General features: G+C 39.4%; 2 protein-coding genes and 1 pseudogene across 4 annotated transcripts; 2 read left to right on the top strand and 1 right to left on the bottom strand.

Annotated features, from left to right (window-relative positions):
• Nucleotides 1-36,391: 36,391 nt before the first annotated feature.
• On the bottom strand, nt 36,392-113,992 carry LOC127797339 (branchpoint-bridging protein). 3 transcript variants are annotated; one of them, XM_052330166.1, is made up of 10 exons: nt 113,821-113,990; nt 113,639-113,721; nt 64,509-64,856; nt 64,103-64,213; nt 63,980-64,019; nt 63,813-63,895; nt 40,017-40,094; nt 39,877-39,930; nt 38,920-39,048; nt 36,392-38,655 (listed from the first exon to the last, which is right to left on the bottom strand). In XM_052330166.1, the coding sequence occupies exons 3-10, from the start codon at nt 64,815-64,817 to the stop codon at nt 36,841-36,843; spliced, it is 2,619 nt and encodes an 872-aa protein (XP_052186126.1). In that variant the 5' UTR covers nt 64,818-64,856; nt 113,639-113,721; nt 113,821-113,990; the 3' UTR covers nt 36,392-36,840. The 3 variants fall into 3 exon arrangements, with proteins under 3 accessions (XP_052186126.1, XP_052186135.1, XP_052186142.1); XM_052330175.1 differs by having other exon boundaries at nt 113,828-113,990; XM_052330182.1 differs by lacking the exons at nt 39,877-39,930; nt 40,017-40,094 and having other exon boundaries at nt 113,821-113,992.
• Nucleotides 51,060-108,535, top strand: LOC127797356 (uncharacterized). The gene is made up of 2 exons (XM_052330194.1): nt 51,060-52,736; nt 108,022-108,535. The coding sequence occupies exons 1-2, from the start codon at nt 51,516-51,518 to the stop codon at nt 108,070-108,072; spliced, it is 1,272 nt and encodes a 423-aa protein (XP_052186154.1). The 5' UTR covers nt 51,060-51,515; the 3' UTR covers nt 108,073-108,535.
• Nucleotides 113,993-123,360: 9,368 nt separating the features above from the next.
• On the top strand, nt 123,361-123,460 carry LOC127793622 (small nucleolar RNA R71; annotated as a pseudogene).
• Nucleotides 123,461-139,480: the final 16,020 nt, after the last annotated feature.

Below are 139,480 nucleotides of genomic sequence, written 5' to 3'. Positions count from 1 at the left end.
GCTTTTTCGGATGATATGCCGATCATGTAACTCTTTTATGCGAACCTTGGCCAATCGTGCATTTTCAAATGCCTCATTCCGAATTTCCTTAAGCTCATTCAATTGGAGCTTCCTAAATAGGCCTGCTTCAGTTAGACTCTTGATGATCTTTTGAATTATCTAATATGCTCTATGCTCAATTTCCACCGGCAGATGACAAGATTTACTGTATACTAGCCTATAGGGAGACATTCCTAAAATTATTTTATAAGCTGTCTTGTACGCCCAAAGAGCGTCTACTAGTCTTAAGGACCAATCCTTACGATTAGTAGCAACAGTCTTTTCTAATATGCGCTTAATCTCCCTATTAGCTAGCTCGGCTTGACCATTAGTTTGGGGATGGTATGGTGTGTTAGAACAGGTAGGTTCTATGGCACACACTAAGAGGGGGGGTGAATTGGTTATTTTAAAAACTTAAATGATAAAACTTAAAATAAAATTTTTTTGATACAGATTGAGGTTTTAGAGTTTTAAAGTGTAAACCATAAAAATGAAAAATGAACAAAGATAAATATGAGAACCGAGGAGGAATAATGAAATGTTTGGAAAGATAAAAATATTAAAGAACACAAGCATAAGAAAACACAAGAATTTATAGTGGTTCGGCTTAACCAAGCCTAATCCACTACCTTAGCTCCTCACTAAGGATTTTTCAAACCATCCACTAAAACCCCCTACTTAAACCAAGTAGGTATTCTAGTCCAAGACTAGGAATTACAACCTCTTGCTTATACAAGCAAGCCCTCTAGCACCTAGCTAGGAAATACAAAACCTCCCACTCAAAATGGGCCCTCTAGCTACACAAGCTAGGAAGCATAAGAAATATAGAATGAGAGAGAATCTAAGAGATGAATCTCTTAGTTACAATGTTTCTCAAGATTAAACAAGGCTTAAATGAATGTATTAACAATAATAGAACGAAGCCTTGGAGAGAAAAGTATAACAATGAAAGCACAGAACACTGTAAATACAAATGAATATAAAATGTAAGCTCAATTCAATTCGTTCCCGTCCATTAGCCTTCTCTTGATCATCCATGACATGTATATATAAGTGTCCCACAAAGTTGAAGAGAAATATAGCCGTTTGGAGCCATTGGGATTTGAAAAAATAGCTGTTGGAAGCTTTCTGCGAAACACATAGTCGATAGAGAAAAAGGTTAGTTGACTATTTTATCAAATAAAACTAGCCATAGTCGACAGACAGAAAAGCATAGTCGACTATCTTATAACACAAAAATTCCATAGTCGACAGATACAAATGTATAGTTGACAGATGTGAAAATGTGAAGAAAATTTTGAATTTACAGAACAAAAATAGTCGACAGATGAAATAGCATAGTCGACTATCCTTACACAATAGTCGACAGATGCAAAAATAGTCGACAGACTGAACAAGCATAGTCGACTATCCTTATGCATAGTCGACAGATTGAAGCACACAGTCGACAGATAAGGAAGATTTTCAACAGAATGAATTTTGAAAACATTACAACATATTTACATTTCTTTACTTTAAGTAAATTACTTTAATACATAAATGTAAATAAGAAAGTACCCCCCATTTTGATTCAATAAAAATATCTAAAAAATCAAAATTCATAAGAATAAAAAAGTAGAATTTGGATTTTAGTAGGAACTTAGGATTTTACGATTTTACCACCTCCAAGATATACACTTTCTATTTCTTGAAAAATTCGTTAAAAATCATTTTATCACTAATGAATGTTAGCTATTGAATTACCGGGAGTTAGTTTTCTAAAAAGGAAACATTTTCATATGTCTCCTTATAAGGTGTAACACCCCAAATTTCTTGAGCGTGTTATAACTTAGGATTTCAGGAATATAAAAATTTTTCATATTACAATAGCTGTCATACATCACATAATATCCCAAAAATCCAAATTTACACATTCTCAGCTTAACAAACCCAATAATCGAATAGCTAAGACAGGCGTTAAAATCTCGAATGCGGAAGCTAGATCGAACCTGATATGGTTCACAACCATAATACTTTATTTATCATAAAATTGTTCAAGACGTTTACAAAATGAATTACATGGACATCATCTCTCGCAAGATATAACTGAACGTCTTAAACATTTCCAAAATTACAAAGGTTCGCACATAAACATAGATATGCTAAACATGCTATAAGTAGTAAATTAAGCTTATCCTTCAGCCACCTCCTTTCCCTTAGAGCTGCTTGTCGAACCTGGAACGTTTGAATATTCCAGGGACATAGTCCAATTAGAAGATGAATCTTCTAGTGAGAAACTCCAAAAACAGTTTATATCGATGCATGATTAGGTATAAAATGTATGAGAGGACAACGAGAACTACTCCGAAGTGCCTCGTGAACACGTTAGCCTCCTCCAACGAGAGCTTTCTCAATGGCGCACCCATAGCGCCTCTCGGGTGGTCCCTAACCATGTCACTTTGGCCTGACTTCATAGCACTCATGCAAGCACCACATCCGTTGTTCCTTAGGCTCACGGTCTTCCCCACGAGAGCTTTCTCGATGGCGCACGCATAGCGCATCTCGGGGGACATTCGACTTTTGCCCTCGGCCAACAACAAATAGGTACAACAGTATGGCCACACGAATTTTATAAATGCAACAGTTAAAAAAAAGCCAACAACATATATTTTTCAGAAAAGTACAGTTCATATATGCAACATGATTTCACGTAAGAGAATAACAAGCGTTTATGTGTAAGAACTTCACGAAACACGTCTCATGCAATAGAAGTCTCTCATAAGAGAATAAAAAATAGGATTTGGAGTATAGGAGTCTCACCTTGTTGGTTTATCTCTTAAACGGTACGATTTCACTACAAACGGCCTAGGTTTCTGTAGAAAACACACGTCTTGGTAAACCTAAAATCAAATATTTTTACATAAGGTTGAAGGGTATTAATTTAGGGGTATAACTGGAAAATTTGGAGAAAAATAATCCCTTCACGCCCCCTCACGCGCCCTCACGGGCTGGCATTTTCCGGCGCGTGTAACTCACGCGCAGGCAGCAGATTTCGGACAGCAACGCTTCGATTTGGTATTTCGGCCATATCTCCCTCGTTTTAACTCCGATTTGACCCCCGTTTGAACCTACGCGACCCTCTCTTCCCCCTCTACAGGATTATAAAAAAAAAGGGACTTACCTCACTTTTTTGCTGACTGATTTTGACGAATTCCGGCGAAGACCCGTAACTCCGACGAGGCTCGTTCTCCACCGCTTCTTCGCCGCTTTCTTCCCGCCTTCTTGCCGAACTCCCTTCTCTCTCTCTAGAGCAAGCTCCTCCTCTTAGAGTGCTTCACTCCTCAAACTTGGTTGGAATGATTTGTGAAGAACCTATGATGCCTTTTTATAGATTTCTCCAACCAATCACATTATGCCACTTGTCAAAATCTTAGCCATGGACTCCAAAGACTCAAAGCCATAATTGAGTGGCTTTTGAAATCGAAAACTAGAATGAATTGAACTTTTGGAATCCAAGCTAAAACCCCAAACTTCTTTCAAATAACACTTTGGCCCTTATTTCAAGTCCTCAACTTCAATCTTTTACCACATAAGCTCTTAATTTCATCCTTATTTCGTTTGGATAATTTTCTAATTACAATTACACCCTCAAACATCAAATTTATCGAGATACTTAAAATCCCAAAATTAATAACTCAAAATTATTCAATATATACAATTTTTCGGAAGCCTCTTACCATCATTCGGTCTTTTTAGGCTATAACTTAGCTTAACCGAAAACCATTTCTGATTTGATTTCTTTCAGCGCCATAAATCTCGCCTCGAGACGCTCATCAAAAATATACCTTTAACCTTAGATATCTAAGCTCTAGGGTACTCCCTACGACTGATTTGGTCATTCGTTGCCAATTCAAACATATTTTCGATATTTTAAACTCACTTAAAATACGTGGCATCTTCACAAAAATATGGGGTATTATATTGTCCCCTCCTTAAAAGAATTTCGTCCTCGAAATTTAAAACATACTCAACATTATTGAAGGTTAAATAATTATTGCATCCAATTTCTGGAAGAAAATATAAAAATTCCCTACTCTATTCCCATTTCCTCGAACAGATGAGGATATTTCTTCCTAATTGTTTCCTCAAGTTCCCACGTTTCCTCGTCATTCGAGTACTTTCCCCACTGAACCTTCACTAACAGTATCTCTTTATTTCTCAACACTTGAGTTCGACGATCTAAAATTGCTCCAGGTGACTCCGGGTAGGTCAAGTCATTCCTTAGCTCAATTGTCTCCACCTGAACTCCGAGAGTTGGATCAGGCACATGCCTTCGAAGTTGGGAGACGTGGAACACATTATGAATCCCGGACAAACTAGGCGGAAGCTCCAATCGATAGGCCAAAGGTCCGACTCTTTCCACAATCGGATATGGTCCTATATACCTTGGCTTCAGCTTTCCTTTATCGCTTTCATGCGTCACCAAATGCTTGGGTGACACCTTGAGATACACTAGATCCCCGACCTCGAACTCTAGATCCTTCTTCTTTGATCAGCATAGGATTTTTGTCGGCTTTGTGCAGCTCGGATCCTCTCTTGGATTATTCGAATCTTATCGGTAGTCTGCTGCACAAGTTCGGGCCCTAACATCTGTCGTTCCCCTACTTCGGTCCAACAGATGGGCGATCGACACTTTCTTCCATACAAAGCCTCATAAGGAGCCTTCCCGATGCTGCCGTGGTAACTATTGTTGTAAGCGAATTCCACTAATGGCAGATGCTCCTCCCAATTTCCTCCAAAATCAAGGGCACAGGATCTCAACATATCTTCAAGAGTTTGAATTGTCCTCTCTGATTGCCCGTTAGTCTGGGGGTGATAAGCCGTACTCAATTTCAGTTGGGTCCCCATGCATTCCTGCAAACTCTCCCAAAATCTCGAGGTGAACCTCGGGTCCCGATTTGAAACTATACTTACCGGCGCACCATGGAGTTATACGATTTCCTTTACGTATTACTCTGCAAATTTTCGTACCGGTTGATCCATCCTCGTAGGCAGGAAATGCGCTGACTTTGTCAACCTGTCTACCACCACCCAAATGGCATCATAGCCCCTTCAACTCTTCGAAAATCCTGTCACAAAATCCATCGTGATATGTTCCCATTTCCACTCAAGAACTTCCAAGGGTCTCATCGACCCTGCAGGTTTCTGGTGCTTAATCTTTACCCTTTGGCATATATCACATTGTGCCACCCTCCTAGCCACGCTGGCCTTCATCCCAGGCCACCAGTAGATTTCTCGAAGATCTCGATACATCTTCGTGGCTCCTGGATGCACGGTATACTTAGCTCTATGGGCTTCATCCAAAATTTTCTGCCTCAACTCCCGAAGGTTTGGCACGTACACTCTACCCCGAAACCTGAGAATGTCATTTCGCATCTCAAAATCTGAACTCTTGGGCTGGCCTTGCTCGTCTACCCATAGACGTATACGTTAGTCACTCCCACTAGCCTCCCGTATTTCGGTCTCCAGATCCAGTTGAACCGACAGGCCAGCTACTAGGACAGAAGATCCCTTCGGTACTACACTCACCGTCATCAGGCTAAAAGCCTCAATCAACAGCCACTCCTGGGCTATCAACCCGGCCATAACAGTAGGCACAGTCCTACTCAAAGCATCAGCTACCACATTGGCACGCCCCGGGTGATACAAGATGGTGCAGTCGTAGTCCTTCAGGAACTCCATCCAACGTCATTGTCTCATGTTCAACTCTTTCTGCGAGAACACATACCTTAGACTTTTGTGGTCTGTGAATACATCGAACGTCTCTCCATATAGGTAGTGCCTCCATAGTTTCAGAGCATATACCACCGCTGTCAGCTCCAAGTCATGTGTTGGGTAGTTCACTTCGTGTCTCTTCAATTGGCGTGATCCATATGCGATCACCCGACCATGCTGCATCAATACACAACCCAAACCCACCTTCGAGGCATCGGTGTATACAACATATCCACCAGGCCCACTAGGCATTGCCAGCACAGGTGCTGAGGTCAGTCTGTCCTTGAGCTCTTGAAAGCTTTACTCACACTTTGCAGTCCATTCGAACTTGACCTCCTTCCGTATGAGCTTTGTCATAGGTGCAGCTATCTTCGAAAATCCTTCCACGAATCTTCGATAGTAGCCTGCCAATCCCAAAAAGCTTCGCACTTCAGTCACACATGTCGGCTGCTTCCATCCTCGAACAGCCTCAATCTTAGCAAGATCCATTGAGATTCCTTCGGCTGAGATCACATGCACAAGAAACGCCACTTGGGATAGCCAAAACTCGCACTTCGAGAACTTGGCATACAATTGGTGTTTCCTGAGGGTTCCTAGCACTATTCTCAAGTGCTCCTCGTGGTCACTTTCATTTGAAGAATACACCAATATATCATCTATGAAGACGATCACAAACCGATCCAAGTAGGGCTTGAACACCATATTCATAAGATCCATAAATGGTGCTGGAGCGTTGGTTAATCCGAATGGCATTACAAAGTACTCAAAATGGCCATACCTCGACCGAAATGCCGTCTTCGGAACATCATCTAGTTTAATTCTCAGCTGATAATATCCGGATCTCAAATCGATCTTCGAGAACACTTTCGCTCCCTGCAGTTGATCAAACAACTCATCTATCCTTGGGAGCGGATACTTGTTCTTTACTATGGCCTTATTTAGCTGACAATAGTCAATGCACATCCTTAGACTCCCGTCTTTCTTCTTCACAAATAGTACTGGTGTGCCCCATGGCGACGTGCTTGGACTAATGAACCCCTTATCAGTCAACTCCTGTAATTGACTCTTCAATTCTTTCATCTCCGCCGGAGCCATTCGATATGGCAGAATTGATATCGGTTGGGTTCCTGGAACTAACTCAATTGAGAACTCGATTTCTCGAGATGAAGGTAGTCTCGGTAATTCTTCTGGAAACACATCATCATATTCTCGTACCACTTGCACCTCATTGAGTTTCGGTACCTCTCTTTCTTCTAACTGAGCATAAGCTATGAATCCATGAGCTCCTCGGCTCAACAGCTTTGCTGCCTTCATTGTCGAAATCATCTTTACGACCTTGGGTTCGCCTTATCCTCGAAATTTGACCCACCCTCCCTCGGGTTTTCTTATGGTCATTATCTTCCTACGACAGTCTATATTGGCGTCGTACTTGGACAAGAAGTCCATCCCTAAGATTATGTCGAAGTCATATACTTCTAACAGAATCAGATCAGCCTGGAACCAAACATTACTCAGGCTAATTTCACATCCCCTCACCATTTCTGAGGACTTCATACTTTTTTCCATAGGTGTCGAAATCACCATAAGACACCCCATAGACTCGATTTCTACTCTCAAACTCCCAGCCAAAGCATGCGATATAAAAGAATGAGTAGACCCTGGATCTATCAATGCATGCACAGGAGTATCCAAAACGAAGATAGTACCTTGGATAACTGCAGGATTCGCTTCTACGTCCTCCTTGGTCAAGTTATAGACTCGGCCCTGTCTGGTCCCTTTTCCTTCTTCAATCTTTAGCGGCTGCTCTTTCTTCTTCGGGCAATTCCTCGAGATGCGCCCGTGCTGGTTGCAATTGTAGCAGATCACGCTTACTGGTGTTACTGCTATAGCTTTACCTTCTTGGACCATTCCCTTCGAGCAATTTCTGGAAGTATGCCCGGGTTGTCCACAGGTGTAACAGACAATAGTTTGGCCATCGTACCTCTTGCCCGGGTGCCTCTTTTTGCATTTAAAGCACGCCTTGCCCTTTTTCACGATCTTCCCATCCCGAGGTCCCATAGTCGAGTGGGATTTCTCTGATTGTCCTCCTGCTTGAATCGTCGTGGCCTTTAGTTCTGCCACCCACATCATATTCTACTCGGTGGTCATAGCCTTGAAAACTATGTCTGCATAAGACTCCACATGGACCAGGCTCATCAGCTGTTGAAATTCAATTCGCAAGCCTTGTAGGAATTTTCGTCCCTTCTCCACATCGTCCATCCCATACAGTGGCATATACTTGATTAATCGCAAAAATTCAGCCTCGTATTGAGCCACAAACATATTTGGCCCTTGGCGTAAGTTCATAAACTCTCGAGCTCTAGCCAACTTCCAGCAAGTGGGAAAGAATTTCCCGTTGAACAGTTCCTTAAACCGTTCCCACGACATCTGGGGTGCCTCCCCCAATTCTACATCTGTTGCTGACCCCTGAGATCTTGTCCGGTTAGGTATCGCTCGCTGCATAGACCTCCACCATTGGGCAGCTTCTTCTTCTAGCATATAGGTTGCACACTCGACCTTGTCTTGATTCAAGATTCTCAATCTTTGTAGGATCTTTTTGGTCTGGTCCAACCAGTATTCACTGATTACGGGGTCATCTGCCGGTTTTCCTCGAAACACTAGCGGGTTTTGTCGTAGATACCTCTCCAAGGAATCTACTCTTCTTTGCTCGGGCTGCAACTCCAAAATTCACCCAGCCATGCTTTCTAGGATTCTCTCGATCCTATCAATCCGGCCTTCACCGAGGTCAGCTCGTGCATCTCTTTGACCTTCCACACCACCTCCTGGGTGTGGGTTGGTGTTGCTTTCTTAGCCATTGCCTCTCTCGCGCCTGTTCCTTCTTGTATTCACCATCTGGCAAGAAGACAGGGCGATCTATTAAATCATCACGGCATGGCATAATTCAATTTGAATAAGCAACAATGGTATGACACTAAATATTTCAAAAAATCCTAACCTAATTCTCAAAACTTACGGTAGCTTTACTCATCATGCCACAAGCGAACTTTTCCTTAGGTTCGCTCTGATACCAACTGTAACACCCCAAATTTCTTGAGCATGTTATAACTTAGGATTTCAGGAATATAAAAATTTTTCATATCACAATAACTGTCATACATCACACAATATCCCAAAAATCCAAATTTACACCTTCTCAGCTTAACAAACCCAATAATCGAATAGCTAAGACAGGCGTTAAAATCTCGAATGCGGAAGCTAGATCGAACCTGATATGGTTCACAACCATAATACTTTATTTATCATAAAATTGTTCAAGATGTTTACAAAATGAATTACATGGACATCATCTCTCGCAAGATATAACTGAACGTCTTAAACATTTCTAAAATTACAAAGGTTCGCACATAAACATAGATATGCTAAACATGCTATAAGCAGTAAATTAAGCTTGTCAAACCTGGAACGTTTGAATATTCCAGGGACATAGTCCAATTAGAAGATGAATCTTCTAGTGAGAAACTCCAAAAACAGTTTATATCGATGCATGATCAGGTATAAAATGTATGAGAGGACAACGAGAACTACTCCGAAGTGCCTCGTGAACACGTTAGCCTCCTCCAACGAGAGCTTTCTCAATGGCGCACGCATAGCGCCTCTCGGGTGGTCCCTAACCATGTCACTTTGGCCCGACTTCATAGCACTCATGCAAGCACCACATCTGTTGTTCCTTAGGCTCACGGTCTTCCCCACGAGAGCTTTCTCGATGGCGCACGCATAGCGCCTCTCGGGGGATATCCGACTTTTTCCCTTGGCCAACAACAAATAGGTACAACAGTATGGCCACACGAATTTTATAAATGCAACAGTTAAAAAAAAGCCAACAGCATATATATTTTAGAAAAGTACAGTTCATATATGCAACATGATTTCACGTAAGAGAATAACAAGCGTTTATGTGTAAGAACATCACGAAACACGTCTCATGCAATAGAAATCTCTCATAAGAGAATAAAAAATAGGATTTGGAGTATAGGAGTCTCATCTTGTTGGTTTATCTCTTAAACGGTACGGTTTCACTGCAAACGGCCTAGGTTTCTGCAGAAAACACACGTCTTGGTAAACCTAAACTCAAATATTTTTACATAAGGTTGAAGGGTATTAATTTAGGGGTATAACTGAAAAATTTGGAGAAAAATAAGCCCTTCACGCCCCCTCACGCGCCCTAGAAAGGAGGGCCACGCGCCCTCACACGCAGGCATTTTCCGGCGCGTGTAACTCACGCGCAGGCAGCAGATTTCGGACAGCAACGCCTCGGTTTGGTATTTCGGCCATATCTCCCTCGTTTTAACTCCGATTCGACCCCCGTTTGAACCTACGGGACCCTCTCTTTCCCCTCTACAGGATTATAAAAAAAAAAAGGGACTTACCTCACTTTTTTACTGACTGATTTTGACGAATTCCGGCGAAGACCCGTAACTCCGACGAGGCTCGTTCTCCACCGCTTCTTCGCCGCTTTCTTCCCGCCTTCTTGCCGAACTCCCTTCTCTCTCTCTAGAGCAAGCTCCTCCTCTTAGAGTGCTTCACTCCTCAAACTTGGTTGGAATGATTTGTGAAGAACCTATGATGCCTTTTTATAGATTTCTCCAACCAATCACATTATGCCACTTGTCAAAATCTTAGCCATGGACTCCAAAGACTCAAAGCCATAATTGAGTGGCTTTTGAAATCCAAAACTAGAATGAATTGAACTTTTGGAATCCAAGCTAAAACCCCAAACTTCTTTCAAATAACACTTTGGCCCTTATTTCAAGTCCTCAACTTCAATCTTTTACCACATAAGCTCTTAATTTCATTCTTATTTCGTTTGAATAATTTTCTAATTACAATTACACCCTCAAACATCAAATTTATCGAGATACTTAAAATCCCAAAATTAATAACTCAAAATTACTCAATATATACAATTTTCCGGAAGCCCCTTACCATTATTCGGTCTTTTCAGGCTACAACTTAGCTTAACCGAAAATCATTTCTGATTTGATTTCTTTCAGCGTCATAAATCTCGCATCGAGACGTTCATCAAAAATATACCTTTAACCTTAGGTATCTAAGCTCTAGGGTACTCCCTACGACTAATTTGGTCATTCGTTGTCAATTCAAACATATTTTCGATATTTTAAACTCACTTAAAATACGTGGCATCTTCACAAAAATATGGGGTATTATATAAGGTGCTAGTCTTCCAGACTTGGAAAAAATATTGAAACGTTATCAAAATGAGTTTCAAGATATGATGCATGAACTAAAGGATTTTTCATACGATTAAGTTTCAAGCCAAAACCTTTCATGCATGTTTCAAAATATGAAAGCTTATTTTGAAGTATGAGATTAACATAAATGATTTTTCATACTTAAGATTGGATTTTCATTAAACACATATATGTTAAAGATGGTCTTTTGCCTTAGAACAATTTTAGCTCTATGTTGACCAAGGACTTCAAAGCTAATTTGAAAATCATTTTAGGAGATTCTTTTAAGACTAAATACTTGACTTTGCAAATCTCCAACTAATATAGAAAATGATAAATCTTTTTGGTTTTCATTTTAACAAAGCATTTGAAATTGATTTTTGTTGAAAACCATAGACTTGACTCATGACTTAAGGATAAAACAAGGTATTGTTTTTCATCATCAAAACTAAACACAAGGGTAGAACATCAATCTCCCCCTTTTTGAGGATGACAAAACTTAAAATCAATTTCACAAATCTCTCCCCCTTTTTGTCATAAATCAAAAAGGTAAGGCTTTGGAAAAAATAGACTCTTCCTTAAACCAAAAGATAATATTTCTCCCCATTTTTAACTCTCCCCCAACGATAGTTTGAAAAACTTCATTTTGAAATAAAAACATTTCAAACGATTTCACAAATCTTAAAATAGATAATCTCCCCCTTAAACCAAAATCTTTTCAATAGAAAGGAATTGGAGATAAACATAATCAAGTAAAGATAGTTTTCAAAACTAGAGATAGCTCCCCCTTAAGATGACATTGTTAATATCAAACATAATTTTTCAGCACATGTCATATATATATAAAAAAACATTTTTCATGCGATGCCAAAAAAAAATTTTCATACCATATTGCAAACTCATGATCATATCAGAGCCAATCTATATCTTTCAAAGTAATCACTCATATTTAAACAATCAAAGCACTAGATCAAATGCATAGTCATTTATCATATAAGAGGCATATACATTAAATGATCAATATAGGAGTGAAATAAATCATTTCAAGCAAATAGAAAGACTCTCTTTGAAAACGACTCCCCCTTAAACTTATACCGGAGATTTTAAGATATAGAGACATTTTTCATATAAAAATAGAATAGCAATTTATCTCAATTCAAATGATTTTCGCAAGAGTAAAATATGACAATGATCATAAATTTGATGAATGAACCACATGCACTCATATATATATATGTTCAAAGAATAAGTGGTCATCCAAAAACATAAATCTAAACAAGTTATGGCATATTTAATGCAAGACATATTAAGGATAGGCTTTAAGAACATACATTTGTCTTTTGATAATCTTAGCCATACTTGTAATCACATAGGATCATTACATATAGATAACTTCCAAAAACAAGATGATCCTTTAGCAAATAAAGCATGATTTCATACTCAAGTATTCATTTGTCACACAAAGATAATCAAGTTATTTCATACAAGAAAAATAGCATTATAAATGATTCAAGACATGAATACTATATGCCATCAGGAATATATCATTCATCAATTTTTTTTAAGATCTAAGAAATTGACGGCGAAGACCTTTGATTTTACCAATGATAGATTTGAGAGACATGAAGGATCTAAACTTCTTTGAATCAAAGGTTTCGAAACTTAGAACAATGAGTTTCGAAATGGAGCTCTCTGAAAAACATGTTTCGAAATAGAATGTTATGATGTTTTGAAACTTCTTCAGATAAAATCACTTGAACTCCAGAATTGATAGGGATTTATCTAGAATTTGATTTCCAATAGACATGGACATGATACCAATTGATGTTTTCTTTTCGAGCAAGATTTCCTGATTTTTTTTTTTTTTTGCTAGGGCTAAAGCATTTGTATTAGCACATTTGATTTGGAATATTGTGGGGATTTATGTCATAGTCTTTTGTTTCATCCATAGGATTCAAGCAACTATATAATCACTTTTAGTGAAAGAGAATGGAATGGAAATTCACTTCCTTCTAAATAAAGACACTAGAAAATTTCTTATAACTTGTCATGGATCACTAGTGTTCTTTTTAGCTATTTTGCCTCCAAGATGGGATTTCTTAGGATTGGATTGAAATCTAGCATATAGGCAAACACTAAACACAATGTTCATCCTATTAGCTATAAAATATAGTAATTGTCCAATCATATTTCTATATAGCTCATTTTCCACCATTTGGCATTTCCCATATTTGTTTAGGCTTGATGTACTATTCTTTTGAGATGCAACTTTTCAAAAATATTAAATTTCTTAAGAATATGTAATTTTTTGCTTAGACATAAGGATCCCTTCATCTTCTTTATACTATACTTATCTCAAGTTCCCTTTGCATTAGATTGGCAACTTTGATTCCATAGGGATTTATTTGAGGATTTAAAAAAAAATGTTATCTACATAGATTATTTGTAGATTCATAAAATGTCCTTGCTATGAGGCTTAGAGTAATGTTATATCTATTTGACCTCTTTTAGATTCTTCCTCTAGAATAAACTTGCTAGAACTTTCTTGTCATGACTTAGGGGCTTGTTTTCAACAATATAGTGCCTTGGAGAGTTTGAGCACATAATTCTCATATTGAGGATTCTTAAGATTGGGAGTTTGTTCCGCATACACTTCCTCATTTATAACCACTTAAAGACACTCTTGACATTCTCTTGATGAGCTTAAAGGATTTGTGGCATGCTAATGCCAACAACATTCTTATGGATTCTAGACTTGCTACAGGAGCCTAGGTTTCATCATGATCTTTTCCTTTTTCTTGACTATACCCTTAAGCTACTAATCTAGCTCTATTCCTCTTTTATCCATTTTGATTCTAAACAATCATTTGGTTTATAACTCATAAGCGTTTTCTTTAAGATAGGCTTTATAGAAATCATATTCAACATATAGCATGAGGTGTTAATGGCTGACTAAAAAGGAATTTTTTCACATAGCACAATTCTAGCCATTTACTGTAAAGATCTATCTTTCTTTTCAACTACCTCATTTTGTTCTAGCACTAGAAAATTATGACCAATATCATTTTTTTTTTCACAATAGTGCTTGAATTGTTCATTTCAAAATATCCCCATGTTCACTTTCTAATTTTTGAAATATATATATATATATACTCATTTATCAGAAGATTTTAAATTTGTCTAAACGTTTGACTCTTAGAAGCAAAAAAATATTATCACGTGAACCTAGAGTAATCATTCATAATAACTAGCACATATTATTTTTCACCTAAGTTTAGTGTTCTCATAGGACCAAAAATATCTAAAAAAAGTGAAGTTAGAGACCTAGAGATTGTGACTCTATTGTTAGGCTTAAATAATATATTTATTTATTTGCCTTTCATTCATGCACCACAATTGTGGTCTTTTCAATATTTAAGCTTAGGCAATCTTTCAACAAAATCACATTTGGATAGATTATAGAAGCATATTCATATTTGCATGACTTAGTTCATTATGCCATAGATAAATAGATGGGAGAAGAATGATACTAGGCATTTCTCTTATACTAGATGAGAATAAGTCAATGCACAGTTTCTATCCTATTTTCTATGATCTTCATTTCATTTGCTTTGTGACAAGATACTTCACATGAATTAGCATTAAAGCACACTTATATCTCTTATCACATAATTGAATTATGCTAGTTAGGAACATTTATCAAGAAAGCATTTCTAACATATATCAATAAACTTTATTTTCCCTTTACTCATAAGCATATATCAAAACATTATACTTCTCCCTTAATTTTTAGAAATAAATACAAGTTTTCAATAATGTCATAAAGTGAAAACTCATAATTCACTATCATCAAAAACTAATAAGCATAGGGAGGTTAGGGATAGAAACATACCACCAAGGATGAAATTCAAATATCTCTTACTCTTGGTTGGTAAAATGAGAGGTGATATTCTTCTTTACCTTTCTTTTCTCTTCATGCTTGATACATCCATACAAATTTCACTTTGAATTCCATTCGGATGTCAAGCAACTCTGCAAAAAGAGATCATCCACAAGCCTTTGGTGCCCAAACCACCTTGGGGTCACCATTGTTAACATAGAGCTCTTCCTTAGGAACCCAAAATTGTTTAAACCTATGTGGATTATTTCTTTCAAAGCCTTTGCTTCTAAAATGATACCAATAGCTAGGATGTGAAGCAACAGATTTTTGTTTCCTTTTTATGAAAATTGTTTGCTTCTTATCCTTATGCACATTCTTCCTAAAATGAGAATTTTTAGGTATCAAAACATGCTTGGATCCTTGGGGTTTAATATTGGAAACAGTATACACCTTAGTTCCCTTAGGAATCCATTTCAAATTAGGACCACTGGATGATTTCCTTTTAAAAGGACAACAAAATGCAATGTGGCCTTTCTTACAACAATAAAAACATTTAACATCATGAGAGGTCTGTGAAGGTGAGCTTTTGACATTAGCTCTTTGATTATTGAAATTTTGAACACCTAGTTCATGATCACATGAATTTGTAATCTCCTCTTTTAAAATGGATCTCTCATTTAATGTACTGTTCGAGGATTTCAATTCAAACTTTTCCAAAGCATTTTCCTTTGAAAATTCTTTATTGGAAGCAAGAAAATATTCATTATTTGATCTCAATACTTCCAATTCATTTGACAGTAGATTTAATTTCTTTTGAACAGATTTGTTTTTCAAACAAAGCTTTTCAAAATTTTCGTATAAATCATTAAAAGCATTCAATAACTCTTCATTTGAAAAAGTATCATAATCATCATTTTTAGCATTCAAAGAACTAGACTCATGATCATTTTCAATATCAATACTATCATCAAAATCATAAGTAGAAGTAAAGGTTACCTCCTCTTCTTCTTGAGCTATGAAGCACATGATGGGTTTTGAATTTTCTTCCTTCTCTATTTGTTGATGATTCAATGGATTTTCACCCTGCACTCTTTCATCAACATGCTCACAAGATTTGTCAGAGAGATATAATGAATCAAGAGTACTCAATATCTCTTTAGCACTAGAGCACTTAGAAACTTTACCATAAATATCATCACTTAGAACATGCTGTAAAATATACATAGCTCTAATATTTAAAGAAAAATTCATTTTATCACGATCATCCCATTCCATCTTTGGTTTTAAAACAAAATCCTTTTCCACAATATACCACAAATAACAGTCGATGGATGTCATGAAAATACAAATGCTTTTCCTCAAAAAATCATAATAAGAGCCATCAAAATAAGGTGCCACATTAATAGGATAACCTTCCTTTAGAGCCATGGATCTCTCCTCAGGTTGTTAGACCTTGAATTAAGGAGTTAGGCTCCGATACCAATTGTTAGAATAGGTAAGTTCTATGGCACACACCAAGAGGGGGGGTGAATTGGTTATTTTAAAAACTTAAATGATAGAACTTAAAATAAAAACTTTTTGATACAGATTGAGGTTTTAGAGTTTTAAAGTGTAAACCATAAAAATGAAAAATGAACAAAGATAAATATGAGAACCGAGGAGGAATAATGAAATGTTTGGAAAGATAAAAATATCAAAGAACACAAGCATAAGAAAACATAAGGATTTATAGTGGTTCGGCTTAACCAAGCCTAATCCACTACCTTAGCTCCTCACTAAGGATTTTTCAAACCATCCACTAAAACCCCCTACTTAAACCAAGTAGGTCCTCTAGTCCAAGACTAGGAATTATAACCTCTTGCTTATACAAGCAAACCCTCTAGCACCTAGCTAGGAAATACAAAACCTCTCACTCAAAATGGGCCCTCTAGCTACACAAGCTAGGAAGCATAAGAAATATAGAATGAGAGAGAATCTAAGAGATGAATCTCTTAGTTACAATGTCTCTCAAGATTAAACAAGGCTTAAATGAATGTATTAACAATAATAGAACGAAGCCTTTGAGAGAAAAGTATAACAATGAAAGCACAGAACACTGTAAATACAAATGAATATAAAATGTAAGCTCAATTCAATTCGTTCCCGTCCATTAGCCTTCTCTTGATCATCCATAACATGTATATATAAGTGTCCCACAAAGTTGAAGAGAAATATAGCCGTTTGGAGCCGTTGGGATTTGAAAAAATAGTCGTTGGAATCTTTCTGCGAAACACATAGTCAACAGAGAAAAAGGTTAGTCGACTATTTTATCAAATAAAACTAGCCATAGTCGACAGACAGAAAAGCATAGTCGACTATCTTATAACACAAAAATTCCATAGTCGACAAATACAAATGTATAGTTGACAGATGTGAAAATGTGAAGAAAATTTTGAATTTACAGAACAAAAATAGTCGACTATCCTTACACAATAGTCGACAAACGCAAAAATAGTCGACAGACTGAACAAGCATAGTCGACTATCCTTATGCATAGTCGACAGATTGAAGCACACAGTCGACAGATGAGGAAGATTTTCAACAGAATGAATTTTGAAAACATTACAACATATTTACATTTCTTTACTTTAAGTAAAATTACTTTAATACATAAATGTAAATAAGAAAGTACCCCCCATTTGGATTCAATAAAAATATCTAAAAAATCAAAATCCATAAGAATAAAAAAGTAGAATTTGGATTTTAGTAGGAACTTAGGATTTTGCGATTTTACCACCTCCAAGATATACACTTTCTATTTCTTAAAAAAATCGTTAAAAATCATTTTATCACTAATGAATGTTAGCTATTGAATTACCGAGAGTTGGTTTTCTAAAAAGGAAACATTTTCATATATGTCTCCTTATAAGGTGTTAGTCTTCCAGACTTAAAAAAAATATTGAAACGTTATCAAAATGAGTTTTAAGATATGATGCATGAACTAAAGGATTTTTCATACGATTAAGTTTCAAGCCAAAATCTTTCATGCATGTTTCAAAATATGAAAGCTTATTTTGAAGTATGAGATTAACATAAATGATTTTTCATACTTAAGATTGGATTTTCATCAAACACATATATGTTAAAGATGATCTTTTGCCTTAGAACAATTTTAGCTCTATGTTGACCAACGACTTCAAAGCTAATTTGAAAATCATTTTAGGAGATTCTTTTAAGACTAAATACTTGACTTTGCAAATCTCCAACTAATATAGAAAATGATAAATCTTTTTGGTTTTCATTTTAACAAAGTATTTGAAATTGATTTTTGTTGAAAACCATAGACTTGACTTATGACTTAGGGATAAAACAAGGTATTGTTTTTCATCATCAAAACTAAACACAAGGGTAGAACATCATGCTATTGCAACCTTATGCAGTACACCATATTTCTTCATTAATCCTGCCACAACTTTATTACAAAAATGGGAACCCCCATCACTGATGATTGCTTGTGGCATCCCAAATTGACTGAATATATTTTCTTTCAAAAATTTCACAACAGTCCTATGGTCATTTGTTCTAGCCGAGATTGCTTCGACCCATTTAGACACATAGTCGACAGCAAGTAAGATGTATTCATGACCAAATGAACTGACAAATAGGCCCATCAAATCCATACCCCAACAGTCAAAAACTTCTAACACTTGGATCGGATGTAATGGCATCATGTTTCTCCTTAACAGGCTTCCTAACCTTTGACATCAATCACAACTTGAACAGAACTTGTACACATGCTTGAACAGTGTCGGCCAATAAAATCCACTCTGAAAAATTTTTGCAACTGTTTTCTTGACAGAAAAATGCCCTCCACATGCAAGAGTATGACAGAAATTAATGACACTTTGTTTCTCATGATCGGGTATGCATCTACGGATGATTTGGTCAGGACAATACTTGAAGAGGTAGGGCTCATCCCAAAAAAGGTTTTGACTTTTCTTAAGAATTTATGCCTATCTAGCTTACTCCAATGGTCTGGGATCAGACCAGTTGTCAGGTAGTTCGCAATGTCGGCATACCAAGGGACAACAGATGATGCATGAATAGCATTCACTACAAACAGCTGCTCATTAGGGAAATTGTCATGGATTAATTCATCAAATTGTGTGAGATCTTGACCTGGAATCCTTGACAAATGATCAGCCACGACATTCTCTACTCCCTTCTTGTCTCTGATTTCAATGTTTAATTCTTCTAGGAGTAAGATCCATCGGAGGAGACGGAGTTTTGCATCTTGCTTTGTGAACAGATACTTCAGAGCAGCATGATCAGTAAAAATGATCACTAGTGACCCTACGAGGTAAGATCGGAACTTGTTTAGGACAAAGACAATTGCTAGTAACTCTTTCTCTGTAGTTGTATAATTCTTTTGCGCCTCATTAAGAGTTTTGCTAGCATAGTATATCACATGAGGTTTCTTATCCTTCCTCAGCCCTAACACAGCTCCTACCGCGTAATCACTAGCATCGCACATAAGTTCAAATGGGAGGGACCAATTAGGGGACTGAATGATAGGTGCTGAAATGAGTGCATCTTTTAATTTATCAAAAGCATTTTGACAGGTAGGAGTCCATTCAAACGGAACATCCTGAGACAACAAATGGCACAAGGGCCTTGTTATGGTGCTAAAGGAAGCAATGAATCTCTTATAAAACCCTGCATGTCCTAAAAAAACTTCTGATATCTTTCACATTCCTAGGGGTGGGGAGTTTTTGAATGGTTTCAATTTTTGACCTGTCTACCTCCATCCCCCTAGATGAAACAATGTTCCCCAAGACTATGCCCTGTTTCACTATGAAGTGACACTTTTCCTAGTTGAGTATCATATTTGTTTCCTCACATCTTGCTAAAACCTTTTTCAGATTCTCCAAACATGACTCAAAGTTACTTCCATAAACAGAAAAGTCATCCATGAATACTTCAACAATCTGCTAAACCATTTCACTAAAAATGCTCATCATACACCTTTGAAAGGTGGCTGGAGCATTGCATAACCCAAATGGCATGCGCCTGTATGCAAATGTCCCAAATGGACATGTGAAAGTAGTATTCTCTTGATCTTCTAGTGCAATTTCTATCTTATTGTACCCTGAGTACCCATCTAAGAAACAATAGTAAGCTTGGCCTGCTATTCTCTCTAGAACTTGATCCAAGAAAGGTAAAGGAAAATGATCTTTCCTTGTCACAGAATTGAGCTTTCTATAATCAATGCACATACGCCATCCTGTCTGGATACGCGTGGGAATTAGTTCATTGTTCTCATTTTTTACAACAATGACTCCAGACTTTTTTGGTACTACCTGTGTTGGACTTACCCACTTAGAATCAGAGATTGGGTAAATTATTTCAACATCCAATAGCTTAAGCACTTCTTTTCTGACAACTTTTTTCATATTGGGATTTAATCTCCTTTGCATTTGCCTAACTGGTTTTGCTCCTTCTTCCAAGAATATCTTATGAGTACAGATCAAAGGGCTAATACCTTGCAAATCTGAAATGGTCCATCCTAATGACTTCCTGTGTGTTTTTAGAACTTCTATCAGTTGTTGCTCTTGCTGAGGTGTCAAACTAGAAGAGATCACCACTGGGAATGCTTCCCCTTCTCCTAGAAAGACATACTTCAAATCACTGGGCAACAACTTTCTCTCAGGCGTGGACTGATGCCTATCAGAAGCCGTGAGCTTACTCTCCAAGTTCCTTAATGGCTCTAAACCAGGCATCCATGTAGGCTTCTCACTTTCTTTGCCTAATGACTTCCACTTCTCTTATTTCCTCAAGATCTTGATTTTCTTCTTTGGGTCTTCTCATGACCTCTTCAAAATAATCATCGGTAAGTGTTTGGATCAAGTCTACCTCCTCCACTTCACTCTCAGTGTCCTGATGTTTAGCTACCCTAAAGATATTCATTTCTACAGTTATGTTCCCAAAAGATAGCTTTAACACACCATTCCTAGAATTGATGATGGCATTTGATGTGGTAAGGAATGGTCGACCTAAGATGACTGGAACAGGAGGTTGAGGCCCCTGATGAGGCTGAGTGTCCAAAACGATAAAGTCCACCGGAAAGTAGAACTTATCGATTTGTACTAGAACATCCTCCACAATTCCTCGTGGAACTTTGACTGATCGATCAGCCAGCTGAAGGGTCACTCTAGTGGGTTTGAGTTCACCTAATCCCAATTGTTGATACACACTATATGGTAACAAATTGACACTAGCTCCTAAATCCAAGAGTGTCCGATCAACCTTTTGACTTCCTATGATGCATGTAATGGTTGGACAGCCTGGGTCCTTATATTTGGGAGGAGTTTTCAATTGGAGAATGGCACTGACTTGTTCAGTTAGGAAAGTCTTTTCATGCACATTTGTTCTTCTTTTGACAGTGCACAAATCTTTCAAAAATTTTGCATATGAAGGTGTTTGTTTGATTGCATCCAACAACGGGATGTTGATTCTCACTTGCTTAAACACTTCATATATATCTGCATTTTGTTGCTCTTTTTTCAAATGACTCAACCTTTGTGGAAAATGTGGTTTGGGCCTGTATTAAATTTCTTTCCCATCTTCTTTTTGTTTTTCATTTTTCTCATTTTTTTCATTTTTTTCCACGGTGGATTCATGATCTTTTTGTTCTTCCTCTTCAACAGCAAGTTGGTTTATCCTAGGATCAGTTGGTTTTTCAATTAATCTTCCACTTCTTAGGGCAGTCACCGCTTGCACTTGTTCATGAGTGTTGGTTTCACTATTTGAAGCTTCTACCTGGTTGGTTTGCCTAATTGGGTTAGGATTAGTTTGGGATGGAAACCTTCCGGGTTCTCTCACACTCATTGTTTGTATTAGCTTGGTCAACTGGCTCCTAATGTCTTCCATGGCTTTGTTAGTTTGCTCTTGAGTTTTGGCAACTTGATTATTGATGCCTGTTTGACTTTGGATGAACTGGTGCAAGGTATCTTCCAAGGATCTCCTGTGAGGAGGTTGGTAAGTATTGGATGAAAAACCTTGATTCTGTTGGAAAGTGTGTTGTTGTGCAGGGAAGGGAGGTTGAGAATGATTTCCTAAATCATTTCTCCAAGAAAAATTAGGATGATTTCTATTATTGGGATGATATGAATTGTAGTTCTGATTATTCCCATAATAGGCTCCACTTTGATTTTGATTTTGTCTCCCCTCAAAGTTGTGTGAATGATTGTTATTAGTCTGCCCATATAATACCTCCTTGAAAGCAGGTATGGTAGGACATTCTTCAGTTGAATGATCTGTTGCATCACACACAACACATTTTACTTCCACTTGATTAACGGATTGCACCTTTTTGGGTTGCATGTTTTCAACTTTCTTTGTTAAAGCAGTTAGTCTTGCATTTAAATCGTCACTCTCACTTAGTTGGTATCTCCCTCTAGGTTGTAGATTTTCTCTTGAATCAAGAGCAGATGTTGGACCAATTTCCCAGTTCCTTGTATTCTCAGCCAATGTGTCAAAGAAGTGAAAAGCTTCTTTTGGAGTCTTCTCATAGAATTCTCCATTGCACATTGTAGAAATTATCATTTTCAATTGGGGAGTGAGTGAATCATAAAAGAAACTAACCACTCTCCATTGCTCAAAAGCATGGTGCGGACAAGTGTGAAGAAGGTCTTTAAACCTTTCCCACGCTTGAACAAAATTCTCATTTGGTTTACAGGCAAAATTTATTATTTGTCTTTGAAGAGTAGTAGTTCTGTTGGTAGGGAAATATTTTTTTAAGAAAGTTGCTTGCATTTCTCTCCAAGTTCCTATAGATCTAGGTGGGAGAGTGCCTAACCACATTTTTGCCTTATCTTTCAGTGAGAATGGAAAGAGTTTTAATCTTATGACATCCTCATTTATTGTATGGTCCATGTAAGTGCTACATACTTCCACAAATTCTTTCATATGAGTATATGGATTTTCAAAATCCATACCATGAAAAGTTGGCAACAATTGGATTGTGCCAAGTTTGAAGTTAAACCTATGATGGTTGATGGGAAGAATAATGCATGAAGGGGTTGTTTGCCTAGGAGGATGAAGATACTCCTTAAGGGGTCTGATCATCTCTTGATCAATGGGGTCAGGGTCACCGTGATCACTACCACTTGCAGACATGTTGTGTGCAAGATGCATGTTCTCGTTGTGTTCAGACATGAGTGATTGATATTCTATAGTTCTACTTGACCTAAGTATCATACACCATATACAAACAAAAATAAAGTAAAAAGAAAAAAAAAAAAAAAGAAACAGAGTTACCGAATTTATCAAGAGATGCTTATTCTTATTTTTTTTTCTTTTTGTTTTTGCCTCAATCTCCCCGGCAACGGCACCAAAATTTGGCTGCACCTCACCCTGCAATTAAAACACAATAAAAACACATTAAAACTTTTATATTTTTTTTCCTTTATTTTGGTGAGAGGTTTATACTCGTCAGTGTACGAGTGTAGTTGTAGTCCAAATTTAAATTTATATTTTCTGGATGAGTTCAGGTCGTCTACTGAGAGATTTATTTATGGCAAAAGAAAAAGAATGTCACACACACGCGCACGCATTTAGATAGATTGGTAACAAGATTTTTTTATGATTTTTTTTAAACAACAGATACTAGGAAATAAAGCAAGATAGAGGTAGAAATAAATATTGGACGTGAGAATATAAAATTGGATAGCACTTGAGTTAAGACAATTTCAGTGCCAACCCATTGATTCCCAAATTTTAGCAGATAAGGTTAGTAACATTAATTTAATTTCAGATATGAGAGTTTGTTACTAAATGCAATTAGAGATGATGATAGTTCTAGTTTAAGCAATCCCCATACATGATATGCAGGATTCTAATTTAAGCAACTACCATAAATCCAATTACAATTAATATACAAAACAACTAAATTAATCATTTGGGTTTGGGTATGATAGCGTTTCCAATTCTAGTAACCCCCATGCGTGACATGAAAGCTCTAAGTTAGGCTTACACTCCAATCCAAATCTAGTGATTTTTCAATAATTAAAACAAACTCATACTGAAATTTAAATTAATATTACTCATTTAAAGCGTAGCTTTCTTTGGGAATCATTGGCGTTGGACACTATCCTTACCTTATCCCAAGATTAGATTTAGCTACTAATTTCCATTTAAAAGTTAATTGACAAGAATTTAAAACGCGTAATTTAAATAACAGATTTTAAATGACAAGAATTAAAATAGCAGAAACTAACCGGCCATTTAGGCGGTGGATAATTAAAAGACAAGAATTAAAATTACAGAAATTTAAAGGCATAAATTAACCAGTCATTTAGGCGGTGGATAATAAAATAATAATAAATAACATAAGAATTTAAAAGAAGAAATAAATGAAGTAAGATTACAAGAGAAAACAAGAGAGAGAATAAGAGATATTCTCTAAGAGAAACTCTAAGAACAAAACTAAACTTTGATTCAAGTAATAACAATCTCCTTCACAAATGCACCCAAGTGAGCTATTTATAGCCCACAAGATGCAATACAAACCACACAATTATTCAACTAAACATAATTATATCTAATGGGCACTCACAAAACATTCACCTAACTAATGGAAGAAAATTAGGTAAAAGACAAAAAATACCAAAAACTTTAGGTGGTGGACTGCTCATAAGAATACAAAAGACTTTAAGTGGTAAATCACTTATAAAAAAAATACAAAACAAAGAAAAGTCTTCTAGAAATTGGGCTTTGTTGGGCCTTTGATTGGTCTTGCGCCTTTGGTTGGTCTTGGGCCTTTGGTTGGATTCCATTTGATAGTTGGGCCAAGTGCACTTGAAACATCCTCTAGACTCCATAATTGGCCTTTGAATTGGAGCAATAAAAAATGGGTAATCCAATGTCTTCGATTATGCCCCTAATTAATTGTAGAAGGTAACTTCCTTGCTTCATCTTGAAATAATATGTAATACGAATAATTATTTACTTTAAGCATAAATATAAAGCCAAAATAGGGATATAATTCATTAGGATATAAGAAATATTGACCCTTATCACTTGGCTCAACACTTTTTGTGACAACCCCACTCCCAAAGATCCCACCACTAGGAATTCGAGAGGAGGTGCCAAAATGGTTGATACAAATATAAACTTAAATGAAAACATTCCCAAACTTTTCTAGATTAACAACATAAGTTAAAATAAGTGCTTACATTAAATCCAATATATTAAATTCATTAGGGCTTAACTGCCCACAAATCCCAAAACACAATTGAGTTCAATCATAACAAAATGAAATAGTCTTTTCCTTATATTAAAAATACTCACAAAGATCTTTTGGTCAAGAAATCTCTATACACAAATCTACACAATCAAGGATTAAGTTCCATTGGTCTCACCCTCATCTATAGCTTTACCCTTAGCTGGAAAGATGCAAAAGCAAGTATGAGCCACAAGGCTTAGCAAGTATAATTTGAAGCAATAGGAATCAAAATAGAGTGGAATTACTTATTATATTAAATGCACCCACACTATGCTTCACCACATCATATAAAAGTGTAAACATGCATATATGCTCACATAACTGCATCATATGAAAGTGTAAACATGCATATATGCTCACATAACTACACCATATAAAAGTGTAACCATCAACTTGTGGACTGAAGTCCTTCCATGCACTGATTTTCATCAAGCGAGGATAATGAGTCGAAGCCCCCTCGCATCAGACTTTCGTTTACCGAGCTTAGGGCATGATAGCCATTAAACACAATTCTCGTGTCAAGCATTCGCCTACCAGGCTTGGGGCAGGATAGCCATTAAACACAATCCTCACGTCAGATTTTTGTCTGCCGAGCTTATGGCAAAAAAGCTGTAACATCTAAGTTGAAGCTCCCTCGTGTCAGGCAAATGCCTACCGAGCTTTAAGGTACCCCCGGACATAGTTCGTTGTGCAAAATAATTATAATGCACACATAAGCATTTCAAAGCATATTCATGATTGTATGCATACACAACCATACTCTTAAAAACATTCCCACACACATGCTCATACATGGTTGTGAAATAAACTCATCATCATGCTCATGAATGTACTTTTACCCCCAATAATGATTAACCATAACATACAAATAATGAATGATCACTTTAACACCAACATGAACTTGTAACACAGATAATATCCACACGGTACAACATACATACAAGATAACCAAAGTCTTACATGGAACTAATCAAGAAAGCACCATTTCTTAGGAAATATAGGGTGAACCAAAACCCTATTAAAGCCTTTAACGAGTTTCATCAAGAATCAAGGAAGAACAACAAGATTAAATACGATAGTGTGAACAAGAATCATAATATCAAACATAGGAAGTGCAACCAACACAAAAATGAACGAATAAGCTAAATTTCAGAAATTCTAGATTACAAGCGGTGAATTCAAGGACTTGTTTCGGGCTCATAACTTGGCCAAAATACTACGAATAATATGGCTAAATTGAAGCTCAGGATCTCTAGTTTCTAAAACGACAAACGGATTGTAAATCAAATACAACCACAAAAAGTTATACCGCAAAAATCGAAGCAAGGTCAGTTTACCTAGAAATAGTAAAATTCCAGATTTAGGCAATGATTTATAGGCTATTATGGGCTCAACACGTAGCCAAATAATTCAAGTAATATGTCCAAAAGAAAGCTTATTATGTCTAGTTTTCAGAACAAAAAGCATATTTGAAATCAAATATAACCACAAGAAGTTTTTCCCCAAAAAGTACAATATGGTCAATCTATTCAAAAATAAGAGTTCCCAAATACAAAGCATTCTGGAATGAAAGGAATGAATTTCTGATATGGAAAAGAGGTTTAGGGACTTGCATCAAAGGGAAAAGATATAAGAACCTGCACATGAAAGGAAAAGAGAAGTAATAACTTGCATATGAAAGGAAAAAGAGAAATAAGAACTTACATATGAAAGGAAAAAAAGAAGTAAGAACTTGCATCCACAATGGAGAGAAAGATTAAGAACTTGCAATTGAAAGAGAAAAGATATATAGAACTTGCCTTTGATGGATATAAATACCCTGAACCAAACCAAGAACGGAGCCAATGAAGGAAGAAGATAGCGAAATCGAGTTGTTGAAAAAAGAAGCAGAAATGCTAGAACTTGCACCACCTCCAAAGGCTTTGAAAACCATAGAGAAAGAGAGAATGAGAGAAAACGCCAATACCTTATGGCTTATACCCTCACCCTCACCCTTTTTATAGCCTTTGGAAACTAGGGCAAGAAAGGAGAAGTAGAATAGAAGACGAGGACTCATTTTCACATCAAGACTCCTAACTTACTTCTCCTTTTTTATTTATACCTTTGGATATATATATATCATGAAATAACTCTTTTTTATTGATATAATATAACATATATATATATGTACATACATGGTAGCCCCTTTTCCTTCAAATCTTAATTCAAATTTCATTTTTCAACATAAATCATAATCTCATCTTGCTTTGACTTTTCCATATCATTATAATTTCATTTATATTTATTTATTTATTATTTTTTTGACTTTTCAAACATCACACATAATTCCTTAAAAGCATTGACCAATTAATAACAAAATGCCACACACAATAATAATGACTAAATGACATAGACCTGGTAACGGGTTGTTACACTATTAGCTTGAATCCTTGGCATCCTTGACTCAGCACCCTTAACACCTTTGGCCTGGTATCTTTAATACCCTTGGCTCGGTATCCAAGGTGGTTCTTGACCCCTTACTCAATTTTTTAAGGTGGTCCTCAACCATTTGCTCAGTTCGTCAAGATGGTCCCCAATTTGTTCAACTCATTGAGGTACCCTTTGCCCAACTTTGGTTTTCTCTAGCTTAGCTTTGGAGGGTTCCTTGTTGGTTCAAAGTGGTCCTCGAATTTCCAAGTTGATTTGAGGTGATCCCCAACTTTGCTTATCTAGGGTGATCCCCAAATTTCCTTGTTGATTTGAGGTGGTCCTTATGTTTCTTGGCCTCGAAGGAATGCTTAGCTAGTATAGTCCTCGTACCAGTTGGCTCTAGAGAAGGAATACTCGACAACAGACTGACCCATTGGCTTAATGTCGTTTAGTATACCTTTGTGGCTCGACACCTTGGATTCAACACCTTTGCTTAACTTAACACCCTCGATGTAGTGGCTCGATAAGGTTTCAAAGTTGGTCCTTTAATAGCCTTGGTTGTTTGGGGTGGTCCCAAGACCTGGTCTTTACACTTAACAAGTATCAACTACTAGAAATAATATATACTTCATTGAGGTAGAAACAAGAGCACATGAGTGGGGTGGTCCCCTTCTCCGCTACTTATAGGTGTCTAAACTTTGCTTTGTGTTCTTTTCAAGCACAACACCAATTGTTGAAATGTAGTAGATGGAAAACTATTGCGGCTATTCCATTAACTGGTTCCCTTCTTTTCTTGGAGTTGGGAATCGATTTCTTTCCTTAGAGCTAGGCAGTCAGGTGGTGGAGAGGGGTTCTTCGGTGGTGGCTATTTTTTGGAGTTATTTCCAACTATCTGGCTAAGAGAAGGTTAGGTCATGGTGGTTGAGTAATTAAAGGTTGGGAGGTTTGGTAGTGCTAAGATGTAAATAGAAGTTGACACGTGCCTATGGTGGGTGCCAAAAAATGGAGTAAGGGACCGATTACCACATTTCTTCCTCGATGTGAGCACCTACAAAAATGGGCAAGGTTGGTTCCCTTAGTACAACTTTTGACGTTCAAATCAATATAATAAATGAGTAGTAAATACGTATGAACACTATGAGTTGTGTGATTTACTTGTGGGGCCTTTATATAGGCGAGGGGATCAAGATATTTGGAGTTATCATATTCGAGATTTCCAAACTTGATGATTTTGAGCTATGAGAAAATTTCTCATACCAGATAGAGATAGAGATAAGTTGGTTATCTAGGATTTCTTGGGTATGAGATGAGCTAAGTAAAGATAGTGTTGATCCTTAATCATTCGGAGAAGGTATGAGCTAAATATAAATGTGGCCTTCAAAGATATGATGACCCATAAGTTATTTGTTGCTTGTTATTCTTTAAAATGAACCAAGGAAAGAGTCACATGTTGTCTTTCTATTACTTGTTGATATGGACACATGGGAAGGTGACGCTTGCTATTCTTCGAGTGTAATTTGATAATTTCTATCTTCTCAATATTACCACTTCAATTTACCTCATGCCAGATAAGAATAGAGACAATTGGATAGGTGGTGGCTATCAACGACAACGATGGGGTTCAGTCCTTAGAGAGAGAAATGGTTTTTTAAATATAAGGACATTCTAATCATTTATGAATATTTAATTACATTTAACTAATAGTAAAAAAAAAATTACAACATAATATTAAACCTCAAAAGTACTTGCTATATTTTCTGAACTATCAATGGTAGTTTTTGCAATTATCTTAAAGCTTAAGGGTACCACGTGTAATTTTTTCATTTTACAAATAAACCAATCCACCAAAATTACAAAAGTAACCAAAAACATATAACAAAATATGGATTAAAAAGTTTAAAATTATCAAAATACCCATAATATCAATTAAAGAAAACACTTAAAAATGAAAACTATGTACAAGTAACAAGTTTGGATCATTATCATAAATAAATATTGTATAGAATATTAATTTTATAATAATAAGGTTTTAATACAAGTATCAATATTTTGATATTATAATAATATTACTAATAACAAGGTGATACATTATATAATTCACTAAAAAAAAAAAAGAGTTTTAACGGGGGGAAATTAGTCGTTAAAAGTCGATTTCTCGTCGTTAAAGAGTTTTAACAACGGGAAAAATCCCATCGTCGCCTCTCGTTAAAACTTCCGTCGTTAATAGTATTAATGACAGAAAAAAAGTACCGTCGTTAATATAAGTAGTGAGGGGTAAAAGTCCCGTCATTAAAAATAATAATAATGATGAATATTTCCGTGGCTATAACAATGTGTATGGTCGTTGAAAATAATATTAACGATGGATATTTTCGTTGTTATTGCAATATTTACCGATCACTAAATATAATATCAACGATAAATATTCTCGTCGTTATTACAATATTTACCAGTCACTAAACATAATATCAACGATGAATATTTCTGTCGTTATATCTATATTTATTTGTCATTATTACTATTATTACAATTTTAGTGACTATTTTTACTATTATATAAAAATTTATTTTGTACATATTAATTTTAACAAGAGTGATACTAATAATAAAAATGTGGTTCTCAATTAATTTAGTAAAAACAAGATAAATGCAAAATATGATCATTGACATTGATTATGTACTAATTACAATCATCTTAAAAACTTCCATATGTGCACAATTATAAAAATGAGAAAAAAAAAAAAAAACTATGGACTTCATATTATCCTAATGTCTCCCTATAATCAAAATAAAAAAATTATTACAAGTGTCATTAGAATCCATGTATTATAGTCACAACCAATACCAAGTGTTTCCTGCTCGACTTGTATTGCATGAGACGCGTTTTGTGAAGTTCTTGTATGTAAACTCTTATTGTTCTCTTATGTGAAATCATGTTGCATATATGAAATGTATTTATCTGAAAAGTATATACTGTTGGCTTTTTAACTGTTGCATTTATAAAATTCGTGTGGCCATACTATTGTACCTATTTGTTGTTGACCGAGGGCAAAAGTCGGATATCCCCCGAGAGACGCTATACGTGCGCCATCGAGAAAGCTCTCGTGGGGAAGACCGTGAGCCTAAGGAACAACGGATGTGGTGCTTGTATGAGTGCTATGGGGTCGGGCCAAAGTGACATGGTTAGGGACCTCCCGAGAGGCACTATGCATGCGCCATTGAGAAAGCTCTCGTTGGAGAAGGCTAACGTGTTCACGAGGCACTTTGGAGTAGTTCTCGTTGTCTTCTCATACATTTTATACCTGATCATGCATCAATATAAATTGTTTTTGGAGTTTCTCACTAGAAGATTCATCTTCTAATTGGACTATGTCCCTGGAATATTCAAACGTTTCAGGTTCGACGAGCGGCTCTAAGGAAAATGAGGTAGCCGAAGAATTAGCTTAAATTACTATCTGTAGCATGATTAGCATATTTTTGTTTATGTGCGAACTTATATAATTTTGGATATGTTTAAGATGTTCAGTTATCACTTAATGATGTCCATGTAATATATTTTGTAGACGTCTTGAACAATTTTATGATAAATAAAGTATTATGGTTGTGAACCATATCAGGTTCGATCTAGCTTTCGCATTCAAGATTTTAACGCCTGTCTTAGCTATTTGATTATTGGGTTTGTTAAGTTGAGAAGGTGAAAATTAAGGTTTTTGGGATATTGTGTGATGTATGACAGCTATTGTGATATGAAAATTTTTTATATTCCCGAAATCCTAAGTTATAACACGCTTAAGAAAATTGGGGTATTACACACTTCTCCAACGACCAGCTTTCTATAACTCCTTAATTGGGTCCATATACTCTTGTGTAACAGAGTAAAAGTAATTAGTGAAACATATTTTCCTTGCCAAAGTAATATATTTCATATGATGGTTCAAACATCGGGATGAAATCCCCCACATCCGGATGGTTTTAGTTGAGGTTTGTGAGTAACATCCGAATGCCCCTTGTGCACATCCAAATGAGTCTCCATCACATCTAGATGCCTCAGCCATATCCGAATGGAAGTAGGTATATATGTGAGTGATATCCGGATGCCCATATATAATATCCGAATGCATCTCACATTTTTCAAGCCTCTCATTTGAATGCCATATATATCATCCGAATATGTTTAAAGTGTTGTTGTGAGAGACATCCGGATGAGTCTTCATCATATCTGGATGCCTTCATCACATCCGAATTCCCTTTTCTTCCTTCTGGATGCCCTCTTCTTTCATCCGAATGTGAATATGTATATAAGTGTGTGACATCCGAATGCCTTGAATCATATCCGGATGGGTCCAAAATATTATTGTGTGTGATATCCAGATGGTCTCCTCATACATTCGAATAAGTCAATGCTAATATCCGAATATGTTATGTTTCAACCAAATGCATCTCACATAGTATTGAGCCTCATGTCCGAATGACTTGATTTATATTTGAATGCTAGAATAGTATATCTAAATGCCTCTTATATACATTCGAATACCTTTGATTTAAAAGCCTCATATCTGAATGCCCTATATGATTTTCGAATGTGATCCTAAGTAAGTCCGAATGCAAGATATTATTTAAATGAAAGGTTAAATGTTCACAAATATTGGAAGCATACCAAAATATGGCAAGTCTAGCATGCCCATACCATAAATCATAACTCGTAAAATCATTGTATTCCAATATGTTGACGATGATTATATGTTATTCTTAGCATTGTTATGTGAGGTGTTATGGTATTTTGTGCATACATCTTTGAGTGAACATGGTGCATGAACTTATGTGGAGCACTTCATATTGCGTGCGAGCATGTATATGTGTATTGCATTACAGTATACACGCGAGATAGTTTAGTCCACAGGGATCCCGTAAGTTTCAATTTCAATTCAGGGGTGCAAGGCCCACAGTTCAGTTTCAGTTTCGTTGGCCTGGTAATGACCAGGGAACTAAAGGCACAAGGCCCACACCACAGTATGTGCTTACAGTTTTTATGATTGCAAGTTTTAGTTCAGGTAGCTATGTATTTTAGATTTTGTGGGCCTAAGGGCCAAAGTTGTTTATTTGCATTACACAGTTTATGTGCATTAACATGTATCATATATGTGTAACCAAATAGTTGATTAATAATCCCTCAATGCAAGAACAGTTAGTATTTGATGAGTATCGAAGTTTCTTGATTCAGCTCCTATTTTATTTCATGTTATTACTTGTTGAGCCTTGTGACTCACCTTGTATTTTTCACCATTCTAGGTCCTAGCGGGGGAGTTTCAGACGTTGGGCCTAGCAATGCCGAGTAGTAGAGTGTGTATGGGGAGCCACTCAAAGATCAAAAGATTTCTGGGAGTTATTTTTGTGTTATGAGATTTTTAGAGTTTTTATATTTTTAGATGAGGGATTTCTTTAGCCAATGATTATTGTTTCAGTTTGTGTTGAGCCCTCTCATAATCCAGAATTTTGTTACGGCAGTTTGAGATTTTTTTTTTTTTTTATGTGATCAGTTAGCAAATTTTTGATAACTCCAAATTTTTAGGTTTATAGTGAGTATTTATTCTATCTTTTGCCAATAGCATCTCTTTCCCGGCAGCTCTAGGAAAAGGGGTGCTACAACAGGGGACCATACTTTGCAACAAGCCTGCCATTTCTCGAAGGGTTCGCATTCCTTCAACATGTTGTCTTTGCAGGGCTTCATACTCCGCTCGAGGAATAATTAGCAAAGCTAGTTTAGATAAGCCATGATGATTTGGGGGGTGAGCCTCCCATGGGACATGAGAGAGGGGTTCTGGGGGGATATGGAGTTAAGTCTCTCGTGAGTCTTGTGGATGAGTCCTTGGTGGGTGGGTCTCTCGTGAGTTAGAGGGTTAAGTGTCACAAGGGTGAGGAGGCCTAAGATGAGGCAACTAAGTGTCATGCAAGTGAGTGTCTCGTGGCTACCAGGTTATGCGAGAGAGTATCTCTTGCACGTTGGTTGAATATGTGAGTGATTGAGCTTCAACATTGGGGAAGGCCTATTAGTTGCATTTTGTTCGGGCCATCGCGAGTGAGTTTCTTGGTTTTTTGATCTTTTCCCACAGATGGCGCCAATTTCTATTGCCAAAAGATAACAATGAATTTATAGTACAGGATGGGGGTGATATAATTGTGTAACAATAACACCACAACCTAAGAGATGGGTGAATTGGGTCATTTTAAAAATTAGTTTGAGATTGAAATTCTTTTGCTGGAAAATTGCAAATTTTGAGAGAATAATGACAATTTTGGGAAGATGCTTAACACAATGAATGAAATAAAAATTAAAAGCAATAAGGGGACACTCAAGATTTATAGTGGTTCAGTCAAATAGCCTAATCCGCTACCTTAACTTCTCACTAAAAATTTTAAAACACTTTATTATTGCCTCCTACTTGATCACAAGTAGACCCTCTAGTCCCTAAGAGTAGTAAATACAATCTTCTTACAATTAATGCAGACCCTCTAACACACTTGCTAGGAAAATAGAACAAATATTATGAGATAAGATGAGATGAGAGATAACCCCTTAGTTACAGTTCTTTCAAAATGATACAAAGCTTGAGAAATATATACAATTAAGCAACAAAACCTTAAAGAGAGAAAATAAAAAATTAAACACTTGGAACACTTAAAATGATTTGAGCACTTGGAAGCTTTAACAATAAATTCTCTAACCCCATAAATGCTTCATTAGGCTTGTAATTATAGAGGAAGACAAGAGCCTCCAAAAATATGGCCATTGGTGGTAGTTGATGAGCATTTAATAAACTGACAAACTAGCTATTTGAGATTTCTGCAACAAAAACTGTTGACCAATTCAAAGAATCAGTTGACAAGTTAGTTCATAAATTTGAAAAATAGTCGACACTTAATGAAAAACAGTCGACAGTATTGAAAAACGGTCGACATTTTCTGAAGCACAGTGCAGTCGACAGCAAACTACCAAGAGTAAGTTTCTAGGCAGTTGATAACCTAAGAAGGCCGGTCAACAGGGACAAAGACAATCCACAGTTCATTAGAATCGATCGATAGCTTCCCATTGCTTTTTAAAACATCTTGCTCCATTTTCTCCTACATTTTAAAACGAATTTTGAGAAACATATTTGGAGATACATTTGAGACATAAGACTTTGTTTTTCCAATTTCCATCAAGATATATTGAGAGAAATTATTTTCTTTATAACAAAGTGTCTAAAATTGATTTTCATTTGAAACTTTTGAAACCAAAAACATTTTCATAACTTGGTTTAAGATATAAATATAAAACCAATTATTTTTCATTATCAAAACCAAGAAAAAAAAAATGAGGGACTCCTTGATGTGCAAGTGACTCTCAAGACAACGAGTGACCTGTTGAGAAAGAGATTAGTTAAGGGTGCGAGTGAGTGTCCCTACCTGAACTCTCCAATGCTTAAGTAAGTCTCTAGATGATGAGTGTAGAATGCTTGAGTAAAGAGAGTCTTGAGTGTGTTTGTCAAGTGAAAAGGATGACCCTCCTATTTAAAAAGGGGGGAGACTGGCAGGTGGCAAGAGACTTGTCATTTTTTGTGGGTGTCTCAAAGGCAATTTTAATCGGGTCTAGCGGGCTTCGTAACCTCCCGAGGGGATCTCTTGCATCACCTAGAGAAAGGCTCCCATGTTTAGGTGCTTGACGAGAGTCTCTTGTGTGTCTTCAAGGGTGGTGAGTGACTTTGCGAGATCCCCTAAAAAGGTCTCTCGATCATTCTTCAAGAAAGGCTTCTAAGGAGTCACTCGATCATGTCTTGGTGTCTTGCTTGATTGTTAGTCTTGTGCATAGCTCTTGGCATGCCCACATGGCTCACACGACCCTTAGCATGGCTTTTGGTTGGGCCGCATGCAACACCCACTCGCACCTCACTTGATCATGCAACACCCGCACGCACCTCACTCTATCATGCAAGACGTGTACGTACCTCACCTAGGATTTTTGAGTGTTTGATTTATCAGGTTTTCACTTTGTTTGGGACTTCCACATGAGGGATTCTCAGGAGATCTTACAGTCTCCAACAAATGCATCAAATTTTGGGAGATTTCAAGTGAGATTGTAGTCTTTTTGGGCCCCTTTCAGAAGATGCTTCAATCTCCTAGAGACTGCTTTATGCCTTTTTTTTCTATTTGAGCTTTACTTTTTGTTGCCTTTTTTTTCGGTTTGAGCTCTACTTTTTGTCAGACATTTTGCTTTTTAGAGAGCTTTCACCCATGACACATCAACAATAATTATAACATGTTTGACATAACCATTTTGAGCAATTTTCTTTTTTCAAGATACAATAGTAGTTCTTAACATTACTGAATTGAGTTTCTAAGATTTTTGGTTGAGATGAAAATTTTGAAATGGAGCAAAAAATTAGAGATTAAAACTTGGAAAATATTTTCAGCAAGTAAACGAGCCGGTAAGGCTTTCAACACAGGAAGATCCACCTAAAAGATGTCTTTTTGTAAGAGCTAATGTACCTTTAGAAATAGTAATAACATTATTTTTTAGATGTAATTTCCGAATAGATCAAGGAATGTTTTAGAATAATATATGAGACATAATTTTATAAACTAAATGGATCATAGGGGCCGAAAGCAGTTTCTGAAGTCAGGGTTTTCCATGAGGATTTGCAAGGGCGCAACACAGAACTTAAAAATATGTGCAAGATTTTAGACAAAAATTGGTAACATTATCATCATCATCCAAGTTGGATAGCATATGCTAGGGCTTAGTAGTAGTTGACAGAGAATCAATCAGTAAATGATGATGAATCGATAAGTGATTAATTAAATAGTTCAGTGGATGATGACCTACAGGCCCAGGCCTTTGCTTGCTTTGGTAGCATATGCAATCTGCATCCACGTGCATGTATACATGGCTCATCTAAATTATCACAACAATCCAAGTATCCAAAATCATCACCAACTATAATAAACAAAGGGAAACACCCCCCCCCCCACAAAAAAAAAAAAAAAAAAATTACTTACTATTACTACTACTACTTGAAAGAAAACTGAGCTATCACAGGATCACAGGTAACCATGGATGAAATTCAATGTGTGCTGCATATATGTTGCAACTACTATTTCCAAAACCTAGGAACCCTATTCTCACACGGAAAAGCAGCTTCTTCTTCTTCTTCTTCAAATTATTTCATCCAACCTGCAGCTGCTTCCGATCAAGTGTTTGCCAACTTGAAATTATTTTACTCCAACTGACGCCATCAAGTCCTCGTATTCTGGATCGTTGTTCTCCTGCTTCCTCGTCCTTGCTGGAAGAGGAAGAGGTGGGATGGAAGCAGAAGTGGGCGAGAACGGGTCATAGATTTGTTGTTGCTCTCCAGGGTTGGAAGAAACTGCCCTAGCATGTTGATTTGGACCTAACATACGCCAGCCCCCTGCTGCAGGAGGAGGATAATTTTGCTGCCGCAGAGAACTTCCTGGCCTACTATGTGGTGGTGGCGGTGGAAAAGGACCACCACTTGCTGTATGAGGACCGGGACTCGCGTTCCTTGGTGGTCCCACCATTTGAGGGACATGAGGATGCCTTGGTGGAGCTGAAGTAGTAGGGAAAGTTGTTGGGTTCCTGGCAAAGGGCGATATTTGGCTGTGAGTTTGATTCATCTGGTTGCTAAGGTGCTGTGGTGGTGGTCTTGGGAAGCCTTGCTGCACCAGAGTTGGTGAAGATGATCCATGCATAGCTGGCTGGAAAGATGGTGCCAGAGGCGGTTGTGCCATTGGATCTGGCCTTGGAACAACTGCTTGGGAGGCTAAATTCTGGGGCCGGTGAGGCTGAAAAGTAAAATCACCCGAGTTCGGATGCGATAGCTGCTTTGGAGCAGTAAGAGTGGGAAGAGATTGTATGACAGTAAAACTTGACGTAGTTGCTGAAACAGAACCTAAAATTCCTGCTTGTAAAGGTGGTGGTCGTGCAGCAATTGGCATGGATCCAAATAAAGGATTTGGGGATGGATTAGGTGAAAGAGCCCTTGGTGTTAACGGTTGCATTGGTGGTGGTACAGGTGATGAAGATTGGATGGGCAGCGGCCTTGGTGCAGAGGTAGGTGCTGCTACTGGGTTTGGAACTACAGATGATGCTTGGGGGGGAGGTCTTGTTTGAGGCTGTGGGCCAAAAGTGAAAGCTGGAGTCACAATAGAATGATTTAAAGGCTCAGGCCTGGATGAATAGCTTACTGGTGAAACCATATTCATTGACGAAATGTTTGGTGGCGGAGTTCCAGATGCAATAATAATGGGCTGTGGTCCTCGAGGAGCTATGGGGGGTGTTGTGATGTTGCCCAGACCTAGAGATAGGGTAGTGGCTGCCACTGCTTGTGACTGAGTAGAGCTCCCAGCAGCAGGGGTCAACGGCCTATCAGGAGGCAGCAATCCTGAAGTGGTAGGTCTAGACACAGCTTGAGATGGTGACGGCCCTAATGGCCTTACAACTGGGGGAGGCCGTGCTACCATAGGTTGGTTACCTGTAAAAGGAGGTGGAGCTGAAATACTGGGTTGTGCAGGTGATGGCTGTATTGCTGCTGGCATGGAAGGATTTATTGGTGTGCCAGCATGACCAATGGATCCCTGAGGCATGAAAGGGCGCTGCAAAACTGGCAGCTGTGATCTGGAAAGAAAAAGAGGCTGGTTCCGGAGAACTGACCCAAGCCCTGATGGTTGAACTGGTCCAGGACCAAAAAGAGAAGGAATGTTTGATGATGCTAGGGCAGGATTTATGGGTACTGGTGCTGAAGACGAATTTGGAAGAAAAGTGAATCCAGAAGGTGGGCGTAAAGAACTCTGAGATGTCCCTGGTGGGAACCACGAACCTGGGTGGTATGACTGAAACTGAATTTGAGGTTGATTTTGGGAAGATTGCATGTTAGACCGTACCACTTCCTGGTTTGCCCCAGCCGGGGGAATTAGATAAGGAGTTGCCATACCTTGACTCTGATCAACAACATTCGCATTATCACCAGAAACTGGAGTTGAAGTTGTGGAGACAACGGTAGGGTTCACCTAAGACAATTATAACACTAATAAAAATAATGAAAAAGGACAAAGTACAATGACATAACAAAAGCATTTAGAGGGGCTATAGTTAGTTAGAACTCTCTGGATGAACCCACCCACAGCCCATTTAACTTGCCTACGCATTCCAGAGGATGTCTGGGTGTGAAAGTAGGATCCCAACCATAATATTATGGTCCAAATAGGGACATTACCATTCAATAACCTTTGTAGCAAACAGAGGAGGCATGGATTAGGTTGAGAGGAACTCACTGAAACTGGGGTCACAAGCAGTTCTATTAAGGCAACAGCAGCATCAACTTTCTCATAAGTGTCGGCAGATATCCGAACATATAACTCCTCGTAATGGGCTTCATTTCCATCTGATGGCATAATTTCACTCTGCATACCAATAAGGAAAAAGAAACATCCAAGCTCAGGAAATTTTAAGTATCAGCAATAACATATCATCCACAAAGCAGTGTCACTTCCTAGGGGGGCTGCGTTGTCAACTTGTGGGACATGCCTACTTGCCATGTCCCAACACTTTTAATTTTTTTTAAGAGAACATGCCAGAGGATGTTAAAAATAAGGATATTTTAACGAGTCTTCAATTTTCGGACTTGACAAATGCATGACTCTTCAGTTTTTCCTCGTTCCCATCACACGACTCTTTAGTTTTCATACTCTTAATGCTTGCATGCTCTGTCTTTGAATATCAACTGGAATTTGACACATTTATATCCTCTTCAGTTTGAGTTTATTTATTTCTTAGCTCTAATCTTTATTTTCTTTTGAACCTTAAATACTTGTTTTGGACCTTTGGGTGTTCGAATTTGAGACGAGTAATGACTTCTAAGTTGGTTGCTAATTAAATTAGAGTTATTCATTTGGGATTTTGAGTTATGAATTTCAAATGCATATTTGTGAGTTTGGATTATAGTTTCAATACTTTATTGTCATCAGAAATTTATTTTATTAATTAATCTTATCCCAAACATGCCGTGCCCAACATTTTTAAAAAATGCCATGTCCCCATGTCATATGTTTTGTATTCCCGTGTCTGTGTCCATCTCTGTGCTTCATAGCATATCACTGCCAGTAATTGAGGTATAAGACATCAACTACGGAATAAAAAGTTTACACAAGTACAAGGTGTTGAATGAAGTAGATAGTTTATGTCTTGACAATCAAAATAGAGTTACTTTCTTAATTTATTTAGCAAATTACCTTCTCTCCCTTATCTGCTTTGGTACCATAAACTTGAATTCTAGCTCCTGTTTCCTGATGTAAACATAAATTCTCCATTTAACATGTACAGTTGTTAATTAAATTACAAATTAAAATAACATAAATTGTACAAGATTTACCTTCTCCAATCGTTTTTGTGTAGCATTTGAAGGGCCAAATATTAGACCAATGAAATTGTACCCAGGGTAATCTTTGATCTGCAGCAGCGGCAGCATGACAAATTGTTTCAAATTAAACTTATTGTTGCTCAAAATATTAAAGCATGATGGTTAAAATGGGTAAATGTTTCTAGCATTTGTGATTATAAATTTCTTTAAAGCTAAAAGGGAAGTTTTATTGGATGATTATAAGACTAACTGTATGGCATGAAATGTTGGATAATAATTAATAAAGAAACATAATGTACAAAATGAGTATTAACTGAAATGAGAATTTTAGCGGATAAGTGGTCATACAAGAAAAGATGGAATTGAAAATAGTTATCCATAACAAGGTTGGAGTGGTCTTTATCGAGGATAAGATACGTGAAACGTGATTAAGATTGTTTGGTTATGCAAGAAAAAGACCACTAATGTGCTCCTACGAAGAGAGTAGATGGAAAGAAAGAAGTTGATAGCAAAGAGGTAGAGTGTAATACCTCAGACAAGCTCACCGGAATTTGCCCGGCTCTGGTGAAGTATTGTGGCACGAGGGTGGCATGTCATGGCGGGTGATGGGCAAGTGGCAGGCTCAAGTGTTGGATGGCACAGGGCTGCCGTGCCTTGGTGGTAGCAAGTGTGCATGTTGATGCAGCAGTGTACAGCAAAATGGGCCTTGTGGCTGAGACTCCCACACACAAGGTAGCAACTGGCATGGTTGGCGCGCACAGATGGGGTTGCACCTGATGCTGTGGGGCGGATGCCACGAGACAGCCATGCAGGCCGAAGGATGCGGGCATGCTGGCAAGCGGAGCAGGCCGAGTTGTGCGGGACACGAGGGCAATCCGTGCGCCTTGGCAAGTGGCAAAGCCAACAAGCGGGAGCGGTTGCAACAACGTGGGGACGTGGCCCAAGTAGTCCCGCAATGTGCAGAGCACGTCCGCACTAGGCGCGCACACGAGGGCCACGCGGGGCCATGCATGTGCAGAGTGGCCGAGGCAGTTGTGACAGGTGTTAGCCAGACAGGCCGTGCAACCCACAGACTGTTGCTGGACGTGGTGCAAGTGGCCCTATGATCCAATGGGGACGGTTATGAGGCATAACCGCTTGTATTTTCTGTAGCCTATTTATATGTGGCTTTGTGGGCGTTTTTGGTAGCTTCTTAGACAGAGCATAGCCCGAGCCATTTTCCTTTATATTCTCGGATTGAATAAAAGGTTGAGAGTTTTCCCGTATTCTTTGTGTGTGCTTTCCTTTATTTGGTGAGTTAACCCCGGAGGGTTGTTGGCTGATCTAAGTGGGCGAACTTAGAGCCATCACAAGGTTCTTGGTCGGAATCCAGAGCTAGTCTTGTGACAAGTTGGTATCAGAGCCAAAGGTTGGTAGCTATACAAAGAAGCGGGTTAAAGCAATGGGTGGTGGGAATGAAGCTGTTCGTGACCGTGTTGCTCGTCTGGAAGCCCAGGTAGGGGAGAGGGACCCTATTGATGAAACTTCTCTGACCTAGAAGGTGGCAAGTGCAGCCTCGTCCCTAGAGGAGTTGCAAGCCTTGGTGGACGATGCCTGCACATCATGGAAAGACCATGTTGTTGCGTGGGAAGAGACTTTGATTGCTAAGATGGCTTCTTTGGAGGCAGATCTTACCGCTCAAGTAGAAGCTCGTGAGGCAGCTTTGAAGGATCAAATTGCTGCCTTGCAAGGGGACGTGGCCTTGTTGAAACGTGCATTGTTGAGTGGACCCTCTGGTGCGGGTGAGGCAGCACCAAAGCTGAAGGTGCCAGAGCCCAAAGCCTTCACTGGGTTGCAGGAATCAAAGACGTTGGAAAACTTTCTATAGGACATGGAGGAGTACTTCAAGTCTGCTCGCATACCTAAGGGTGAGAAGATCGATCTAGCAAGCATGTTCTTGGCGGGGGATGCCAAGCTATGGTGGCAAACCCGCGTGTCATCGGATGACAAGGACAAGCCGCGGATCAAGACATGGGATGCACTGAAGGCGGAGTTGAAGGCTTAGTTCTTGCCTTCACACAAGTCACAGATAGCCCGTGAAGCTCTCAAGCAGTTAAAGCAGACGGGAACTATGCTGGATTATGTCAAGCAGTTCAGCTCATTGATGCTGGACATTGACTTCAACTTCATGTCTAGTCTCCAAGCCTGGGCCCAAACAAAGCTTGGGAGAGAAGACGTGAAGGATCTGACCTCGGCGATGGCTGCTGCGAATGCCCTTATTGACTTGCGGGCCATGAGGGTCAATGATGGTGTTGTGGGCAAGGCCAAGGATAAAGGCAAGAAGAGGGATGATCGTAGGCCAGATCAGAAGAGCAATTTCAAGGGGAAAGATAAAGCTACAGTGGGTGAGATGAAGAAACCCAAGGCTGGGGGATGCTTCATATGTGATGGGCCACACATGGCCCAGGACTGCCCAAAACGTGAGCGGCTTAATGCCTTGGTTGCTGAGGGAAAGCAAGACTTGGAAATTGCTGAACAGGAGGAGGTGCGGGTGAGCCCCCTTCAATTGTTAGTTGGCGCAATCCAAGCCACGTCCGCTAGTGGCTAAATTCGTGTGGAGATTGTGCTGAATGGGGAAGATCGTTATACGCTGGTGGACAGTGGGGCCTCGCATAACTTCATGGCAAGAAGGTTAGCAATGGCACTCGGGCTAACAGTGGAGCCGTGCCAGAATCGCATCAAAGCTGTAAATTCAGCAACCCAGGGTGTGCTGGGTTTAGCTTCAGAGGTGGCTGTGTCGGTTGGTCCATGGAGGGGGATGCTGCCCTTCATGGTGGTGCAGCTTGATGACTTTGATGTCATCTTGGGAGTAAATTTTCTCAAGCGGGCAAAGGTAGCACCTATGATCCACCTGGGCGGAGTGATGTTCTTTGATGAGCAGCAACCTTGCTTTGTGAAGCAAGCCATGTTCGACAGATCATTGGTGAAAGCAGGTAAGAGCAACATGTTGCTCTCTGCTATACAAGTTGAGCAGGGCTTGAAGAGAGGGGAAACTACATATCTGGTAGCCATGATTGAGATGAAACCAGATCAGTGGGTTGAAGTCCCTGATGTGGTGGCAGACTTGCTGGGTGAGTTCACTGATGTTATGCCACCAGAGTTACCCAAGGTCTTGCCGCCTAGGAGGCCAACTGATCATCAGATTGAGTTGCAGCCTGGTGCACGAGCCCTAGCTAAAGCACCTTACAGGATGGCACCACCTGAGTTGGCAGAGTTGAGGAGGCAGCTGAAGGACTTGCTGGATGCAGGCTTGATCTAGCCATCCAAGGCACCCTATGGAGCTCCTGTGCTCTTTCAGAAGAAGTAGGACGGGTCCCTTCGGATGTGCGTCGACTACAAAGCTCTCAACAAGGTGACTATCAAAAACAAGTATCCAATTCCGCTGATTGCAGACTTGTTCGATAGGCTGGCACGGGCCACCTATTTCACTAAGCTGGATTTGTGTGCTGGGTATTGGCAAGTGTGAATAGCAAAGGGGGATGAGGGGAAAACTACGTGTGTAACCAGGTATGGGGCTTATGAGTTTTTGGTGATGCCTTTTGGCTTAACCAACACCCCTGCTACCTTTTGTAATCTGATGAACGATATTCTTAATGAATATATAGATCAGTTTGTTGTGGTGTATCTGGATGATATTGTTATCTATAGTGAGACATTGGGTGACCATTTGATGCACTTAAGAAAGGTGTTCTCACGACTTAGGGAACACCAGCTCTATGTGAAGAAGGAAAAATGTGAGTTTGCTCGGAAAGAAATTATGTTCTTGGGGCATCGTGTTTGCAAAGGGCGTGTCAAGATGGATGACAAGAAAGTGCAAGCGATAATCAATTGGTCTGCTCCGACAAAGGTGTCTGAACTTAGATCTTTCCTGGGTCTGGCCAACTATTACAGGAAATTCATCCAGGGGTACTCGAAGAAGGTTGCTTCCTTGATCGATCTCTTGAAGGAGGACAAGGCGTGGCAGTGGATTGCCAAATGTCGAGAGGAGTTTGACGAGTTGAAGGCCGCTATAGCTTCAGAACCAGTGCTAAAGTTGCCTGACTTTGAGCAACCATTCGAGGTACATACTGATGCTTCTGACAGAGCCATTGGTGGCGTCTTGTTGCAGGATGGGCATCCAGTTGCATTTGAGAGTCGGAAGTTGAATGATGTTGAGCAGCAATACTCAGCACATGAGAAGGAGATGCTGGCTGTTGTGCACTGCTTGCAGCTGTGGCGTGTATATTTGCTGGGGACAACATTTACAGTGTGCACTGATAATGTGGCCAACACGTATTTCTCAACACAAAAAAAGTTAACTGCCAAGCAAGCTCGTTGGCAACAACTTTTATCGGAATATGACTTTGTGTGGCAACACAAGGCAGGGACCAGCAATCGGGTGGTTGATGCTTCGAACAGGAAGCATGTGCAGGCGATTGTGGCAGCAATCAGTAGCTTCAACACTCTATTCTTGGATTGGGTTCAAGAGTAGTCGAAGGCTGACAGTCAGTATCAAAAGTTGGTGCAGCAAGTGGCTGAGGGCACTGTGCGTCGCTATTGGCTTAGCAACGACTTGCTGCATGCAAAGGGGAACCGACTGTATGTGCATTGTGGCGCAGGTTTGCGGCAGTTGTTGATGCGTGAGACCCATGACACGACATGGGCGGGTCATCCGGGAACAGCAAGGATGAAGGCGTTGCTTGCACGCAGCTATTACTGGCCCAAGATGGATGATGACATAGAGGCCTATGTCAGGACCTGCATGGTGTGCCAGCAAGACAAGACCGAGAGAAGAAGGGAAGCAGGCTTGCTGCAGCCTCTTCCAGTCCCTGAACGACCGTGGGTGTCGGTTTTTATGGACTTCATAACAGGCTTTCCCAAGGTGGATGGAAAGGATATGATTATGGTGGTGGTTGATCGGTTTTCGAAGTATGCAGTGTTTGTGGCTACACAGAAGGCATGCAAAATCGAAATCATTGCTGAGCTTTTCTTCAAGCATGTGGTCAAGTATTTTGGGTTGCCAGAAGACGTGGTCAGTGACCGAGATGCAAGATTTACAGGCAGGTTCTAGATTTCGTTGTTCAACATGATAGGGTCGGAGTTGAAATTCTCAACAGCAAACCATCCTCAAACTAATGGTCAGACTGAAAGGGTGAATGCGTTGTCGGAAGAGTATCTCAGACATTATGCGACAGCAAGTCAGAAAAATTGGGTGAGTCTTCTAGATGTTGTTCAATTCTGCTATAATCTGCACAAGTCTTCTTCTACGGACCGGAGTCCGTTTGAATTGGCAATGGGCCAGTAGCCCTTGACACCACATGAAGTGGCCAAAACGGATGCAGCGAGCCAGTGTCCAATTGCATATTGGTTTGCCAAGGCTGCAGGACATGCTTGAGGAAGCACAAGACAGCTTAGATAAAGCTGCTAGACGCATGAAGAAGTATGCGGATCAAGGGAGACGACCCTTGGAGTTTGCTGTAGGGGATAAGGTGTGGCTGAAACTTACTCCCCAGATTTGGAAGCAAATCACGAATAAGAAGGTGCATCGTGGGTTGATTCCAAGGTATGATGGTCCTTTTGATGTGGTACAGCGAGTTGGTGCTGTGGCGTATAAATTACTACTACCCGAAAGACTCAAAATACATCCAACTTTCCATGTGAGTTTTCTGAAACCTTACTATGAGGACAACACTCCTGGTCGGGTGCAGGCCAAGAGGGCCCCTCCAACTATCCGGGTGCAGCATGATAGAGAGATTGAGGCAATCCTAGACCATCACACATTGGGGGCAAGCAAAAAGAACAAGCGTGTACAGTACTTGGTAAGATGGAAGGGAACTCCAGTAGGGAAAGAAAGTTGGGAGAGGGATACAACCTTGTGGCAATTTGAAAACGTTATACAGCAGTACTTGTCTTCACTTCCGACGAGGGCGTCGAAACCTTCTGGTGCGGGTGGTTTGTAATACCTCCGACAAGCTCACCGGAATTTGCCCGGCTCTGGTGAAGCATTGTGGCACGAGGGTGACGTGTCATGGCGGGTGATGAGCGATTGGAAGGCTCAAGTGTTGGATGGCACAGGGCTGCCGTGCCTTGGTGGCAGCAAGTGTGCATGTTGATGAACAGTGTGCGGCAGAATGGGCCTTGTGGCTGAGGCGCCCGCACACAAGGCAGTAGCTGGCATGGTTGGCGTGCACAGATGGGGCTGCACCAGATGCTGTGGGGCGGATGCCACGGGGCAGCCATGCAGGTCGAAGGATGCAGGCACACTGGCAAGCTGAGCGGGCCGAGTTGTGCGGGACACGGGGGCAATCCGTGAGCCTTGGCAGGTGGCAAAGCCAACAAGCGGGAGCGGTTGCAACAACGTGGGGACGTGGCCCAGGTAGTCCCGCAATGTGCGGAGCATGTCCACACTAGGCACGCACACGAGGGCCATGCATGCACAGAGTGGCCGAGGCAGTTGTGATAGGTGTCAGCTAGACAAGCCGTGCGGCCCACAGACTGTTGCTAGACGTGGTGCAAGTGGCCCTATGATCCAGTGGGGACGGTTATGAGGCATAACCACTTGTATTTTCTGTAGCCTATTTATATGTGGCTTTGTGGGCGTTTTTGGTAGCTTCTTAGACAGAGCATAGCCCGAGCCATTTTCCTTTGTATTCTCGGATTGAATAAAAGGTTGGGAGTTTTCCCGTATTCTTTGTGTGTGCTTTCCTTTATTTGGTGAGTTAACCCCGGAGGGTTGTTGGCTAATCTAAGTGGGCGAACTTAGAGCCATCACACGATTCTTGGTCGGAATCCAGGGCTAGTCTTGTGACATAGAGTATAACTAAGAAAATTTTGGGAAACTCTTAGGCATGTTTTGAATAGGCGTATAGAAGATATGATCAGAGATAGTGTTATCAAAAGCCCAAGGCACACTAAGGCGCAAAAAGGTGTTGGAGCTTAAGGCGCAAGACGAGCCGCGTGCCTGATAGAACTAGGCACATGCTAACTAAATATATATATATATATATTATATCCAAGTTAAAAAATAAGATATAAAATAGGTCATAACTCCTAATAACATATTCATTAGAATGTTATCAAGAAAATTAAAAAATTCAACATATACTAATGAAAAGAATAATAAAAATGCCAAAAGATGCAATCTAAAAGTCTTTTAAGTCAACTTAAATTAAATCTTAAGACAATTTATAAGTCTTAAATCTTAATCGAGATTAACAAATTATACATTTTAAATAATCTAAAAATCATCCTCATCATCAAGATCAAACATTTCCATATTTTCATCATTAAAACCATCATCTCTAATATCTTCTTCCACATCATCTCCCTCTCTATCTTCATCTAGTTCAAATTCAATTGGAGCATTTGAACTAATAGCCATTTTACTCATTGTCAATTTTGTAGGTGAAACAATAAATTTAAATCCTAAATAGTAAAAAATTAAATAAAGTAAGAAACAATAAAATAAAAATCCTAAAAAATAGTTAAAAAAGCCCAGGCAAGCCTAAGCCAAGGCAGCTTGGGCCTAGGCACACCTTGATGGTTTGCGCCAGCCTAAAAGCATTTTAGGGCCCCAAGGTGCGCCTTTAATAACACTGATCATAGATATAAATAATCAGCAAGCAAGAATTCATTAGTAACAAGTTATGTCCAAGTTAGAATTCCTGCAACCGATCCCATCTAGAAGTGGGCTACAACATATTCAAAAAAGGTTTCCGAGGTTATTCATTTGGTTCCCCCAAAATGGCCTTCAAAATTGATCCTTCACTTATAAATTATTTAGTAGTCTTTTCAATCAAGTTGACAGATGATCCCTGCAGTTGACTTAAGGTCAATTGTGGGCACCAGTAGATTACCACTTCCCCAATCAATGTCAATGTTAACTTTGGGTTCACTGAAGCCACTAACAGGGTAACCTTTTCAATCGATGCCCTAAGTCAACTCTTAGTTGACTCCTAAGCCATGCTTCCTTCTTAAATCACTCATTCATCCATTGCTTTCTCATGTAAGAACTAGGGTGTAACAATTTCCTCGAAAACATAAGAAAACTTGCTAAACTCACCGACATAATTTTCCAGACAATTGAGTTCTCACGTTTTGAATACAATTTTTTGTACATAATTTTTTTCCAAAAAGAATTATTAGATAACAAAAAGAATCATACATTTGTTGCAAAGGAAAAATAAAGAGAATGGTTGTCACGACCCTAATGGGGTAACAGGGGTAAGTTTGTAATTAGCTTAAACCAACCAATAAAGGGCAGTAGTACTCAAGTAGTTAGCACTATAACCACTTGTACATTCTCGGTTATAACTAACAGACTACCTATAAAAAAGGCTGATCTATGAGGATGGGAATTATGAAATGAAATAGCACAAAATTCTTTCCCTCTAAATTTCTTTCCTTCCTATTCTCTCGCTCAATTCTCCCTCCTTCCAAATTCTCTCTCTCACAATTCAAATTCGTGCGGCTACTATATTTCTAGAATTGTATAAGTCTCATATTCAAGATTTATCATTTTGGTATTAGAGTTGGTGATCCTCGACGACGAAGGCGATGATCAGATCAAGCAATTGAGGTGATTTAGCGGTGTAGAAGCAATGGCAGAAGGTACTCGTTTGAAGCAATTGGAGACACAAATGGAGGTGTTGGAGTTTGGGATGAACCAAACACACGAGGCGGTCACTCGTGGAAGAGAAGAACAGATCGCTTTGCGGGAAGGGATGCAATGTGAATTGGAGAAACACCGAGAGACAATTGAGCAATACGAGTAGAGGATTAATAGCATGTTCAACATGATGTCCTCTCTACCTCAATTCAAGCTGTCGCTTGAATTTCCACCCCTATCATTCACTGATCCTAGCCATTCCGACCATGGAATCCTTCCACGATCCTCAAGGATGGAAGAGCCAACGGAGCCATCAGAAGAGGACACGGGAGTTAAGGTAAGAGGAATTACTTCCCACACTAATAGGCATACCCCGATGCCACAATTGGAGATCTCCATGTTCGATGGATTCAAGCCTAGGTGGTGGATCCGCAGGTGAGTGATTCTTTCAACTATACAATGTTGTGGAAGGGCAGAAGGTAACCATGGCAGCGACCTATCTCAATGATACGGATGATTCCTGGTACCATGAGTGAAGTGAGTTCGCAGAGGAATTGTGTGAGATTTGGGGAGAACATGCCTGACGTGATTGAAGAATTAAAAATGCTGAAACAAGTGGAAACGGTGACCGAATACTTAGATAAGTTGAAGAATTGAGAGAATTGATGTGGAATGCTCAGCCATCCTTGACTGAGCAATACATTGTGTCAAATTTTGTGAGCGGTTAAGGGGTGAGCTCTGATCGATGGTAAAGATGAAGATGCCTACCATGGTAAGGCAAGCCACGAAGAAGGCCTGGTTGCAGGAGTTGACATTGGAGGCTATATTTGGGAAGAATAAGTCGTGGCCTAAGTCAAATTCAAACTCCCAACCAACTGTGGGGATGACTTTGAAGGGGAAAAGTATAGGGGTTATGTTTAGGCCTCCTAAGATCAATACTTATGTGGCTAAGGGGACCACAATGGAGCAGATAAGATAGTTGGGACTCCACTATAGATGTGGTGACCGTTACAGCCCCGATTATCAATGCAAGAGACAATTGCTGAAGACGAAAGGAATGGAAGAAGAGAAAGAAGAGGAGGAAGAGGAGATTGTGGAGGAAGTAACTGATCCCCTAGAGGAAGCAAAGGTTAAAGACAAGGGAGGGGAGATCTCCTTCCATGGATTGAAGGGGGCCCTGCATGAAAGATCATCAAGGTAAAGGGGCAATCAAGAAAGAGGAGGTTGATGGTTTTAATAGACAGTGGCAGCGCCCACAGCTTCTTGAATGAAGCCATTGCCACTAATCTAATGTGTAAGCTGACAGCCACAACGCCTTTATCAATTACAGTGGTAAATGAAAATCGTATGTATAACCATTATAAATGTGCTGATTTCAAATGGGTCATGCCCAAGAATTTTTGATGGACCTAAGGATCTCAGAGCTGGGGAGATGTAACATCGTATTAGGGGTTGATTGGATGAGGACGGTTAACCCTCTAACATTCAATTTTAATAAGCTAGAGGTGATAGTTGATATTGCAAGGAGGAAGCTAACATTGATGGGAAGCCTAGAGGCAGGGGAATGTAAGCTCAGCTTAGGAAAAAAGCTACAGAAAATGTTGAAAAAAGGAAAGTACAAATCTCCTAATTATTCTCCATCCAAGCAATGGAGGTGGAAGAAGAAAGTGCACAGAAAGGGAAAAAGCAAAGGAGGAGGAGACAGAAGCAAAATTACCCCACAATGAGGTAACTAATCTGGACACCCTAAATTTACTCTTGATTGAATTTAAGGATTTGTTTGCTTAACCTACTTCATTACCACCTACCCAAGCCTTGGACCACTCCATTCCCCTCGAATCTAACTCTGAACTAGTGAATATATGGCCCTATCGATATCCACCTATACAAAAATTTGAAATTAAAAGATAAGTCAAACAGATGGTAGCATCTTCTATTATACAGCCTAGCGCCAAAGACCCTTTGTCTCACTAGTTCTTTTGGCCACGACAAAGGATGGTACCTAGAGGTTCTGTATAAACTACCACCAGTTAAACACCCTCACCATCAAAAACAAATTTCCAATCCCTATCATAAAGGATTTGATGGATGAACTACATGGAGCCACTATCCTTTTCAAGCTAGACTTGAGATTAGGGTACAATCATATTAGAATGCACCCTAATGACGTTCATGAAAAAGCTTTTTGTACCCATCAAAGCCTATATGAATTCCTAGTCATGTCGTTTGGATTGAGTAATGCCCCTGACACCTTCCAAGCCCTGATGAACCAATTATTTGCACCCTACCTAATAAAGTTCATCCTAGTATTTTTTAATGACATACTTATCTATAGCTTGAACCTGAAAGCACACCTAACCCACCTAAGGATAGCTTTTGAGATCCTTAAATCCAATCGATTGTATATCAAAATGTCCAAGTGCCTATTTGCTAAGAAGGAAGTGGAGTATTTGAAGCACGTGATATCTAGAGAAGGGGTTAGCATGTAATATCTTTTTTTTTTCTTTTTCTTCTTCTTCCTCTACTTCTTCTGTAAATTCTAATACTGCCATAAATTATACGTGTGAAGGTCACACGTATAATTCTGAGACGCGGGCACTGGTGATACGCGAAACCTTAGTTGTGACTGAGTCATAGCTTGGGTGAGTGAGACAGCTACATTGTCCGTTGAATTTATTCTATGCAGACCATATATTGATCTCTTTAGCAAACACACTTAACATGGATCAGCGGACTCAAATCGACTCGGTTGTTCCGTATAGATCTCTTCTTCAAGAAATATGTTCAGAAAAGCCATTTTGGCGTTCATTTGTCAAATCTCATAATCATAGTATGACGAAGAAGATTATGGACATGGGCAATATACCTGTGTAGTAAGGAAGTTAATGCTATCTCAAAAGAATGAAGATACTACTCAACGGCATAAGCTTTTTCGCACGAGGTGTACGGTGAAAGGAAAAATCTTTGAATTGATTATTGATAGTGGAAGTCAGGAGAACATCATAGAAAGAGACGTGGTGGCAAAGATGCAGTTAACTCCTAAAAAACATCCAAGCCCTTACATGATTGGATGGATCAAAGAAGTTGGTGGCATACATGTGGATGAACGTTGCAGGGTGCCTTTCTCTATTGGTAAGTACTCCGACGAAGTCTATTGTGATATTGTTGATATGGATGCTTGCCATATTTTATTTGGGAGGCCTTGGCAATTTGATGTGGATGCTACGCACTCGGGTAGGAAGAACACATATCAGTTTGAGAAAGAAAGTGTGCGTTATACTTTGTTACCCATAGTGGAAAAGAATCAAACCAAAGCTTCTAAAGTGGAGCTTGATTTCGAAGATTATGTTGTCCCAGCAACCTCAACGTTTGCAAACTCAGGTCTGATTTATGTTGCTAACATGATAGAAACTCCAAGGTTATTGACTCATACTGAGGTATTTTCCAATCCCGATGGCTCAAGCATTGCTTCGCAACCCAATGATGGTGGTGTTTCCTCTGATCGACTTGCTACTGTAAAGGAGATGGAGGTCATGGCAGCAAATCCTTCTACAGTTTATTCAAGATTTGACATGGTTGAATCGAAGGCAATAAGATCTACTAGATTAGAGAAGCGCTCAAGATGGAAGGTTCAACGTCCTCAATCTAACAGTAATAATGCAATGGAGGCAGAAGGCAACAAACATGGCGATGATTGGACCCATGCCAATGCTGATATGGCTAAGAAGGGGAGGAATGTCTTTGCTCATGTTCCCTTAGCAGAAAAGTTCAAGCGGTTCAGGAAGATGTCACGCAAAAGTTGCACAAATAAGAAATATAAGGCGACGACTGACAAGCATAGGAAGCACAAGGTATTTGAGGTGGGAGATGAAGTCATAATATTCTTGAAGAAGGAACAAATTCTAGCAGGAAAGCAGAACAAGTTCAAGAAGTATGGTCCTTACAAGATTCCAAAGAAAACCAATGACAATGCTTATGTTGTGGATTTGCCTAATCATATGGGTATTTCTAAACATTCAAAGTGGCTAATCTCTCTTCGTACTTATCGGATGTGGATTTGTCCAAACAGGATCAAAATTCGAGGTCGAATTTTTTCTCAAGTGAAGGTGAATGATGCGGTCACCAATCAAAATTCGGCCCAAGGCTGACCCAATTAAACCGGAATAGCATCACCAAAATAGTAGTGCCATAATGTTATTTTAATACTTCTTAAGTTTTAGAATTCTACTTGATTTAGGATTCTATTTTATATTTCTACTTGATTTAGGATTCTATTTCATGTTTCTACTTGATTTAGGATTCTACTTCATGTTTGATTAGAGTTTTATTTTTATTAGGATTCTAGTTGACTTTTATTTAGGATTTATTTCTATTAGAATTCTAGTTGGATTTTGTTTTCCAAATATTAGATGGATTTGGATTAGCCAAACACTATAAATATACCTAGGATCTAGAGATTGTAATCAAGTTTTTATTAATCAAATTTCAACAACCTATTTGGTTTTTCTTAGCAAAACAGTTTTGTTTTTGCATCTTCTTGAAAGCCAAGCTTCGGCTATTGAAATTTGCTCTTTCAAGGGTTTATTTTGGTGTGTTTTCTTCACACTCGCGCTACACGTTGTGTATATTATATTCCGCTTCGTGTATTTGATATATGGTAAAAAATTTATTTTTTGCTTGTACCGCCATACTATCGATTCCCTTCAATGCTATTAGGTTTAGGGTAAGGATAATTGTTACTTTTGTTGTCAAAAGGGACACTGGAAAAGGAACTGTCAAAACTATCTTAGCAGCTTTAAGGGAAAGCGCTCAGAAGGTCAAGGTATTTTTCCTTCTATATGTGTTATTGAAACTGATCTTTCGATTGGTCAATACCCTATTTCTTGGATTTCGGATTCTGGCGTTACTTTTCATATTTGTTTGTCTACATAGGATTTCAGTTGAAGTAGAGCGCCTGGAAAGCGCGAGGTGGTTTTGAAAGTTAGCAATGGGGCCAGCGTTATTGCATCAACCATAAGGACTATTTTTGTATCTTTACCTTCTGGGCATGTATTGGTTTTATATGACTGTTTACATATACCAAATTTGATTCGGAATGATGTTTCTATTCCACAACTTGTACGTTACGGTTATACATTTTCTTTTGCATATAATATATGTCATATTTTGTTTGATAATGTGTGTGCGGGCAAAACTGTGATGATAAACAGTCTATATTTCCTAGAAACACATGCATGTGAATATAGTTAGCAAATAGTTACTAGACCTAATACCACATTAAAAGGGAAGCATTCTCGAGGTAATCAGATTAATCCCAAACAGTTGTGACACCTTAGGCTGGGTCATATCAACAAGAATAGGATTATGAAGTTAGCTCCTCAAGGTCTTATATGTGATTTGCGTGCTAAACCCAAGTCAACTTGTGAGTCATGTATTTTCGAGAAAATGACTAAGTCTCATTTTGTTAGACAAGGGGAAACGGTTACTAAACTATTAAGGTTAATACATTCAAATGTATGTGGGCCCATAAAAGTTATGGCTCAAGATGGTTATATCTATTTTGTAACTTTTACTGATAATTTATCACAGTATGCTTACATGTATTTAATGAAGTACAAGTCTGAAGTATTTGAAAAGTTCAAAAAATTCAAGACTGAAGTAAAAAACCAAAAAGGAAAGAGTATTAAAATTGTTCAATCAGATCAAAGGGGTGAATAATTGAGTATTGAGTTTATTGATTATCTCAAAACTTGTGGTATAATTTCACAGTTGACTCCTCATACACCATAGTTGAATGGTGTAGCTGAATATAGGAATCAGAACTACACAGATTTGCCTATTTCATTGTGGGGTTATGTTATTCTTACCGTAATTTATCTGATAAATCGAGTACCAACTAAATCTGTTTCAACTACACCATATAAAATATGGGTTGGGAAACCTCCTAAGTCCTAAACATATTAGGATTTGGGGCTGTCCAATTTTTACGAAAAGGTTGAGAACAGAGAAGTTGGATCCTAGATCTGAAAATGGTTGTTTTGTGGGATATTTTAAAGATAGTTTAGAGTATTACATCTATTTTCCAACTGACCTAAGAGTTGTGGTCGCTAGGCATATCATCTTCTTGGAAGAAGAGTTCATCCAGGAGAGTGGTTTGGGAAAGAAAATAGATTTGGCAGAAAACGGGTCTTTTGTTCCACAAATACTTGATCAAATTATTGAGCATGGTGAATCAAGCCAAAGAGATCATCCACAGGTTCCTCGTAGGTCTGGTAGAGTGCCTATCCTCCGAATCAATGGTATGATTTATCGATAAAAGAGATACATGAATTATTCTTGTATGGGGACAGTGACAAATTAGTTGTCCTACCACCTATGAGGAGGCGATATCTGATATCGATGCCTCGAAATGGCAAATAGCTATGGAATTTTAGATAAGAGTCTATGTACCCCAATTAGGTTTGGGTCTTGATAGATCCACCTGAGGGAATTATTCATGTTAGAGTGTAAATGGATCTTTAAGAGAAAGATCGATTCAAATTGATAGGTTTCAACCTATAAAGCTCGGTTGGTGGCAAAGAACTATCGTCAACGTCAAGGTATTGACTATGACGAGACTTTCTCACCTGTCGCGATACTTAAGTCCATTAGGATGATGTTAGCTATAGCTACTTACTATAACTATGAGATCCAGCAGATGGACATCAAGACAGATTTTCTGAATGGATTTTTTTGAAGAAAATATCTATATGAAACAGTTGAGTGAATTTGAGTCCACCGATCCACATCAGGTGTGTTTACTGAAGAGATCAATATATGGTCTAAAACAAGCATCGAGTTGAAACATCCGTTTTGGTCATGAAATCAAAGGGTTTAGTTTCTTGAGAAATCCGGATGAACCATGTATATAAAAGAAGGCTACTGGGATCAACATTGTGTTCCTAGTCTTGTATGTGAATGATATTCTAATTATGCATAACAGTGTGGACATAATGATGTCTACAAAAGCCTGATTGTCTAGAATGTTCTCCATGAATGATCTAGGAGATGCTACCTATATTTTGGGGATTAGACTTTATAGAGATAGAGTCCGGAAATTGATAGGTCTCTCCCAAAACTTGTACATAGAAAATATGCTAAAGAGGTTTAGCATGTTGAATTCCAAAATGGGGCAATTGTCTGTCCAGATTGGAGTTCATTTCTCTAAGGAGATGTCCCTAATACTCCTGAAAAGAGTGATCGTATAAGTAAGGTACCTTATACTTCAGCAATTGAGAGTTTTATGTATGCGATGATATATACGAGGCCAGATATTGCATACGTTGTGAGTGTTGTAAGTTGATATTAGTCTGATCCCAGTGATAGTCACTGCATCGCAGTGAAGCATATTCTGAATTATATGCGAATGACTAAATATATGCTACTGATTTATGGAGGAGGTAATTTCCATGTCGATGGATTCATTGATTCGGATTTTAAATCGAATATTGATAATCGCAAATCAACGTCTGGTTTTCTATATCTCCTTAATGGTGGTGTTGTGAGTTGAAAAAGTTCCAAGCATGCAATCATAGTGAATTTAACTACAGAAGCCGAGTATGTTGCAGCATGTGATGCTGCTAAGGAAGCTATTTGAATCCGGAAGTTTCTTTCAAAGGTTGATATGGTTCCGGCCATTCTGTCACCAGTATCTTTGTATTGTGACAACAATGGAGCTATCGCGCAGGCGAAGGAACCCAGATCTCATAAGAAGTCCAAACACATTGAACGTCATTTTCATTTAATCCGAGAAATTATAGCACAAGGGAATGTGCAGCTGTAGAGAATAGATTCAATAGATAATGTAGCTAAAACACTCACCAAAACTATGGCTTAGTCATAGTTAGATCGACATCTTGAGAAAATGGGTATCTGATTCCTGTCGATGGTGACACACCAGATGTCAATGTTCTAAAACGCGCTAGGCGTTAGTTGGGTGCCCAACTGGAGCCTAGCGCCTAGGCGGGGACTAAGCAGGGCCTAGAAATTTTTATTTTTTTTAAACATTTTGATGTTATTTTTAAGTAAATTAAAGTTGAAACAAGTGAAATAATGAAATTAAATTTGAGAAAATAAATTATTGTTTGCCAAGAACCAACAATAGCAAGATGCAGCAACAAGAAGTTGTTATAAATATTAAATAACATTAACAAATATTAAAATATAAATAACATTTAACTTATTTGCTCACAAGTTATAAATATTAAAATATTTAAAACAATAATAAATATTTAAATAACAAATTCACACATTAATAAATATTAACGTAAGTAATAAATTAACTAACAAAAAGAAAAAAAAGGCAAGGCAACAACAAGCAGCAAGCGTTCTGCTTGCTTATTGCTTATTGCTTATTGCTTACCGCAGGGTGAGGAGTGAGGAAGACGAGAGAGAGAGCTGGAAGGCAGAGTGGAATGAAGGTCGGCAGTGGCGGCGGCAGCGTGAGACGAAAAGGCTAACAAAAATAGAAAGCGGTGATGGCGACTCCGCAAGAGACGGCAGCGGCGTGCGACGAGAGAGGCTTTTACAGAAAGGGCAAGCGGCGACGGCGACTCGACAAAAGACAGCCGGCGGTGGTGTGCAAGAGAAAGAAGGGGAAATCGACAAGGTAAGGGGAAACAAAAACCATAATCGGCCAGGCGGTTCACGCGGTTAGGCGGCCGCCTTGGCCGACTAGGCGCCGCCCGGTACCGATTAGCCGGGCCGGCGCCTAAGGGGGCCGATTAGGCCATAATCGTGGCGGTCTGTGTCCGCCTAGCGCCTCGGCGCCGCCTAGGCCGAGTTTTCAAACACTGCCAGATGTACATGTGATGTAAATCAACATTAGTGCAAGTGGGAGATTGTTAGTGTTGTGTGCCCTAATGCTAGATTTGGATGACATCTAGTGGGTTTGTTATTTATGCATTCATTGTATTTTTGTATAAATTAATAAAAGAGAAGATTTTCTTCATTCATATTTTTCTCCAATCAATTATATGAATGAGTCACTAGATCTTCTATTTGAGAATCTTATTCTCAAAGTATTGAGACTGTGTGGCAAGATTCTCTAATAACAGAACTTCTTAAATTATTCCTAATCCTTAGATTCTTTGTATGGGAACTCTGATTAATCAAGTATAGACTAGTACAGGAATTACTATCTCGTTCAATATAGAATACCGATGGGAGGGTGGTGTGTCACACGCAATATGACATCAAATGTCGCTAGTAGACTTATGGGTGGTCGTTGGGAAACAATCAATCGAATGTGATGACCACATGACATGGTGGATAATGGTAGAGTCATTAGCTTACGATGGTGTGTTGATCCTTAGACTTAAATCAGCACAGTTGTTTTGTGTATTGGTATGTGAGATTTGCTAATGAACTTAACCATCTAATTGGGAGGTAAGAACGTTCATCTATGCAGTTCCGTATTACTAATATATGGAGACGGGTGTTAAGAATAGGATCTGTCGCCCTCGTCAGTATTTGATGCAATGAACATCCTATGTGATCAACTATTGATGTGACGGGAGAGTTCCTGGGTAGGGCAGATTGAAAGTCAAGAAAGATATTTCCTGAGGTGTCATTTAGTCACATTAATGAGGTCTGACACACAGTTATTGAGTTTGTGAGTTTGTCACTCCATGGCTCTCATTAAATCAAGACGTTAGGTAATGGAAAGATTATAGTACATGGTAATCGTCAACTATAATAGTTTCACTTGAAGTAAAACTTCACTGCCACCTATATTGTCTTGAACCGCTGCTAGGCACTATTCAAAAACTCTCGGAACGTCATCGGGATTTAAAGAAGTTCCGGTGATAGGTCAAAGAGTTGATTGATATCGAAAAGGATTTCGATGTTATCTGATTGCTAGCGGGTAGTGAACATAAAAAGTCACACACCATATAGTGTTGTGTTTGGTATCGACGTCATGCGCCCGAAATGTCTCTGGAAGTTGTTGGTCAAAAGTTAACCCCTAGGCCCCCAGCTACCAATAATTGAATATTTAAATGCATAGTGCATAGCTTAATAATTAAACGCACAATGCATAGCTTAATAATTAATTTCATAATTGAAATAATTTGGAGTGATTGTGGGTGTTGAAATTGGATTGAGAGACTGAAGAATTACGGAGGAGAGAGAAAGAATGATTAAGAGAGAGGAAAAATTTAATAAGAAAGGTTGATTAAAAGTTGACCCCTAGGCCCCAACTACCAATAATTGAATATTTAAATGCATAGTGCATATCTTAATAATTAAATGCACAGTTCATAGCTTAATAATTAATTTCATAATTGAAATAATTTGGAGTGATTGTGGGTGTTGAAATTGGATTGAGAGACGAAGAATTATGGAGGAGAGAGAAAGAATGATTAAGAGAGAGGAAAAATTTAATAAGAAAGGCAGAGGGTCTTCTGCCTCTCTCGCGCGTCTTCTTCTTCCTCTTCTTTTTCCTCTACTTCCTCTAAAAATTCTATTACTGCCATAAATTTTACGTGTGAAGGTCACGCATAAAATTTTGAAGCATGGGTACCAGTGATACGTGGAAGCTTTGTGTCTAGCACAGAAAGAGGTGACCAAAACGGTGTCAGACTACATACTAGGTGTGGACAAACTAGGACCACCACAGCGTGAGGTGAACACGGTCTCAGTACATAAATTATTTTTGTAACCCAACCTTACATCGATTAGCAAGTATGGTTTCATTTATATTTTTAGAGTTGAAATATACATGTTGCTTAAATACCCAATTTATGTATGGTGTCTATATTATATTCCGCTATGTATCTGATACACACTGAAAAATTTATTTTTTGCTCGTACTGCCATACTATCAATTCCCTTCAGTTGCAATGTGTGTTTAGTATGAAGAAGCAAAGCATTCCAACGAGGTCAATTGGTCTCAATTGTTGAAATTGAGACCAATCATAACCGAAGGGGAGAAGTGACTCTCAGCTGGGAAGTTGCAATTGGTTTTGACATTGATCAAGGAACCATCCCTGCCCTCAGCCTCCAGCTTCTCTCCCTGATCCAAGTCCTTGTCAACTGCCTATCTCTCATCAACGGCATGGAAGCTGTCTTTATCGCCATCCTCATCTTCCAATGCTACTTCATCAACTTCCTGCAAATATAAAATGTGATCCTCACTGATATCCTTGTCCAATCTCTCTTTCTTCCTGGAGTCTTTAGCTACAATTGCCCAATCCAATTCTAATTTTTTCTCAAATTCCTGCTCTACTTGATTTGCAATTGTTGGCTACTCTTAAGATAGCTCTTCAGCTGTAGCCCATGCTTCCTGTAAGTGGCTTCCAGTGCCAATTCTTGCAGCCTTCACCTTCTCAGCCACTTGTTCTACTGTGGCAGGGAGCATCATTTTCACAGTAGGTCTCAACGCATCATTAATACCATTAATAAATTTCAACACAAAGTAAGATTCATTTAAGGTCGGATGGGAATTGAGCATCCATGATAGCAATTCCTCAAACCTAACCTTGTAATCCATTACAGAGCCTTCTTGTTTTAGTTTATCGAACTTTCGTTGCAACTCTCATATCCAATCCAATTTAAGGAAGCAGAATAATCCTTAGAAAAACATTCAGTCAAATAACTAACCTGAAATTTCTGTGAAAATAGAATCAAAAAGTCATCAAGCTTTCTATTGAGGTCCTTGATTCCTTTTCCTATTAGAACACATTCTTCCTTGAATGTTTTCCCAAATGCCTGTGCACTTTCAAGAAGTCCTTTGGCCATCTTCACAATTCAATTCCTTGAAAATTCACCGTTGTAACAGCCTAACTGCTTCCAATGCTCGCCTAACCCTCAATTCAGCAAACGCAACTCGGATCCGCCTCAACCACTACTTCAGGAAGTCACCCAGAAACGAAATCCACCGAGATCTAGATCAGCTTCGCCTTTGATTCTAGACCTCAATTAACTGGAGTAGAAGGAGTCAACGACAAAGGAAATGCTCTATTGCAATCTCCTAAGGAATTGAGAGAGTCGATTCTAATCCAAGTTCTTGCAAGGGCAACTCCCGATGACATATTAGCTCTAATCTAGCTCATCGGAGAACGCTCAGTGTTGATTCAATTAATAGTAGAGGAACAACCTCACGATAACCGATCACCTCCAAGTTGGCAACATATAATCAGCTTCTGTGACTTACGACTAATGATCACCTAGGTCAAACAGCTAGGAATTCCTCTAGATTGAATCACACTCCCTAATGTTTAGCGATCGTTCCAGATTTGCTTCCGATCGGTCCTTCCTTCTCACCTGAACCTGCTAATTGAATTCGCCAAGATTTCCACCAGAAACCGCCTGACCCTACTTCGCTTCTCAATTTCAAACCGAGAGTTGCTTTGCTCTCTTGGTTATGACCTATCCTTTGATTCCTCAGAATCTGATCGAAAACGTTGCTCGTGTACCTATCAATAGCCAAGAATCGCCAGTTTAGATAGCAGTCGGAATTCAGACATTCGAACCAAATTGCTACGAGTTCACCTAAATCACAGTCGATGAACAATCAGCTCTGATACCATTTGCCACGAACCTAAAGTTTTCCCAAGGGTTGAATAGGAAATTACTGAGGAATTTGGTAGGAACCGGGAAAGATAGAACAAAAATGGAGGGCGAATTAAACAAAGAGAGGGAGATAATAGCAAGATTAGAGAGAGAAATGCAGTCAGAATAGAGAAAATGAGAGAGATCAGAAGGAAACAAGAGAGAACAAGAAGTTGAGAGAGAAACAAGTTCAATTATCATTTAAAACAAACATTATCTGCCTACTCTAGCCTATTTATAGGCTGTTAACTGAAAAGTACAAACATGAACAACAACCTAGAGTACAATAAAATGGCTGCAAGTAAACTAACTACTACCATATTTACTAATCTATCCTTGAGGTGGTGACATTTTCCTCTTACTCTTAATCAGGCAAATGCAAGTTTTGTTTTTCATATTTAAATTTTCAACTCTTTTAGCATTTTGTTGTTTGATTAGCTATTAACCCCCACGATCTAGTTGACACCACTACTAGTGTTGTGTTACAAAAAGTTTATGACAAGCAAAAGGCTTATATTATGGAAAGAAAGATTTGGTGTACGCAACTCAGTGTTCTAAAAATCGCTCTAGGCAGCCACTAGCTACCCCGAGTATGCCCTAGTCGAGCCTCCTAGGCGCCGGCCCGATTAATCAGCCGCGGCGGCACCTAGGCGCCCCAGGAGGCACCGAGGCGGCCTGCACCGCCTGGGCCGCCCAATTTTTTGCTTTATATATCAGCCGATTTTAGAGTATTTTATTTCTTAATCTCGTCTCTCAGCCTCTCCCCCTCTCACCTCAAGGCCGCCGCTGCCTCAACGCTGTCGTCTCAACGCCGTCGACTCGCCGGTACTCACCGCCATCGCTACCTCCAGCTCCATCATCGCCGTCAAACTTCATCAACACCACCTCTATGCCATTCGCGTCCTCCTCGCTGCCTGAACGTCGCCACCTCCGTCGCGTCCTTGCCATCAAGCTCCATCTCCGTCGCCAGCGAGCTCCATCTCCTTCGTAACCTCTCTCTCTCTCTCTCTCTCTCTGAATCTCTGGTTATTGGTTTCTATTTCTCTCCGTTACATTGTTTCTGTTTTTCATTTTTTATTTTATTTTATTTTGCTGTTCTATTTATATATTAGATATATATTTAGTTTTAATTATTATTAATTATATATAATATATGTGTTTTTACATGATGAAGAAGATTGAAAATAAAAAATTATATGAGGTTATTGGTTATTTTGCAGAAAATAATTTATGTTTTCATTATATTATAAAACAAAAGTTATTTTGCTATTTTATTGTTTTAATTTGATTATTTTGTAGTTATTTTGTAGTTATGGCACGATATGTTATTGTTATTTTGAATATTAAGTGAGAATATTGGTTATATATATAGCTTTCTATTGCAAGTTTCTTCGATTAAAAATAAATCAAAATTTTCTAAGCTCTTCCTAGGCCCCGCCTAGGCGCCCTAAGCGCTAGGCCCCAGCCTGGCGTCCGACTAGCACCTAGCGCCTTTTAGAACATTGACGCAACTATTATAAGTATGCCTCAAAACTCTCTAGTCCTCTAGAACAGAAGTTAAACATGCAATTTTCTTTCACCGAGATCAGGTAGCACAACAATGCAGATTCAACTAAACATGATGAAGATCATAGAAACAAATATTTTGGGAAATAATATTTTTGGCATAAAAATAAAAATTAATATTGTTTTATTAGTTTGTTTATTTTAATATGTTTCCTAGTTTCTTTTTATTTCTTTTATTTCCTAGAATCCTAACTAGATTGGGATTATCTTTATAATCTTAATTAGATTGGATCAAGGAATCCTAGTTCGAATGGGTTTCCATCTATTAATTGTCTATAAATAACCTTTAATGAAGTATTATAGAGGAGATTTTGATGAATAATATTGAATATTGATATTGGTTTTGAATAATCGGGATTACTCTTGTTTCTTTGGTTTGGGTTTTGCATCAAAAATTTTGTTTCTTCGGATCACACAGTTCTCCTACCAATTTTTCTGTGTTATCCAAATGATAGAATGATGGAGAATAATAATTAGTATTTTTTTTTTAATTAAGGAATCTAGATGTTTGTAGCAAGTTAGTCTTCAAGCCTAGCCTTTAATTGAATCCATGGAGGATTCTGGGGAAAATAAGTCTATTAAGGAGTCCTGGAAAGTTGATTTTCGTAATTAAGAGCAATCTAAAAGTCGGTCAAATGTCATTTATTTAGTTTGTTAAGAGTCCAATATGTCCTAGAACATGGAGGCATCTATAAATAGGGGTTTCTCTCTGTATTTTGGAGCAGCTTTGAAGAATATTTCAGTCTATTATCTTTTGATATTAACTTCTATTTTCTCAGATCAGTAATCTGAGTTCTTCAGGTTTCTGTCCAAGGAGGTGGACTCCTCCCACACATCCAACCTTTTACTAATTTTCATCTGGGCTACATCAGTTTTGGTATAACGCTTTTTTTCTTTCATTTTATTCTTCTTTTCATTCACAAGTAAAACAACTAGCATTGTTCTTACAAAGCTTGGTTACAACACCAAAAAAACTAACTGAGCACAAATGTCAGTAAGAAAGAGTTACTAGGATTATGACTTACTGGGACAAGAACTTTAGCCTCCTTCAACAAGGGTTTATAATCTGCAGGAGGCTTGTAGCTTGGATTTAACTTCATTATTTCACCTGGGAATCATCAAGAAAAACATTTAGCAGGCTATTCTGATATTACTAGAAGATGGCAATCCAGGAAAATTAGGCTATACATACCAATAGCTTCCCGCCTTTCAAGTTCCAAAAATTCTGAATTCTACATTCACATATTTCAACATATTAGTGCTTTAAAAGCCAAAGGCTGCAAAAAAAGATATGGTGGCCCAAGAATGATTTTACCTCACTATTATTCCGATGATGTTCTATTGTGCCTGCCAATTGCAAGTCTTCATTGTCTTCCTTCTCCAGAATTCTCGGACTTAGCTCTTTAGTAATTTGATCTATCCGAATCTGATCAAGTTCATTAATATATAATTTAGTGGTACTCAAATGGAAAAATCCATGCCACACATCCACGTGGACTCTTCTGCCAGTTTGGCACTCACATAAAATTGAAATTTTTTTCATTTCTAAGAACTTAAGACTATAGTAGATAACACTTCCTACAAGCTCAGTACCAAAATAAAAGGTAACTAAATGATTTTAAACAGTCATTATTTAGGGGAAAAAAGAGCGAAGTTTTTTTAAGAAAATATATTGCCAGAATAATAAGGTGAAAGTAACTTGTAAAGAATCCCCCACTTACCTGATAAGCCACAGCTCTTCCTTTTCTAACAGCGGTATCCTGTGTCAAGTCAGGGCCCCATTTTGTTTTCCTCTGCCCCTGTTTAATACTTTCATCATTCACCTCATCACTGCCTCCCGGTTTTTTACCACCCCGGTAGATGGGAATCAATGAACCAGACAATTTGTTTTTAGGTATAACAAATCCTGATTTTGCAGCAAACATGGATATCTTTGGACTGCTTGTTGGCGTTGCAGATGCTTTAGCTGTTACAGTGGTCTGAGTATGGTGAGGTTCAACTGCAGACGTATGATCAATCTTGGTGCTCATCTTGCTCCTTAAACACGATCCAAGCAAAGAAGATTACACCTGTCAATAATAAGTCAGAAAAGAAGTTGATCTTAGAGGCTAGTAACTGGAAAACTACCTAAATATCTGAATATACAAGCAAGCTCAGATCACAACAGAAAATTTTATTCCAATGGGAACATTAATTCACACTAATTGAGGATTGTGTTTCCTCCAGAAACATTAAATTAAATAATTGCCCGCACATTAGTTCAATGCTGACTTACTTTCCTTTCCATTTTTGTTTTCTTTCCACGCTGTCAGGACCCTTACGGTAGTTAGAGATGTATACAGTAAGTTGTAACAAGTAAGGGGTAGTATAACAGGAAGCTGTTATTGAAACCGATACAGTTAGAAGATTGTAACAGAAATAACAATAGGAGCCAATGGCATTAGGCAGTAGTTGTGACAGTGAATTACCTATGAGGATGGGCCTATATCAGGGGCTTTCCCTCTCAATAAGAATCATCGATGCATATTTTGATAAAATCTCCAGTCTCTCTCTCTCAATTTCTCTCTGTTTTCTCTCCCCCTCTCAATTCTCCCTCTCTCGTTCTCTCGTCCTCTCTCAAATCAACCCTAATTCTCCTCATCAAGGAGAACTTGTCCCTTGTCAAGCTGAGACCCTAACAATTTGGTATCAGAGCTCGAGACTTGGACCGACGACTAGTCCGTTGGCACAAGGTTGAAGCAGATGGAGCTTCAAATTTAGCAAGTGAGTGCGACAGTGGCGAACGTCCAAGGGAAGATGGAGACCATCAACGAGGTGGTAGAACAAAAGATGGAACAGGCCATGGATCGCAAGTTGGATTGTGTAGTGGCGAGCATGCGAAAAGAGGTTTCTGGTCAAATTCGGGTGGTACAAGATCAAGTTTCCAATCAATTTAAAGAGACGAAGGATCAGATCCAAAGCTTCATGCTTATGTTCATGGGTTAGCACCTAATGAAGTTACCAGCCAAATTTTCCCCAAGAGAGCGTTCAGAGCCAATTCTATCAGGGTCAGGTACGGGGCCAAGGATCATAGAAATGGCTGAATTGGAGGCAGAAACAATTGGGATGGAAGAACCCAGAATCATGCAAGGAGGACGGAATGGTCGGGTCGCACCAACTCGAACCAACCCGTAGGCATGGAAGCAACAACACTAGGAACAAAGGACGGCGAACACCAGCGAGTGGGCTGGAGGTCGTTGGGGTTGTCGTACACGAGCTTGGAGGCCGAGATGCTGGGGACAGAGGAGATCGATCATGGGTGGGTCGGCCAGAGGTCAGTGGGTCCATCGTATCCTCCCCAATTTCCTATACCCAAATTGGACATATCGCTATTCGAAGGACAGAACCTACACTAGTGGATTCGGAGGTGTGAAAAATTATTCACCCTCTACCATACACCGGAGGAGCAAAAGATAACATTGGTAGCCTTCTACTTGAATGACGTTGTCAACTCTTGGTTCCAAGACTGGTATGAGTCGCAAGAAGGCAACAGCTAGTCACAATTTGTGGAGGATTTATGTACAAGATTTGGGGACTAGAACTTGGCGGATGTTGTGGAAGAATTTTACAAGCTGAAGCAAATCGGAACAGTGTAGCATTACTAAGAAAGATTCGAAGAACTCAAGTTAATAATGTGCACATTAAATCTGGGATCCAACGAAGCCTACTTCGTTTCAAGCTTCATAAGTGGGCTAAGTGATGAATTACGGCCAGCAACGAAGATGCAACGGTCGAAGACAGTTAAAGAGGCAAAAAAGGGGGCAAGGCTGCAAGAATTGTTGGTGGAGGCCTTAATGAGAAAGCAAAAAATTTCCTTATGCTACCTAGCGATTTTTAACCGCGGGGGGGGGGGGGGGGGGGGGGGTTAAGGAGACAATGAAGATGGGCCTAGTGGGAAAAAACAACATGGTGGCAGCCACAAAACAAAGGCACCAAATTTATCACAGAGTATGCAAATTTACTGCAAACTTTGTGGCAAAAACTGGACCATTACTAGTGCTCAAAGATGAAGTGTAGCGAAGATGCAGCCTTACACAAGAAGTTTGTGGAGAAAGAGCGGACATATGATCTCCTAGCTAGCCTAAACATGGAGTTCGATGCAGTAAGGGTGCAAATCCTTGGTAAGGAGGAATTGCCTTCTTTAAATGAAGTTATCTCTATTGTTCGTGTAGAAGAAGGAAGAAAGGGTGTCATGTTGGAGACTACCTCAATGGAGGCATCAGCCTTGGTTTCTTTGAAAACTCATGGTCAAGGTAAGGGAAGAGAGGAAAAGAAGGCTACAGATAGAGATGCTCTATGGTGTACCTATTGTAAGAAATCGAGGCACACCATAGAGAAGTGTTGGAAGCTCCATGGAAAGCATTTCAAAGGTGGATCACTAAGGAATCAAGGCCAAGTGCACATGGCTAGCACCCATCTGCAACCGGATCAAAAGGGATCTGAACAAGGAGACACCCTAGAGCTTAACCGGGCAAAGATTGAAAGGTTAAAGAACTTAGAATATCTCGAAAAAGGGACTACAAAAGGGGGTGCCTGCTCTCTTGCTCTCACAGGTATCTCTTCTAATTCTATTGCTCCATATGCTTCAAAAAAAAAAAATCATTCTACCTCTTGGATCTTAGACTCTGGAGTTACAAATCATATAACCCCTTTCTCTCATCACTTTGTTACCTATAGCCCTTGTCCTAGTTCCAGAAAAATCACCCTAGTAGATGGTTCTTTAACCACTGTTGCGAGCCAAGAAGATGTTCTTCTTAATAAACATCTCTCTCAAAAATGTGTTCCATGTTCCTAAGTTATTCACTAACATAATCTCCATTCAAAAGCTCATATTGAATACTAATTGCAGTGTTATTTTTTATTCAACTCACTGTGAGATACAGAAGCAGGGCACAAGGAAAAGGATTGGGCTTGCTAAGACTAGGGTTGGGTTATTCTACCTTGAGGGGCTGGGTGAACAGGACAAACAAGGGCAAATTCCTCTTGTGTCATGCTTGACTCAATCCAACAAGGATATAATGTGGCTGCACCATTACAGATTTGGTCATCCTGCTTTTCTTATTCTTAAAATGATGTTTCCAGAATTATAATCTAAATGTCAACAGTTTTCATTGTGTTGTGTGTGAGTTTGCAAAACATAAAAAAGTTTCTTTTTGTTTCATCTAATAAAAGGACTAGTTCTCCGTTTATCTTAATTCACAGTAATATTTGGGGTCCCTCATCAGCTCCTAATATTTTTGGGGCAAGGTGGTTTGTCATTTTTGTTGATGATCACATTAGAGAAACATGGCTATATCTTTTGAAAACTAAAACTGAAGTTAGTAGTGTTTTTCCTACATTCTACAATGCGATTAAAAATCAATTTGGGATAGGTTTTAAAAGGGTTAGATCGAACAATGCCAAGGATTTCTTAAACCAATCCCTATCTGTTTTTTTCCAACATAAGGGTATTATCCATGAATCATCTTGTCCTTGCACTCATCAACAAAATGGAGTGGCTGAGAGAAAAATTGGGCATCTACTTGATGTTATTCGAGCGCTCCTATTCCACCATAATGTTCCCAAATATTATTGGGGAGAAGCAACCCTAACAGCTACCTTTCTTATTGTGGAAATCAAGAAGGATCGGAAGCTATTAGGCGAGATATTAGTCAAGTTTTGAAATATGGATAATGGGATTAAAAGTAACTGTGCAGTGTCAGATAAGGATCAAAATTCGTAGAAGAAGACAAGTCTATTTATCTTATCTAGTTGTTAGTTGAATTCCTAAAATTTAGAGCTAGATAGTTTGTATTTTAAATAAGCCTAAGATATGTTGTAAAGTAGATAGACTTCTACCAATGATAGGAGTCTAATATACGATTGTATATATTCTCCCTATGTTGTGAATGAATAATTATTCCATTCCTTTATACAATTTCTTCATGGTATCAGAGCAGGAATTATTTCTTCCTGTTATCAAACCCTAAGCAAGCTATCGTTACAGCAACCAGCCACTTACCCGCTTCTTTTTCCCCTTTCTTTTGCCCAGTAGTCCAAGAATTCATCTACCATGGCCAGCAGCAGTAGTAAGTCCACCTAGATTGTTCCCGTACCAAGCAACAATGTTGTAACCATTGATAACAGCAACATGATCGCCATTACGGGACACAAACTCAATGGTCAGAATTATCTTCGATGGTCATAATTAGTGTTGATGTTCATATGCGGCAAGGGCAAAGATGACTACCTGACTGGAGCCATAGCCAAACCAAGAGAAGAGGAATCAGGGTATAGAGTTAGGAAGACAGAAAATAACATGGTGATGTCTTAGCTCATCAACTCAATGACTAATGAAATCGGTGAGAATTTTCTGCTTTATAATTCCGCACAAGAGATTTGGGAGACTGCTAAGGAAGCCTACTCACATGCTGAAAATACCTCAGAGTGTCAGCATCGCTTGGTCTAACAAGGTTAAGGGCGGAATTCAAGGGAATTCTAGCTATTCGGAGAGAGAGCAGAGAGAGAGAGAATCAATTGAGAGAGAAAATATAACAGAAATGAGAGACAAAAACCAAGAAGATTCTCATTAATCATGAGGAGCATGGCTCCAATACAACCGACTATATATGCTATTAGAGGGCCCTTCTAGAAGGTAGCCGTGACTCAGCAACATTTCCTACCCTGCCGAGGCTCACCCAAGACGTTACAAAATAAGGATGGACCTTTCTACCACTATGATATGTTAGCTAGGTGACAATTCCCCCCTCCTTAAAATATTTCTTGTCCTCAAGAAATCACAAAAGTCCAGCTACCCAAGGGAACCGTTTGAGCAACTCAAGAGGTACTCCCAAGTTGTGTCATCTGGAGGTCGATTGTTCCATTGTACCTGCACTTGAATCAGGGGTAAGGACCCTTGGTAGATGACCCTCCTGTCGATAATTGCCATAGGTTCAGATTCTCCCTGGTACTCCTCCTCCAAGGTTGGCAGTTTGGCACTTATCACTTCATGTGGCCCTATGGATTTCTTGAGTAAAGATACATGGAAAACTGGATGGATGCCTACTCCTTCTGGTAGTTGTAGTCTATACGTACAGCTCCCTACCTTAGCCGTTATTTGAAAAGGGCCGAAGTACTTAGGTCCTAGCTTAGAGGGAGGCTTACTGGTAAACAATTGCTGCTGAAATCTTCTTACCTTCAAGTAAATGGAATCTCCTTCTTCAAAATTCCTTTCAGTTCTCCTCCTGTCTACCATTTGCTTCATTCGGTTTTGTGCTACCGTTAATCCTTGTTTTATCAATTGAAGGGCTTCTTGTCTCTGTCTTAAGTATCGTGTCACGGAACCAAGGCCGACCCAGGCCAATTTTTGCTACAGATTTATTTACTTGTTGTTTCTCTTTATTGTTCAAGTGTGATTCTTCTTTTTCCAACTATTAGTTAGTTAGAGAGAAGGTCCAACTGTAAAGGTGGCTAGGATAAGACAAAATAGTTTGTTACGAGGGTTGTGATCTGCTGTGGCAGTACCCTAGGACAAGTTATATAAGCTCAATCTTTCCTTGTATGAGATTATCGATTATCAAAGAAAGAATACAGATCTTATTCTCTCTCAACTTCTCTCACTCACTCTCTCTCGCTCTCTCTCAATTTCTTCCTTCCTTCCCTCAGTTCTTTAGCTACCTCACCCGATACACATTGAACCAGGAGGCTAATTAGCGTCACATTCCATAACTGTGATATTTGGTATCAGAGCCTCGGTGCTAGCAAGGATTATTAAGGTCGTAGAAGATGGCCAAAGGAACACGCATGAAGAACATGGAGTCGCAGCTCCAGCAACTCAGCTCGGCAGTGGGAGAATTTCAGGATCGGGTGGACTGCCTAGAAGTCAGCAACCAAAAAAATCATGATGCAATCATGACAGTTGATCGCAAGATGGAAGGAGGACTTAACCGAATGAGGGATGATATCAACCAGATGAGGGAGGAGATGGGTAATCAACTTCAACAGTTTATGTTGATGTTTACCCGCCAAAATCAGGATAGGTTGTCTCCTGACTTTCCTCATAGAGATAGGAACGACCCTATTTTACAGAATGAGAGGATGAATCAAGAAAATAGAGCCCATGAGATTGTTGTCGAGCAAGGAGATGACACTGAGGCGTTGTTAGGTGAGGAACGGGAGGACCGAACCATTCCTCCCCCATAGGGGTTTCCCATGCCCCGAATGGAGATACCCGTGTTCGAAGGGACTAATCCTAGGTGGTCGATTAGGAAGTGTGAGCGAATGTTCGAATGGTATAATGTGCTAGCAGAAAGAAGGGTGGCCTTAGCTGCCGCTTACTTTAACGATATGGTGGATGCATGGTTCCAAGGGTGGACCCGAACGAGGGAGAATTATACTTGGGAGGGAATTTTCAAAAAAGCTTTGTGAGAGGTTCGGGGAAAGGACCATGTCGGACACTATAAAGGAATTCAATAAGTTACGACAAGCGGGGAATGTGGGGTCTTGTTTGAGACGTTTTGAGGAGTTGAGGTCATTGATGAGTAACAATGACCCTCACCTATCGAAAGCTTACTTTGTTTCCAGCTTCCTTAGCGGCCTCAATGAGGATTTGCGACCGATGGTAAAAATGATAAGGCCTCGGACAGTGGAACAAGCAGCGGAGAGTGCCAAGTTGCAGGAGCTGGTGGTTAAAGCCCTTATGAAAAAGCAAAGACAGCAACAGAAAGTGACGTCCGTGAGAAAGGTGGAAGCTATGCTCAGTTGGCCTAAACCCACTACAATAAGAGCTCTTAAGGGATTTTTAGAGCTTACTGGTTACTACCACAGGTTTGTTAAAAGGTATGGGGTCATGAGCAGACCACTTACAAACTTATTAAAGAAGGGAAACTTCCAGTGGGGCCGGAGGCAGATTCTGCTTTCGAAGAGCTGAAGAGGGCGATGAGCAGGGTACCTACATTAGGGTTGTCGGACTTCAACAAGCCTTTTGTGCTTGAGACGAATGCTTGTGGAGTCGAGATAGGCACAGTTTTGATGCAAGATGGAAGGCCATTGGCTTTTCTAAGCCAAGCCCTCAGTCCTAAACACCTTGGACTGAGCGTTTATGAGAAGGAGTTCTTGCTTGTCCTAATGGCTGTGGAAAAATGGCGCCATTATTTGAAGGCGGGAAGGTTTGTAATCAAGACGGACCACAAGTCCTTGAAGTTCTTGCTCCAACAAAAGCTCCAAACTCAACTCCAAAAGAAGGGGATGGCCAAGCTAATGGGGCTGGACTATTCTATTCAATATAAGAAAGGGAAGGAGAACCTAGCAACAGATGCATTATCCAGATGCCAGGAGGAAGCAAGTACAGCCGCCCTAGCAGTGGTAATTCCCAAATGGTGTAAGGAGGTGGTGGACAGCTATGAGGGTGATGACCATATTAAAAGTCTGCTGGAAAAATTGGCTCTGGGGAGTAGAGAGGCAGAAGGATATACGATGGTGGATGGTTTGTTGAGATATCAAGACAGGATAGTAATAGGCCACAAGGAGGAGTTTAAGAGGAAAATTCTGCAGTCACTTCACGAGTCCCCTTTAGGAGGACACTCGGGCATCCAAAACACCTAGTTGAGGGTGTAACAACTATTCCACTAGCCGGGGCTTAAGGGAACGGTCAAGGACTTTGTTTTGGGGTGTGATACGTGTAAGAGGTGCAAACATGAGAATGTGGCGTACCCAGGACTGCTGCAACCACTACCCATCCCAAAACAATCATGGACAAGTGTGTCCATGGATTTCATTGAAGGGCTGCCACGATCTGAGGGCAAGGATTGTGTAATGGTGATTGTCGATAGGCTGACCAAGTTTGCACATTTTGTGGGGCTACCGCATCCCTACATAGCCCAAGAAGTGGCTCAGGCATTCACTAACTGAGTAGTAGTCATGCATGGGATCCCTAAGACTATCATATCGAATCAAGACAAGATATCTACCATCCACTTTTGGAGAGAGTTGATGAAAAACATGGGCACGGAACTCAACCTTTCAACTGCCTATCATCCTCAATCTGATGGGCAGATAGAGAGGGTGAACCAAAGCCTCGAAACCTACCTCTGCTGCGTGTGCTTGCTGCAACCTAAGAGTTGGCATAGGTGGTTAGCTCTAGCATAGTGGTGGTATAATTCCAGCCACCATGCATCTATAAAGATGTCACCCTTTGAAGCTGTATTTGGGTTTAAACCTCCAATTTTACCAGCCACTGAAGAGTGTACCTCAGCGACAGCAGTTGAGGAGTATTTCCAGCAAAGGAGAGGGGTGATACAGCAACTCAAAACAGGAGTTAGCATCAGCCCAAAACTGGATGAAGCAGCAGGCCGATAGGAGGAGGATTGATCGAGAATTTGAAGTAGGAGAGAATGTTTACCTACGGCTAAGGTACCCCCATCTTAAGTCCATTTCTCAAGGACCGGTCTCTAAACTCAGCCCTAAATACTTCGGCTCAGCCCTAAATACTTCGGCCCCTTCCCCATAATGGCCAAGGTAGGCAAGGTGGCTTACCGTTTGCAACTTCCCGAAGAATCCGACATCCATCCGGTCTTTCACGTTTCCCTACTAAAGAAGTCAACTGGACCGGAAAGAGTGAACCCGAGATTACCCATTTTACCCAGGGAGAAGGAAGTCATGAACAAGCCAGAGACTACATTGGACAGAAGAGTCATCTACCACCAAGGGGCTCCTCTTATTCAGGTGCTGGTCAGATGGCAAGGAGGATCCACGAGGGAGGACACTTGGGAATACCTTCCCCAACTACTACAACAATTTCCTTGAACCACCAGCCTCTTAAACATTTCTTGAGGATAAGAAATTGCTGAAGGGAAGGGTATTGTCATGGAACCAAGGCTGACCCAGGCCAATTTTTGCTGCGGATTTATTTATTTGTTGTTTCTCTTTATTGTTCAAGTGTGATTCTCTTTTTTCCAGCTGTTAGTTAGTTAGAGAGAAGGTCCAGCTGTAAAGGTGGCTAGGATAAGACAAAATAGTTTGTTATGAGGGTTGTGATCAGCTGTGACAGCACCTTAGGACAAGCTATATAAGCTCAATCTTTCCTTGTAAGAGATTATCGATTATCAAAGAAAGAATACAAATCTTATTCTCACTCACTCTCTCTCGCTCTCTCTCAATTTCTTCCTTCCTTCCCTCAGTTCTTTAGCTACCTCACCCATACACATTGAACCAGGAGGCTGATTAGCGTCACATTCCATAATTGTGACATATCGATCCACATCCCTTTCCATATTGGAGTAATGCATCACTGCTGAGATGAGTGGCAGTTTGTAACCAAAGAGTGCCTCGAAAGGTGATCTCTTAAGTGAGTTGTGGAAGTTTGAGTTGTAGCACCATTGAGCTAAAGGCAACCATTGATTCCAGTTTTTAGGTCTAGTGAAACACACACACCTCAAGTAAGCTTCCAAGCACTGATTCACCCTTTCCGTTTGTCCATCCGTCTCCGGATGATAGGCGGTAGACATATGTAAGCCAACTCCCAATTGTTTGAACAACTCTCTCCAAAAGTTGTTAGTAAATATCTTGTCCCTATCCGAAGTGATAGACAAGGGCAATCCATGTATCTTCACCACCGAATCCGTTAGTATTCTAGCCACATCCAAAGTTGTAAATGGATGAGCTAGGCTAAGGAAATACCCAAATTTAGTCTACCTATCCACCACTACTAGGATAGTGTTCTTCCCTTCGGACCGAGGTAGTCCCTACACAAAATCCATGAAAATTCTTTGCCAAGCCTCGTCTGGTATCTCCAATGGCTGAAGTAAACCACGATATGGAACTTGCTCATGTTTGCATTTTTGGAAAACGGAGCATGCTAATACATAAGTTGTCACTTCCTTCTTCATTCCCGACTAATAGAACAACTGTCTCACCTTGTTGTAGGTAACATTCAAGCCGGAGTGCCCGCCCTCCAATGGGAGATGCACGCAAGGCTTATAGGATTTGGGTCCTGAGTTGAGGGTCTTCCCCAATCACCATCCGCCCTCTATACCTCAATAACCTCGCCTTCAATGTGTACCCTTTCCGTTCGCCACCTCCAGCTGCTAGACTGATCATAAGTTCTTGAGCCCATGGTGTCCCTTCATAGCTACGTGACACCTCTTTGATCCAATCGGGAACTACAAAGACTGCTCGGCACTCCCTTTTTTCTTCCCTCCTTGACAGTGCATCAGCCACTGTATTCTCTTTGCCCTTACGGTATTGGATGTTGTAGTCCAATCCTAGCAGCTTGGTTACTCCTTTTCTTTGTAACCGTGTGTGTAATCTATGCTCTCCTAAGAACTTGAGGTTTTGATGGTCGATCTTGATAACAAACGAGTTTCCTTCCAGATAACACCTCCATTTGTCTACTGCCATTAGTATAGCTATTAATTCCTTAACATAGATACTCAGCCCCAGGTGTTTGGGAGCTAAAGCCTGACTAAGGAAAGCTATTGGCCTACCATCTTGTGCCAACACTGATCCCACTCCCGTATCACATGCATCTGTTTCCAATATGAAAGGTTTGGAAAAATTTGGTAAAGCCAGAATTGGAGCTTGGGTCATAGCCTCCTTTAAGGAATTGAAGGTTGTTCTACTCTCTCCCCCACTCAAATCCATTCTTCTTGAGCAATTCAGTCAGCGGCTTGCTGATTATCCCATACCCCTTAATGAACTTCCTGTAATAGTTGGTTAGCCCAAAGAAGCCCCTCAATTCCTTGACAGTCTTAGGAGTAGGCCACTCCACAATAGCAGTTATTTTTTTTGGATCAGTGAGCACACCTTCCCCAGTGATGATATGCCCAAGGTATTCCACCTTTCACTCTGCGAAGATACATTTAGACTTCTTGACATACAATTGGTTAGATTTGAGGACTTGGAATGTGGTTTTGAGGTGGGCTAGGTGTTGCTCCATGGTTGGGCTGTAAATTAAGATATCATCGAAAAAAACAAGGATAAACTTACTGAGATAAGGGCAGAAAATGTGATTCATGAGGGCCTGAAATGTTGTGGAGGCATTGGTTAGGTCGAATAGCATTACTAGGAATTCATAAAGCCCTTGATGGGTGTGAAAGGAGATTTTGGGAATATCTAAGGCACTCATTCAGATCTGGTGATAACCAGATCTGAGGTCAAGCTTAGAAAAAATTGTAGCCCCTGATAATTCATCAAGAGACCTATCTATGATAGGAATAGGGAATTTGTTTTTGGTGGTGTAGGTGTTTAGCTGTCTATAATCGACACAAAACCTCCAACTTCCATCATTTTCCTTAACTAAAAGAACAAGGGAGGCAAACGGGCTTTGACGTGGCCGGATGACTTTTTTGGACAGCATTTCTTTCACTAGGCATTCAATCTCAGCCTTTTGAAAGGAGGAATAACAATAGGAGCGGACGTTTATGGGTTCGGTATTTGGCTTAAGGTGAATGGTATGTTCTAAAAAACCGATTTGGGGGTAAGGAAGTAGGTTCCAAGAATAATTCCTCAAATTCAACCAATAGAGAGTGTAAAAAGTCAATAAATTGTACCTTGCTCAGGAAATTAGCTGAGGCCTGTAATCTGAACCACTGACTGTCCATTGTTTATGCTTCCTTTCTCCCTTCCCACACTTCAACGGCATAAACCGAGTGAAGCTGAGCAATGGTTCCTTCTTCCTGCTCAAAGAGTTTCTTCAGTTGGTTTCTTGAGATTGCTTTGCACTCTCCTCCATCCCCACATCCTGTTAACATTACCCTTCTTCCTCATTTATCAAAAATCACCTCTAATGTGTTGAAGTCAAATATGAGGGGGCTGACTGTTTTCATCCAGTCTACTCCCAACACCACTTGACATCCACCTAACTGTAAAATTCTCAAATTGGCAAAAAACTCATGCCCTTGCAACCTCCATGTAAAACCTTGGCATTTGTACCGGCTGATCATCTTGTGACCATTAGCAACCGTTAACATATAGGGGGATAGTGGGTTGGAGTACGCACAGTAGTTCATTAGTTGTTCTTTCATCCAAGAAACTGTGCGAGCTCCCACTATCTATTAGTATCAAAAGTTTTCTCTTCCCAACGTTACCTCTGATTTTGATCATCTTTTCCAAAGGGTGGCCTTCCAGGGCGTGAAGTGAAATCTGCCTTCCTTCCTCCTTCTCTTCCAACTGCTTCCCTATTTCCGTGTTGGGCATTTCTTCTTCATCTTCGTCATCTTCCCCTTCTATTTTCATTAGTACCCTTCTGCATTGGTGCCCCGCTGTATATTTCTCCCCACATTTAAAACACAATCCCATTTGTCGTTTTTGATCTAATGTAAGGGACCGTAAGGGATTGGCTACAATCGGTGCCTTGGGTGGGTAACTCCCCTTATACATTTGAGAGTTACTAGCCTTCTGACTCCCTCCTACCAAGCCTTGCCACCCCACTCCAAACCCCTTTTGTGAGAGTTTGTGTTTCTTAGCTATTATTGCCAAAATACAACAATCTATTTTTTTTTTTTTTTACGTGGGAGAATGTAAGGTGCGTGGTTGACCACGGGAGTTTCTAAAGACTTGTGAGTCTTGAGGGTTCTAAGAGTCAAAGTGTCTCGAGAATCTTGTCGCCAAGGTGCGATGAGAGTGGAGTCTCATCACCAATGTGCACGTGCGTTGAGGGTCTCGTCACCGAGGTGCGCTGAGGGTTTGATGATCACGTGGGTCTTGATGATCACGTGAGTCTTAATGATCACATGCGTCTTGGCAATCACGTGGGTCTTGATGATCACGTGGGTCTTGGCGATCACGTGGCCCTTGGTGAGGCTGACGATCTGGTGGGGCTGATGATCAGGTGACCCAAGATAACCGAGTAACCCAAGATAACCGAGTGGCCTTGATAACCAAGTGGCCAAGGATAACTGAATGGCCCTTGATAATCGAGTGGCCTGCAAGACGAGAGCACCGTTAGAGCGCGGGTGGGGGTCCCCGCACAAACCCTCCGATGCCTAAGTTAGTTCTCGAGAGCAAGAGTGCGAAATTATCTTGAGGAGCCCAAGAGTGCGTACCTTATGTCGAAGGTGTGGCCTCCTATTTATAGTGGAGGGTGAGGGGAGCCATATGGCAATCACGACAAGATTTTAGCAACCCATTTCGAGGGTTTCGAAGCCCATCTGGCTAGTCACGCACGAACATTTCATGCCGACGAGAGGAGGGCCACTCGGTTATGACCGAGTGGGGGTCCTTTCCTTTGCTTTGATGTTTTTTGTGATTTCTTTTGGCCTTTGAGCGTAGGTGTATCAACTTCAAACCCGATTTTCACCTTGATTAAGCCTGAATCTCTCAAAACTCAAAACATGAAAGTTGTAGATAATTTTCTTATCTTTCCATAGGACTTTGAATCACCTCAATCGAAGATCGAATGAGGGAGTTCTGCCTGAAAAACCAAAGCAGTGTCGTATCCACTCGGCATAATCGAGTGGGTCATGAAAAGTGAGGAGAGATTGGTCTCCCACCCACTCGGTCATGACCGAGTGGGTCTTCATTCCCTTGGATTTGAGGGCCTCTTTCGCCTTTTGTCTTGGTTCGGATCCATCTTCGCTCCAATACTTGACTCTGAGCCTTAATAGTGCAGGTGCATCAACTTAGAGCCCAATTTCAGCCTTGATGCTACCGAGATCTCTCAAAACTCAAAACACCAAAGTTGTAGATAATTCTCTTGTCTTTCTATAGGATTTTGAATCACCGCGATTGGATGTCAGATGAGGGAGTTATACCCGAAAAACCGAAGCAGTGTCACACCCCCTCGGTCATGACCGAGTGGGTCCTACCCACTTGGTCTCGACTCGACCTCTTGCTCCTTCGGCTTGTTTCCTTGATCTCCTGCAACCCGTTGGGCCTTTGGGCTTCATGTACATGTCTCGTGACTCTTTTAGGTCTTGTGACTCTCCAAGTTTGCAGGGCATATCATTAGCGAAGGCGTCCAAGGATAACTCATGTAAGCGAGCCTTCTCAGTTGCTTGCCTGACGGTCGCCGACTGTAAGATCTTCACCATTGGCCTTAGTTCATCATTCAGTCCACTAAGGAAGCTGGACGCAAAATACTACTCGTCCAGCATGGGGTGGGCGTGTTCTAACCTTGATTTCAACTCCTCAAACCTGGCCTTGGTACTCATCCAATGCCCCTTCTTACCGTAGCTTATTAAACTATTCCACCACATCAGTCAAGTTGCTTTCACCGAACCTAGCACAAAATTCCTCCACAAACTCTAGCCACCTCTATTCCTGTCGCCTAGGACTCCAACTTTGAAACCACGAGTCTGCTACATCGTTCAAGTATGCAGCAGCCATGTTAACCTTGTTTTCTTCCACCACCCGGTAGTGATAGAAGAAGCGTTTGCACCTTCTTATCCACCAACAAGGCTTCACCCCTTCAAACACTGGTATCTCCATCTTTGGGACAGGAATGTTAGTTGCAACACCTAAGCCTCCTCTCATGGTCGCCTCTTCTACTAGCTCCATCATTTCGTCTCTCTCTTAACGACCCCTTGCTCCTTGAAAGATAGGGAGCAATAGTCGTCCTTGGTGGAAAATCCACTGGTAGTGTCGCGTTCGATTGTCGAGAAAAGATGGCCAGTGCAATGTTCAACTGCTGGCTCAATCCCGTAAATTCCACTCGAAGATGAGCTAATTCATCTCTCAAATTTCACTCAATTTCCATAACATCCGACCTCATCCTGCTTATGTCTTCGTGGGTGTTTCTGATACCCGCTTCTACCATTTCCAACCTTTCCTCCACCAGCTCATGGCCTTGTCGCACACTTTCTTCTATGACGTCCAGGCGAGCTTCCATTTGTTTCATGCGGGTACCTTCCACCATGTTCATCAATTGTAGCTCGTCGGTTCCGAACTGTCGGCTCTGATACCAATTGTCTACACCGCTTGGTCTGACAAGGTTAAGGGCAAAATTCTGGCTATTCGAAGAGAGAGCAGAGAGAGAGAGAGAGAGAATGAATTGAGAGAGAAAATATAACAAAAAGGAGAGAAAAACCAAGAAGATTCTCATTAATCATAAGGAGCATGGCTCCAATACAACCGACTATATATGATGTTAGAGGGCCCTTCTAGAAGGTAGTCGTGACTCAATAGCATTTCCTACTCCGCATTTCCTACCCTGCCAAGGCTCACCCAAGATATTACAAAATAAGGATGGACCTTTCTACCCCTATGATATGTTAGCTACGTGACACAGAGTTATTTGAAATTGAGAGCATGTTAGATGACCTTAGGCAAGGTGACTCACGTGTTACTCATTATTTTAACTCCCTAAACAAATATTGGCTTTAATTGGATAAGTGTGATACTATCCAATGGAAGTGTACAGAGGATGCAGCTACATACAAACAGATTGTAGAAAGAAAGAGGTTGTACAAATTTCTTATAGGTTTAAACAAGAACCTAGATGGCGTATGTGGAAGAATCCTTGGAACAAAGCCCTTGTCAACCCTTAGAGAGGCTTATGCTGAAGTCCAAAGGGAGGAGAGCCATATGGAAGTCATGCTCAAGTCTACTAGTCCAACCCTGGAACAATCGGCCCTAGTCACCCGCAGCAGTTAGCAAACTCAATTTCAACAAAAAAAGAACCGACCATGGTGTGTGCATTGCCGGAAGACTGCACACACCAAGGACACTTGCTGGGAAATTCATGGAAAGCCTCCTGACTGAAAGCCAGCCTATGAAAAAAGGAGTAAAGGGGCACTAGCTTCAATAGAGGAAACTACAGAGCCTTAGCACCAAATCTGTTCAATAAAGAACAGATGGAATGGCTCCAAAATATGATTGGAAAAACCCAATTTTCTCAGCCCTCTAACTTGGCGTCCAGCTCTATAGCTCTTAAAGGTAAATCATCTCATGTTTTAACTACTAAAAGTGAGTTTTCTACTACATGGGTTTTTGATTCAAGGGCTTCTGACCACATGACTGGAGAGACTTAAGTTATTAACTAATGTTCAACCCTGCAACCAAGATTGGGTGGTAAGAATTGCTAATGGTTCACTGTCAAAGGTGGCTGGAATTGGAACAGTAGCAGTTTCAGAACATTTGACCCTGAATTTTGTTCTCTTAATGCCAAATTTAGACTGCAACTTAATATCAGTGAGCAAGTTATTTACTGATTGTAATTATGTGGTTAAATTCTCACAAAATTTGTGTGAATTTCAAGACCGGAGTTCGGGGAGAACGATTGGCAGTGCTGAAGCATGTTCGGGCCTCTACATCCTCAAAAGGACTTCTCCTTCTAGTAGTAAACTTGTTCAATTCAGCAACTGTGCTTCCCTTAAAACATCTGTTTATCTGTCTAATGTTCATTCCAATAATAGTGCTATCATGTTATGGCACTATAGATTAGGTCATCCTAATTTTGTTTACATTCAGAAATTGTTTCCCTCGTTGTTTAAGAATAAAGATCCTCATTTGTTGCAATGTGAAATTTGTCAATTCTCTAAACATATACGGAACACTTATCCTAGCCAAGTCTATACTCCATCTTCTCATTTCTCCTTGATTCATAGTGATGTGTGGGGGCCTTCTAGGGTTAGAAATATTATTGGAGCTCATTGGTTCATATCCTTTATTGATGACCATACTCACTTAACATGGGTATTCCTTATGAAAGAAAAATCTGAAGCTGGTTCTATCTTGCAAACCTTTCATTCAATGGTGCAAAGACAATTCAATGCCAAAATTCAGATCTTGAGAACAGATAATGGCAAAGAATACTTCAATTTTATTCTTGGTCATTATCTTTCCCAACAAGGCATTATACTTCAATTTTATTCTTGGTCATTATCTTTCCCAACAAGGCATTATACATCAAAGCACATGTGTTGATACGCCCCAACAAAATAGGATTGTAGAACGGAAGAACCGACACTTATTGGAAGTTGCGAGATCCCTATTGTTCTCTACTAATGTTCCTCCACATTTTTTGGGTGAGGCTATTCTAATGGCCACTGCCACCTATCTAATCAATAGAATTCTCTCACGCATCCTAAAGCATCAAACTCCTAGTCAACTTCTTCTTACCTCCTTTCCTCACACTCGGATCCTTTCACATCTTCCTCTAACAATTTTTTGTTGTTGTGCATTTGTTCATGTACATAATCATCTTAGAAGCAAGCTTGAGCCTCGGTCTCACAAATGCATCTTCTTAGGCTACTCTCCTCATCAAAAAGGATATAAATGCTACTCTTGAGCTGAAAAAATTCTTTACTTCCATGGATGTCACCTTTATTGAGAATCAGCCCTATTATCACAAAACTAATATTCAGGGGGAGAACACTCAAGACACTTCCTTAGAATATCAGTTTTGGGATTCTATTAACAGCCAACAACTTGAGGAGACCGAGGAACTTGAGTCTAACACCTCTACCAGCTATCCTCCTTCCCCTGCCAAGGAATTTTCTGCTCCTATTCCTACTCCTACTGTCACAGAACTGCAAGTTTATTCTAGAAGACAGTCCAAACCTAAGGAAAATGAGGCTCAAACATGCCTCGGGACTGTTCAAGAGGCTGAACCAAAATCACCGGTAGAAAGAGGAAGAAATACAGCTGGCGAGAATACTGGTACTGTGTCTATTGATAATGAGGATTTACATTGGCCTATTGCCTTGAGGAAGGGTGTGAGAACATGCACAAAACATCATATACAAAATTATATCTCATACAAGGGTATCTCACCAAAATTCAGTATGTTTGTTTCAAATGTGGACAAAATGCAGGTTCCTAATAATATTCAAGAGGCTCTTCACCACCCTAGATGGAAGGAGGTTGTTCTTGAGAAAATCAAGGCTTTGGAAAAGAATGGAACATGGGATATCACTAATTTGCCTCAAAGAAAAAACCCTCTGGGCTGCAAATGAGTTTTCACAATAAAATATAGGGAGGATGGAGAGATTGACAGATTCAAGACCCGATTAGTGGCAAAGGGCTTCACCCAAGCTTATGGTATTGACTACAAAGGAACATTTGCTCCTATAGCAAAGTTAAATACCATAAGAGTTCTATTGTCCCTAACAGCAAATTTGGATTGGCATCTACACCAGTTAGATGTGAAGAATGCTTTCTTAAATGGAGATCTAGAAGAGGAAGTTTACATGGAGATTCCCCATGGATTTGAGATTAAACTTACAAAGAACAAGGTTTGCAAGCTAAAGAGATCTCTCTATGGGCTTAAACAATCCCCAATAGCCTAGTTTGAGAGGTTTACAAGGGCAGTCAAGAAGTATGGATATAATCAATGCCAAGTTGACCATACTTTATTCATCAAACAATCCTTGAAAGGTAAACTAACTATCCTTATTGTATATGTAGATGATATTATTGAAATCAAAAGCCTTAAAGAAGTACTTGCAAGGGAATTTGAGATCAAAGACCTAGGAAGTCTAAGATATTTCTTAGGCATGGAAGTTGCAAGGTCCAAAGAGGGAATTTCAGTCACACAAATGAAGTATATCCTGGATCTCCTTATGGAAACAAGAATGTTGGGTTGCAAACCAATAGAGACGCCTATGGAATCTACGGCAAAATTGGACATTGGCAAAGAGAGTAATCCAGTTGACAAAAGAAGGCATCAAAGGTTAGTGGGAAAGCTTATATACCTATCACATACAAGGCCGGATATAGGGTTTTCTGTGAGTATTGTAAGTCAATTCATAAATGATCCCAAGGAAGAGCACTTGGAAGCATTTTATCGCATCCTAAGGTACTTAAAATCAACTCCAGACAAGCGATTAATGTTCAAAAAAACAGCAAATCGAGGGGTCAAAATCTATACAGATGCTGATCGGGCAGGTTCAATTTTAGATAGAAGGTTAACTTCAAGGTATTGTTCATTTGTATGGGGAAATCTAGTGACTTGGCGCAGCAAGAAGCAATCGGTTGTATCTAGAAGCACTGCAGAGGCCGAATTTAGAGCTATGGCTCATGGATTTTGTGAAGGAATATGGATGAAAAGATTACTTCATGAGCTGCAAATAAACATAACAAAACCAGTATTGGTATTGTGTGACAATTAATCGGCTATCAGCATTGCTAAAAATCCAATTCATCATGACCAGACTAAACATGTGAAGATTGATAGACACTTTATCAAGGAAAAACAGGAAGGAGTATTCAAGCTAATCTATACCCCTACTAGTAACCAAGTGGCCGATGTACTCACTAAAGCTCTATCTAGAAGAATATTTGATGAATTGAGTTACAAGCTTGGCTTGTATAACATCTTCAACCCAGCTTGAGGGGAAGTGTGGAAATCAAGAAGGATCGAAAGCTGTTAGGCGAGATATTAGTCAGGTTTTGAAATATGGATAATGGGATTAAAAGCAGTTGTGCAGTGTCGGATAAGGATCAGAATTCTTAGAAGAAGATAAGTCTATTTATCTTATCTAGTTGTTAGTTGAATTCCTAAAATTTAGAGCTAGATAGTTTGTATTTTAAATAAGCCTAAGATATGTTGTAAAGTAGATAGACTTCTACCAATGATAGGAGTCTAATATACGGTTGTATATATGATTATATTCTCCCTATGCTGTGAACGAATAATTATTCCATTCCTTTATTCAATTTCTTCACTTATCAATAGGCCACCTTCTCAAATCCTTGGATCTTATAGCCCAATTCAGTTGTTAACCAAATCCTTTGTTGATTGTCATGTGTCTAATCTAGGGATGAAACCCAAAGTGTTCGGGTCTATCTCATTTGTCCATATTCCCATTATTAGTAGGGGTAAGTTGGATCCACGAGCTTTAAAGTGCATATTTCTTAGATACTCATCAACTCAAAAAGGCTATCGATGTTATCATCCCCCTACCAAGAAGTACTATGGGAAGCCGCCATATCCTCCCACTGCTCCTCACAAATTGTACACATTTCTTCCCTACTCTATGTCACCACATCCCGAGTCTGGGTGAGCCCAACCTCCATTGCCTCCATCCTATTCTCCAACTGCTTCAGTCTAGTGCCTTCTACCATTTCTCCAGACTTCGCCTAAATCGTAATCTCGCCCAATCTCGTTCTATCGTCACCGGAGCACAGTTGAGGATGACTAGCTCTGATACCAATTGTCAAGTCTCGAGAGGGAGACTCGAATTCGAGAATGTTTAAGAAGATAGAAGGGAGAGAGAGAGGAGAACAGAGAAAGAAATTGGAGGGGGAGAGAGAGAGAGTTTAGAGGGAAAGAATACAATTCACATTCAACAATGAATTCTCATCCTCCCATGTGAAAGCCTTTTATAGGTTGTTCCCATTGGTTACATTCAAATCGAGGGTATTTTGGGAAGGCTACTGTTACAGAATCAGTTAGCCCCCGCCAATACAACTAAAATTTCAAAAACAAAAATTACAATGCAACCCTTGGGTCGTGACAAGAAGCTAGGATTATGTTATTGAAACAAGCCTTAGAAAATTGTGAATGCTTGTCTAGATTGATATTAAGAGAGCTTGAAAATATGTGCAGGTTATATCCTAATATTTCTCTTATAAAGTAGGAGAAGATTTAGGTAATCTATCCCCTAAGAACTAGGATGAACTATCTCCTAAATTTTAGGAGATAAAATAGAAAGAAAATACAAATTTACAACAATATCTACAACTTGAAAAGTAATTAAACAACTTTAGGATAATCTAATTTTAATCTATGCCCGAGAGTTGATAGGCTTCCACTTGGAATTTCAATCTTGTCCAACACTCCCCCTCAAGTTGGTAAATAGATGCAAGTCATTGCCAGCTTGCTAATTAAGGACTCAAAACATGGTCTTGCAACTATTTTTGTTAAAACATCAGCCACTTGATCAATAGAAGGTATATAGGATAGACTTATCCCTCCTTCTTCAATCTCCCTCTTTATAAAACTTCTATCTATTCTCACATGCTTCATCCAATTATATTGCACTTGATTTTTCACAATACTAATAGTTGATTTGCTATCACTAAATACCTTTGTTGGTTGAGATAAACGTATCCCCAAGTCTTTCATTAGCCTTTCCAGCCAAATCACATCACACATCCCTTGAGCTATTGCTCGAAATTCAGCTTCAACACTGCTGCAAGCCACTACCAATTGTTTATTGCTCCTCCATGTAACCACATTCCCCCATACCTTGGTACAATATCTTGAAGTTGACCTGTTGTCCTGTCTAGAGCTTGCCCAATATGCATCGACATAGCCCTCAATTCCCATATTCTTAGTTTTTTGGAACGTTAAACCGTCCCAAGAGTATCTTTTAGGTATCTTAGAACATGAAACACAGCCTACATGTGCCTTTGAGTGGGAGAATGCATATATTGACTGATTACCCTTACTGCATAGGCTATGTCTAGCCTGGTAAGTGACAAATAAATCAATTTCCTACTAACCTTTGGTACCTTTCTTTTTCTACCGGAATATCATCATCTTTGTCAAAACTTGGTTTCTGACAAGGAATTCTCTCGCAATTCAGTGGAGAATTGCGTGGGAATTGAAGGTGTTAACAGAAGAATTGAGAGATGAGGGAGAGAATTAAGAGAAAGAGAGAGATCGAGATAGAAGTGTGGAGGGAAAGTAGGATCAATACTTTTCCATTCATGCTCATCTTGGCTGCGGGCTTGGCTTATATAGCCAGCCTTGGCGCCTCATTTTGAGTTTACATTTGAATTATAATTGCCTCTACCTCTCTTATTACAATAGTGTCCTGGTCTAACTACCTCTTGTCCTTATTACCCGAAAACCCTTCCTTAACCACAGGACTATGACAACTCCCCCCGGTTAAAAACTCTACTTGTCCTCAAGTAGGTTAGAGTAACCTTGCAGCTTGGGGAAACTGCTAGAGTAGATCCGACAGGTACTCCCACGTATTATTCTCCGAGTGAAGGTTTGACCAGCGCACCAACACCTGTGTGATGGCTGCCTGCTGTTTGTAGATAATTCTTCTTCCAACAATAGTTGTAGGTTCTGCCTCTTGCTGGCTACTCTAGGCTGCCGGAGGCAAAGTAGGACTCGTCGGGTTGTTATCGTGCGAAGGTTTTAAGAGTGACACATGGAATACGAGGTGAATGGAAGACTCCCCTGGAAGTTATAATGTAACACCCTCCCTTATAGCCAAGGAAAAGATGCTACATTGACAAAATTAAAACTAAAAGAAATAATAAAACTGAAGAATTAGAAACAAACTATCATAACGAAGAGATAACATAAAGAAGTAACATAGGTCTCCTTGAGTCTATAAGCTCAACATAACATCTCGGCCAATATTGGCAACTGAATAACATATCCCTCAACATAAGGAAAGAAAGTCAACTACAAACTAAAAACCATAACACTAGAATCTCACGGTGTGAGCAGGCTCCGCGTACACAGAAAAAAAACTAGCGTCCCCCACTGCTACTACTAGGGCCAACCTCAGGTGCTTTATCTCTAGTACTTGGAATGGTGAGGAATACAAGGTGAGTCGCAAGACTCAGCAAGTAATAAGAAATGAAGAAACAATAATACGGAATCAAGGAAAGTCTCGAACTTGACTCGACCAACTCATCTCAAAATGAGAAATATCTAACTCACTCAATATAGAGGTTGGTTAGTCGCGGACCGAATGATATAAATACTCAATTGAGGGACATATTGAAATAAACTCAATTCCTTGATTGACATGCAGGTTTAATTAAACATATAACTCATGCAGGAATGCAAATATTGGCACTGAGGCCCACATAGCTCAATGCAACACATCTAATGGCACAAGGCCGAGAAACAAATCTCATACCTACCTGTGGCTGGAACCTACAACAATAAACAATAAGCACATATAAATACACTAGGGTCGAAACCCCGGCTCCATAAGCTAGGAGCAAAAATTAAATAACTCGCTAGGGCTGTACGTGCCCCTAACTACCAGTAGTTGATAATCTCAAAAACAAGCTCAAGGGATCCCATTGCGGACTAGGCCGCCTATCAATGCATGATGCATCAAGTACGTGCTAGCACACAATATGAAGTACTCCAAGTAATCTCATGCCCAATGCTCACTCAATCATGAATGCACATAAACTCATATAATCTCATGCAATGCATGTGTCTTAATTCTCAATGTATTAGAGACTTGGTACCTTGGAATGATTATAAGAATATTGAGCCTCTAACTCTTAACTCAATTTAATTACTACTCTTCAACCAAGGCAATTAGCTTAGCACTCATTGAACTTGGAAAGCATTATTAAACTCCAATTGCAAGTCTTAAGGATTTTAGAACATTAAAACTTTGAATGTTTGATAAATTATGTTGAGGCAAATAATATTAAATCTCTTAAGAATTAATATGGAGTAATGGATACAATAATATTTATTTTAATTAAATCTCAATGATAAATAATACATCTCAAGTCTTATGACATTAAGGATAAGCTAGATGTATAAAACATGCTTAAGAATGATTTATGAGGTATAAGTGTTCATTAAAACTCATTAAGCTTCATTAATAAGAATTTTAAATCTAATTTTTAAGAACTTATTAAGAAGGAATAATTAAACAAAAAATAAATAAATAAATAAATTAGTTAAAATCAGATTCGGCGCTACAGTGCATTCGCTACAGTAAATTGCTGCAGTAAAATTTCTGCTTATAATCTGATACTACGAGAGCCTTTGCAATGCTTATGCAATTTAATTAAGAAATCAACTCTTAAACTAGTTGATTCAAAGAATAATCATTGGAAACATGATATACGTATATATATATATATCATCTCAACTAGAAAGGATCAAATTGAATTAAGAACTCAAATTCAAGGTCCCTCTATCCTCTGCAACATGATATACGTATATATATATATACTCTCTACAACTTTATATATATATATATAACCCAATCAAATCATCCTAAGGCTAAACCATTCCGCAAGAAAGTATGGGAAGATCAAATTCCCATTGAAATGGAATTAAACTTGGAAAATCAAAGAGAGATCATCAAAAAGAACTCACTGTAATACATTATATATATGAGCATATATATATATATATATACCTATGAACGAACAGGAAACGAAAATATCACTAAAATTGCTTGAAAGGTTATCTTGTGGCTGAAACTTGAATATCCAACAAAAATCAAGAAGAAGAAGCACTTGCGTTAACGCTATGAATTGAAATCCCAAATCTCTGCACTCTCCTCTGTTATATATAATGCAAACCTATATGTAAATGAAACCAGCGTGACCAGCTCAAGGCTTTATTCTTAATGGGTTGGAGATCTCTGCAATGAAAAGAAGGAATAGAAACCAAGAGTTACCTGCACCTATGCCTTTCCTCCCTTCTCTCTGCCTCCCAGCTTGCCCAGAATGCAACTCGGCGCAGCTCCCTAGGGCACTGTAGCATGTATATATATAAGCTTAAACCCCTTAAACCTAGCCCAAATTGGATTTACCCAAATTGCCCTTTTTAAATCAACGCCCTATCCATATTATTTTCCTGATTTGACTCTCTCATATAATTTTTGAATAATACTAATAATACTCTCCTTTAAATGATAATTCACATGAAATAATTTCCTTGGTCAAAATAAATAAATGAATAAATAAATAGATAAAATTACTTTAGCTCCCAATAAAATTACTTTAGCTCTCAAAACTCCAAGTCTCAAAATAAATAATTTATTAAAATCTTTTAAGCCCTGACACGGGTCACTACATATAACCTGTAGGCAACCTTTCCCACTTTTTCAATTGCTTCGTAGGGGCCATAGAACTTTGGGCTGAGCTTGTTTACCTTGTGGGGCACTATGGTTTTCAGGTGCGCTTGCCTCAACTTCAAATCAGTGTTCTAAAAATCGGCCTAGGTAGCCGCCTAGGCGCTAGGCAGCTACCGTAATTTTGACCTAATCTGCCCTCTTAGACATCGGCCCGACTAATCGGTGTCGAGCGGCGCCTAATCGGCCACGACAGTCGCCTAGCCCCATGAACTGCCTCGACTGCTTGCTCTCTCTGTTGCAGCGCCTAAGTTGATTTAGGGTTTTTTCCCCCTTACCCATTCTCTCTCTCGTCTCGCCGTCGCCGCTTGCTCTCTATGTTGCTGTGGCCGCCGACCGTCTCTCGTCACTTTCTCTTTGTGTCTCAGCCTCTCTCATTGCACGTCATCGCCGCCTCTTGTGGACAATGAACTCACTGTCACCGCTTGCTCCCTCTAGTTGCAGTCGCCATCGACGTTGTCATCGCCTCTTGTGGCCTAATCCCCTTTTCTTTATATATACATAATATTATATATATAATATAATAATTTTATTAATATATAGGTATATCATATATATGTGTTTATAACTTTATATATATATAATTTGTTTATATATATATGGATATATATGTATGTATGTGTATTTGGAATAATATAAATTTTATTTAAATAGTTTTTTTATGTATCGCTTAGGCCCTAGCTTGGCGCTCGACTAGCGCCTAGCGTGTTTTAGAACACTGCCTCAAATACACCCTGTCCCCCACACCGAAATCCCCCTCACTCCTATTTCATATCCACAAATTGTTTCATTCGGTTTTGTGCACTGGCTAACTCCTTGAGAGTATGCAACATTTGTTGTCTTTGGGCAAGGTAATCATCCCCCCCCCCCCCCAAAGGTAGAATAGGTGGTTGGTACCCGAAGAGTGCTTCGAATGGGGTCCTTTTTAGGGAGGAATGATAACTGGTGTTGTATCACCATTGTGCTAGAGAAAGCCATTTATGCCACCCGATTGGACACATTAAACATACACACCTGAGATAGGTTTCTAAGCACTGGTTCACTCATTCGGTTTGCCCGTCGGTCTCAGGGTGATAAGAGGAGGACATATGCAGATGGATTCCCAGAGACTTCATGAGCTCCTTCCATAGCTAGCTAGTGAAGACCTTATCCAAGTCTGAGACAATCACCTGGAGCAGACCGTGTAGCTTACCCGCCTGATCGAGAAACACTCTGGCCACTTCATGTGCAGTAAACGGGTGTGTTAAACTTAAGAAGTGGGCATATTTTGTAAACCTGTCAACCACCACTAACACACAATCTTTCCCTTCCGACTTTGGCAACCCTTCTACAAAATCCATGCTAATGTTGGTCTGGTATCAGTAGGGGTTGCAACAACCCCAGGGGGTGTATGTTTTCATGTTTGCATCTGCTGCAAATGTCACATGCCTTGACATATTCTTTTACTACCTTCTTTAGCCCCGGCCAATAAAACAATTGCTTCACCCGGTTGTAGGCATTTAACTCCCCTGAATGCCCCCCAACAAGGGAGTCATGTAGAGCCTTCAGCACTCTCCTCCTTAAGGGTTCGTCCTCCCCAATTACCAGTCTTTCTTTGTGCCTTATCATTCCATTTTTAAGAGTGAAACCCGATCTGCTATTAGGGTCAATGGTGAGTTGCTCCATCAGCGTCTTTATCCACTCACCTTGGTTATAGCTGGAGGTCACTTCCAAGAACCAATCAAGAGTTAAAGCAGTGATAGCCGTTGCTCCCCCTTCCTCCAAACATCTTGACAACGCATCCGCAGCCTTATTTTCATACCCCTTCTGGTATTAAATTATGTAATCTAGCCCCATTAACTTCAACATCCCTTTTCTCTGGAGGTGTGTATGGAGTTTCTGTTGCAATAAGAATTTAAGACTCTCATGATCTGTTTTTATTATAAATCTACCCCCTTCTAGGTAGTGCCTCCATTTTTCTACTACTATTACGACAGCCAAGAGTTCCTTGTCATTAATGCTTAGACCCAAATGTTTGGGGGCTAAGGCCTGGCTGATGAAGGCTAAGGTCTACCTCCTTGCGCCAACACTACTCCCACTCCAAAATCACTGGCATCCGTCTATAGTACAAAAGGTTGGCAGACCTAGCGTGGGCACCTCGCTCATAGCCACTTTCAATTTTTCAAAGACTTCTTCTACTTTATCATTCCAATGAAACCCATCTTTCTTTAGCAATTCCGTCAGAGGCTTGCTAATGAGGTCATAATCCTTCACAAATAGCCTATAGTACCTTGTAAGGCCCAAGAATCCCCTCAAGGCCTTTACTAGCAAGTCGTGGCCAAGCAGTCATTGCTGCAACCTTTCTTGGATCGGTACTCACTCCTACACCAGAAATAATATCGCCTACGTACTCTACTTGAGGTTGTGCGAATGCACACTTAGACTTTTTAATGTAAAACTTATTAAGCCAGAGGACTTGTAGAGCGATCCTTAAGTGCTCTAAATGCTAGGTTAGGGTAGGGCTGTACACAAGGATGTCGTCAAATAATACCAAAATGAATTGGCGGAGATATGGCTCAAATATTTGGTTCATGAGGGCTTGAAAGGTGGCTGGGGCATTGATTAATCCGAAAGGCATTACCAAAAATTCGTAATGCCCTTGGTGGGTTCTAAATGCGGTTTTATGAATGTCATTGGGGTGCATGCGAATCTGATGATATCCAGATTTGAGGTCAAGTTTAGAAAAAACTTTGGCCCCATGTAATTCATCCAATAAATCTTCGATAATAGGTATAATAAATTTGTTCTTAATGGTAAGGGAGTTTAGTTGGCAATAATCAATGCAAAATCTCCAACTACCGTCTTTTTTTTAACTAAAAGCAAGGGTGATGCATATGGACTGGTATTGGGTTGAATTGTAGAGGAGTGTAACATTTCTCTAACCATTCGTTCTATTTCTTCTTTTTGTTTTGGGGGATATCTAAAAGATTGGAGGTTGACTGGTTCAACAATGGGTTTCAAATTGATGGTATGGTCTATAGGTCTCAGGAGTGGTAGAGCCTTAGGTTTCTCAAACAAGTCTCCAAACTCATCTAAGAATAAATTAAGAGAGTCTAGTTCAATTACCTCCCAAGGAGTATGAGCTGCCTCCATGGAATGCAGTGAAGTTGGCTCTCCTCCTCCTTTGTCTTCCTCCACTTCCCAGGCCTGTATAGAGAATAGGTGTACCACCTTCCCCCATTTGTTAAGTAACTTGTGCAGCTTCTTTCCTGTAATCATACAACAGGTCCTTGCTTCCACATTACCCGTGAGAGTCATCTTCTTTCCCCCCTTCTCAAATGTGACCTCCATCTTATTAAAATCAAATCAGATGGGACTGACTTCCCTCATCCAATCAATGCCTAAAACCATATCACAAGCTCCCAATCTGAGAAGGCGTAAGTTAGCCTCAAATTCTTCCCCCTGCATTTGCCAACAAAAGCCCACACAAGCCGATTTGCACAACACCTTCTGTCCGTTAGCCACAGTGACCAATAGAGGATGGGTCCCTGCGAGGCTGCATTTTAGTTTCTTAGTTGTAGCTTTATCTAAGAAGCTATGGGTGCTTCCACTATCTATGAGGATCATCAGGTTGTTCCCCCTTGCTCTGCCTTCCACCTTGATGATCTTGTTGGTGGTTACACCCCTAAGAGCATGTAAGGAGATCTCCACCTTTTCTTCTCCTCCTTCCTCCTCTTAACTACCTTCCTCTTCTTTCTCCGTGCCCTCCAATAACAGTAACTGTCATTTACCTTGGTGGCCGATTATATACTTGTCCCCACATCGGAAGCAAAATCTAGCCAACCTCCTTTGTTCTCTCAAATTCCAAGCGAATGATTGGGAAGGCGCCGGGAGAGCCAATCCCTTGTTGCTCTATCCCCAAGTTCCACCATGCTTAGTACCTCCCCGATTGTTTTGTTGTTGGGGCACCATCTGTCATCCCCTATTCACCCCCTTCTGTTTTTTGGCCAATGCTTCCACCGTCATTTCCTGTAACCGAGCACACTCCATGGCCTGTTGGACAATCAAGGGTCGAAATATTTTGACGATAAGGCAGATCTCTTTGTTCAAGCCACTAATAAAGCTTGACACGAAGTACCCCTTAGTGAGAGCGGGGTTTGAGATCAGCATGAGGACCTTCGATTCCTCAAACCTCTATTGATACGCTTACACCGATCCCCCTTGCTCAAGCTTATTGAATTCCTTTACGATGTCTGCCATTCCCTTCTCCCTGAATCTTCCACACAGACCTTCCACAAATTCTTCTCACCAGGATTCTTCCCGGACACCCCTCCAACTCTAATACCATGCGTCACTCACGTCATTCAGGTAAACTGACACTAACGACACCTTATGTTGTTTAGCCACATTATATAAGCTGAAAACCTTCTAGCATCGTCACATCCACCACCGAGGATTGTTGCCCTCGAACAGAGGAATCTCCATCTTAGGCATCAACGAACCGATCAGATTCGATCCGGTTGCAGTGCGTTGTCTCCTCACCCCTACGTTCTCCTCCATCACCGGTTACTCTGTTGTTAAATCCACTGACCCCTCCGATCATAACCTCCCTGGTAATTGAGAATTGGTTCAGATCGTCCTCTTGGGGAAACTCATATCCTTACTTGAGTCTGTTGCGAGAACATTAGCATAAACTGATGTATTTGATCCCGGAGAGCCTGATTCTGCTCTTGCATTTGATCCTCCAATCATGTGGCTTACGCTCTACTCTCCTCGCGCCACGTATTGATTGCCCCATCGATCCTCCATTCTACCGAATTCTCCAGCATCTCCATCCGTTCTGTATCTCGAAAACTGTGGACGTAACTTGTTAGAGTTGCGCCTCCATCTGCTTCATCCTTGTTCCGTCTGCCATGGCCCAATCCGAACACTCATAAATTGCTCTAATACCTAATTGTCAGAACTTGGTTTCTGACAATGAATTCTCTCGCAATTCAGTGGAGAATTGCGCAGGAATTGAAGGTGTTAATAGAAGAATTGAGAGATGAGGGAGAGAATTAAGAGAAAGAGAGACATCGAGATAGAAGTGTGGAGGGAAAGTAGAATCAATACTTTTCCATTCATACTCATCTTGGTTGCGGGCTTGGCTTATATAGCCAGCTTTAGCGCCTCATTTTGAGTTTACATTTGAATTATAACTGCCTCTACCTCTCTTATTACAATAGTGCCCTGCTCTAACTACCTCCTGTCCTTATTACCCGAATACCCTTCCTTAACCGCGGGACTATGACAATCTTTTTCTTCCATTTTCCAACCCTTTTCTAAGGGAATTCCAGCTGGTCTGCAAGCTAGCATCCATGTATCATTTAGTAGATCAAGGGTATATTTTTGTTGTGATATGAACAACCCTTCTTTGCTTCGAGCTACCTCCATGCCTAGGAAGTATCTCATGGTTCCTAGGTCTTTTACTTCAAATTCAGCCTTTAGTTGCCTCTTCAAGTTGTCAATTTCCTGTAAATCATCACTTGTTACGATAATATCATCAACATATACAATTAATATAACTATTTTCTCATTTCCAGTGTGTTTTATAAACAAGGTAAGATCTAATTGTCCTTGTTTATACCCTAATCGGTTGAGGGTCATGCTAAATTTCTTGAACCATGTCCTTAGGGACTGCTTTAATCCGTATAAAGATTTCTTTAGCTTGCACACACTCCCACTATTAACCTCATGTTCAAAACTATGGGGAAACCTCATATAGATCTCCTCATCCAAATCACCATTAAGGAATGCATTCTTAATGTCAAACTGGAAGAGTGGCCAATCTAAATTCACAACAATAGACAATAACACTCGAATGGAATTCAACTTAGCTACCAATGCAAATATCTCCTCATAATCAATCCCATAGGTTTGTGTAAACCCTTGGGCAACCAATCTAGCCTTTACCTTTCAATACTACTATTAGCATTATATTTCATAGTAAAGACCCACTTACATCCTACCACCTTCTTGTTTGGGGGCAGTTTCACAACATGCCATGTATTATTCCCCACTAGGGCATTCATTTCCTCCATAACTGCAGCCTTCCACTTGGGATTATTCATGGCACTTTGAATATCCCTTAGAATTTCAGTGCTGTCAACATTTGCAATAAATCCTCTGAATTGAGGAGAGAGATGTGCATAATTTAAATGGTTAGCAATACGGTACTTGACACATGATCTTACCCCTTTCCTTAGAGCAATAGGCATGGCCTAGTCCATATCATCTTCCCTGGTTGTACTGCTGTCACTATTGTCTTTCCCTTTTTCATTTGATGGACCAACCTGTGGAATAGATGGCTAACTTTGCTAAGGTTTTGGATGGCCTTTAGAGCGTTTGGAATAACCAAGCAAGGGTCTACTTGGGTCAAGCAAGGGGCTGTTGTTTTGGTCTGAATGGGAAGGACAATGAGGCACAACTATTGTTTCAGGTTTAAAGGTAATAAGAGGATTAATAGGAGAAGGGTCTGGACTAGGATCTGTCAGTGTATTCTCAGGTGTAGAAGATGAAGATGCTCCCCCTTGAGAACATACTGGCAATGGAAGGTCATGATGAGATAAGGGAAACATAGGATCCGTATAACACCCTATATTTTCGTGAAATTGCCACGTATTATAAGTGAGTTAAAATACCGAAAAATATGTTTGAAATGGCAACAAGTGACCGAATCAGTCGCAGGGAGTGCCCTAGAGCTTAGATACCTAAGGACAAAGGTATAATTTTAACGAGCGTCTCGAGGTGAGACTTATTGCACTGAAAGAAATCAAATCAGAAATAGTTTTCGGTTAAGCTAAGTTATAACCTAAAAATATCGAATGATGGTAAGGGGCTTCCGAAAAATCGTATATATTGAGTAATTTTGAGTTAATAATTCTGGGATTTTAAGTATCTCGATAAATTTGATGTCTGAGGGTATAATTCTAATTAGAGAAATTATCCAAATGAAAGAATAATGAAATTATGAGCTTAGGTGGTGAAATGTTAAAGTTGAAAACTTGAAATATGGGCCAAAGTGTTATTTGAAAGAAGTTTAGGGTTTTAGCTTGGATTTCAAAAGATGGATTAATTCTAGTTTTGGATTTCAAAAGCCACTCAATTATGGCTTTGAGTCTTTGGAGTCCATGGCTAAGATTGTGACAAGTGGCATAACACCATTGGTTGAAGGATTCTATAAATAAGCACCTTGAGTTGCTCTCAAACCATTCCAAACAAATTTGAGGAGTGAATCAATCTAAGAGGAGGAGCTTACTCTAGAGAGAGAGAAGGAGGTTCGGCAAGAAGGCGGGAAGAAAGCGGCGAAGAAGCGGCGGAGAACGAGCCTCGTCGGAGTTGCGGGTCTTCGCCGGAATTCGCCAAAATCAGTCAGCAAAAAGGCGAGGTAAGTCCAATTTTTTTTGATAATCTTGTAGAGGGGGAAGAGAGGGTTGCGTAGGTTCAAACGGGGGTCGAATCGGAGTTAAAACGAGGGAGATATGGCCGAAATACCAAATCGACACGTTGCTGTTCGGAATCTGGTGCCTGCGCGTGAGTTACACGCGCCGGATAATGGCTGCGCGTGGCCAACCTTCTTGGGGCGCGTGAGAGGTCCTTTTTACATGAAATTTTTCACTTATACCCCTACTTTAATACCCTTCAACTCTATATAAAAATATTTGAGGTTAGATTTACCAAAACACATATTTTCTGCAAAAACCTAGGCCGTTTGCTGTAAAATTATATCGTCGAAGAGATAACTCAACAAGGTGAGACTCCGTGAGACTCCTATACTCCAAATCCTATTTTTATTCTCTTATGAGAGACTTCTATTACATGAGACGTGTTTCATGAAATTCTTACACATAAACGCATGTTATTCTCTTACGTGAAATCATGATGCATATATGAAATGTATTTTTCTGAAAATTATATGCTATTGACTTTTAACCTATTACATTTATAAAATTCGTGTGGCCATACTGTTGTACCTATCTGTTGTTGGCCGAGGGCAAAAGTCGGATATCCCCCGAGATGCGCTATGCGTGCGCCATCGAGAAAGCTCTCGTGGGGAAGACCGTGAGCTTAAGGAACAACGGATGTGGTGCTTGCATGAGTGCTATGAAGTCGGGCCAAAGTGACATGGTTAGGGACCTCCCGAGAGGCGCTATGCGTGCGCCATTGAGAAAGCTCTCGTTGGAGGAGGCTAACGTGTTCACGAGGCACTTCGGAGTAATTCTCGTTGTTTCCTCATACATTTTATACCTGATCATGCATCGATATAAACTGTTTTTGGAGTTTCTCACTAGAAGATTCATCTTCTAATTGGACTATGTCCCTGGAATATTCAAACGTTCCAGGTTCGACGAGCGGCTCTAAAGGAAAGGAGGTAGCTGAAGAATAAGTTTAATTTGTTGTCTATAGCATGTTTAGAATATTTTCATTTATATGCGAACCTATGTATGTCTTGGATATGTTTAAGACGTTCAGTTATATCTTGCGAGAGATGATGTCCATATAATTCATTTTGTAAACGTCTTGAACAATTTTATGATAAATAAAGTATTATGGTTGTGAACCATATCAGGTTCGATCTATCTTCCGCATTCAAGATTTTAACGCCTGTCTTGGCTATTCGATTATTGGGTTTGTTAAGCTGAGAAGGTGTAAATTTGGATTTTTGGGATATTGTGTGATGTATGACAGCTATTGTTATATGAAAAATTTTTATATTCCTGAAATCCTAAGTTATAACACGCTCAAGAAATTTGGGGTGTTACAGTTGGTATCAGAGCGAACCTAAGGAAAAGTTCGCATATGGCTAGATGAGTAAAGCCACCGTAAGTTTTGGGAATTAGGTTAGGATTTTTAAAATATTTAGTGGCATACTCTTGTTGCTTATTCAATTTGAATTGAACTGTGCCGCGATGATTTAATAGACCGCCCTGTCTTCTTGCTAGATGGTGAATACAAGAAGGAACAGGCGCGAGAGAGGCAATGGCGAAGAAAGCAACACCAACCTGCACCCAGGAGGTGATGTGGAAGGTCAAAGAGATGCACGAGCTGACATCGATGAAGGCCGGATAGATAGGATTGAAAGAATCCTTGAAGGAATGGCTGGGCGAATTTTGGAGTTGCAGCCCGAGCAAAGAAGAGTAGACTCCTTGGAGAGGTATCTACGACAAAATCCGCCAGTGTTTCGAGGAAAACCAGCAGATGACCCGGCAATCAGTGAATACTGGTTGGACCAGACCGAGAAGATCCTACAAAGATTGAGAATCTTGAATGAGGACAAGGTCGAGTGTGCGACCTATATGCTGGAAGAGGAAGCTGCCCAATGGTGGAGGTCTATGCAGCGAGCGATACCTAACCGGACGGGATCTCAAGGGTCGGCGACAGATGTAGAATTGGGGGAGGCACCCCAGATGTCATGGGAACGATTTAAGGAATTATTCAACGAGAAATTCTTTCCCACTTGCTGGAAGTTAGCTAGAGCTCGAGAGTTCATGAACTTACGCCAAGGGCTAAATATGTCTGTGGCTCAATATGAGGCTGAATTTTTGCGGTTAATCAAGTATATGCCGCTGTACGGGATGGACGATGTGGAGAAGGGACGAAAATTCGTACAAGGCTTGCGAATTGAATTTCAACAGCTGATGAGCCTGGTCCATGTGGAGTCTTATGCAGACATAGTTTTCAAGGCTATGACCGCCGAGGAGAATATGACGCGGGTAGCAGAACTAAAGGCCACGACGATTCAAGCTGGTGGACAATCAGAGAAATCCCACTCAACTATGGGACCTCGGGATGGGAAGATCGTGAAAAATGGCAAGGCGTGCTTTAAATGCAAGAAGAGGCACCCGGGCAAGAGGTGCGATGGCCAAAGTATTGTCTGTTACACCTGTGGACAACCCGGGCATACTTCCAGAAATTGCTCGAAGGGAATGATCCAAGAAGGTAAAGCTATAGCAGCAACACTAGTGAGCGTGATCTGCTATAATTGCAACCAGCACGGGCACATCTCGAGGAATTGCCCGAAGAAGAAAGAGCAGCCGCTAAAGATTGAAGAAGGAAAAGGGACCAGACAGGGCCGAGTCTATAACTTGACCAAGGAGGACGTAGAGGCGAATCCTGCAGTTATCCAAGGTACTCTCTTCATTTTGGATACTCCTGTGCATGCATTGATAGATCCAGGGTCTACTCATTCTTTTATATCGCATGCTTTGGCTGGGAGTTTGAGAGTAGAAACCGAGTCTATGGGGTGTCTTATGGTGATTTCGACACCTATGGGAAAAAGTATGAAGTCCTCAGAAATGGTGAGGGGATGTGAAATTAGCCTGAGTAATGTTTGGTTCCAGGCTGATCTGATTCTGTTAGAAGTATATGACTTCGACAATCTTGGGGATGGACTTCTTGTCCAAGTATGACGCCAATATAGACTGTCGTAGGAAGATAATGACCATAAGAAAACCCGAGGGAGGGTGGGTTAAATTTCGGGAACAAGGCCACCCCGAGGTCATAAAGATGATTTCGGCAACGAAGGCAGCAAAGTTGTTGAGCCGAGGAGCTCATGGATTCATAGCTTATGCTCAGTTAGAAGAAAGAGAGGTACCGAAACTCAATGAGGTGCAAGTAGTACGAGAATATGATGACGTGTTTCCAGAAGAGTTACCAGGACTACCTCCACCCCGGGAAATTGAGTTCTCAATTGAGTTAGTGCCAGGAACCCAACCGATATCAATTCCGCCATACCGAATGGCTCCAGCGGAGATGAAAGAATTAAAGAGTCAGCTACAGGAGTTGACTGATAAGGGGTTCATTAGGCCAAGCACGTCGCAATGGGGCGCACCAATACTATTTGTAAAGAAGAAAGACGGGAGTCTAAGGATGTGCATTGACTACCGTCAGCTAAATAAGGCCACGGTAAAGAACAAGTATCCACTTCCAAGGATAGACGAGTTGTTTGATCAACTACAGGGAGCGAAGGTGTTCTCGAAGATTGATTTGAGATCCGGATATTATCAACTGAGAATTAAACCAGATGATGTTCCGAAGACGGCATTTCGGTCGAGGTATGGCCATTTTGAGTACTTTGTAATGCCATTCGGATTAACTAACGCTCCAGCAGCATTTATGGATCTTATGAATAGGGTATTCAAGCCCTATCTGGATCGATTTGTGATCGTCTTCATAGATGATATATTGGTGTATTCTTCAAATGAAAGTGACCACGAGGAGCACTTGAGAATAGTGCTAGGAACCCTCAGGAAACACCAATTGTATGCCAAGTTCTCGAAGTGCGAGTTCTGGCTTTCCCAAGTGGCGTTTCTTGGGCATGTGATCTCAGCCGAAGGAATCTCAGTGGATCCAGCTAAGATTGAGGCTGTTCGAGGATGGAAGCAGCCGACATGTGTGACCGAAGTACGAAGCTTTTTGGGATTGGCAGGCTACTATCGAAGATTCGTGGAAGGGTTTTCGAAGATAGCTGCACCTATGACGAAACTCATACGAAAGGAGGTCAAGTTTGAATGGATTGCCAAGTGCGAGAAAAGCTTTCAAGAGCTCAAAGACAGACTGACCTCGGCACCTGTTCTGGCAATGCCTAGTGGGCCCGGTGGATATGTTGTATACACCGATGCCTCGAAAGTTGGTTTGGGTTGTGTATTGATGCAGCATGGTCGGGTGATCGCATATGGATCACGCCAATTGAAGAGACACGAAGTGAACTACCCAACACATGACTTGGAGCTGGCAGCGGTGCTATATGCTCTGAAGCTATGGAGGCACTACCTATATGGAGAGACGTTCGATGTATTCATAGACCACAAAAGTCTAAGGTATGTGTTCTCGCAGAAAGAGTTGAACATGAGATAGCGACGCTGGATGGAGTTCCTGAAGGACTACGACTGCACCATCTTGTATCACCCGGGGCGTGCCAATGTGGTAGCTGATGCTTTGAGTAGGACTGTGCCTACTGTTATGGCCGGGTTGATGGCCCAGGAGTGGCTGTTGATTGAGGCTTTTAGCCTGATGACAGTGAGTGTAGTACCGAAAGGATCTTCTGTCCTAGTAGCTGGCCTGGCGGTTCAACTGGATCTAGAGACCGAAATACGGGAGGCTAGTGGGAGTGACCGGCGTATACGTCTATGGGTAGACGAGCAAGGTCAGCCCAAGAGTTCAGATTTTGAGATGCGAAATGACATTCTCAGGTTTCGGGGTAGAGTGTACGTGCCAAACCTTCGGGAGTTGAGGCAGAAAATTTTGGATGAAGCCCATAGAGCTAAGTATACCGTGCATCCAGGAGCCACGAAGATGTATCGAGATCTTCGAGAAATCTACTGGTGGCCTGGGATGAAGGCCAGCGTGGCAAGGAGAGTGGCACAATGCGATATATGCCAAAGGGTAAAGATTGAGCACCAGAAACCCGCAGGGTTGATGAGACCTTTGGAAGTTCCCGAGTGGAAATGGGAACATATCACGATGGATTTCGTGACAGGATTTCCAAAGAGCCGAAGGGGAAATGATGCCATTTGGGTGGTGGTAGACAGGTTGACAAAGTCAGCCCATTTCCTGCCTACGAGGATGGATCAACCGGTACGAAAATTTGCAGAGCAGTACGTGAAGGAAATTCTACGACTCCATGGTGCACCAGTAAGTATAGTTTCAGATCGGGACCCAAGGTTCACCTCGAGGTTTTGGGAGAGTTTGCAGGAATGCATGAGGACTCAGCTAAAATTGAGTACGGCTTATCATCCCCAGACTGACGGGCAATCAGAGAGGACAATTCAAACGCTTGAAGATATGTTGAGATCCTGTGCCCTTGATTTTGGAGGGAATTGGGAGAAGCATCTGCCATTGGTAGAATTCGTGTACAACAATAGTTACCACGGCAGCATTGGGATGGCTCCTTATGAGGCTTTGTATGGAAGGAAGTGTCGGTCGCCTATCTGTTGGACCGAAGTAGGGGAACGACAGATGTTGGGGCCCGAGCTTGTGCAACAGACTACCAATAAGATTCGAGTAATCCAAGAGAGGATCCGAGCAGCGCAAAGCCGACAAAAATCTTACGCAGATCAAAGAAGAAGGGATCTAGAGTTCGAGGTGGGAGATCTAGTGTATCTCAAGGTGTCGCCCCAGCATTTGGTGACGCGTGGAAGCGGTAAAGGAAAGCTGAAGCCAAGGTATATAGGACCATATCCGATTGTGGAAAGAGTCGGACCTTTGGCCTATCGATTGGAGCTTCCACCTAGCTTGTCTGGGATTCATAATGTGTTCCACGTCTCCCAACTTCAAAGGCATGTGCCAGATCCAACCCTCGGAGTTCGAGTGGAGACAATTGAACTAAGGGATGACTTGACCTACCCGGAGTCACCTGGAGTAATTTTAGATCGTCGGACTCAAGTGTTGCGAAATAAAGAGATTCCGTTAGTGAAGGTTCAGTGGGGAAAGCACTCGGATGACGAGGCAACGTGGGAACTTGAGGAAACAATTAGGAAGAAATATCCTCATCTGTTCGAGGAAATGGAAATAGAGTAGGAAATTTTTTTCCAGAAATTGTATTCCAGAATGCCATAATTATTTAACCTTCAATCAATTCGAGTATATTTCAAATTTCGAGGACGAAATTCTCTTAAGGGGGGGAGAATATAACACCCTATATTTTCGTGAAATTGCCACGTATTATAAGTGAGTTAAAATACCGAAAAATATGTTTGAAATAGCAACAAGTGACCGAATCAATCGCAGGGAGTGCCCTAGAGCTTAGATACCTAAGGACAAAGGTATAATTTTAACGAGCGTCTCGAGGTGAGACTTATTGCACTGAAAGAAATCAAATCAGAAATGGTTTTCGATTAAGCTAAGTTATAACCTAAAAATACCGAATGATGGTAAGGGGCTTCCGAAAAATCGTATATATTGAGTAATTTTGAGTTAATAATTCTGGGATTTTAAGTATCTCGATAAATTTGATGTTTGAAGGTATAATTCTAATTAGAGAAATTATCCAAATGAAAGAATGATGAAATTATGAGCTTAGGTGGTGAAATGTTAAAGTTGAAAACTTGAAATATGGGCCAAAGTGTTATTTGAAAGAAGTTTAGGGTTTTAGCTTGGATTTCAAAAGATGGATTAATTCTAGTTTTGGATTTCAAAAGCCACTCAATTATGGCTTTGAGTCTTTGGAGTCCATGGCTAAGATTGTAACAAGTGGCATAACACCATTGGTTGAAGGATTCTATAAATAGGCACCTTGAGTTGCTCTCAAACCATTCCAAACAAATTTGAGGAGTGAAGCAATCTAAGAGGAGGAGCTTACTCTAGAGAGAGAGAAGGAGGTTCGGCAAGAAGGCGGGAAGAAAGCGGCGGAGAACGAGCCTCGTCGGAGTTGCGGGTCTTCGCCGGAATTCGCCAAAATCAGTCAGCAAAAAGGCGAGGTAAGTCCAATTTTTTTTTGATAATCTTGTAGAGGGGGAAGAGAGGGTTGCGTAGGTTCAAACGGGGGTCGAATCGGAGTTAAAACGAGGGAGATATGGCCGAAATACCAAACCGACACGTTGCTGTTCGGAATCTGGTGCCTGCGCGTGAGTTACACGCGCCGGATAATGGCTGCGCGTGGGGGCGCGTGGCCAGCCTTCTTGGGGCGCGTGAGAGGTCCTTTTTACATGAAATTTTTCACTTATACCCCTACTTTAATACCCTTCAACTCTATATAAAAATATTTGAGGTTAGATTTACCAAAACACATATTTTCTGCAGAAACCTAGGCCGTTTGCTGTAAAATTATATCGTCGAAGAGATAACTCAACAAGGTGAGACTCCGTGAGACTCCTATACTCCAAATCCTATTTTTATTCTCTTATGAGAGACTTCTATTACATGAGACGTGTTTCATGAAATTCTTACACATAAACGCATGTTATTCTCTTACGTGAAATCATGATGCATATATGAAATGTATTTTTCTGAAAATTATATGCTATTGACTTTTAACCTGTTGCATTTATAAAATTCGTGTGGCCATACTGTTGTACCTATCTGTTGTTGGCCGAGGGCAAAAGTCGGATATCCCCCGAGATGCGCTATGCGTGCGCCATCGAGAAAGCTCTCGTGGGGAAGACCGTGAGCTTAAGGAACAACGGATGTGGTGCTTGCATGAGTGCTATGAAGTCGGGCCAAAGTGACATGGTTAGGGACCTCCCGAGAGGCGCTATGCGTGCGCCATTGAGAAAGCTCTCGTTGGAGGAGGCTAACGTGTTCACGAGGCACTTCGGAGTAGTTCTCGTTGTTTCCTCATACATTTTATACCTGATCATGCATCGATATAAACTGTTTTTGGAGTTTCTCACTAGAAGATTCATCTTCTAATTGAACTATGTCCCTGGAATATTCAAACGTTCCAGGTTCGACGAGCGGCTCTAAAAGAAAGGAGGTAGCTGAAGAATAAGTTTAATTTGCTGTCTATAGCATGTTTAGAATATTTTCATTTATATGCGAACCTATGTATGTCTTGGATATGTTTAAGACGTTCAGTTATATCTTGCGAGAGATGATGTGATGCAGTCACCAATCAAGACTCGGCCCAAGGCCGACCCAATTAAACCGGAATAGTATCACCAAAATAGTAGTGCCATAATGTTATTTTAATACTTTTTAAGTTTTAGAATTCTACTTGATTTAGGATTCTATTTTATATTTCTACTTGATTTAGGATTCTATTTCATGTTTCTACTTGATTTAGGATTCTACTTCATGTTTTATTAGAGTTTTATTTTTATTAGGATTCTAGTTGACTTTTATTTAGGATTTATTTCTATTAGAATTCTAGTTGGATTTTGTTTTCCAAATATTAGATGGATTTGGATTAGCCAAACACTATAAATATACCTAAGATCTAGAGATTGTAATCAAGTTTTTATTAATCAAATTTCAGCAACCTATTTGGGTTTTCTTAGCAAAACAGTCTTGTTTTTGCGTCTTCTTGAAAGCCAAGCTTCGGCTATTGAAGTTTGCTCTTTCAAGGGTTTATTTTGGTGTGTTTTCTTCACACTCACGCTACACGCTGCGTCAGGTGGTATCAGAGCGGTTAATCAACCAATCAGATGGCCAATCTTGAAGGTAACGGTAGCAACCAGCCTCGTGACGGTGATCAGGGGTTGTCCGCAGTTTGGAGAGCAATCGAAGAACAGCGGGAAGTAACTCGTACTATCCAGCAGCGATTGGAGCAACATAGCAACCAATTGGGCACCTTACTACGAGTTGATGATGACAGGAACCTGAATAATGGGGTGAATCAAGCCGAAGCGGGAAGACCACCCATTAATCATGTCCTTGTTAATCCTAGAAGACCAGTGATTGAAGATAGCGATGAAGAGGATGATTTTGGTCGAGCAATAGCTAACCCTGGTGGTAGAGGGGTTAGGAGGAATGCACATCAGCACAACCACTGGGGTAATGATGAGTATAAACTAAAAGTTGATATTCCTACTTTTAGTGGAGATCTTGATATTGAGGGGTTCCTGGATTGGATCACTGAGGTTGACCGTTTTTTCGAATACATGGAGATCCCAGATGAACGACAAGTAAAGTTAGTGGCTTATAGATTGAAGGGCGGTGCATCTGTTTGGTGGGAGCGATTAAGAGAAATAAGATTGAGGGAAGGCCGACAGTCAGTTCAGACATGGAGACGAATGAAGCAGCTATTAAGAGGTAGGTTTTTGCCCCCTGACTATGAACAATATATGTTTGACGCTTATCAAAGATGTGCACAGGGAATGAAGAGTGTGAATGAATATACCTCTGAGTTTCTGCGATTGGCGGAGAGAAACCAATTGTCAGAAAGTGACAATCAACAAGCAGCTCGTTACTTGAATGGATTGAAGCTTGCTATTCATGATAAAATTGGGGTTCAGATGGTTCTGAGTGTGCAAGAAGCAAGGAACTTAGCTTTAAAGGCTGAGTTAATGTTGAGTGAGAGATCTCGTAATGACAACTATCGTCGGTATAGTAGGAATGAAAATAAACAACCAGCTTTTGATAAAGGCAAGTCGGTTCAAGGAGCGCAACCCTCCAATCCACCCCATACAGTCAACCCTAATAAGGCTACAACAGGGGGAAACATTCGAGTTAACATTGTAGAAAAGGAAGAGGAAGATGTTGCTGAAAAGGAAGTATATTGCGGGCCTGATGGGGAGGATGACAAAGAAGATTATGGACATGAGCAATATACCTGTGTAGTGAAGAAGTTAATGCTATCTCAAAAGAATGAAGATACTACTCAACGGCATAAGCTTTTTCGCACGAGGTGTACGGTGAAAGGAAAAATCTTTGAGTTGATTATTGATAGTGGAAGTCAGGAGAACATCATAGGAAGAGATGTGGTGGCAAAGATGCAGTTAACTCCTGAAAAACATCCAAGCCCTTACATGATTGGATGGATCAACGAAGTTTGTGGCATACATGTGGATGAACGTTGCAGGGTGCCTTTCTCTATTGGTAAGTACTCCGACGAAGTCTATTGTGATATTGTTGATATGGATGCTTGTCATATTTTATTTGGGAGGCCTTGGCAATTTGATGTGGATGCTACGCACTCGGGTAGGAAGAACACATATCAGCTTGAGAAAGAAGGTGTGCGTTATACTTTGTTACCCATAGTGGAAAAGAATCAAACCAAAACTTATAAAGTGGAGCTTGATTTCGAAGATTATGTTATGCCAGCAACCTCAACGTTTGCAAACTCAGGTCTTATTTATGCTGCTAACATGACAGAAACTCCAAGGTTATTGACTCATACTGGGGTATTTTCCAGTCCCGACGGCTCAAGCATTGCTTCGCAACCCAATGATGGTGGTGTTTCTTCTGATCGACTTGCGACTGTAAAGGAGATGGAGGTCATGGTAGCAAATCCTTCTACAGTTTATTCAAGCTCTGGCATGGTTGAATCGAAGGCAATAAGATCTACCAGATTAGAGAAGCGCTCAAGATGGAAGGTTCAACATCCTCAATCTAACAGTAATAATGCAATGGAGGCAAAAGGTAACAAACACGGCGATGATTGGACCCATGCCAATGCTGATATGGCTAAGAAGGGGAGGAATGTCTTTGCTCATGTTCCCTTAGCAGAAAAGTTCAAGCGGTTCAGGAAGATGTCAAGCAAAAGTTGTACAAATAAGAAATATAAGACAACAGCTGACAAGCATAGGAAGCACAAGGTATTTGAGATTGGAAATGAAGTTATGATCTTTTTGAAGAAGGAACGAATTCCAACAGGAAAGCATAATAAGTTCAAGCCAAAGAAGTATGGTCCTTACAAGATTCCAAAGAAGACCAATGACAATGCTTATGTTGTGGATTTGCCTAATCATATGGGTATTTCTAAACATTCAAAGTGGCTAATATCTCTTCGTACTTATCGGATGTGGATTTGTCCAAACAGGATCAAAATTCGAGGTCGAATTTTTCTCAAGTGAAGGTGAATGATGCGGTCACCAATCAAGACTCGGCCCAAGGCCGACCCAATTAAACCGGAATAGTATCACCAAAATAGTAGTGCCATAATGTTATTTTAATACTTCTTAAGTTTTAGAATTCTACTTGATTTAGGATTCTATTTTATATTTCTACTTGATTTAGGATTCTATTTCATGTTTCTACTTGATTTAGGATTCTACTTCATGTTTGATTAGAGTTTTATTTTTATTAGGATTCTAGTTGACTTTTATTTAGGATTTATTTCTATTAGAATTCTAGTTGGATTTTGTTTTCCAAATATTAGATGGATTTGGATTAGCCAAACACTATAAATATACCTAGGATCTAGAGATTGTAATCAAGTTTTTATTAATCAAATTTCAGCAACCTATTTGGGTTTTCTTAGCAAAACAGTCTTGTTTTTGCGTCTTCTTGAAAGCCAAGCTTCGGCTATTGAAGTTTGCTCTTTCAAGGGTTTATTTTGGTGTGTTTTCTTCACACTCGCGCTACACGCTGCGTCATGATGTCCATGTAATTCATTTTGTAAACGTCTAGAACAATTTTATGATAAATAAAGTATTATGGTTGTGAACCATATCAGGTTCGATCTATCTTCCGCATTCAAGATTTTAACGCCTGTCTTAGCTATTCGATTATTGGGTTTGTTAAGCTGAGAAGGTGTAAATTTGGATTTTTGGGATATTGTGTGATGTATGACAGCTATTGTTATATGAAAAATTTTTATATTCCTGAAATCCTAAGTTATAACACGCTCAAGAAATTTGGGGTGTTACAATCCGGGCTATGAGGAATAGGCACCTCTTGAGAACAACCAGATTGATAGAATAGTAAATCCTCATAGAAAGTAACATCAGTGGAGACAAAGAATTTTCTGATTGTAGGGCAATAACACTTGTACCCTTTTTGAGAGGGTGAGTACCCAATAAAGATGCATTTTTGGGCCTTGGAATTTAACTTTGTCTGTATGAGGCTGTTGTTATGAACATATGCAGTACACCCAAAGACTTTAGGGTCAAGTTTAGAGAGATAGGGAGCATGAGGATATATATCACATAGGATGTCGAGAGGAGTGTGGAAGTTCAAGATTTTAGAGGGAAGCCAATTGATCAAATAGGCAGCTGTGAGAATAGCTTCCCCCCAATAGGAATTAGGAACATGAGAGGTAAATAGCATAGCTTGTGCCACTTCTAGAAGATGCCTATTTTTCCTTTCGGCCACCCCATTTTGTTGGGGTGTGTAAGGGCATGAGCTTTTATGAAATATTCTGTGTTCAACCAAGTAATGAGAGAGATCATTAGAAAAATACTCTCATCCATTATTAGTCCGAAGGATTTGGATAGAAGTTTGAAACATATTCAAAATGAATCAATGGAATCTTTTGAAAATGTTGCTAGCTTCTGATTTTTCCTTCACTAGATAAACCTAACAGGCTCTAGAGTGATTATCAATAAATGTAATGAACCATCTAGAGCCGATGACATTAGGGTGTTTAGAGGGACCCCACATATCACTATGTATCAAATGAAAAGGTTAAGGATTTATAAGACTGAATAAGATGATAAGATCTAGGTTGTTAACAAGAGTGCATGATTCACACAAAAAACTATGCTCTTTATTGATAAAAATTTCAGGATACAAAGATTTAAGATAAGGAAAGTTAGGATGCCCTAAACATTTATGCCATAACAAGACTTTGGCATTAGAAGTTACATTTAGGACTGATTTATTGGTAGGAAAGTTGAGAGGATCTCCTTCTAGATAGTAAAGACCACCCATAACTTTAGCACTGCCAATCATCCTCCCCGAGACTTGATCTTGAAACAAACAATAGAAGGGTGATTGGGTGAGAAAATTACACTACATTTCATATCCTGAGTGATCCTACTTACGAATAAAAGATTGCATTTTAACCCTGACACGTGTAGGACCGATTTCAGACTTAACGATAATACACACACCGTTCCAAAACCCATAGCAGGGGATATTGTGCCATCGGCCATGGAGATGTTAATAGGTAAAGTGCACGAAATGTAATCAATCATTAGGGTTTCAGAACTTACCATATGGTCAGATGCACCCGTGTCTACCACCCACACATTTTTAAGAAGTCTATTTGAATTTGAGGAGTAGAATAGAGAGTTACCTCGCAATGCTACAGATGTTGTGGGCTGAGTAGCAATACCTTGATTGAGTAGCCTGTACAAGGCCTGAATTTGTTCCTCAGAGAGATTCAGGTTGGTACCAGTTTTAGGTTCTATCGGAGTTTCAGCAACATATGTTGATCTTGGTATTTCCTTCCTGTTTTTTGGCTTCCAATTGGCTGGTTTTCCACGGATCTTCCAGCATGTCTCCTTCGTGTGGTATGGTTTCTTACAAAAATCACACCACAATTTGTTCTTTCCCTGATCTTTTGGAAAGATCTCCCCCTACCTAGCAGTGGCCAGTGCTGAATTTTGATGGTTTAGGATAGGATCAGTGTGCTAAAGCATGACTTTACGCCTACTTTCTTCCCTCCTAACTTCTGCAAAAACTTCTTCAAGGTAAGGGTTTTAAACCCAAAATCCTTCCCTTGGCCTCATCCAAATCAATGTTAAGCCCATATAGAAAATCAAAAATCCTATCCTTTTCTACCATCTTACTATACTTTTGGCTATCCCCAAGAGATTCCCAGCTAATAGAGTGAAATAGGTCCATTTCAATTCTACCAAAATATTGAAATATTCAGTAACACTTAGATTAACTTGTTTGGTAGACCTTATGGCTGACTTGATTTGAAAGCATGGGGATGAGTTTTCTAGGTCTAAGTACATCTCGTGGACTAAATCCCAGATCTCTTTTGCGGTTTTGTAGAAGAGATAAGTCCTATCAATTCTAGGCTCCATCGAGTTTATCAACCATGCCATGATTATCGAGTTCTTCGCCTCCCATACACCATAAGTGGCTACATCTGTTGGTGGAGTAGGAGTAGATCCTGTCAAATATCTTGCCTTACCCTTCCCTTTAATCACCAACATCACAGATTGAAACCACTTCCTAAAATTACTCACACTTAGCTTATACGGAGTGATTTGCAGAGGGTGATTATCAATCAGGACGATAAGAAAATTTTGCTGACAAGGAGAAGGAGCAAGAGTGCTCGGAGAGCTGGTAGCGGAAGCTTCTATTAGGGTAGTATTAGGTTGTGGGTCAACCATGGTTGAAACAAACAAAGATTGAAAAATAGGCAGAGACTTGTTATGATCAAAAAACAGGCTCTGATACCATGAAACAAGCCTTAGAAAACTGTGAATGCTTGACTAGATTGATATTAAGAGAGCTTGAAAATATATACAGGTTGCATCCTAATCTTTCTCCTATAAAGTAAGAGAAGATTTAGATAATCTATCCCCTAAGAACTAGGATGAACTATATCCTAAATTTTAAGAGATAAAGCAGAAATAAAATACAAATTTACAACAATATCTACAACTTGAAAAGTAATAGAACAACTTTAGGATAATCTGATTTCAATCTATGCCCGAGAGTTGATAGGCTTCCACTTGGAATTTCAATCTCATCCAACAGTTATAAGTGTGGTGATAAATTCAGCCCTGGCCACTGATGCTGAAAACAGCTGCTTAACATGGAAGGAAGAGAGAACGAAAACGAAGAAGAACCAACTAGAATTGGGTGAAGAAGAAGGCATAGCTGTTTTAAATTCTTGGGAACAAGAATGTTCTTAAGGGAAGAGGAATTGTTACGAAACTGGAGGTATAAGGGGAGGGACAATTGGGCTATAACTACTGTAACTAACAAGGGGTTTGTTGCTGTAAACTGTTAGGGAGTTAGGGAGTTGCAGGACAGATAGAAGAGAGTCTATAAAAAGGCTGGTGTAATTGTAGAAGGTATCTTTGGAATATCAAAAGTTACTATTGTCTCTCATCTATCTTTCTCTCTCTCATTCTCTGTCTTTCTCCTCCTTCCTCATTCTATATGTTCCTTCCCCAAATTCAACTCTTCTTTTTGGAATTCTGCTCGAATTCCTTCAAATTGTCCAGCCCACAATCTACATGAATCAAGTGTATTGTGCATGAATCTATTATCTGCTGAATAGGTGAGCATATGTTACATGCCATGGGAGCCTCAAAAACAAAAGTTCTAGTAATTGGCCAGGTTTATTATGCATGACTCCACATCTATTGAATGGCTGAACAAATGATATACATCATTGAAGCCTAAACTAACACTATGAGCTGCATAACAATCAAGAGGCCTTCTAGTTCAAAGGAAAGCTACATTTGCTATCTTTATTTATGTTTGATTTAATTTATTATTATCACTCTCTTCATTATTGCTTAGTTTTATGATTAGAGGATACCCTGCCAATCCAGTATTCATTGAATAGGAATACAAATAGGGTCTACAAGTCTCATTTCTGTTGTTTCTTTCCATCATATCTCCTAAGGCTCATGGTTTTACTTACCTAATTTGAATCCAACTCTTAAATGAATTAAGAAAGTCAAGCTGCTTTACATTCAACCTATGCTAGTAAAGTGCAGTTGTACAGGGATTGGAGCTTCTCAAATCATCACTTTGTTTGGGATATTTGTCTCAGGTTTGGGAACAAGTATGTTGCCTTCCCGTTAACAGCTAATACTGTCATGACCCAAAACTAGGTCATGACTGGCACTAAAATTAAAATAATACTAACCGCTAGGTTGATTCAAAATTTCTATGTTGAATCCTAGCTTTTAATTTATCTCTATAATCCTGATCTATAATTTGAAATGTAGTCAAATAAATATTCGTAATCATTTAATAATTGGCCTAAAATATAATTGATGTAAATTTCAAAATAATTCTGTTTCGTTGCTAACTATAACTTCAACTAAACAATGGGTCAAAGCTAATTAATTTAATCTAGCGACTTAGTTTAAGATGATTACTATATGAGTTGGGATCTTTGAGCCAAATTAGAGCTTCCAAGAGAAGCACAATTCTTTTAATCCAAAAGAAGACATTACAGCATGGGTTTGCTTGGGCTTATAATTCAATGGAGTCTTTGCATCAATAGGTTCAGCCTTAGATAATTGGAAGGGATTTCAATTTATAATTGGGCAGAAATCTGCCGATTTGGTTTGGGCATTCCAACAACAATCATTTAATTGAAAATTTGGGTTTCAAGGACCCAATTGATTCATTGTGGGGCTCACATTATTGGCTTCCAAAGATTTATTTCTCAATTTATGGAACAGGTTGGTTATTACATTATTTTGGGTTCAAACGGCAAAAGTGGGTTGGTTTCACTGAAAAGAGAATTTCACAATCAATGAATTTGGCTTCGGTAATGTACAATTTGGGTCTTCAATTACTAGGTCCAATTCCAGTACCATAGTCTCTTCTGTTCCACTCATTCCATTTAATCAGTCCCTCCTTGTTCCAGAACTAAGTTCATTGGTGGTTCCAATATGGCATTCAAGACTTCGACTTAAAGAAAAAAAGGGATTTTATATCATAGAAGCGATTGAAATGGGTTTTCTCACGATTTACAGTGGAGTGGTTCTAACCGATAGAAGGAAGCAAAAGAGAAAATTCAAGTTCATAGGAAAAGAACTCACCGGCGGGTTCGCTGCCCTCGATTGACGACAAATGCGCTTTTGATTAGTCTATCTCCCTTTGATTAACTTTCGAAGTCGAACCCCTAAAAACCAGAAATGAAGACCGAGAGTGAAAAGAAGAATATACACAAAAATACCAACAAAGAAACTGATCGACATATCGACATATGTATATATCTGACCGCACACCCCAACTGGTTTGGTCCCCGCCAGCAGTTCGCTCAGCCCGCCATACCATAGTAAGGTTAGGTTTCCGCGCGCGCTAGAGAGAGAGAGAGAGAGAAGAGAAAGTGTTAATGGAAATCGTGGAGATAGAGAGCGAGAGAAAGCGTGAAGAGAGAGAATTCGGGCATCGGCAAAAATAAATTAAATTCTGATGAGAATGGGCTGCCCCTTCCTTCCTACTTGGGCTAGCTCGTTTTCTTTGAGAAAAAACCTAAGGCCCAATGCCACAGGCCGGCCTGACGAATAAAAGGTATATATTGCATAGTTTTCAGCATTATTTGGGGAGTATACATACATATATATATACATACATACATACATATGTACATACATGAAACTAAGAACCTATTTTGGTTAGGCGGAACTATTGGGCAAGCGATATGCTGGTGTCAATTCAATGGCTCGTGAGTTCAATCATTGCCTTGCACAGTGAAGCAAACCCTCACACCTTCGATTTATCTCTCTTGATGTAATTGAGGACACCAGTATCGAAAGTCGTACAAGAACAATTATCCTAATAGCATATTTTGGCTAGGCTCTTCTTAAAAAGAGTTTTAAATTCTCTTTTACTTTAACTTTTTAAAAAAAATTAAGTTATCAAATATTTAAACTAATGATGGAATGATGGGACAAAATGTATTTAAATATATAATTATGGGTTTGGTAAAGCAAAAGGTTAAAGTTGTCAAAAGTGATGAAAAGGACCAAAAATGACATGTCATTTTCATTTATGTAAATAAATTTATTAAAGAACAATTATAATGAAAAACATAATTTATTAAATTTTATAACAAAAGTATAACATATATTATGATTTTAATTAATATTTTTTTATTATCAAACAATATATTTATATAGCTTAGCTTTATATATGATGGTGGATACTCTAGAAAAATTTGAAATAACCCAAACTTGAGATTTAAGTCTCAAGTCTGTAACGCTCCGTTCTTCTCGAAGTGTTTTTTACCCCGATATTTATTAATTAATAATTACTTTATTAATTCTACCTCATATATTTTTTTTTCTTTTTCTCATTCCCTTCGTTGGGGTAACCATGGCTAATAGCGGAAGCATGATAAATCGTAACGTAATACTTAACAAGCTTTTAACATTAGAATTGTAGATTCATATTCATAATAAAATCATAACATCATTCTTAAACGTACTAGTGTTTAAACATAATCATGATCATCCCTTAATATTACATGTCGAAATATCATAATCAACATCATGGATAACATAGCAGGACATAAACATGACAGGTTATATGCATAATCGATGCATTTACGCACTTCAACGAGTGCCATCACATGCTTTTATTTCCTTTGTCTCTGCTATGACTTTTATCTGGAACATTAAATATATCAAGGGCATCGCCCAACTAGATGATCGGCCATCTAAGTAAGAGTATAACATTCATGAATGAATGTAAATGCATAATGTCTTGTCATTTGGCTTGTTTGAGCTGACGGGCATCCATACTTCATATGTCATTTACTATTTTTATGACCAGCTCTTTTCAGGCTGAGGTGTATGGGTGCACCCTTGGTAAAGCAGCGATGCCCACTTGTACTCTCAAACATATGCGATGCATGAGTAACGATAGATTACATGTGAACATATGCATATCATCATCATATTATGTAAATGCATTTATGTGACATATGCACACATCATTTCATGTCAACATGCCGAAACATACTTTGAAACATACATTGTATTTAACATATAAGCATACTATCAAATCATATGGCATATTTTAGAAATTACCTTTCATAGACAAATTAGGTTTGAGAAATACTGGCTTACCTTTGAAATCGGCTTAAGTCTCGAGAAATGTGCTTTAATTTCAAAAACGTGCTCACCTCGCCTTTCACACCAGACTTCTAGTTATACTCAAACTTTAGTCTCAATGATCCCTGGACATCATATTTATTCAAGGGGTATCAAAACTTATTTTTCTCAAAATTTCCACAATCACTCAAATTTCTCCCCATTATTTTCTCAATAATTCCAAAATAAATACTTTCCCAAGCATTTTTTTTAATTTTTCTCCACAACAATTCATAAAATAACATTTCTAATCTTATAAAATTTTATGGGAATTTTCCATAATTTTTTCCTATTTTTCTTCTATTTTCCAAGGATTCCCTTTTTCTCAAAAATTACCAAATAAATATTTCCTTCCATATTCTCCAGAAATTTCTTCCATAATAATTAATAAAATAAAACACCTAATTTTTTTTTTGAAATGTTTTTTCCAAAAACTTAAACATAATAAGAAAATATTATCAATCTCCATCTATTTGAGATATTTTATACTTACCTTATTTCTCTTCCTTACTCCTTCCTCTCAAATTTCTTTCACAAGGTCACAATCTATTTTTTTCTTTCTTTTTCAAATTTCTCTCTCACTCTCAAACATTTTTCTTTCTAATTTAAGTCCTCAAATCTTTCAAGTTTTCTCTATTTATAGAAGGTTGAATTAAGCTTAGCATAATTGTAGTGACCCATCATCTTTAATTATTTTGTCACCTTTCTTAATTATTTTCCACTAAATCTCACCCATATGTTTTAATTATTTGTCCACACCCTATTTTGTCTCCCACATTTCTCAATTTTTCACCTATTATCTTTAATTATTTGTCCACACCCTACTTTGTCTCCCACATTTCTCAATTATTTCACCCATTATCTTTAATTATTTTCCACTAAATCTCATCCATAATCTTTAATTATTTATCCACACCCTACTTTGTTTCCCACATTTCTCAATTATTTCACCCACTATCTTTAATTATTTTGTCACACCTTATTTTGTCTCCCACATTTCTCAATTATTCCACCCATTATCTTTAATTATTTTGTCACCTTAATTATTTTCCATTAAATCTTCTTTTGAATAGATTATTCTTTCATTTAAGTCATTAATTTTAAGCTCACTTCCTTAGCCTACTAATTCTAAGCCCATTTACTTAGCCTTTCCAACTTAACCCACTTACTCTAAGCCCATTTATTTAGCCTTTCTTTTTTAAACTTAGTCCATTAACTCTTAACCCATTTACTTAGTCTTTTTTTTTTCCAACTTAGTCAATTAGTTTTCTCAATTATAATCTCCAATGGATGCAAAAATATTTTAAATACAAATAAATAATAATAATAATAATAATAATAATAATTATTCTCAAAATACTAGAGTATTACAAAGTCAATTAAACCACAAAAGCTTGGGCTTACTCCAAAGCTTGGCACTAAACAGCCTAAACTAGTACCAAGGTGGGTTAAGACTCAAGATTAAGCCCATAATTGGCCTAACTAATCCATCTAGAGGATTGCATCTAACTATCCATGTGGCCTCATCTTGTCCACATGGCCTGCATAATCCTCTTACGTAAAGGTGTAATGTTCAAAGGTTTAGATATGACATTCATTACGTATTTATTACATCACTATTATGTTATTCTCAAGTATAATAACTAACTTAGCATCGAAGGATATATTGGAAGACTAAACCCCACTCTCATTTCTTGTAAGAAGAGTCAGTGTATGACATTCTTAGCCTGAGGATTACTTGGATAGCCTTGGAATTGTGAAGAACCCAAAGACAACATGTGTAACACCTCATTTTTCTTTTACCGAGCGTGTCACTATGCTGGGGTCCAAAATATACATAAATTATTTTTCTTTCCTTCTCGATACATAACTTAAACTTTAAGTACCGAATTCCAACAAAACCCCCAGCAAATCATTCACAATATACGAAAGCGATAATTGAAACCTGATATGATACATAATCAATTTACTTTATTTATAACATATGAATCCGTACCATAATTAACATCATATCCTTAATATTGAAATACATAAATACATGGAGATTCCATAATATTCTAACAAGGCTAATAAAGCATCAACTAAAACATATCCGAGTCAGCTTGTTAAATCCATCGACCACTCTATCAAGTGCCGTCATATCTCAACCTGCTCCTTGCCTAAGCTGCAAGTCTAAACTGGAACGTTGAATGTTCTAGGGGCATAACCCATTAGAAGATGAAACTTCTAGTGAGGGTTCAAAACATAAATATATAGATGCATGATGCAATAACATGAACAATATTTTTGCCCTAGTGTAACTTCCCTGGCCCAACGACCCGGCACAGAATCCTAGGCAAATCCCGAACCTTTGCAGGATAAGCCTAACGTTATTCCATCACCGCCCTTGGGGAATTACGGCTACACTCTGGGGCGACATCCCATTCCCATGCACAAATATCAATTTGACAATAATATCATGTCATGCAATTATCACGACTTTCTATGCAATATGACAAAATGAATATTGCATCCATAATAACATGCATATATAACAAACATATCATAAATATAAGTTCTTATGAGAAAATCATTCACAAAACCATAGTTAGGATAGGAAAACTCACATTTGTCCAAAGATCAAGACACATTGAAAAGCGAACATCGCCTCGATATACGTGTCTGACCTCGATTCTGGTGTCAACTCTCAAAAGTTGCACCAATCACAACATCTCGATCAGCTCAATTATCAAAATGATATTTAATCACTAAATATCCTCAATATTCCATTTATTTCATTTTCCCTTCATTTTCTCTCATTTTTCCTTTCCAAAAATTTCAATAAATACCTCGGGACTATTTTCTCAAATCTAATTTCACGAAAATTCATTATAGGTTATAAACTTCAAGGAAAAAATACTGGACTTACCGAGATGGTGCGTTTTAATGCAAAACGAGGCACTTTGATGTTGTTGTTGTCAAAATACAACAATTTATTTTTACTTGGGGGCAGACGTAAAAGTCTTGGGAGTCATACCTTCACTGAAGAGAATCTTAATGAGCCACTAGATCTGGTAATCCAACAGAGCTGATGGTCTGACAGGGTTGATGATCTGGTGATCTGGTAGGCTGTTGATCTGGTGGGCTGATGATCTGGTAGCCCAAGATAACCGAGTGACCTGAGGTGACGAGTGGCCTTGGGTGACTGATCGAGACTGTCGAACCTCGATGATTGTAAAAATATATTTCAGATCTGCAGTAAGGGTGCGACCCCAAAGTCGTCTCTCAAAGGAACCTCAATCCAAATCTGTCATGACAAGAACTGAACGAGGGGGGTTTTTTGATGAAAAGAAAGTATGAAGATTGAGTAAAAATATAAAAAAACGAAACTGTCTATGGATCCGAATGCAACCAGTTACAAATCTTTCCCTTAAACCAGGTTTTCATCATCCCTTCTTATAGATTAGTTCTAGCCGAGTTTCAACACCCAAAATCTGCATAAATAAATCTCCAACAACCGTCTAGAGATCAAATCAAAGCTGATATAAAAATCAAAGAAAATCTCCTTCAATCAGTCTACCAATTTTAATCTTCATTCACACAGATTCCAGAACCTAGTATCCATAACCATCCATACCAAGTTATTTGTTTCTGCTTCTTTCCTTCATGTGTTATATCAACCGACTATAACATTAAAACCGCAATATAGAAAAGAGAAATCCACCCCGTATATGTTCATACAACCGTCTTGAACATGCACTAGAATAAGCGGAAAAGAAGTAGAGAAAACTTAAAACAAATATAATTGAAATTCAAACCAGATTTCGTAGAAGCTTTCGGGATTCAAACCATGGAATAAGTTCGGATTTGCAACTGATTACAAGTGTTTAGCCCTCCATGGAGAAGAAAACAAAAACAGAGAAAAAAAGGCTACTGTTCATGAGACAAAAAATATATATATATATATATCTTTACCTAATGGCCTCCTAAGGTGCTTGCTTAAAGAGGAAACCCTAGGTTACTGCAACTTCACAGCCGATTTTGAATAGGATAACGTGCGTTCTGGGCTTCGGCCCCTTCATAAAAATTGTAGATCAGGAAGAGTAGATGAATTTGGGATTTTTAATCACTTGATTTGGATATCGGAGGCCCAAGTTATGGCCTTTTAAATAATCAGTGTCCAGTGTAGCTTTCCTAATTTAACCCAGCTATCTGGTCCCGACTTTGAAGCGATGTTTGGAAGCCCAAACAAACTCAGATTTAGACAAACCATACCATTCCAGAAAGCCTAAGAAGTCCTCTACAATATCTCTGAAGACATAATTCACGTTCTGGGATTATAACTTGGCCAAAAATTTGAAAGAAGCATAGAAGATCAAATCTATCAGCACACTTTTGCTTCTTTGTCTCCAATCTCCTTGTTTCCCTTCTTGCCATCAAAATTCCTTATAACCCAGGAAGCCCTAATCTGTCCAAAATAAAATAAAATAGTGTGAATCCCAATTCCTATAAAATAAAATAAAACAAAATCATGATGAATAAAATGACACAACTAACGTGTAAAAAGACTAAATATGAGGGCAAAATAATATGAAAATATGCGCTCTATCAATGATCCCACCAAATGTTCCAATCCTAGGGTGCCAAGTGTCCCATACTTGGAGATTAAGTAAAGGTTAGGTGTTTTAGTCAAACTTTGCCATCATTACTTAGATTTGAAATTCATTCACATGCCACTTGTCATCATCTAATTAGCTTCCTTGATCTTGAGATTAACACCCTAATTATTAATTTTAATCCTACGGTGCCATGTGTCCCTCGAGATATGTCACAATTATTACTTTCATCCTATAGTGCCATGTGTCCCGAGTCCTTTTAAAAATTTAGAAAAGTCTTTCGTTTATTAAATGGCAATAACTTACAAAATTTTCGGGTGTTACACCAACTTCCCAATTTCTAGAGTTTTCAGCCACATGGTCAAAGTATGCAACAGCCTCTTCAGGAGTTTTTTTATAAAAATCACCATTACACATGGTGGACACCAGCATTTTCAAATTAGGAGTTAAGGCATTAAAGAAGAAACTAACTACCTGTAATACCCGGTATTACATGGTATTGAAAATAAATAATTTTGATTATTTTGGACAGGACCTCAGGTGGTCCCGAAAGCCCAAGAGTCGGTTTCGAGTAATTAATTATTAAGAATTTCCGAATTGGCGGCTGGGAGTGCCTCGGGACTTGGATGTCCAGGGAAGAGGGCAAGGGATTGATGAGTATCTCGGGATGAAGATAAATGGCGCTGAAAGCAGTTCGATCGGGAATAATTTTTGAAATAAATTCTGTATAAGCCAGAGTGGGTGCCAATACCGAATAGTCAGAGGGGACCTCCTGGAAGCTGAGGGGACCCTAGGGGTGGTTCAGTTTTCTGAGTAAGGCAACTCTTAAGTGTTTTTGAGATGAATAAAGGTCCCGTGTAAGCGAAAGGACGAGGTCGGTATTCCCGAGTAGCGATCGGCTATTAATTTTTGATAAATCGAGATGTGGCGTGGCTTGATGATAATTTAATTAAGCCTTGGAGGGTCAAAGTGTTATTATTAAAAGTCTCAAGTATAATTAAAATTCCTTAAGTGGGATTAATGATGTTAAAGGGGGTTAATGTGCAATTATATATACATATATAGATATGTGGCGCTCTGCTCATATTTCAAAATTTGAAACCAAATCAGAGGGGGAAAGAGAGCTCATGAGAGAGCTAGGCCGAGAGCAATAGAGTGAGAAATCGTGAGGGAGAGAGATTCGGACCAAGGGAGCTATGGTCGAAGAGTGAGAGATAGAGAGTGTGAGAGAGAGTTGAAGGCCAACCGGCCATGGCAGCCACTGCCATGGCCGACGAAGAAGAGCAGCAACCATGGAGGTTCTGTGTCTTGCAAGGGTGGCCGATCAATGGCTAACGACGGGCTGAAAGTGGCTGGAGGTGGCAGCAAGCGACAATGAAAGCTGTCTTGGCCAACCGGCGGTGCTACTGTCGGTTGGAGCAGCAACGGCTGCGCGCATGGGAGGTCGGCCATGGCAGTTGCAGCACCGGAGGCACGCGGAGAGGCCAGTCAGGGGGCAGCACGGTGCGACTAGCAAGGCCGTGGGTGGCAGAGCCGGCATTAGGAGGCGCCGGCAATGGCTGAAATGGCCATGGACAGTGGGGCTGGTGCGCAGGCTGGTGAGGAAGAAGACAGCGCACGTGGGAAGCCGAGGAAGGAGAAGAATAAAAGGGAAAAGAAAAAAAATGGAAAAGAAAAATAAAATAAGAGAAATAATGAAAAATCTGAAAATTTGAGGAAAAATAGGAGAAAATCCCGAAAAATTCCAGAAAAAGTAGGGAGAGTTCTAGAAATTAAATTGGGGCTTGTGGAGCATGTCGGAAACTCGAAAATGAGATTTTGGGGGCAAATGACAGCTCGGGAGGCAATGCCAACGTGGATGATTAATCGATTTTCTCTTCCAGATTAACTGGGGTGAGTTAATTAATTCTTTTCAAAATATTTCTTTTATGTGAAATATTAAATAGTGTAGGGTAGTTAATTGTTGGATTAAACCGTGGTTGGTTGTATGGAGATAGTGTTGATGGTGATTTTGCGATGTGTGGCGAAATTGAGGGCATTGGGTTAATGCCGAATTTTAATGGAGTTGGGTTTTGTGTGTTTGCCTCTAGGTTCGACCAAGAAGGCGGTGATCCTAGAAGAGCTCGGAGTTCGGGCTAGCGTTCTCGCCGAGGCAGGGATGAGGCTTCGAGCCAGGTAAGGGACGGCCCCATGTGGAGGTGGCCTTGCAAGTTGGTAAATATGCTTGATAATGTTTTTATGTTGCACTGGCATGTAGTGGTTATATCTTGTGTGATGCAAGAACTAGTGGACCTGTGGCCATATGGAGGACTAGTGGTGGGGGCTGATAGGTTGATGCCTCAAACCTTAGTGGGTTGTGAGGATGTGTGAGCCTAGCCTTATTTGCATGCATTTGGCATACATAAACATGATTATACTCATATTTACATGCATTGCACCCTTACTGAGTCTTTATGACTCATGAGGTTTTACCTCATATGTAGATGATGCAAGTCTAGATGCAAGCAGGGATGGTGCTGGGAGGTTGTTGTGGCAATTAGCTTGTTTCCTGAGATATGTTGTTGTGTAATCTCCTGTAATTTTTATATGTATTCCTGTAATTGAATGTAAATGATATTGAGCACTAGATGTATTTAATTGTTGAAATCATCGTAGTGTGATAAATGATTGTGAGATTGTTCGTGGTATATGGCTTAGTTGGTAAAGCCAAGTTTGGGATCGAGTAAAGATCAGCGAGGTATGTTCTCATAAACCCCCAATAGTCAGCGAAATGTTTATTATGCTAGCTTTGTGCCTGGGTCACCTCTGGCTTGCTATGGGGCGAGCTGAAGAGAGGTGAAGCTCACTCGGGTTTCGGGTCTTGGTCCGCTGGATTTTTCTTGTTTGAGTTGGGACTGATTCCTGAGTGGAGCGAAGGGAAGGACGAGGCTTAGTTCCCACCTAGGGCGTTTCCTGTTGAAACATAGTCCAACCCTTCAGTTGTGGTTTGTCGGGTGAGTAATCCAGTCGATTATTTACTGGTGGCGCCCGTAAGTGGAAGCGGGTCGTTACACTACCCGCCATTGCTCAAAGGCATGGTGTGGGCAAGAATGCAAGAGGTCCTTGAAACGTTCCCATGTTTGAGCAAATGTTTCATTTGGTTTACATATGAAATTCATCATTTGCCTTTGGAGTGATGTTGTTCTATTAGCTGAGAAGTATTTTTTTAGAAATTTTGTTTGCATCTCCCTCCAAGTTCCTATTGATTTAGGCTCTAGAGTCCCTAACCACATTTTTGCTTTATCCTTGAGTGAGAATGGGAAGAGCTTTAGTCTAATAGTGTCCTCGTGTATATTTTGATCCCCACAGGTACCACATACCTCTTCAAAATCCCTTATGTGTGTATATGGATTTTCAGAATCCATACCATGAAATGTGGGGAGCATTTGTATGGTACTTGGTTTAAGGACAAATCGATAATGGTTTATTGGTAGGATTATGCAAGAGGGAGTGGTTTGCCTTGGAGGGTGCAAATAATCCCTGAGGGGTTTAATCTCATCACCACCCAAGGGATCATGTTCTCCATGATCACTCCCGTGAGCAGATAGGTTTTCATTTTGTTGAGACATTATGGATTGTAAAAGTGATATTTCAGTCTCTGATAAAGAATTTATAGAATGGTTTGACTCAGTTTGATGGCTTAAGATTCTACCAGATCTAAGTCTCGTACAATTTGAATAATATGCAAACAGTTAAGAGAAAAAAAAAAACAATATTGAGAACAAAGTTACCCATGGAGTGAATTTTTTCTTCTGTTGCACCTCCCCGGCAATGGCGCTAAAATTTGGCTGCACTCCTCACCCTACAATTTAAATAGCCTTAATCAATTTGGATGTTCAGTGTTGAAATGGTGAGGAGGTTTAAACTCACCAGTGTGTGAGTGTAGTTGTAGCACAAATATAAATTTCGGACAAGTCCGGGTCGATTCACTGGGAGGTTTATTTAACAAAAGAATTGTTCATTCGGGTTGATTTATCCAAAGAGAGCTAAGTTTTCTTGATTGTGAAAAGGTTTTTTTTTTTGGAATATTAAAAAGGTTTTGGGTTGAGGCGAGTTCAGAACCAATGCCTAATAAATCTCTTATAGAAATTTAAACAGCAACATTAATCTGAAATAAATAGAGGATCATTTGGTAGTTATAATTCAAGATACGAATGATTCTCAGCTAAGCAACCCTCATACATGATATGAGGGTTCTAGGTTAAGATGTCACTATAAATTGTATTATACTATAGACTATGATTTGATTGTCTGAGCTTGGGTATATCTCATCTCCAATTCTAGCAACTCTCATACATGACATGAGAGTTCTAAGTTAGGATGATGACCCAATCCAAACTCACAAAATCATTTACACACTCAACTCAAGTTTAACTCAGATAAATCTTGCATTCATCGAGGTTTGGCTTATCTTGAGATTCAAGAACATTAGACACTATCATCGCCTTAACACAAGATTAGATTTAGCTACTCATTTCCATTTAAAAATTTATTGATAGGAATTTAAATGACGTAATTTAAATGATAGAATTTAATTAACAGGAATTAAAATAGCAGAAACTAACCAGTCATTTAGGCGGTGGATAATTTAAATGACAGGAATTAAAATTGCAGAAATTTAAAGGCAAAAATTAACCGGCCATTTAGGCGGTGGATAATAAAGTAACAATAAATGACATAAGAATTTAAAAGAAGAAAGAAAGGAAGTAAGATTACAAGAGAAAACAAGAGAGAGAATAAGAGCAATTCTCTAAGAGAAACTCTAAGAACAAAACTAAACTTTGATTCAAGTAATAACCACCTCCTCACAAATGCACCAAAGTGAGCTATTTATATAGCTCACAAGATGCAATACAAGCCACACAATTATTCAACAAAACATTCACCTAACTAGTGGAAGAAAATTAGGTAAAAGACAAATTACAAAAGACTTTGTGTGGTGGACTTCTCATAAGAATACAAAAGACTTTAGGTGATAAATCAATTATAAAAATTCAAAACAAAGAAAAATCTTCTACAAATTGGGCTTTGTTGGGCCTTTGATTGGTCTTAGGCCTTTGATTGGTCTTAGGCATTTCTTATGTTGGATTCTATTTGATAGTTGGGCCAAGTACACTTGAAACATCCTCTAGACTCCATAGTTGACCCCTTGAATTTGAGCAACAATAATGGGTAATCCAATGTCTTCGATTATGCCCCTAATTAATTGTAGAAGTCAACTTCCTTGCTTCATCCTGAAATAATATGTAATACGAATAATTATTTATTTTAAGCATAATTATAAAGTCAAAATGGGGATATAATTCATTAATATTTAGGAAATATTAACCCCTCATCATGTATTCTCATGTAGGCATAACTCACCATTGATCTATCTTATGGGGCTGAAATAAATATAGCACTTAATTGCTCTAATAACCTCCATTCTTGAACCATCATCGTCGCCATAGAAACTCCTCGCCGACTCAAAGCATCGACTACTATGTTAGCCTTCCCTGGATGGTATAGAATCTCGTAGTCGAAGTCTTTAAATAGCCCAACCCAACGTCTTTGCCTCATGTTCAATTCTTTCTGTGACAGAAGATAATGTAGACTCTTATGATCTGTATAAATTTCAACTTTCTCACCATATAAATAGTGTCGCCATATTTTTAATGCAAGTACTACCGCTGTTAATTTCAAATCATGAGTAGGGTAGTTAACTTCATATTTCTTCAGTTGTCTTGAAGTGTAAACATTAACTCGACCCACTTGTATCAATATGCATCCCAATCTTGAATGGGAGGCATCACTGTAAATGGAATATTTCTCTCAACTTCTTGGAATGGCTAAAATCGGTGCAATAGTCAACTTCAGCTTTAATTCTTGGAAAGCATGTTTACACGCATCATTCCATTCAAACTTCTCTCCTTTTCTTATCAGCTTGGTCATAGGGGAAGATAAACGAGTAAACCCCTTAATAAATCACCTATAATAGCCTGTAAGACCTAGAAAACTACGTATCTCTATCACTGTCGTAGGTCTCGACCAATCCATAACTACTTTAGTCTTGTCTGGATCCACTGAAATACCATCTCTAGACACCACATATGTAACACCTCAAATTTCTCGAGTGTGTTATAACTTAGGATTTCGGGAATATAAAAATTTTTCATATCACAATAGCTATGTGACACCCATAACTTAAAAACATGCTTAATAATAATAATAAGACGATCTCCGGAATTCAGCTGACGGGCTGGACTCGGTTGCGCGGGGCGAACCCAAAATACCCAAGGCGCGATAGGCCGGCCGGAATTCCTTAGAGGCTCACCAGGCCCAGAGACCGAGAGTCACCAATGAAGTCTCACGGTAAAAAGTCAGGTCACCTGAAGACAGCGAGCTTGTTCTAAGCGAGCTCACCCAAAACAGCATCCTAGCACCACAACATCACGACTTCCGCTTCGTCGAAGGATGCGCCAAAGATTAGAACAGCCAGGAGACCACGAGATTATCGGAAGCGATATACACCTGTCTATCGGAAGTAACTCAAATCCTTGAAGACAAGGAACCTATCCCTGATATTCCGGAGCCAATAAGGAAAGCGCCATTAACGGAATAGACTCCTTCCATATTTAGAACTGATTCGAATTGTAAACAACACGACTCTATTTATAGAGAAGAATGTGCCACTGTAAAGGGATCGATCACGAAATTACATGCTGTGGCTCTGCCGGAATAACCAGAGAATAGCCGTGGACTAGGCATCATTCGACCCGAACCACGTAAAAATCTTGTGTGCTTATTGTTGGTTCCTTTGCTTATGTTCCTTACTCTTCGGCACTTGTTATTGCATTGCGGGCTCTCGAACTTCGGTTGACAGTTCTCGTACCTCAACAAATAATAATAATATCTATATGAAATTCAAGGTTAAGCGTAGACAAGAAACCTGAGAAACGATACTTTTGTAAACTTAAATGATATTTCAAGCATAATAGAATTCAGAGCATCTTTTAAGTAAATATAACGTTTGAACATGGCTCCGGTATAAGAAAGAAAACTTAGTAGATATGCTTTGTAACAATAGCATCCATATTGAGAAATCCAGCCATAAATTGAGACTCGGCCTTTTCATAAACTTATATAAGCTTTAAGGACATACGATGTAGCAATAGTGTACATATACCATAAGAGCGTAATACTAAAAATATTTCTAATACAAGAAGAGAGAAACCAGATTTTAATTATTAGAAATTATCTTCAAATAGCCACCACACTCCACGTCTATGTTCCGATCTCCTCATTCATAATCACCTGGGGGAGAAAAATATGGGATGAGATTCATGCGAGTCTCAATAAGTACAAGAGAACCATCATATGTATTTAAATAAGTCATGACATAACATAACATATCATATGGAGACACGAGAGGTTCCACCAACTTGCAGGGGAAGAACCCTCGTGCGTAGCGCCACTGAGCTCCGGTCCCAAAACTTGCGTGAACATAACATAACAGAGGGACCACATAACATAATTCATGGGCATGCTTAAACATCATAAATAGTTCGTAGTGTACTTACGTCAACTTGGTTGGACAAGATTTTTTTTAAGGTTTAAGGCCTTCACACCTTAAATGGGTTTTGTTTCTTTGCAGAAAACATGGGTTTTTATAAGACAAACTTAAATTATTTTTACATAGGGTTGTAGGTAATTAAAATAGGAGAATAACGGTGAAAATTTCAAGCCAAACGAAGGCTGGACGCGCCCTCACGCGCCCCCGGAAGAGTGTCCACGCGCCTCCTCCTTCCTTGTTACGGATTTTGCAACCCAAAATTAAAAATGCTATAACTTGCTCATTTTTTTATCCAATTTCGCTCTCTGTTTGAACCTACGGATTCCTCTTTTCATGCTCTATGACCTTACGGAAAGAAAATTGGCTTACCTTTTCGGTTTCCTTTCTGGTTTCGCGGTTTTTCGATCAGGTCTCCCTATCCTTTCTTCTTTGCTTTTTCTTTGATTTTTCTTACACTTGCTTCTTTCCTTTCTCCTTAGCTTCGCGTGGCCTTACCTCCTTCCCTTTATATAGCCTTTAAATTCCCAAATCGTCAAGATTTGACTTGGCCTCCAAGTTACTTATTTTCCACCCTAGTAATCATCACAACTTTGAAATTTTTCCAATCTTCTCAAGCAAGCCTCCACTTTTTCCAATCCTAGGCCTCCAAATACACCTTCAAGATAAGCCCTTATCATCTTCTTCCTTTACAAGCAAATCCTAGCGAATCCTAGTCCTCCAAGTTTAGACTTTTAGGGTAGAAATCAATCATTACAATTATAACACTTTAAGACTTTAGAAAAATTCACAACCAATCCTATCTCTCCAACACATGGCTTCTAGGATAAGGATTCATTATTGCATTCATTCCTTTAGTTGGAAACAAGCTATCCCTTTTTGAAGTTGTGATATTTGCACTCGGGTTCGGTTTAATGCCCTAAAACCATTCATGTTTATACTTTAATTCTAAACTTTCATTTGAAACATTTTATTGCAACATCCAACCTTTACACAATTTAAAATTTTTGGATATTACATATTTAAACCGAGAAAGAAAATAAACAAAATCTTGGGTGTTACAAGCTATCATATATCACATAATATCCCCAAACCCCTAATTTTCACCTTCCCAGCTTAACAAACCCAATAATCGAATAGCTAAGACAGGCGTTAAAATTTCAAATGCGAAAGCTAGATCGAACCTGATATAATTCGCAACCATAATGCTTTATTTATCATAAATAAAATTGTTCAAGACGTCTAAAAAATGTGTTACATCATCTCTCGCAAGTGATAACTGAACGTCTTAAACATATCCAAAATTATATAGGTTCACACATAAACAAAAACATGCTACAGGCAGTAATTTAAGTTAATTCTTCGACTACCTCTTTTCTCTTAAAGCCGCTCGTCGAACCTGGAACGTTTGAATATTCCAGGGATATAATCCAATTAGAAGATGAATCTTCTAGTGAGAAACTCCAAAAATAATTTATATCAATGCATGATCAGGTATAAAATGTATAAGAAGACAACGAGAACTACTCTGAAGTGCCAAGTGAACACGTCGCCTCCTCTAACGAGAGCTTTCTCAATGGCGCACGCATAGCGCCTCTCAGGAGGTCCCTAACCATGTCACTTCGGCCTGACCTCATAGAACTCATGCAAGCACCACATCCATTGTCCCTTAGACTCACGGTCTTCCCCACTAGAGCTTTCTCGATGGCACACGCATAGCGCCTGTCGGGGGATATCCGACTTTTGCCCTCGGCCAACAACAAATAGGTACAATAGTATGGCCACATAAATTTTATAAATGCAACAGTTAAAAAGACAATAGCATATATTTTTCAGAAAAATACATTTCATATATGCAATATGATTTCACGTAAGTGAATAACAAGAGTTTATATATAAGAACTTCATGAAACACGTCTCATGTAATAGAAGTCTCTCATAAGAGAATAAAAAAAAGGATTTGGAGTGTAGGAGTCTCACCTTGTTGGTTTATCTCTTGGACGATATAATTTCACAGCAAACTGCCTAGGTTTCTGCAGAAAACATACGTTTTGATGAAGCTAACCTCAAATATTTTTACATAAGGTTGAGGGACATTAAAGTGGGGACAAAACTGGTAAGGTTGAAGAAAAATGGGCCCCTCACACGCAGCCACCTTCCGGCGCGTGTAACTCACTCGCGGCCACCAGATTTCAGACAACTTTGTCCCGTTTTCGTATTTCGGCCATAACTTCCTCATTTTAGCTCCGATTCGACCCTCGTTTGAACCTACGCAACCCCCTCTTCCGCCTCTACAGAATTATCAAAAAAAAGGACTTACCTCGCTTCTTTTCTGACTAATTTTGGCAAACTCCAACGAAGGCTCGTAACTCCAGTGAGGCTCGTTCTCCCCCGCTTCTTCGCCACTTTCTTCCCGCCTTCTTACAAAACTTCCTCCTCTCTCTCTAGAGCAAGCTCCTCCACTTTGAATGCCTCAACTCTCAAACTTGTTTGGAATGATTTGAGAACAACCCATGGTGCCTATTTATAGATTACTTGAACCAATCATATTATGCCACTTGTCACAATCTTAGCCATGGACTCCAAAGACTCAAAGATATAATTGAATGGCTTTTCAAATCCAAAGCTAGAATGAATTTAACTTTTGAAATCCAAGCTAATACCCCAAAGTTCTTCTAAATGACATTTTAACCTTTATTTCAAGTCCTCAATTTTAATATTTTACCATATGAGTTTATAATTTCATCCTTATTTCATTTGGATAATTCTCTAATTACAATTACACCCTCAGACATCAAATTTATCGAGATACTTAAAATCTCAAAATTACTTGATATGTACGATTTTCGCGAAGCCCTTACCATCATTCGGTCTCTTTAGGCTACAACTTAGCGTAATCGAAAACCGTCTCTTATTTTATTTCTTTCAATGTTATAAATCTCACCTCGGGACGCTTGTCAAAGATATACCTTTGCCCTTAGGTTTTAACCTCCAAGGCACTCCCTGTGACCTATTCAGTCACTTATTACCATTTCAAGCATATTTTTCGGTATTTAAAACTCACTTAAAATACGTGACATTTTCACAAAAATATGGGGTATTATAACATGACCTAGAAATCCAATCTGAGTGAGCTAGAACTCACACTTGCTGAACTTGGCGTATAGTTTCTCTTCTCTAAGCCTCTGCAATACTAGAGTAAGATGTTCGTATGCTCCTCCACATTAGGTGAGTAAACTAGAATATCATCGATGAAGACAATAATGAATCAGTCTAGGTACTCACGCAGAAGTCGATTCATTGAATCCATGAAAACAGCTGGGGCATTCATCAACCCAAATGGCATCACCACAAACTCGTAGTGTCTATAGCGAGTCCTAAAGATAGTCTTCTAGATATCATCATCTTTGACTCGTACCTGATAGTAATATGATCTTAAGTCTATCTTTGAGAATACCTTAGCTCCTCGCAACTGATCTAACATGTCATCCACTCGCGGTAAGGGATATTTATTCTTCACTATCACTTGGTTCAATTGGCGATAATCGATACATAATCTCAAATATCCATCTTTCTTCCTCAAGAACAATACTGGTTCGCCCCACAGGGATGAACTAGATCTGATGAAACCCTTCTCTATTAATTCTTCTAACTGGGCCTTCAACTCTTTTAATTCATTAGGTGTCATTAGATATGGAGCCTTAGAAAGAGGCTGTGTACCAAGCAATAACTCAATAGTAAACTTCGCTCCCCTTCAGGGAGGTAATCCTGGTAGCTCCTCAGGGAACACATCTGAAAAATCGGGAGGTAATCCTGGTAGCTCCTCAGGGAACACATCTGAAAAATCATGTACTACTGGCACCTTGGATAACTTCCTCTTGCTTCCCTCATCAGTGGTCACAAAAGCTAGGTAAGCTTCACATCCATCACGTATCAGCTTCTCGACTTTCATCACTGAATCGTAGACATAGGCTTGACTCCTTTATAAATAAGAGCCGGTTGTTGAGGTAGTTCAAAGTCGATAATCTTTCGTTGATAATCAACTCTTGCATAATATCGTGACAACCAATCCATGCCAAGGATCAGATCAAAATCCTTAACATCGAGAATCACCAAGTCTCCTAATAGCTTCTTATCATGTACCTCGATCTCATAATTCTCAAACATTTCTCTTGCCACCATAATCTTATCTCCCGACGTAAACACAATCAAGTGGTATGGCAAAGAAATCCGGGAATGGGGAACATAACACACTGTGCGCAGTGTAATAAAAGAATGTGTAGAACTAATATCAAATAATGCACCCACATCATGACCATATAAAGATAGAATACCTTGGATAGTATCATTGCCTTGCTCCGCATCTGCTGTGATGAGAGCATAGACCCTACCCTGCACCTGTCTCTCCACGAGAGGTGGATGCTGAGCTACTGGTTGTGCCGGTAAAGGTGCCTCTCCTGGCCCTCTAACTGCGAGTGGCCTCTGATTCGTTTGCTGACCTCTATTATGAGGCGGTTGTGTACACCTGCTAGCTTTGTGTCCCTTCTAACCGCATTTGAAACAAGTTACCTCTAGTGTTTGGAGAGCTACTTGATTCCTTGGACAATTATTCTTCTTATGTCCTTCTTGACCACACTTGAAACATACATTTTGTCTTGCCATACACGGTCCTCCATGCTTCTTCCCACATTGATTACACTATGGTTTATTCTGTGTATTATTTCCTAGTCTGCTTGTCCACTTCCTCTTCTTATTGTTGGATGAACCCTGAGATGTATTTACTCCCCTTTTGGCTGTTTGTGTCACACTCCACTCATTGCGATCTCGCTCGATAGTATATGCCCGCTGGACTACTGTAAAATAATCCTCGCTCAGAGCTCCTCCAAAAGCATGACAAATATCAGCACGTAATTCTCTCTGAAATTTGGCAACCTTATTTACTTTAGTGGACACCAACTCTGGGGCATATCGAGACACGTAATCCTCTCTGAAATTTAGCGGCTTTCTTTACTTTAGTGGACACCAACTCTAGGGCATATCGAGACAAGGTTGTAAACTCTGTCTCATACTGGGCCATTGTCTTGGTACCTTGCAATAACTCGATAAACTCGTAGACCTTCTGCTCCTCGACCCATGCTAGGCAATAAGCATCATTGAACACTTGCTGAAACTCAATCCATCTGGGTTCTGGATTCCCAAACCTCTGGCAGGCAGTCTCCCACCATCTCTCGGCATCACCTCTGAATAAAAATGTGCTAAGTCGCACCCGTCGATCGTCTGTACAACCAATAGATCGAAGATGCTTCTCTATTGATAACATCCAATTTGTTAGTTCTATATAATGGCAAGTATATCCCAAGGGGGGGTGAATTGGGATTTGGGTAAATTTTTCAATAACTTAAAAACCTTGCCTTGCAGGATACTATGTTTCGAAACTTGAGGAAGTATGTTTCGAAATATAGATGAGTATGTTTCCAAATCAAACTTACTGGCAGGTATGTTTTGAAATAGTACTCACTGATTTGCAAATAATAAAACTCCTTCAGATTTTCAAAAATGATTCTTTTAAAAACATGAACAAGGATAACAACAAGTAGGAATGAGAAATCAAGTACACACAAAATTTATAGTGGTTCGGCACTTGCCTACTCCACTACCTTCAAGCTTACCCACTTGAAAGATTTGCAAACCACAATCACTTTTACTAGCGATCAATGACACCAAGGGTTTTACCACGGTTCACCCTAAAACCTTACACACTGAGTTTTTACGGGCTCAACTCAAACCTTACAACAAGATAAATAACACTTATCTTTTACAATCCAACAATTTGAATGTAATTAAAACACCTTACCAAATAGTTATAACAAACCTATTGGTATGGAGTAAGGAGAGCTTGAAGGAATGAGAGCTTTGGTTTTGGCTTGCTTCTCCTAGTTGTACCACAATGCACACCAAGGAATGATTGAAAGGAACTTCTTTGAGAGTTCATTAGAAGATCTTTGTTCCCTTGTGCTTATGGCAAAAATCTCTTGTAGATGTGTAAAATTGTGTATGCTAGAGAGAAAGAGCTTTCTTATCTTCAAAGAGTTGATATATATAACAAAAGGATAGACTTTTGGCTAATTATAATCGTTAGAGACAAGATAAGAAAGTAGGTTTCGAAATATACTTATTTGGTTTAGAAACAACACATTTTTACATAGAGGTTTTGAAACATACATAGCATGTTTGGAAACATACAGCCTTTACAGCTGGACATGCACCAAGAGACAAAATGATTTGGTTTTATTCTCCACTTAAGACATATCTGAATTTTGAACATTAGGGTATGGGTATAATTTCAAAAATAGGCTTTTTAAAATAGCTTTCGAAATAAAGTGCAAATGCATGACAGATTTTTGGAATTCTTTTGACAGAGTCAGATGTTTCGAAATATGAAATGTAGGTTTCAAAACATACTTCAGAAACATGTTTCAAAACATGTTGAATAAGGATACACTGCTGACAAAGGTTTCAAAATATACTAAATAGGTTTCGAAACATAAGCTTAAATTTCCAATAGATTTCGAAATACATCATATAGATTTAGCAAAACTTGAAACCTTTACAATATACATCTTGAAACAAGTTTAGAAACATGACAGACTGATGTTTCGAAACATGGAAACTTTGTTTCGAAACATGATGTATAAAATTGAATTTATTCAAACATAATAAAGAGCATTTTGAATATGAATATCTATGTTTCGAAACATTGAAACGTAGTTTCGAAACATGATATGTTAAAAATTTATTTTTTAAAACATTTGACCTTTAACGCCAAAACACTAATCATGCATGTTTTGAAATATGATTAACTTATTTCGAAATATGAGATTTTCATATGATTTTTCATCAAACAAATTTTCTCATGTACCAAAAATTATGATACAACAATTCTCCCCCTATTTTTTGGAAATGATGAAAACCTTTTGAAAAATCAATATGCACTTAACTCCCCCATAAACTTTCATCAGAGATAGAAATACAAACCTTTGAAGTGGCACATTTTTTTTTGTATTTGTTTGAAGCTATATAACACAAAAGTAAGTTTTCTTGATACCAAGAGTTAGTGTTTCAAAATAGGATGCCAATTGTTAACTTGGTCATGAAAACATTTTTTATACCAATTTTTACTAGGCATACAATGCATGTTTCATACATTTTTCTATTTTTCTCCCCCTTTTTATCATAAGAAAAAAATATGGTAGACAAGTTAAAAACATCTTAATCATGGAAATTCAATACCAAAACATCCAGTAGGGAATACATGCCAAAATATCCAGAACAGAAAAAAATTATAAAACCTAGGGGTATGAGGAATGAGGAGAACTATCCCTTGGATGGCTAACTACCAGCTCTTCTAAATTGCCTATATGATCCCTAAGACTATCAAGGTACTCTTTGGTTTGACAATGATTGTCATTCACTTTATCGTTTAAGGACTGCAGTTGAGTCCCAAAAGAAGCTTGGATGGCCAAAACGTCATCGAATCTCCGAGTCATGGACGTAAAACCTTCAGCTATAGTGGACTGAAGTGGTGCTAGCATATCAGGCGTGACTCGAGTCGATGGTCCAGCATTGGAGGCGACTGGTGCGTCTTCATCTTCTTCGTCTTCTTCTTCCTCATTTTCTTCCTCATCTTGCGCATCCATCTCAAAACTAAATCTTTGGTGATGATGTATCATTTTGGTGTATCTTTGATTTGCATCATCATATCGATATCCCATTTTGGTAAGCAATGTATGGTTAAAAATAGTAAGTTTTGATACAGGGAGAATGGAGGAGGATTGAATGTTAGGAAATTTGGATTTGATAAACGCTGAAAGCAAACAACCGTATGGAAGTGATTTCTTACGATGAGCACAGGCATTTAGCATTTTGTTGCATATAATGGAGGGAAGATTTATTGGCTTATTATCGATAAACTTTTCCATGAGCCAAAAGTCTTCGGGATAGAGTTGAGCAAAATTGCCCTTCCTAGGATGCAAGATACGGAAGTCAACAGATAAGGCATTAATGGTTTTGAAAGCCTTTTTAAGATTAGGATTTCTCAAGATTTTCTTGCATGCATATAAGGATTTGAAAGTATAGGGAACATAGATGTCACCAGTGGCTGGAACATCCAAAAAAGTAGCGAGGTTGGAGGGGCTAAATTCAATTTTGATGTCTTGGAGAAAGGTTTTAAAACGATCGGTATAGTCATACCCATCAAATGAGGTTTGAGCATTTGAGTAGAAAATACGAACATAGTCTTGAATAACTGAAACTCGTAGTTCAAGAAGTTGTAACCAGTTTCGATTACGTAGAGAAGTAAAATATGAGAAATTATCTTTTCCTAAGACATCAAGATCAAAGAGGCGACCGGGATTTACCTCACATTTCTCAAATAAGGATTTGAAGATCTGGAAGGATTGAATGGTAGGAAAATCGTAGTGATATTCTTGAGGAGGTCGAGACGGCGAAAGTTGAGTGCGTTGACGCTTGCCGGCGGATCTCTTCGACCTTACCATGATTGATTTGATAGAATGGAGGGAAAGATTGAGAGAGATTTCGAGTGGGTGAGAGAAGGAGAGAGGTTTCGGAAGCTAGGGTTTTGAAATAAGGAGGAAATATCAGAAGAAATGAGGATCTGAAACGGTTCGGGTATTTATAATCTCGACATTAGGTTTCGAAACATGATTAGCATGTTTCGAAACATAGACCAAGTCTGTTTCGAAATAACACTATTTGGAAAATAGGTTTCGAAACATGGAACAAGTATGTTTCGAAATACAACTCTCTAGAAATTGTGTTTCAAACTAAGATGACATGATGTTTCGAAACACTATATTCTCGATACAGCACATATTTCGAAACATGAAAGAGATGTTTCGAAACTTCCTTAAGCAGAAACACTTAGATTCAAATTTTAATAAAAGCAAATCTAGAATTTGATTTCCAACAAATTAAGGCATGATCTAAAGTGTTCAAACTTTTTGTTATCCAATGGTTTGGTAAAGATATCGGTGACTTGATTATTTGTAACACCTCATCGACTCAAGTATCACAGGAAGGCATACACCTAACCACCTAAGAGGTGTTAGGAGACCTTAAACAGCGGAAACCATGGATCGAACCTGCCAGGAAGTTTGAAAGGGTTCCCTAGACTAGCATAAAACGTACAAGCCTTTCATTTAGATAAAGATTAAATTTGACATAAAATAGTATAATCACCGAATTGATACAACGCTTTTGAACAAGATTACATAAAGCCACAAAATAACAGAAAAATATTAGGCATCCATAGTTTCCTTTCCATTTACCTCACTTGCCTCCTTAGCTCCTAACATACCAAACACACCTGGAATGTGAAACGTTCTAGGGGCATCAACCCAAGTTAGATAACATAAATCTAAGTGAAGTGGTTTTAAGAAAGAAATAGATCGTGTATGAAATGCACGTATGCAAAGTGAACCCCCTTATGTGAAAGCCATGCCAGGGTGTTGCAATCACCCCCGCGCACGCCATGCTCACCTCAAACACACATATATTACTCCAAGAGCCACCTATGACGGCCACTAGCTTGCCACAAAACCACATGCCATGTAGTGATGAAACAAGTAAAGAAACATGCTAAACAAGGAGAGCAAGTGAGTAGGTCCACATTCAACACAAGTGATTCAAGAAATGATCAATATGAAGCACAAATAATGTAAGAAACCACTCACTCTAGCCGCTGGCCCTGTCGAGTCTCTGTTTACAGGAATTTTGGCCTGGTTTAGCTACAGTTTCACACAGTTCGAGTCACCAATCCAAGATATTTTTTACATAGAATGATAGAAAATAATTTAAGGGGTAAAACTGGAAAATTTCAGAGGAAGAGGCCCTGTCACGAGCCCTCACGTGCCACCAAAAGGGTGGCCAAGCGCCACCACGTGTCGTAGCAGCTAGCGCGTGTGATGCACGCATCGCCTCCTTCTCTGTTATGGATTCTGCAACCTAAAATTAAAAATGCTATAACTTGCTCATTTTTACTTCGATTCACTCTCCGTTCACACCTACGGACTCCCCTTTTCGTGCTCTACGACCCTACGGAAAGAAAATCGACTTACCTATTTGATTTCCCTACTATTTCTACTGATTTCCGATAAGGTGTCTCTACCCTTCCTCTTCCTTGCTTTCTTTGATTCTTTCTCCTCCTTGTTTATCTTGGTGCACTTGTTCACTTACTATATTTTACCTTCACGTAAGTCTCCCCCCCCCCCTTTTTATATAATCTCCAAGACACCCCAAATCTCAAGATATCCCTTAGCTTTTAAGTTACATCCTTTTTTTCTTCCCAAGTCATCATTACCACACCTTGAATTATCCATTTGATTTATCTTTCAATTCTAATTTCCATTTCCTTCCAATCCCAAGTCTCCAAATTAACCTCCACGTGACTTTTAGAATAAAAATTTGTTATGATAATGATCTCTCTTTTCCAAGGCCAATCTCATTCTTCCAATTCATGCCACCATAAGACTTTACGGTAAAAGTTCATTATTACCATTATCTTTATTTTCCCAAATCCAATCCTATTCCTCCAAGTCATGCCTCCATATGACTTTAGGATAAAAGTTCATTATTACAATCATTCCCTCTAGTTGGAAACAAACTAACCCTTTTACAAGTTGTGACATTTGCACTTAGGCTCGGTTTCCTCCTTTTCCTTATTACATTAATGTCCTGAAACCACTTCTGTTTACATTTTAGCCCTCAACTTCCATTTGAAACACTTTTGCCTCCTTAACCATAAAATCCTACCTTGTTAACTCTTTCCCTAGGTACTTCTGACCTCCTTTTTACATTTGCAATTCAATAGAATTAAAGATTTCTCTCCTTTCCCTGAATACCATTCACTTTATTGCAACATCCAAGCTTTACATCAAGTCTTGGGGAATTACATCCTCCCCCCCTTAGAATAAATTTCATCCCCGAAATTTTCTTAAGTCTCCATAAAGTCAAAGAGGTTTGGATAATTTTGCCGAATTTCTTATTCGCTTTCCCAAGTAGCTTCTTTAACGTTGTGATGCCTCCATAGGACCTTTACTAACGGTATCATCTTGTTCCTTAGCACTTGTTCCTTTGTATCCAAAATTTCGACTGGTTCTTCGGGATAGGTTAAATCTTCTCGTAGCTTGATAGCCTTTACAGGAATCTTCTGGGTGGGATCAGGCTCATGTTTCTGGAGTTGTGAGACATGGAAGACATTATGTATGTTGGACATTGTTGGAGGTAATCCCAAACGATAAGCAACTACCCCGACTCGCTCCAATATCTCATATGGTCTGATGTATCTAGTGCTCAACTTTCCTTTTTTCTTTCCCTAGGATATTACTTGAGAGGGTATGATCTTCAAATATACTTTATTGCCTGGTTGAAACTCCGAGTCCCTTTTTCAGTGGTCTGCATAAGACTTTTGTCTGCTCTGGGCCATTTTGATCCATTCTCGAATTATCTTGATTTTCTCATTTATCCGTTGCACAATTTCAGGTCCTGTTATTCGCCCTTCTCCTACTTCTGTCCAGCATAGAG

The sequence above is a fragment of the Diospyros lotus genome, chromosome 1 (assembly GCF_014633365.1).
Source record: "Diospyros lotus cultivar Yz01 chromosome 1, ASM1463336v1, whole genome shotgun sequence".
Lineage (NCBI taxonomy): Eukaryota > Viridiplantae > Streptophyta > Magnoliopsida > Ericales > Ebenaceae > Diospyros > Diospyros lotus.
This window is presented reverse-complemented; position numbering and strand designations above follow the sequence as displayed.

Excerpts from the sequence above, each read along its gene's own strand:
- LOC127797356 (XM_052330194.1), top strand. The coding sequence starts at position 51,516 with ATGCTATCTCAAAAGAATGAAGATACTACTCAACGGCATAAGCTTTTT. Across the intron at positions 52,737-108,021 it reads GAATTTTTTCTCAAGTGAAG|GTGAATGATGCGGTCACCAA; the intron begins GTGAATGATGCG and ends TCTCAAGTGAAG.
- LOC127797339 (XM_052330166.1), bottom strand. The coding sequence starts at position 64,817 with ATGAGCACCAAGATTGATCATACGTCTGCAGTTGAACCTCACCATACT. Across the intron at positions 64,214-64,508 it reads GAAGAGCTGTGGCTTATCAG|ATTCGGATAGATCAAATTAC; the intron begins GTAAGTGGGGGA and ends GAACTTGATCAG. Across the intron at positions 39,049-39,876 it reads AAGCAGATAAGGGAGAGAAG|AGTGAAATTATGCCATCAGA; the intron begins GTAATTTGCTAA and ends ATTGGTATGCAG.